At 32.4% G+C, this 144,179-nt stretch overlaps 8 protein-coding genes and 2 long non-coding RNA genes across 12 annotated transcripts; 2 read left to right on the plus strand and 8 right to left on the minus strand.

The window, feature by feature from the left end:
- Nucleotides 1–3,118: 3,118 nt before the first annotated feature.
- On the minus strand, nt 3,119–28,786 carry LOC134702441 (adenine DNA glycosylase-like). Its single transcript, XM_063563346.1, has 14 exons — nt 28,702–28,786; nt 20,232–20,338; nt 19,123–19,159; nt 18,765–18,838; nt 18,078–18,119; nt 16,032–16,103; nt 14,236–14,349; nt 13,890–13,987; nt 12,024–12,168; nt 10,894–10,972; nt 10,449–10,500; nt 6,654–6,784; nt 3,866–4,005; nt 3,119–3,289 (listed from the first exon to the last, which is right to left on the minus strand). The coding sequence occupies exons 1-14, from the start codon at nt 28,781–28,783 to the stop codon at nt 3,119–3,121; spliced, it is 1,344 nt and encodes a 447-aa protein (XP_063419416.1). The 5' UTR covers nt 28,784–28,786.
- A 92-nt stretch (nt 28,787–28,878) lies between these two features.
- LOC134702443 (sushi, nidogen and EGF-like domain-containing protein 1) lies at nt 28,879–48,300 on the minus strand. The gene is given in 8 exon segments (XM_063563347.1): nt 28,879–28,946; nt 30,541–30,660; nt 33,430–33,580; nt 42,474–42,602; nt 43,004–43,297; nt 44,385–44,521; nt 46,391–46,447; nt 48,228–48,300. Coding segments are annotated over 8 exon segments (1,029 nt in total).
- Nucleotides 48,301–51,375: 3,075 nt separating this feature from the next.
- LOC134702444 (uncharacterized transporter slc-17.2-like) lies at nt 51,376–68,004 on the minus strand. Its single transcript, XM_063563348.1, has 11 exons — nt 67,876–68,004; nt 66,138–66,358; nt 64,438–64,671; nt 63,635–63,722; nt 62,771–62,866; nt 59,875–60,005; nt 58,782–58,931; nt 57,866–57,998; nt 56,019–56,169; nt 54,573–54,663; nt 51,376–51,561 (listed from the first exon to the last, which is right to left on the minus strand). The coding sequence occupies exons 1-11, from the start codon at nt 67,934–67,936 to the stop codon at nt 51,376–51,378; spliced, it is 1,542 nt and encodes a 513-aa protein (XP_063419418.1). The 5' UTR covers nt 67,937–68,004.
- Nucleotides 68,005–69,888: 1,884 nt separating this feature from the next.
- On the minus strand, nt 69,889–86,700 carry LOC134702439 (uncharacterized). 3 transcript variants are annotated; one of them, XM_063563342.1, is made up of 6 exons: nt 86,503–86,685; nt 79,820–80,135; nt 77,130–77,195; nt 76,712–76,798; nt 73,398–73,529; nt 69,889–71,009 (listed from the first exon to the last, which is right to left on the minus strand). In XM_063563342.1, the coding sequence occupies exons 2-6, from the start codon at nt 80,132–80,134 to the stop codon at nt 70,749–70,751; spliced, it is 861 nt and encodes a 286-aa protein (XP_063419412.1). In that variant the 5' UTR covers nt 80,135; nt 86,503–86,685; the 3' UTR covers nt 69,889–70,748. The 3 variants fall into 3 exon arrangements, with proteins under 3 accessions (XP_063419412.1, XP_063419413.1, XP_063419414.1); XM_063563343.1 differs by lacking the exon at nt 86,503–86,685 and adding an exon at nt 86,430–86,463; XM_063563344.1 differs by lacking the exon at nt 73,398–73,529 and having other exon boundaries at nt 86,503–86,700.
- Nucleotides 86,701–95,130: 8,430 nt separating this feature from the next.
- LOC134702445 (uncharacterized) lies at nt 95,131–95,475 on the minus strand. Its single transcript, XM_063563349.1, has one exon. It carries the CDS (start codon nt 95,473–95,475, stop codon nt 95,131–95,133), a length of 345 nt encoding a protein of 114 aa, XP_063419419.1.
- A 107-nt stretch (nt 95,476–95,582) lies between these two features.
- LOC134702446 (uncharacterized) lies at nt 95,583–96,794 on the minus strand. The gene has a single exon (XM_063563350.1). The coding sequence runs from the start codon at nt 96,792–96,794 to the stop codon at nt 95,583–95,585; it is 1,212 nt and encodes a 403-aa protein (XP_063419420.1).
- A 7,827-nt stretch (nt 96,795–104,621) lies between these two features.
- Nucleotides 104,622–106,177, plus strand: LOC134702449 (uncharacterized). Its single transcript, XR_010104412.1, has 3 exons — nt 104,622–104,753; nt 105,674–105,745; nt 106,106–106,177. It is a non-coding gene; the product is annotated as an uncharacterized LOC134702449 (long non-coding RNA).
- Nucleotides 106,178–111,128: 4,951 nt separating this feature from the next.
- On the minus strand, nt 111,129–113,452 carry LOC134702453 (uncharacterized). Its single transcript, XR_010104414.1, has 3 exons — nt 113,013–113,452; nt 112,199–112,267; nt 111,129–111,434 (listed from the first exon to the last, which is right to left on the minus strand). It is a non-coding gene; the product is annotated as an uncharacterized LOC134702453 (long non-coding RNA).
- Nucleotides 113,453–114,010: 558 nt separating this feature from the next.
- On the plus strand, nt 114,011–118,104 carry LOC134702458 (ryncolin-4-like). Its single transcript, XM_063563360.1, has 4 exons — nt 114,011–114,157; nt 114,876–114,969; nt 115,402–115,566; nt 117,796–118,104. The coding sequence occupies exons 1-4, from the start codon at nt 114,113–114,115 to the stop codon at nt 118,038–118,040; spliced, it is 549 nt and encodes a 182-aa protein (XP_063419430.1). The 5' UTR covers nt 114,011–114,112; the 3' UTR covers nt 118,041–118,104.
- An 11,271-nt stretch (nt 118,105–129,375) lies between these two features.
- Nucleotides 129,376–136,887, minus strand: LOC134702459 (fibrinogen-like protein A). The gene is made up of 9 exons (XM_063563361.1): nt 136,789–136,887; nt 135,420–135,554; nt 134,057–134,128; nt 133,684–133,755; nt 133,484–133,543; nt 131,603–131,748; nt 130,673–130,766; nt 130,244–130,408; nt 129,376–129,671 (listed from the first exon to the last, which is right to left on the minus strand). Exons 1-9 carry the CDS (start codon nt 136,862–136,864, stop codon nt 129,427–129,429), a joined length of 1,065 nt encoding a protein of 354 aa, XP_063419431.1. The 5' UTR covers nt 136,865–136,887; the 3' UTR covers nt 129,376–129,426.
- Nucleotides 136,888–144,179: the final 7,292 nt, after the last annotated feature.

The raw sequence follows: 144,179 nt of genomic DNA on the forward strand, positions 1-144,179 counted from the left end.
CCTGGTTAGAGATCAAACCCATCATCATCCTGCAACTAGACAAGATAAGAGTATGCTGTCAGAAGAACACCCAAGGTTATATACTGTAAATCAAGATGCTTGCAAAGGTTTTACTACCTTAAATTTCTATAGGACTGGCTCCTCAACTAGAGACTCTCAAGAGCCTGAATCATTGTTCACCTGGGTTTTTTTTGCTTACATCTTTCATCAATGATGATTCTTGCTTTTCAAAAAATATTAATGAGTTGCTTAAAAATGCCACTAAAATGTTCATTGTATCTGTCGTATTTTCTTCAAACGCAAATAAATGCATTTTACCCATATTTTCCATATTTGCAATAGTGTCTGTTTCTTGACGTAAAAGGAAATAAAATAAAAGTTTAACTTCATACTAGATTCATTTGAGAAGATATTCAAAGTTAAAAAAACATAAACAACTGCTGTAAAATTTCCTTAAAACAGCCAATTTAGTGCCAGCATCCCAACAATGGGTTGTTTAAATCGTCTGATTAATTCAGGGCTGATAAATCTTGACCAATTGAACAATTTAACATCATGTCAGATTGCTATCAAAGCTTTAGTTTTAGAGATTTAACCCAAAAACTGCATTTGCCCTCTATGTTTTATGTTTAGCAATGGGGGCCATGCTTGTCGATGGATTAAAACAATTTATAAACAAGATACCTTTAAGAACTTTAAGTTTAAGTGTGAAGGTATTTGGCCCAGTAGTTTCAGAGGAGAAGATTTTTGAAAAAGTTTATGCAAAATTTCCTTAGAACTACTAATTTAGTGGCAGCAACCCATTAATGGGTTGTTCGATTTGTCTGAAAATTTCAGGGCTGATAGATCTAAACCAATTAAACAATTTTACAATTTGTCAGATTTTTTCTAAAAGCTTATTTAAAGTTTGAAGGTCTTTGTCCCAGTAGTTTCAGGAGAATTTTTTTCAACAGATGACAACAGACAACAAGTGATAGCATAAGCTCACATGTGGCCAATTTGGCCCAGGTGAGCTACAAAATGAAAAGAAACTCACATTTTGAATTTATACTGCATTACTGTCTCCAACATTTTCTAAAATTGCAAAAATGAATCTCAATCTTTTGTCCATTGTTCTGCACAGAAAATTATTCATAAAAAATAATTCAAATATTAAAAATTCATTGTTTTTATATATAAATTTACAAAAATATTCATAAAAATTCACAATATGTCTAACATTATGATTTTGATTTGAAGAAACTGTTAATAGATGGTTGCTTTTTATCCACTTTCTGTTTCTTTGCCTTGGCTGGAGTTTTTGAATTCTAGAAAAAATAAACACATATTCATTGAAGAAAGAAAGGCAATAATGTTTTGGAGTTACTAATGTTGCTAATTTTCATTTAAATCTAAAGGAATATGGAGTCTTATACCATAAATGCATTGCCATTTCATTATAAACTACAGACCATACTATTAGTTACATGGTGTGTTAGTGACCTAATACGATATATATAGGGTTAGTAAATTCCATATGGGGTGAGAGCTAACCTGTTCATCGAACTTATCTTACCAACTATCTTCACATGTGGTATTTTGACTAGTTGCCTATCACAGTGATCAAGTATTCAATATTTACTATTAAGATCCTACTTCCATGTGTTTATACATGAGAAACAAATGCCAATAATAACGAGAAAACAAATGCCAATAATAACGAGAAAACAAATGCCAACAATTATGAGCAAACAATTACCAACAATAACAATGTTTTATCTTTAAATATTTGTTTTCTGAATTTATTTCAATCATTCATTACATGTATCAATTTCTTCGTCTGTTGAATCCTTTCAGATTTCTTTTTTTTGTTTGAAAGGGAAGTAACTCTGTTACGCCAACAATAAAAACTTGTTAGCTTTAATTCTGTTTTATGAACTTATTTCAACCTTTCATCATCAATTTCTTTGACTGTTGAATCCTTTCAGATTTTCCCTCAACATCGTGCTGTTATTATAAAGGATTGTGGCATCTTTTTTTTTTTTGAAAGGGAAGTAACTCCTCACTAACCCCATATGGTAACTAACCATATATAGTATGGTAACTAACCCTATATTTTAGGACACCCTTTATCAAATAAACATAGTCACCATGTGTTGTCCTTTAACCAATCATATCTCTATAAATCTATAGGAGGTAAGATAAAATGCCTTATAAGCAAAAATGGAAGACAGTGAAATGATATCTACATTCTTTATCACATAGTACCACAGAGTATGACCCAAATAAGCAAAATAAGGCACATATGTTTTGTTAGGAGAGTTAAGTGATAAGTGGAAAGTTAAAGTCTGCTCAGAGAATCACAAATCTAATCTTATGTACTGCTTGTTGAAAACAAACTTATGACCTTTAAAAAATATCAGTGTATGTGATACTTACCATTTTTTCTTTATATGCCTTGAAAACCTGAAAATAAATTGGGAAAAAGTCATTGTATTAAATGTTTATAGAATAAATTATCCAAGAACTCAAATATACACGAAGAAAATATTTTGAACAAATAAAGATACTTTAATAATTCAAATTCACCATTGACTTTTGAATGGTATAACATAGAAAATGAAAAATGAAAGAAACTATATCTTTTTTTACTCATTTTCAACTGTTATGATGAAACATCATTGACAACATGTGAATTTACAAGGTTATTTTTTCACTGGCAAATCATAGTAATTCATTGCATTCAAGTTATAATTGAGAGATACATTCTCAGAAAATGATATTTCTTTTGAGTGGGAAGTTAAAATTTTTAAAGTTTAAAACAAAAACCATATGTTGTTTCAGTGTGACAAAAAACAGCAGTATTAGTTTTAAACATATACATACTTTTGGAGCATTTTCTCTATACTTTAAAGAAAAATAGAGATTTTTCTGTTGGTGATAAAGAAAAAATATCAACTAACTTATTAAAAATTTAATAGCCATTCTAATTATCACTTGGCTTTCGGGCTTGTTTTCAAGAAATTGAGAGAGGAGTCATTGTCTTATACACGATAACTTTTATGTTCTATATGTAGACAAGATTTCCATTTTGTTATCAATGTGTAGGAATATAAAAATAATACAATGTTTTATGATTTCATTTGAGACTAACCTTTCTCATAGCAGTAGACACAGCCGATTCCTGCAGTTCTTCCTCTGTCACCCATCGTAGAGGTTTGGTACTAGGGTGGTCTGTAACATCATCCATCTCCACTGCTATACTGTCTATAATGTAGGTCTGGTGGATATGTGAGAACAAGTGGACTACCTACAATTATATATTATAACCTTTTACAATATCACACTAAGTGAGCATAGTCATCATTCTATAACACTGTCTATTCTTAAGGATTGGTGGGTGGGTGTTGGAAATCAAATAGACAACAAAGAATTTTATAATTTTATCTTTAATAATGATACTCAACAATGTTAACTGTTTATTAGTCTAGTTGCAAAAGGTTTAAATTTCTACTTTATTAAAATTCACAGACAAAGTCCAAGACTGTTTTAACAACTGGTACTCAGGCCCTAGAATCCATTGTGGACAGGTAAAATTACTTTTTAAAACAATCATTAAAAACATTGTCAGATTATCCATTCAGAAATCAGTATCAACCAGTACAAGTTCTATTCTAGCAAATATTTATACAATGTTTTTTATTCATTACAGCAGTTAAGTAGTAATCTTGAAACATTGCTATACATAAGTTTAAGGTTTTTGGAAGGCAACATAATTATTGCTCTGAAAATCTCAAATCAAGGTTTAGGATGTAATTTTATATTCAATTTTCATAGTTATAACCTCAAACTGTTACAAACTTTGAACTTAAAACAAGTGGATTACCTCTCCAACATGACATGTGGATGTTAAAGTATCCACATGTAATCCACAGCTATCAATCAGTAACTGTTGAGGTGACAACTCTTCAGAACAATCTCCATCTATTTTTAGAGATGGGAATTCCCACAGACCTGCTAGCAATCCTACAAAACATATTTATTATACTGTAGCTTCATTATTATTTGTTGGACACCAATTTTCATGGATTGCATGGGTACAGATGAACCACACAACTAAATATTCAACAAATTACAAATTTTCTATAGACTTGTATACACACTGCGGCAAAACCACAAAATTTAATATCCACAAACATTTAAGTTTTCCCTAATCCACAAAAATTGGTACCCACGAAAATAAATGAATCCACAGTATTCAACACTGCAATTGAATCCATCAGTTATCATGTTATGGATGTACTGTTGTTGCAGAGAAAAATTTCCTTGAGCACTGCAACTTGAAAACAGGTATGTAAGGCCCAAAAAAAATAAATGTCTGTTTCCTGTTTCCCGACTGACCCTCACTCAAACCCCCCAACCCTAGATCTTTTTATTCAAATCGGGAAAAAAATTGTTTCCAGTACGAAAAAATTTGTTACCTGTCCAATCCAGATCCGTATCTTACTATGCCCAAACAATCAAAATGGCTGCTCCCAGCACAAATGTGCTACACTTAATGTTTATAAAATATCGGCACTGGGAGGATTATTCAAATAAAGCTTGTTTAAAGGGATTAAATCATTTTGAGGTACAGGACCTTAACCAAACATGACATTTAACCGACTGCAAATCTGACAGGGAATGCAAAAATTAAAAAAAAAATTTAAAAAAAATCCAAAAACAATCCTGACCTACCGACACTGATTTATTTGCCTTGGCAGCAGGAAACAGACTATATATATATTTTTTACCTTATGATGGCAAGTATTGCCTGTACACCTTATTTTTCTTTTTTTCATGCATACACATTGCATACATGTGATTCTTCTGGCGGGAGTTAAAATCTCCCTCTTTTCAGACCTTTTTCCGTGGTACGTCGATTAAAAGGTCGATAAAAAATCTCCAGTTATGAGGCCCAAACTCCAGCTGAAAATTTCCAAACCTCCAGTTGTAGCTTGACAACTCTGTCACATGTATAACATTGAAAAGTAGGCCAAGCACATAATTTGTTTAAGGATATTTCAAACTCTTAAATTGAAAGTTACACAATAGCAAATGTATTTTATAAATGACTCGTTTTTAATCCCATTCGTTGGTTTAAGAGATAGGATATATACACAAATAGGTAGAATATAATATATTAAAATCATGAATACTGCCACTTATAACTAGATATCATTGAGATAGGAGCAATCTCTGTGGGCCCCCTGTCAATAACGTGGGGTAAATAAGTTGTATGAATAATCTGATATGAAGCATTATTTGAAGTTATTACATAGTCTCATGTGTGATTTTATTCTTAGATTTTAAGTTAAAAATGATAAATATTCTTAGCTTACTCACCCTCTGGTGGTGGTTAAAATGGATGTCAAGTATAATATTTGAAATCATAACGGTTCTCAAGATATAGAGCGGACACGATCTTCACCACAGGACACCGGGTTGTCCTCTGAAACCAAAGTTTTTTTTACCTTGACCTTTGACCTAGGAAGTTGTACATACATCATGACACGCCCTCTGGTGGTGGTTAAAATGGATGTCAAGTATAAACTTTGAAATCATAACAGTTATCTAGATATGGAGCGGACACGATCTTCACCACAGGACACCGGGTTGTTAACTGAAACCAAAGTTTTTGACCTTGACCTTTGACCTAGGAAGTTGAACATACATCATGACACACTCTCTGGTGTTGGTTAAAATGGATGTCAAGTACAAACTTTGAAATCATAATGGTTCTCAAGATATAGAGCGGACACGGTCTTCACCAAAGGACACAGTGTTGTCAACTGAAACCAAAGTTTTTGACCTTGACCTTTAACCTAGGAAGTTGTACTTACATCATGACACACCCTCTGGTGTTGGTTAAAATGGATGTCAAGTATAAACTTTGAAATCATAACAGTTCTCAAGATATAGAGCGGACACGGTCTTCACCAAAGGACACAGGGTTGTCAACTGAAACCAAAGTTTTGACCTTGACCTTTGACCTAGGAAGTTGTACATACATCATGACACACCCTCTGGTGGTGGTTAAAATGGATGTCAAGTATAAACTTTGAAATCATAACAGTTATCTAGATATGGAGCGGACACGATCTTCACCACAGGACACCGGGTTGTTAACTGAAACCAAAGTTTTTGACCTTGACCTTTGACCTAGGAAGTTGAACATACATCATGACACACTCTCTGGTGTTGGTTAAAATGGATGTCAAGTACAAACTTTGAAATCATAATGGTTCTCAAGATATAGAGCGGACACGGTCTTCACCAAAGGACACAGTGTTGTCAACTGAAACCAAAGTTTTTGACCTTGACCTTTAACCTAGGAAGTTGTACTTACATCATGACACACCCTCTGGTGTTGGTTAAAATGGATGTCAAGTATAAACTTTGAATTCATAACGGTTCTCAAGATATAGAGCGGACACAAAGTTAAAGTGTTACGGACGGACTGACAGACTGAAAACTATAGGGCGACCCCCTAAGGCGGGGCCCTAATGAATCTTTAACATGTTTAAGTTTTACTTAAACACATTCAATGGAAAAACACTTAACTCTGCTTTGCACATTCCTTTTTTCATGTCCTTTTTTACTGTATATAAATACTTTATCCAATTATATCTCACCTTTTTCTGGTCTCTGTACAATACAATATAATGTCTCTGACTTGTTCTTCTTACAAACTATACACACTTTAGTCTGTTCCTCTCTAGCTGCTTTCTTCTTCCCTTTCCTGGGATAGTTCTGAACACCTAAACTATCAACAGACACATATTTAATCAATGCAGATATTTTTTTACTATCAATTCAGAAATTATTATGAGGATTTTTTCAATGCATATTACTGGGTGAGTTGTTGCAATAATAAGAACTCACATTCTGATATCTGATAAATATATCTGTATGCTGATTTTTCTGAAATCGCAATAATTAATCTCACATTTTTGTTTGAAATTTATAATCTGCAATAATAAATGCACACAATAATTTCTGAACTTACAGTATTTTGTTTGAACTCATATCTTAATTATTTATTCTAGGTTTTAAAAAAAAATATTTCTGAAATGCTCTTTCATGGGTATTTTCTCATCTTTGGACAAACTAATTGATAAGTTCGAAAATAACATCAAATATATAGGTTGAAGTCATGTGATCCATGAGTGTATATTGTTGTTTTTCCTGTTGCTCAATCTTAATTCCCTGTGTAGTATTTCAATATTTGGGTTTGTTTTAAACAGTTATTTTTTCAGTCATGCGGTTCTTATAACATTTCGCATATGAATATTTAATTCGAAAAAGTAGTTGTTTTTCATTTTGTTTATATCACAAGTCAATTAAAATAAGAAAAAAAATGGCACTTAATAAACTAGAGGCTCTTAAGAGCATGTGTCGCTCACCTTGGTGTATGTGCACATTAAACAAAGGAAACAGATGGATTCATGACAAAATTGTGTTTTGGTGGTGGTGATGTGTTTGTAGATCATACTTTACTGATCATTCTTGCTACTAACAATATTCTCTATCTGTAATGAACTTTAATGGAAATTGTTAAAAATTAACTATAAAGGGCAATTACTCCTTAAGGTAGCACAATACAAAGATTTTTTTACTTCCAATCACTAACCTTTGAAATGCTGTAACTTTCTTATGAATGCATAGAAAATAATATTAAAGAGGTATATATAGATAGATAAAATATTAATCTTTTAAATGAATGCAATATTTTTATTATGCAATCATTATGTAATCAATTATTATGTAATTAGCGGCAAAATCTGGGTAAGTTCACTCGAATGAATTTAGCTCTATCATCTCTTTAACTATACAGAAAATTTTAACGAAATCTTAACCACCACATCATGGGCTTCAAAAGGTGTGTCTCAGATTGTCTCTATGGTGTTCCATTCTCTTATAAATCTCTTATTAGTGTAAACATCCTAACCACATAAAAGATGATAATGTTAATTAGGTGTAAAACTTGTTCTATACATTCTATCTGAAATCTGAGACACCCTTTTGTAGATAATGGCCATAGGAACAACATATAATAAAATCAACCCTCTAGGGATACCTATGGCAGATTTTACAGTATTGTGTTCTGTCTCCTACTTTCATGTTGCTAACGTGACGGAGACAAAAATAAGTAACGTTAGCGACATTTGGACATGTAACATGAGCAACAACATCTTTAAAAGTTCAAATGTATGCACACAGTGATGTTTAATATATGCCTGAAGTAATAAAATTGTACAGTCTGGTTTAGAATTTCTAAATATACAGAATGTTATTTGCAGGTGTACTTTATATCAAATGAATACACATGAAACCAATTTGTAATAGTAACATTAGCAACATCTACTATCATGACATTACGTTTTGTTGCGAACGTCTTTTTGATGGACGGAATACATTTAAGGTCCTCTTGTAACGATATTACATACAACTAACCTTCTTTGCTACCCCATCATGTGAAGGAACTGACTCCGAATCTAATTTTGCAAAGGGCGATATCATAACTCCTATACAGGAGAGTTACAGATCTAAATATATGTTGCTCACGTGACACTGATTTGGACGGAAACCTCAAGTAGTAACGTTCGCAAAAAATAAAACAGCCAATGATATTGATTCCTCAAGTCCTTTGACCCCCTTACGTCATTCAAATTTAATATGATTGCTATTTTCAATTATTTATAAAACCCGGGATAAAAATAACTACAATTGCCTGTCTGAGAACCAACAAGAAAATTGCGATCGTGACATACCACAATGGACGGAAAAGACGTGACGTTAGCAACAATATTATTAAATTACCTTTTTTAGCCTTTACCAATAAAAATCTGCCTTAAAGTTATGATTAAAACACAAAAGAAGACTTTTTATTAAAATATAAGTCCATGTGATAAGGCTCAACTTATAAATAATACTTCAAAATTCCACTCCAAATAAGCTGGATGTCAGTAAAGTAGGTCATGATGTCTATTCCAAGTCCAATATTTTGAAATTGAAAACCCTCTAATTCTAACAAAAAACACAAGCACAGAGTAATTTTTATTTTTATTTACTCAGAAAGACACATTTTATTCAATAACATAATGCATTACTCCATTACACAGTCTGTTTCACAGTTTCAGCAATTGCTTTTTTGATGGATACAAAAAAACAATAATTCCTTCTTATTGTAAAATCTGCCCTATGCAGAAGCTAATTTCATTTGAAAGTGGAAATTTGGTGAAAAATATTTTAGACACAGTTAACCTTATAATTGGTTACATAATTGTTGCATAATACTAACATTGCATTAATTTGAAAGAATAATCTTTTAGCTATCCAAAACTACCACTTTTATAAATTTTCAAGCATTATTAAGAAAGTTACAGCATTTTAAAACTTGGGAGTTGGAGTTATGAAATCTTTGTATGACCTTAAGTGGTCAACTGTTAATTTTGGTCATCATGACTTATTTGTAGATCTTAATTTGCTGAACATTATTGCTGTTTACAGTTTATCTCTATCTATAATAGTAATCAAGATAATAACCAAAAACGGCTAAACTTCTTTAAAAATTACCAATTCAGGGACACCAACCCAACAACCAGTTTTCCAATTCATCTGAAAATTTCAGGGCAGATAGATATTTACTAGATAAACAAGTTAACACCTTGTAAGATTCGCTTTAAATGCTTTGGTTTCAGACTTATTAGCCAAAATATACATTTTACCCCTATTTTCTATTTTTACCCATGGCGGCCATCTTGATTAGTTGGTCAAATTTGGTACAGTAGTTTCAGAGGAGAAGATTTTTGTAAAAGATTGCAAAAATTTAGAAAAATTGTTAAAAAATGACTATTAAGGGCAATAAACTCCTTAAGGGGTCAATTGACCATTTTGATCATGTTGACTTATTTGTAGATCTTACTTTGCTGAACATTATTGCTGTTTACAGTTTATCTCTATCTATAATCATTTTTAAGATAACAACTGAAAACGGACAAAATTTCCTTAAAATTACCAATTCAGGGGCAGCAACCCAACAACACATTGTCCGATTCATTTGAAAATTTCAGGGCAGATAGGTCTTGACTTAATAAACAAATTTACCCATGTCAGATTTGCTCTAAATGCTTTGGTTTCAGAGTTATAAGCCAAAATATACATTTTACCCCATATGTTCTATTTTTAGCCATGGCGGCCATCTTGGATGGTTCGGTGGGTTACCGGACACAATTTTTAAAACAAAATACCCACATGATGATTGTGGCTTAGTTTGGTTAAATTTTGCCCAGTAGTTACAGAGGAGAAGATTTTAGTAAAAGTTAACGACGGACGACGACTGACGATGAGAAAAGCTCACTTGGCCCTTCGGGCCAGGTGAGCTACAAATGCTTAAACTCAATTCTGACTATGATTGTGTTTTTTACCTGCTATCCCACACCTCACTACTCTGAATACATAATGGACAACTGTCAATACCTGAAATATAATACAAATAGGTATATAAAGACATATATCATATTCAAATTAATTCCCTTAAAAAAAGAGCTGAAATGTAATCAAATGGTTCTTTGAAATCTCTTATTATTGGTGAATATATATTCTGCTTATAACTACAACTATTGTAAATAATGATTATCAGTATTGGTGTGAGCAAAGGCTCCATGTTGAAGGCCGTACTTAGACCTTTAATGGTTAATTTAAAAATTGTGATTTGGATGGAGAGTTGTCTCAATGGCATTCATATCACATATTTTTATATCTATTGTCAGAAAACTTGCATTGAAAAACAAAATTATTCCTAATTGAACTTTGAATTATAACAAGAGAAAATACTTATCAATGTTAAAAAATAAAATATAACAAACTAACAACATTCTATATCAGTGATGGTAGATTTCTTCTTATCCTTTGTCAACTCTTTTGTTTTCTCCTGTTTATTAAATTCTACCTGAAATCAAGTAATAGAACAATAAACATAAATATTTAAAAATGATCTAATTTGAAATATTCAACTATGTTTCATAATTTAGGGTTACACAAAAAGCTTCTAGAAAAATCTTTGAAGCATACATATAAATATATGGGTCAATTATTTTGTTCATCTTTTTCCATGACAATATATATAAATACTCATTTCAAAAAATAAGCATTGTACAAAGATCTAAAGTATTTGTCCATATTTATATATATATGGCTCTAGTTATTATATTTTTTTTTATTATTTATATGTTTTGGAGTTTAGTCCATTTGCTGTTGTCTGCTCTTTGGTCAAGTTGATGTCTCTTTAATATATTCCCCATTTCCTTCCTCAATTTTAACTCCAATGTTGCTTTTAAAAAAATATAAACTTCCCATTTATTGACAATACAGGCAATCCAAGAGTCAAGCAAAGTCATAGGCAGTTCTATGGGCAAAAGAAAAACAACTCAACAAAACTCCACACAGAACACTGAAGATTGAGCAACATGATTGATTGGTGTTTAATGCCACTGTCAGCACAATTGGCTATGCCATGGATAGTAATTTTTCATTGATGCAGGAAGCTGGAGTGCTAAAAAAGAACCAAAACCTTTGGTAGGAAAGCTGATAATTCTAGATAATTTTAAGACTGGAGTCAAGGCCAACTTGCTGCATGCCTGGTTTCAAAATCATAATCTCAGTGTTGACAGGCTATTGATACAGTAGTACCACTCTGAAACCAAAAACCCATGAGCAACCAACAATCCCTACAAAATCTGTGTTAAAATCATGTAACAAGTCAGTAATATGACAGTTGTTATCCATTCGTTTGATGTGTTTGAGCTTTTGATTTTGCAATTTTACTTTTTACCAAAAAGACAGTATGTGCTAGATAAACAAATGCTTGACAAAAAATAAAGACATATTTAAAGGAACAAAAAATTTAATATTCAATTTTAGAATATGAATATGTGACAATATAATTACCTCTTTGTTTGCCAACCATAAGCTTCTGACAGGACATATGACAATATTATTACCTCTTTGTTTGCCAAGCATAAGCTTCTGACAGGACATGTGTTGCAAGTTGGTGTCTTTGGTGTACAAACAGTAGCTCCTAACTCCATCATACCTTGATTAAAATCTCCTGCTTTATCTGGGTCTACAAGTGAATTAGCATGCTGCCTAAAGAATAAAAAAAGATATCCTTTTTGATTTTCAGGAGATATCATGCAACAGGTTTTGTGGATCTTTAAAGTAAACTAAGATTATTGGTGAGTATTTTTCATTTACATTAAGGGTATACGATACAGTTTTGATCCTGTATTTACAAGTTCATGAACATTTGCATATAGGCTATTTTTTAGCTGTTTAAATCAAATATGTAATAAAAAATATACCTTCATGTGCTACTTTTTGTGTAAAATGAGGTCGAAATTTTGTATATTTGCAAATTCAGATTTGTGGAGGTAATTTCTTTTTCGAAAGAAAGACATAACTTTCTTGTTATACAAAAATGTAAAAGATAAAAAACAAATTGTTTTTTTGTTAAATAATCGGTAATTTCTGTATTTTATAAATATCTTTAGAAAATATGCATTTTTTTATTCAGAAATGACTCATATTTATCAAATGTTAATGAATTGTGGAAAACACGTAATTTTTTACTGCATGTTTATCACAATTAAAAAAAATCCTCTATTTACAGTTTTATAAACTTTGGGTCACATAATCACCCTGCAAAATGAAACCCAATGACTTTTTGAAAAATAGGGGTCCATGAACTCGTTTTCAAATTAAATCAGTTTGAATGATAAAAATCAGTCGAAAAATGCATCTTTTCCCGATATGTCACAGTTTGACGTCGCGAAAATAACAAATTACGTTAGCAACTTCATAACCTTCCCTGTAACTGTATCGTATGCCCTTAACATCTAAACTGTGCATAAGTTTTGATATCAATGTTATAGATATGGATGGGAAAGGGTTAGGTACAATCTTTTACCCCGCTATATTCTTGTATGTGCCTGTCCCAGGTCAGGAGCCTAATTTAGTGATTGTGGTTTTGTGCTGTACATCATTTTTGTTTTTTGTTTATGATTTTGCACATATAAATTAGGTGAGAATTTTTATATTTAGAATTTTTAATTTAAAGCCTATCATAGCTTGCTATGTGCTTTGGGGTTAGCATATTGTTGGAAGCTGTATTGTGACCTATTGGTGCTAAATTTTACATTATTTGGTCTCTGGTGGAGAGATGTCTCATTAGCAATCATACGACATCTTCTTACTTTTATGTTTATACACCTGCATTCAAAATATAACTGACTTACTACAAGTGGTTTCCCTTAAAATGACCTTATCACAATTGTTACCAAATAAACAACTCAAAAGTTTTGCAGACGATGAACCATGACTGAGGGAAAGGGTCAAATCATCTCCATGTAAATGATGCTAATGCAACTACTAACTAACTATTGTTAACTTACCATATATTATAAGAGGTTTCACTTAAACTGATTGACACTCATTTGAGTTGTTTAATTATTGTTTATGTTCATGCCTTTTCAGTTTGTTGTGAGGTATGGGTTTAGCTGATTGTAGAAGACTGTACAGCGACCTAGTGTTGCTAGCATCTACTCTGGCAAAAAGTTGTCTCATTGGCATTCATATGACATTACCTTGTTCTATTACTATCTTAAATGTAAACATATCCTTGATGCCATTGTTAGCCTTGGTGCTGTCAGAAACAACTATCCTAAGTCTTGAGTCTGCATCTTTGACAAGAGGATATCATAAAATTATTTATTTTCCCCCTATACAAGTCTTTTAATTACAATAGTAAGAATATTTTAAGTTTTTTATAGTTTACAACCAGTTTATTTAGTTAACAGACAAATTTATACCATAGTTTATCTTGGACAGGTTGACTTGTACTATCGCCACCCATCTTTCTCATTCTACATAACACTCTGATAACATTACCATCTACTATTCCTGTGGCCTGAAGATAAAAACATATACATTGTACAATAGTGTAATAAAAAACCGGTAATTTTTAACTTTCTTTTGAAAAATTTCACATAAGATTTAAAATAATTTAATATAAACATCTTACACTAAAATGTTCTTTACTATATTTTTCAAGATTGACTTTTGATTTTACTTGCTGATATTTTCATTGTTTGCTGTTAGCTTTGATGTTGACACCATTGACAAGCTCTTATACAGTTGACAGTAATGATAGCTGACCTGTCCATAAGCTATAGAAGCAATAGCACCTGCTGTATACTTCCCCACACCTGGAAGGAGTTTTAATAATTCATCAGCTGTTTTGGGCATTTCTCCTTTCATTTCACTAACAACCTACAAATGAATGTTTTAATTTGTTAACAACTTTTATAAATATATCTTCGTAGTGCACACTCAGACTTTAGAATTATTCTTAAAATTACTTAAATTACTGTTTTCAATCTTCTTTTTTTTTCAAATGTCCTGCCCCACTTACACTATTTGTTTTGAATTAGTCATTGAATCATGGCCAGAACTGCATTTGGGCATATAATTATAAACAATCAGATTATAATCAACATATATGCTAAGTTTCAAGTTGATGTGACCATAATCTCATTGATCTAATTTAGAAAAAGTTTAAAAAGAACTATCTAAAATGCATGGGCTTCATAATATATATCATTACTTTATGTTTATTCTAGTTTGACCCCATCTAATTAACTGTAGGGGTGACCACCGAAGACAGCAGACAATCATTTAACCCTATGTTGACAATATAAAATACACAACGATCTTTTATATCTGGGCGTCACTGGTGAGTCTTGTGTTGACGAGGTGCGTTTTTGACGTATTGAATTTTAAACCCGATTCTTTTTGTTATCTATTAATCATGTGTTTCTTTGTCTAATATGTTCTCCTATTTATTTGTATTGTAGTCCTGTAATATTATGTTGTCATTTCAATGTTATATTAAACTTTGCCATTAAAGTGCGAGGTTTGGCATGCCACAAAACCAGGTTCAACCCACCATTTTTATTCCCCTTTAAAAATGTCCAGTACCAAGTCAGGAAGATGGCCATTGTTATATTATTGTTAGTTTCTGTGTGTGTTGCATATTAATGTTGTGTCGTTTGTTTTCTCTTATTTTTGAGATATTAAGATAAGATGTGGCACGGTACTTGTTTATCCCAAATTCATGTATTTGGTTTAGATGTTATGTTTGTTGTTCTCGTGGGATTTTGTCTGATGCTTGGTCCGTTTCTGTGTGTGTTGCGTTTCTGTGTTGTGTCGTTGTTCTCCTCTTATATTTAATGCGTTTCGCTCGGTTTTAGTTTGTTACCCCGATTTTGTTTTTGTCCATGGATTTACGAGTTTTGAACAGCGGTATACTACTGTTGCCTTTATTTTGTATGCATAACAATGAGATTTTATAGATCAAATCAGTCATTCAAATGATTTACCCTTGTTTCACTTTCAATGTTGACCTTTTTTCTTCTTTAAATAACTGACCATGTTAATTCATGCTTAACCTATCTCCAGCTAAGGTGTTCAACTGAAGATCACACGAATATGAACTCAGTGGAGTTGAATTATTCTCTTAAAGGGAATAATTGGTTAACAATGTTATTTTGATTATATTGACAAAATTGATCAAAACAATCTGCTAAAAGTGAATTATTATTTCACTTTCAATAATGATAATGTTATTTATACCTTGTAGCTTATACACCCTTTAACATGAGAATGCTTGAGTTTCCAAACAATTACATTTCAAGATTCTCTGAACTGATACCTTCTAGGGTCAAACTGTAATATAACACACATTTCATAAATTCACATCATAATGAACATATTTAGGTCCCTTTATAGCTTGCTGTTTGGTATAAGCCTAGGCCCCATGTTAAAGACCGTATTTGACCTATAATGGTTTACTTTTACAAATTGTGACTTGGAACTAGCTTTGTCTTATTGGCAATCAAATCACATCTTCTGATATCTATATATGTAGTAAGTTTTTAAGATTGATGTTTTACCTTTTGAGCACCTTCATACAATCTCCTTCCTCGTGAGTAGTATCCCAAACCTGACCAGGCTTCATTTACTTCCTAAAAAAGAGAAAAAAGAAACAATGCAAAAAGAGTATAATCTTAAATAACAAATGGTATGAAGGAAATCCCCAACTATTCTTGAAAAGATTTCATTTACGTTAAAGTTACTACAGTAGACTCCGGCCAATTGGATACCCAAAATGTCAGCTAAAAATATCCGATTATCCGATATATTCAATTAAACGATGAATGTAAATTCATTGAATATTCTGCAATAATAAGTAGATCTAATCCTGAGATGTTACTAACCCTATCAATTGCTTAATATGTGAAAGGGCTGGAGGATTGATGGAGTGATTTGTATCAGTTACATCCCCACAATGTTTGCGTAAAAATACATCAGCTGATTATGTAATGATTAAAGTTTGCACTTGAAGATTTTAAATCCTATATTTATTAAAATAAATCAAATGTCCTGAAATATTTATGAGAATTATTATCTTTCATCCATAGTGTGTCTTTATTTGTTTAGTAAACAAATTAATATCCATTATTTACATTTTCACACAGGTAAACTAATTTAGCTATAAATAGATCAAAACAGGTCTGTGTAGAATCTCTAATCTAAAATTGTATTTGTTATAATTTTATTTCTTTTAATAATCAAGTTTAAATTTATGAAAATAATCATTATTGATAAAATATAATTGCATAAAGTTTACGTTTTCTGAAGACTATTTAGTTTTAGGTCAATATGGCGTACATGACATGTGTTTACTTTTGCACTTATGAAAAAAATATTTGACTTGTCAAAGGGGATTTATATTTACATTGCAATAAATTATTCAGAAGGAGGTACATTCTGTTAAGATTATATTTCTGATTCTGTGAGCATTTAGAGTTTTATTAAATTCTCCCAACAGCAACGTACTGATCTTGTCAACTGAATCTTGTAAATTCTAACCATTTGAAGTATAAGGGCATCTAATTCACATGGCAAAGAAAGATGATAGATAAAGACAACAATTTATTAAGAAATAGTTCCTTTTTATTCAGTAAAAAACAAAATCTTCTTGTCTGCAAGATTGTAAATTCGCAACTTCCGGGACCATTTCCTGTCAGAAAAACGTTGAAAATATCCGATTGCGCAGGGATTTGAACAAATTTACCTGAATATTCTTATCCGATTTGCCGATATATTCTTTTATCATATATTCGATTACACGATGAAATTAACATTAAACATATAGGGAAGGGTTTGTTGTTTTGAAATAATATTACAATAGCCGATACATTCGTTTAGCTGATATCCAATAAGGTGGAGTCTACTGTAATATCACACTGCTGTTTAAAGATAAAAATTCTAATAATACTAATTATTCCATATTGATAAAATATTAGTAGGTTTTTCTAACTGAATGGGATTTTGAATAAATAAGCATATTCACCTGCGGAAAAAGGATATTCACCGCGCAAAACGTCGCGTGCTATTACGTGTATAATTTTGGTAAAAAAACGTTTTATGTACAATTGGTTTTGGTAAATATTTTCAATAACAGTAATTTCTCTCGGAATATGGAATAAAACATTTACTGTCTTTTGTTTCGGTAAATATGTGGTTTAATTGACTTTTGAAAAACTGATATTCACTTCGGCCGTTGGCCTCAGTGAATATCAGTTTTTCAAAAGTCAATAAAACCACACATTTACCTCACCAAAAGACAGTAATTGTATAATATTTTTTAACTTTAATAAAACTGCTAACCTCTTTTATGATAAATGAAACACTTCTAATGCATTGATGATCACCCCCAGGATTTTGGTGGGGATTGCGTTCCTTATTTATCTACATAGTATTTTGTAAACTGTTGTTTGTAATTTTTTTTTATTATAGCTATGCCATTATCAGTTTGTTATTGACTTATGAGTTCTATATCTTCTGTCTTTACCTAACTTATCATACTAGTATTTATAAGTTAAATACCTCACATAACAAATGTATGACTAATGTACACTCATAATAAAACATACCTCCAATGTTGCTTTTGATAAATCTTGAAGTGTTGGCCATTTCTAAAAAAAACACCAAATTATAAAATATAGATCGAACATGGTGACATATAGTATCACTTTTGAAACATGAATAACCTTTATCAAAGAAGGTACACAATGAAAGCTGAACATATGTAGGTTATTTTCAATGATTAAGCTATAATAAACTAGACCTAATCACAAACTAATACATTGTTGACGCTTTTAACACCGAAAACAGCATACCTATGTCTCGCTTTTTGACTCTGTTAAGGCAAGACAATAAAAATGAGGCGCATATTATGAAGATTTTGTAAAATTATTGATAATCCGGGGCCGTCAAGATTGAACCAAGTAAACATTTATAGTGGCAATATTAGTTCCTGTACTATAAAGTATAGCTTTTCCTCATTGTTGATGGCCATACTATGACCTGTGATTGCCCAAATTTAAATTATATAATTTTATAGTTTTCTCATCTGCAATCATACCACTACTACTTTTTTAAAATCCATATGCATTGAATGTATGTCTCTAGATTCATGTCAACAATTATTCAATTTTTATACAATATATCTATTTAAAGATATAAGTTAAACTTCACATAGAATCAAGGAGCAAAGAATAAGTGATTATATCCAAGATATAAATTGTTTACCTTAATTTATGAGAATAACCTTAACAAACCTGCATCCATTTGTTGTAATAACTTATCACCGTGGCAACTTGTGTCTGCTGTAACATCACTTCAGATACCCATACTGAATAAATAATGAATAGCCTTACAAAATAACATTAATTGTAAAATATACAAATATCTAAGACTTAAGTGCAAAAAGGGATATGCAATTTAAACAACCTAGACAGATAGACTATATCTATAGACAGATTATTTGTATATTCATGGGTAGACAAAGATCTAGAGCAATAGTGAATACCAAATAACATAATCACATTAAAAACTTTATGAAGCTAGCTTTATTCCCCCAAACATCTTTGGCCACTTTTAATGAACCAGTGTGATTCATGATCACCTAAAAATTACCTGCATATGCTCTCTGGTTGATATCAGGATTAGCAATCTGAAAAAAATAATAACATAAAGATGTTAAAATAATTGAAATCATTGACGCTTCATAAAATTTTAATTCAGCATTATCTATCAACAATGCCAGTTTCCCTTTAGATACTGAAACCTTAACTAATGTTAAAGTTAACTCAGAAGGTCAGAAAAGATGCTGTTCAATATTTCTGCAATTTTGTCAAAGAAATAGTTTCTTTTAAATGGTATTAACATGGTTAACTTTGTGTGTGACGCAATAATTCTTATTTCCATTATACACATTCAAAGTGAACAACTATCCTTAAAATAGTGAAATTCCTCATAACTCCATACATTATCTTGAATCTTTAAGTACTGTGAGTACTCTAAATCAGTACTTTATGTCTATAGTGTTGTTGTAAGCTGTTTATTTTGCTTTGTATCTATCTGATGATTCAAGTCCATTTCAACTATTCTTTTATAGTTGGGTTTTATAGTGTGCTGTTAAACTACTGTACCAGTTAGGGGAGGGTTAGGCATCTACAAATATGTTGAATCATGCCACATACTATATGTGTGTGGCTTTAGTCAGGGGCATCTGTTTGGGTGTTTCAGTTTGTATTTGAAACTGTTTTTTTTTTTTTATATAGATCTGTTTTTTGTTCAACGTTTTGCATAGTTTGTTTTGGGGTTGTTACTGAGAAACCACTGTCCCAGGTTAGGGTCTGGCTAGGTACCCTCTATCAGGTTTAACCGTGTCTCATTCTATATTTGCATATGTCAGGAGCCTGTAATTCAGTGGATGTTTTTGAATTGTTTTACATGTTATGTCAAGGCCTTTTGTAGCTTGCTATGTGTTTTGAGTTTGCTCCATGTTGTGAGCTGTACAGTGACATATAGTCATTTAGTCTTTAGTTATCAATTGTCTAATTGTTAATCATACCACATCTTCTTATTTTACACAGAATATATACTTATCACAATTTTGTACATGTAGCTTAAAGACCCATTGGTGGCCTACGGCTGTTGTGTGCTCTATGACTATGGTCTGTTTGCTGTCTCTTTGACACATTCCCAAGTTCCATTCTCAATTTTAAAATTACTCTAGTTACCTGTCTTCTCCATGGTAAATCTCTTTTATTTTCACTGTACCATTTCAACAATAATTCTCTGAATTCTTTAACTTCTTGAGAAGAGAAATCATGTATAGATTCTGTTCCTGAATAATAAAGAAAGAAATACATGAAATATATCATCAAATTAAATTCTGATGTTTTCATGCTTTTGGTTTTTACATTTCTTTTTATAAATCTGAGCGATACATTTGCTTTTAATATTCAATGTTATTTGTGATGTTATTTATATGTGAATTCCATGTCAGATCGTTTGTAATGGTTACGCCAAGATATGTTGCTTTGTTGGTTTTAATATATGATCATGTACATCTGGGCTCACACTACTTCAGAATTATCATGATTATAGGGAGAAGTGACTTCTCTTTTTGAAACTGATAGGGAGAAGTGGTGAGATTTGAAAGAGAAGTGCTCATTCGCATGGTGCGCTACAATGTTTGGATTTTACTATAGTATAAAGGGTCATATGTAAATAATGTTCTTTTTATATTGTTCAATTCATATCTGAGTGTACAATTAAAGTAACATTTCAAATTAAAAGTTGTTAAGTTTTACTAAGGTTCTTGTGAGAAACTTCCAACTAAATATTTAATATCTAGCACTAAAAAAAATATTTTTTTATTTTAAAAAATGTAAAGAATTATAATATATCAATTACCATGATTACAATTTAATTCAAAACTATCTTATGTATGAAATTCAGTGTTTCTCATAAAAAAATATAAAAGTTATTAAGCTTGGCCATAACATATTGATAATATTGTAAGAGTCTCAGAGTTAAGCAAATTTAATCAATAGTTTGAAACAATCCATAAAAAATATAGGGAATTATATACACCAATCAATTAGATGTAACCAAAAAGTCTCTTAATTCGTGTGGAATACGCAATTTTTCCCTTTGGGGTCAATTTTCTTCTGTCAGCTGTTCCATCCGTGTGTCCGTAGTAATTACTGTAAAAGTACGGATTTCGTTCATAGCTGGTCCGGTCCAGATCCATAGTTTAGATAATGGTCAATGGCAGATTAATGCAAGAAAATTTACAAAAATAAACGATGTTTGACAAGTTATTTGGAAAGAAACATGACGTTTTTAAAGCAATAAATGGATTAAAAATTTACTAGAGGCAACTTTTATCACGTTAAAATGAAGTAACAAACTTATTTTGCCGCCGGAATTTAGGTTGATGCATGTTTTTGAGTAACAAGCAGCGGAACTTGCAAAAATGCACGAAGTGATAAAAAGTTGTATTTTTATCAAATAACCTGCTACACACTGTATATTCAATGCTTCAACCTCTTTTCTTAAGATAATAAATCTATTATGTATTAAATTCTTTACATCAACTTGGTAAAAATTGAAAATGTCCGTTGAAGGAAGCGAATGAAAGCGAGTATCGTCAAGAACAGGGCGACTTGTTTTCGCTTTTGGGGGTGACGGTTGGGAAAGTGACTTCTTGGCCCAAGACTACTGGTAGCTTGAGCCCTGGTACATGTAGTGTGTATTCAAAGATAATGAATTAAAGCTTACTTATTGTGTGGATGATTTCACATCTGTCAAAGTTAAAAGACATTGGCCATTATCATGATTATTGCTCCCATTGTTCCAATTCATGTACATTTGTAAGTCTGATCCAAGGTAGTCCCAGATTACTCTGACGTCCAATGAGATTACTAGAATGTCCAACGGCTGTTTTGCCAGACAAGCTGGTGCTGAGGCACGTTAGAGTCCATCCAATATCATAGTATTTCTTACAATGGTTTTGAAAAGGGTATGTGTAATTTTTTTCTTAGATGTGAGACAAAACTTACATAAATGAAGAGATAAATGTCAAATGAACAATTCAAGGCGATTAATATTCTTCCAAAGCTGTCAGTCAGCCCCAGAAGCAACAAAGCAGTTCATCCATTTTGAACAGGCAATGGACCATTATATTGTTGGTTTTCCCGCTCAAATGGTTAATTTTACACTAATAATTTTGGGGCCCTTTATACCTTATTGTAAGGTGTGAGCCAAGGCTTTGTTTTGCAGACCGTACATTGACCTATAATGATTTACTTTTATAAATTGTTCTTTGGACAATGTTGGATGGAGAGTTGTCTCATTGGCACCCACACCATATCTTCCTGTATCAAACTATCCACTTTTTATATGGGACGTCTAAGAGTTATCTCAGACTAGATTAAAGGGTGTGACAATCACAATTATCAGTAAGTGATGTTATTCTTAAATACACAGAGGTGTCATCTGCAGAATCTGGTCTATGGGCGAAAAAACTCAGGGCAAACGTACCTAGGGTGAATGGACCCGATACATCTTCTACAAAGGGGCGCACATTACCTCTGAGGTGGTCTGGCATGTCACTTATGTAAATTAGGAAAAGACATGGGCCAAGATTTGATGAAAGCCTAACAGTACAGGTCAGCTGTCTGATGTGCGACTGTCAACTACCACTTTTTTTTCAAAATTGTTCTTACGCCAGAAACAAATTTGGCTTATCTAGATCTGAGTAAACAGAATGTCAGAACTTTGATTTGTAACCATGTGCTAAATCCAAATAGGACTGTGAATAATTGGTTGGCACTTGTCTACACAGAGATAAAACAATGTGAAATTATGTGATAGTCAGATTTCATTTCATATGAATTTGTTCTATGCATGCTTTTTCAGTGGAATTGTTTAAAGATAATCTTCTTCTTCCAAATCTTCACATCCTTTGTAGGACAACCACACCATTAAGGCATGTAGAACAAAACCCACCATCATACAAGTAGGGATATATGTCAGGGGACTTACTGAAATAAGTGATTTTTTAATCACTTATTTGAGTAGCAAATTTGAGGTTTTGTCACAAATTGGGATTTTGTAGTTTTTTCAAAATTTTAAACACATAGGTTTAAATAACATCTTTTAATTAGTAAAATTGAAAAAAATGAACTTTTTGCTTCTTCTAAGTAGCAAGGTTTATGCCTTTGGTGCTATCATTTACCTGAAAATTCTATTTTAGTTGAAAAATGCTATAATAATGGCTTTACATAATGAACTGATACTTTCTTAAAAGATTTTTCACAGCAGTGGGAGTATTTTTCCTGTGAAGTTCAAGGTCTCATCTTTCAGATTATGTAATAAAATTCTACTGTTCGCAATAAAAATTTCACTGTTTGGGGGTGACGAAATTAGTGGGGGTCATATATTAAAAGAATGATACTTAAAGAAGTGATTTTTGGGAAGGAAACTGTAGTCGGATACGTAAACAAGTGATTTTGATGTCATTATCCTAGATAATTCAGTACAAGGTCATCACCTGACATGACCTGGTCATCCTAGACAACACAGAGGTTGGTTCTGATAAGTTAAGAAACATAATTAGTCCCTGGATCATTAGTATTCTATAATTAAAGCTACATTAATATCAAATCACTTCTTCTAGTGATTAATTTGTACTACATGTACTTGAATAGGTGATTATTAAAGAAAGACAACTCCAACTTCCAACCTTTATGGAAATAATGTTACTTGAATCACTATCAGTGATTAAGAAAATCACTTATTTAAGTAAGTCCCCTGACTGATGTACACTATTTTTTGAATAATTTTATCCTCAACCAATATATACAGGATCACTTTTGTAGTTGCACATATATCTTTTTGTTTGTATTCTTAGTTGCGTTTAAAATTGTAAGGCTAGTTACCGGACATATATACAAGGGGATTATATATGTTTAAGTAGTAAAATAGTTCATTCTTAAAAGATAAATGTTGTAAAATGAGTTACTTCAATCACGTTCGCACTGGGAAAAAGAATAATAGACTTGCAGCAGTAAAATGTAAAATAGTTTGCCTTTCATAATATGGACTAAGGATCTAAAAGCTAAAAACACTTTATTTCCTTTTCATTAACATAAAATTGAATAAGACATTCATATTGACTAAAAACTTAATCCTCGCATAGAAATTGTCGTTTCACATCATAAAATCTAAAAAAGATTTTTAAGATTTTGTTGAATCTATATATTTGCACTTTGTGCAACGTTTATGATCTACAGTACAGTTCAAGAGTACCAACTCTCCCACACCCTACACCGAGGAAAATGTCGGAGCCACTCCGACAAACTCCGATATTCCTCCCAAAATGTTGGGAGGAATTTGGGAGTAATCTCTCCCAAAATCAGGTAAATGTTTATTGTGATAACGAGCTCACTCTCTACACCGAGGAATTAATTGCCCTTATCCTACTTTGATCTATACCGGCACAAGACTGAATGGGTAATTGGATTACCTGACAGGTAAAGGTTGAAGTAATAAAGAGTTATATTTCCGGTCTACTGTACCAGTTTAAGCAGTGATCAGGAAGGACGTGCGCCCTGCGCCTACAGTGCATATTCACCAGAAATGGCGCATAGAGTGACAAATGTAAGCGCCCACGTGGCGCACGATATTTTTCACATCGTTTCGAAACGTTTAGATATCGTCAAATAGTTTTCCGATCGTGTTCCGTGCCGCCATGTGTGTGTACACAACTGTATAATGTTCCTCCAATCATAGGAGCACCTATATATTTTAGGACGTCTCGGGTGTTTTCTTATGGTAATAGAACCATGCGGTTTAACGTCTGGGGTGTTTTCCTATGGTAATAATAGACCATGCGGTTTAACTGATAACCCCAAAAAACGCAATTAACCATCATTCATGATATAATTTTTTATAAACAACTTTACATTTGTGAAATTTGGCTATTACAGTTGAGATTTAACTCTAATAATAATCTTTTAATTTAGTTTAGCTTGCTATTATTTCGAGTGAAAACCCCTGAAGCCTTTTTATGAATATAGTTTTTGTCTCCATAAAAGGCGCTTAACTGTCCTTGTCATTTTTTGGTCTTTGGCTCGTTTTGACATTTTGTAAACATGACTTCAGCGAATTATTGTTTTGTTCTATCAATTAATGGTACTCTCTACTGTTATTCTTGTCATCTTGATGAAGTAATAATAATAATACAAGAAATGCAGAGAACGTTCCTGAAATGACCTCTAATACGGAACGTCTGGAATGAGTATGGTATCGACGAAGACCCAAATTTAATGTTAAAAAAAACATGAACATGAACAAGCCAAGGCAACAGTAACAGTTTAAACATTGTAAATAAAGGTTTATCTTTAATATTGTCCGTTTTGGAAGAAGTAAATTGTATATTCATTGGAATTACAGAATCACAGGAACAATATTATTTAAAATCATAAAGGTAAACTTGTACCAACACCTCTTTTCCAAAACATGAGAAAATAATGATACTTTTTATTTTTTATAAGTCAATTCGAATGGCCCACTCATTTGACAACATGGCCCATTATCTTTTAAAATGGCCCATTGAATTTATTTTTGAGGGGCCCTGGGCCCATAGTGAAAAAAACCTTCCAGATCACTGGTTTAAGTGTCAAACAGGTGTATAATTTTAAATGTCTTTTATACTAATTAAATTTCATTTGTGGTAATAAAAACTAAAGTCAAAATATTTTCGTATTTTTTGTCAGCCCATCTAAAAATATCTTAACCTTAATGTACTTGCTTTAAAAAAAAAAACGATTATAAAATATAGCGGAATATGTGAAAAACAAAATATTCTACTTCAAAGTTAAAGTCTTTATTTAAAAATTATAAGTCTAAAAGTTTTATATATGCAAGTAAAAAGGAAAATTTATTCACCATTCATTAGACAAAATGATTGCCCCGTATTAATTGTGTAAATCTACGGCATTTTCTTTTTACGATTATCTAATTGCTGGAATGAATAAAAGATTTAAAAGCAAAATGTTGTTGTTAATTCTTTCAATTGTATTTAAGTTTTATAAAAAATGAAAACTACTTAATTTTGACCTCGATGTCTTCACCAGTAAATTAATATTTTATTTACAAAATGAGCATACTTGTGTAAAAATAACCTGTAACTTTCGCTAAATTAATCTGAGCAGTTAAATAAAATTACGTGTTTGAAAGTTTTGTATATTCAAGTTAAAAGGAAAATATTATTCACCGTTCGTTATGCTTAACAATTACGGCATTTTCGTTTTACGATTTGTTGGCAGTACAGCAGAATAATAATACATTTCCGTTACAACAGGAATACTTCCAGCTGCATTAATTCGTCTTTGTTTAATATTAACTTTCGCACAATGAATGTAAATTTGTGTATTTTCAACAAAAGATTTTAAAAACAATTATTTGCCGTGCGAAGACAATTCCACGATACACATCTCAGTTATCAACAGTTTGGGTTGAACTTGAACTTGACTTACTTAACAATGTTAAATGCTAAAAATAGTTAACATCAATGTTATCCACAGCACGAGTTTTTTAAAGGGCGGGAAAAAATATCGCGTACTAGTAAACTCAGGTGACCTTTCTGGCCGACCGTGGGAAAGTCCATTCAAGGTTTCTAAAGTTGCAGAACGACATTTTTGTGCAATCGTATTGAGGCTCCAGAAGGTCCTTTTACAATTGATTTATCGGGAAAATATAATTCTTATCCGAATAAACGTGAACACATTTTTAACTATTTGAATTTTAATGTTTCATCTTTCAAAAAAGAAAGTACATTAGTTATATGTCCATGGTCAATAAATAGATTTACAGTTGGTGATGTATTAATTGAAATTATGATGGAAATTGTACGGGGTGACTGATTGTATTCAAATGACAATAATCATGATAATACGATAAAGAAATGCCAATTGTGGGCGGTTGGGAAATTTTGAAAATAAAATGATGACTGATTTAACTGGAATAGAATATTATGATGGGCAATTATGAGGTTTGATAAATTTTATTAATTATTAAAGGATTAGTGACCTATCGGATAGCGATAAGCGGATTACTTATCATCACAACTTTTAACATCTTTTGTAAACGTAAAATGATTGAGCGTCATAAACTTGTCAAACACCGGTAGAATTATAGTACATTTATAATATAATTAATGTGAAAATATTTTTCACTTTCCAAATTCAAATGACGAAATTGATATAAATACTTTCGTCAATTTGAAAACCGTTCCGTAAAATGCGAAAATGACGAGCACTATCAATATCACTTGAAATTATTTCCTTTGTCAACAGAGTTGTCATTTAACAGTTTCTCTTCGTAATTTGAATTATTCAAGTCTGTATAAATGTACCGAGGTGGTGAAACATCATATTTTACATTGCTCAATAAATTAAGTTTACTTGATAATCCGATGAATCGGGTTACCGAAAAAAAACATGATTTTATTAGCCAGTTGATTTTTTAATAATGAACAATTAATGCGCTGATATTGCTTATTGAATAAGTTATAAAAGAAACTAATTGTGGCAAAATCGTCCTTGCTGAAAGAACACAATGTATGACCTGACTGGACTGTAATAGAAACACAAAATAACAATTTTCTTCATACTTTTTCGTATGTACGTTCTATTTTAAAGATAACGGCATAAGACACAAATATAAAAGATAATAATTATCTTATTCTAAATGATATTGTCACATCTTTATCTGTCAAAGAAAGGAAAACATTTGTTCAATTTATAATACCGTGATTTTAAAGCACACCTGTGCAACCAAGATCGATTAAATGTTCAAAGGTAAATTATCTGGGTAATCCAATTATGTTGTCACGCGTCGTTAATTTGAAGTACATCCGATGGGCAATAAACCAATTAACAGCCACGTGGTGTTGGGAGAGAATCTTTGGAGGATTTTAGGAGTGAAATCCGCGGTACTCGGTGTGATTCCGAGAAAATCGGAAATCGGAGAAAAAAGTTATCGAATCGATATTTTTGAACAGTACTGTAGGCTGGCACTGTCAATGTAATGGCAATTGTCGTATGTTTATTTACATAGTTCTAAAACTTGTCTCAAGACAGTCAACCACCAGATTCACCAACATGACCAATTCACTACAATATCAAACTTTCACACTAGAACAGATTATTTAAGTACAGCCTTTTTTCTATACACAGTTGTACTCTGGTGTCTGGAATTCGCTCCCACAAAAACATCAAAGTCAGTATATTTAGTCATGATTGGGACAGGACCTTTAACGGGACTCAGTGATAAGGTGTTTTTAAACTCAGGATTTCTGGATTGACCCTTTCGGGCTTTGGGAATTCTTTTTTTTGGAATTTCAAAACCTTGGGATTTCGTTTTTTTAAGCCTGGGATTTCAGGATAAGGACCACTCCTAACACACCCTCCCTACAGAGGGATAATTTTAAATAGGATTATCCCTCTATACAGATATAATCGGTATGCTACTGTTGTCTCAAGATACATTAATCACCACACAGGGGGTTTGTTCCCAACCTGAGTGATGAAGTTATGAAAGCAAGCTAAAAAAAATTACATAAACATTATACAAATGTAAACCAATTTACTACAATATTTGTCTAATTAAGTTTCTTGAGTCAAATCTTTTAACCTAGAGTACCATTTTGATGTATTTTCCTTTTAACCATGATCACAAACAAATTTTGAAGTCGGCGGGAAAGGAGGGGAATCATTGACATAGGGGAAGGACACGTTATTATTCGTTGCAGAAACGGTGAACATAATTTGTAATTTACTTTCTCCTTTGTTGGAGCACTATAAAATAATATTACGATGGGAAGGTCTCCAGATTAAGTTTTGTATAAGGTTTATTTTCATTTTTAATTTGTCTTTTCTCTAGACGAATTATTCACAATGACATTTAAGATAATATGAACGGATTAAGCACTTGGTTACAAATCAAAGTTATATATGACGTTCTGTTTACTTGACAGATAAGCCATTTTAGGGCTATGAACAATTTAGAAACAAAATGAGAATGATTGTTTGATTACCAAAACATTGTATCAATTACATTTTAAAGAAAGATGTACAATTCACTGCAAATTTAATAAAGATTCAAGAGATAATTCCTATTTTACATATCAGTATAAATGTCTAATAAAAAACAGTATCTTTCATTGTGTATAATATTATTTTTGTACAATAATAATTGACAAAAATACTGTACTCTTAAAGGGGCACTTGCTACGAGATATATAAAAAATCTAATATATTAAATATTTTTGCTCAATCATTAATGAAATGGAAATAGTGAAATAATAATTCGCTTTTGGCAGCCAGCTATAGCTAGTATATGGTTCAATTTTGTCAAAATAAGCTAAAAAATATTGATTACGAATTATTTATATATGACTTGCAAGTGAATAATTCGAACATTGTATTATATGTCTTTGATACTAGTAATTGATCTTAATTTGAATTAATAAGGTCACACAAGTATACTGTTTTACATTTGCGTCAACCAAATGTGTTCGTACAATAGGGTTGTGAAATCATATATCAGCGGTTTCAGATCAACAATCCAGAACGATGGCTAAAAATAGAACATAGGGGTAAATCGGGGTAAAATTCAGTTTTTTGGCGGTGACCTATAGTTGTTAATGTCTGTGTCATTTTGTGGATAGTAACGTTGTCTCATTGACAATCATACCACATCTTCTTTTTTATATCATAAATCAAAAACCAAAGCATTTAGAGCAAATCTGACATGGGGTAAAAAAATTAGCAGGTCAAGATCTATCTGGCCTGAAATTTTCAGATGAATTAGACAATCCGTTGTTAGATTGCTGGCCCTAAATTGGTAATTTTAAGGAAATTTTGCTGTTTTTGGTTATTGTCTTGTAAACAGCAATATTGTTTAGCAAAGTAAGATTTACAAATAAGTCAACATGATCAAAATAGTCAGTTGACCCCTTTAGGATTTATTGCTCTTTATATTCAATTATTAACCAATTTTCGTAAATCTAAGTAATCTTTAAAAAAAAAATGTTCTCCTCTTAAACCACTAGACTAAATTAAAACAAATTTGGCCACCTTCATCATTGGGGTATCTCGTTTGAAAAATGTGTCCAGGGACCCGGCAAACCAACCAAGATTGCCGCAATGGCCAAACAAAGAATATAAGGGTAAAATGCATTTTTTGGCTAATAACTCAAAAACCAAAGCATTCATAATTTGGTGACTATGTGGAACGCACCTATCCCATCGAATTGGAGATAAAGGGCTACAGATACAGTTAAGTCGGCTTATGCTCTTAATGTTTGATGAACTTGACTTTACATCTGGAATCAATGCCAACATTTTGTCATAAAATGTATCAAAATACTCTTCTCGGATTTAATGTTAATATATGTAGAGATATTGGTATTTTCGTTTTACCTTTAGTCCTTAAAGGCAAGTGAAAGAAGACTGTTTAAATGCAATTTACCTGTTTCACAGAGTATACCAGTAAATCCAGAAACACAATTACATCGCCATGTTGACAAGCCATCTAAATCTTGGCATGTACCGTTATGAAGACAATCTTTCCCATCACACTCGTTCACCACTTAGTGAAAAAAGTCATTCAACAGTCATGAAATTTAGTCTGTTGCAATATTGGAACTGTTTTTGTGTACATCTAAACATTCTTAAATCTAATAAGGTAATGCATTTGTGTTTCTATAGACCGACGTTTGCTTTTTCATCGATTTCGTTATACCATTTAACTGTTGGTTTGTTTGGACTCTCGTATCTTTTTTTATTATGATTTTGTAGGTAGGAGGTAAGATAACAAAATGTTTTATTGTCATTCAATTACTTGCACTATAAGATGAATTTAAAAAATGTTCAACACCAGCAATTTCTATGATACTTGTAATTAGAAAGGGAACATATTATTTTATAATACTTCACGATAAAATGCCATATTTTGATTGGCTAATACGAGGGTGTTAATTTACTCTAGCACATAGCTGAACGGGTGACATTTTTATTATGTCATCCTCTCGTACAGAGATTGATTGTTCTGTACGTGACGGCATGGAAAATTCTTTTAAATACAATTCATCTGTACAATAAAATAATGATAGGACATTCAGTATAATAAATTGAATAACACATAGCTGAGAGGGTGTAGAGCAGATTGGTACCCCTTGAAAAAAGCATATATGTTTTCTTGGGGTAACAATCTGCTCTATCACCCTCTCAGCTATGTGTTAATTTTTATAGTGACTAGAACACACCCGCGAAATCGCGGGCGTTCAGAGCGTTGTTTAAAGTATGTAAAGTGTTGGAAGAATTTTGTAAAATATTGAATGACTGGAGAATTTCAGCAAAAGTATCATTGGTCATAGGTTATTGGGGACAGGAAAATACTTTTTTTTATCCCTCCTCCTTTATTTCCAATATTCCAATTTTTTGGTTTTCTATCAATTTTAATATGAACATACATTAAGTATGTTATGAACATTCAAGTAAGGAGCTTGTAATTCGGTGGTTATTGTTTGTTTATGTGTTACATATTTGTTTTCGTTCATTTTTTTGTACATAAATAAGGCCACTAGTTTTCTGGTTTGAATTTTTTAACATGTCGGGGCCTTTTAAAGCTGAGTATGCGGTATGGGCTCGTTGTTGAAGGTCGTATGGTAACCTACAGTTGTCAATATTTGTGTAATATTGGTCTCTTGAGGAGAGTTGTCTCAACATGGCAATCATACCACATCTTCTTTTTTTGTAATGAATGAATTTTGTAAAAGATTCAATGACTGGAGGATTTCAGAAAAGGTATCAAAAGTTCACATGAAATTTTTTAGCGCTTATCTGTATATTAGGAACATTCATTACTATATAAATATAGTGCATTTACTTTCAATTCTAATTTTAATAATCGGTCCATAGTGGTCATTAATATAGTATACAGACCCTCTCTATTTAATAAACTCTGTGCCTGCCGTGGATAGTAAACTTGAAATTTATAGCAGATAGAATTATGAAAATAGACTTTATTCTTTGTATATGTATGTTCAAAGTATACAGAAAAACACAAACCGGAAGTCTAATTTGACTTAAAATTTCGTCCAATGACGGGACAATATCCGGATGCCTTTTTTCTCGTTTTTCTCTAAAAATAACTCAATCTGATCAATCATATGAATGGATGAAAAATAGCACTATGCACTGTACCTATAGGAAACAGAGGCGTGTTGTTTAATTTATTGTGGTAAGAAGAGAAGCGACACCCAAAATGAGGTCTTCTAATTTAATAGTATAGATATGCATACGAATCATGTTTTGTACCAAACCAAAAGAAAAAGAAGTTCAAACCAAACTAAATGCTTTCAAACTTAATTCATGGCTGAAGCAATAATTTGAAATACTATACCATGTGACCTTCGAAGGGGTTCAGATTTGACATTGGATAGAAGAGAAAAGACGTGGGACGAGAGATACCAGCTGAGGGATAGTCAAACTCATAGATCGAAAACAATTGCCATAGCTAAATATAAAAAGTCAAAAAGACATATAATAGTACTGAAGACACAACGTAGACAACTAAAGACTAAGCAATACAGACCCAAACCAAAAACGTGGGGTGATCTCAGGTGCTAATGAAGGGTAAGCAGATCCTGCGTCACATTTGGCATCCGTCGTGTTACTTATGTTATCAAAAATCCGGTAAATAGTCATATTTGGTAGGTCACATTCGTGCAAACAGAAGCTTATTGTAGTTATTAAGATATAAAGAACATATCCATTATCCTTTGTGAAACGGTTATTCCACAACGGTCAACCAATTCGTGATGGCGTCCGTAAAATTTACGAAGAGATGATTTTATTTACACCATGTGGAAATCTCGGTTTAATAGCTTTATTGTGAGCAGCAATATAATAGTACATATTAAATTTGCATGTTCTGTGACTTCAAATAGATATGCTTCTTTTATCTGAATTGTCGTGTAAATATTTTCAAATTTCAAAGTTTGAACAAAACGTATCTAATTTAAGGTACAACCAATACAGAACAAAATTTATCTGAGACTGTTGTTGTAAAACAATTAAATATTTACATTGCTTAACTAACTAATGTCTTAAGTGTCCTTGCTTTCTTTACATTTGTTTCTTTATTAATTGGTGTTAAGTATCCATAGTCAACATATCCAATGCAATTCCTACATCACGTGTGTTGCATAAATAAAATAAGTATCATACAGTACACCAATTAAATCCAAACTGCATTCATGGTATATGTTGAAAGGCATGTATAATTTCATTTTGAACTTTTAATTTTTAAATGCTTTCATAACATTAACAGAGTAAGAACATTTTAAAAACTTACAAGTAGCCTGTTCTATTGAAGCAAGATCAACACGGAATATATATTTCCCCGGAATTCTAATATTAGACATCTGTGGAATATTAATGATATCTGGTGTTCGAGAGCCATTTACAACATAGTAGTTGACTCCATCGCCAGCATCGAATCCGACCTACAAGTAAATAAACTCATCATAGATAACGGAACTAAATTTTGTTTATACGCCAGACGTGCGTTTCGTCTACTAAAGACTCATCAGTGAGCTCGAATCAAAAAAGTTAAATAGGCCAAGTAAAGTAGGAAGTTGAAGAGCATTGAGAACCAAATTCCTAAAAGTTTTGCCAAATACAACTCAGATATTCTATGCCTGAGGTAGAAAAGCCTTGGTATTTCAAAAATTAAGAGTCAATAGTGTATTTATTGATGTACGAAGATAAAATGATTAGTTTCCTACATAATTGATAGATTCAACAACACTTGTCGTTACATTGAATATGTATTCATAGTTGGATAATCAAACACTATGATCTTAATATAATGTCTAATAAAAGCAACCATAGCATGACGCTGTTCAAAAGTTATCAATCAATCAAAAGAAAACAAATCCGGGTAACGAAGCTTAAACCGAGGACAACACATCAATTATAAAAGGAAACCAAAGGAACATCAGAAACACTGAATTTGTGCAACAAAAACACATACAAGCATACGGACTATTTGATAACAAATGCCATATTCCTGACTTTGTACATTAAAACCTGCTTCTATTCATGGAGGTGGTTGAAGATTTGTTTTCCTTTTGTTTTTTTTTCTTTTGTCGTTTTCTTATTCGTTTTTTTTTGTGTATAATTTTGTTTTTATTTAACCAAATAGGGCTACGAGTTTGCTGTCATTCTATACAAGTCAGTGGATGAAAAGCTGTTGATGTCCTTAATCTCCAGTCCCCGACATCTCAATTTGACGTAATAAATGCAATGCAGACCACAGCTATTTGAATCATCGGGTTGAATTTTATTGTCAAAAACACAGTATTCCAGTCCGTTCACGATGAATACATTTCTAAAATCGCATTGGTAAGTTTCCCGGTATCATTCTAAGGAGTCGAAAAATGATGCAGGAAAAGCAATGCAATGACTCCCTGTTTGATCACAGTTGTCTGTATTGACCACAAACGTTCTAGGCCTGGCACTCACATAGCTAGGCAAGTCTTCTGCACAGCACACGGTCACGGGAGCGTAGTTTAAAGTATGTAAAGTGTTGGAAGAATTTTGTAAAATATTGAATGACTGGAGAACTTCAGCAAAAGTACAATTATTTTATAAACAATAGCCGTTTCAGCTAAACAAAACTGTTTGAAATGTAGTTATACGTTAATAAGATGTAGCAATCAAATGGCAAAGACAAACTAAGGACATCCAAAAGGCTACATAGTATAGTATAGTATAGATTTCAACAATATAGCTGTCTATGTTCTAGACCATATGAGTATTGTTACCGACCGTACCGTACGCGTACGGTCCACACGGTATGCATGCTTTTTCAAAATACGCATACGTCGGACTGTTCGCGTACGGCGCGGTCTGCCAGATTTTAAGAAGTTGGTCAAGTTTGAATACAAATAAATATATTACAGATCAACATGACATAAATCTGGAATTAAAATAAAAAAGTCCAATTGTAATTGGAATAAAAACTTATTGTTTTGACCATTTAAATAGGTCGCGTTTATTTAAACTGATAAGCTCCTGTATTTACCATGAAATTCAATATTACTCACTGAATTGAAGACATAATGTGGGTGAATTTTTTTAGAATATTTCGGAACTTTTCTAGAAAAAAAACCGTCAAAATAGCTGTTTCCTTGTGAGACAACAGGTCAATTTCTAGTTTTAATATAAAAATAAAATTTGATAGAAAGAATACAAAAAAAAATAACATTAAAACGCAATTCTCCAAATGATGTAACAATTTAGGAAAAAAAGGAAGGAGCCTAAATGTAAAAAAGTTAATAATTTAAAATTACCAATTGTAAACTACATAAACGCGCATTTCCCGCTTTTCGTTACACCACAATAAACTTTCCTAGGAGCCGTGGATTGCGGAATATCGTCTGTATATTTCCAAAATATTCACGTAAATTGATTGCGTCGTGTGTGAAAACAGTAATTGGCCAATCAAATCTGTATATATCATTTAATATTCACGGTTGTGAACCCCTTTAACCCGAACTACTGAGTCGTAAAAATTACATGCTTTGCATATTCTTTAGCTTTTATATACTTAGTAGGCAACTCTTTTGTTGGTTGGTTGTAGCATAATATTATCATGCACCGACTTTCAAAAGAGACCACAAAAACTCTCTTTGTAAATACAGAATTAAGCATCCTATCCCGCTAGTAGGCGCTTGAATATCTATTTATTTGAAATAACCCAAGATATATGATCATATATGAGGTTGTGAATGAGGTTTACAAAATAGAGAATAATGTGGATAATTGTAAGGGAGTTGCAGAATCCAACCGTCACTTTCGCCGGTATGATTCCTACGCCTTCAGTTTCATATTGGAGAGATCCATAATTCATTCCAATTTAAAAAAACAACAACAACAAAAACAACTTTATTGATAAGCCTTTTTTTCAAATTGGGCTATTAATAATAAAATCTAACCTGTTCTGGTGATATTAAAGAATTTTACTCTGTCAGATTCCAGATTACTCGGACTTTTAATGTCGGATAACTAATGCTGCTGTTTATGTTATAAAACTTTATGCTCAGCGCTAGTTTCTCGGTACTATTTCCTCATATATCACAAACTAGATAAGATCAAATATAACTTATTGTATCTTATCTACTGCTTAAATTGTTATCCCACATATCCAAATTATTAAGTAAGCTAAGTTAAAATATTTAAATTTTTCTGTGATTCGTTTCAATCAGACATTTAACAAAATTGATAAATGGTTTCATTTGTGTAGTGCAAATTCTAAAGGGGCACATAATTAAAATATAAGCATATTTTTTAATGCTGAAAAGATAAGAATGGCTAAAAGATTTACAGAACAAACAATGCAACCCCCACCCTCGTTTCCAATAATCTGGCCGACCCTCACTGTGTCGGATAGTTTCGTTTAATATTTTTGACTGTTTTTGTTTCCAAAAAGAATAGTGGTACAAAGGGTTGTTAATATATGTATTTTAGATCACTGACGAAGTGAACACAAAGAAAAATATTGCATGACTCACGGCAAAGTTTGCTATGTATTCTAACCAAATTAAAATCGTAAAAAATGCATTTGTGTTTAACCCATTAAATAATGAAAAAGAACCTCACTAAAAATATGGCAAAATAAACAATTAAACTTCAGACATTTCTGCATCTTATGATATTTATTTTATAAAAATCACTCAAAGACTTATTTCGTAATATTTAAAAAAAAATATCGATTTTAGTTAAAATGATAGGACATTTTTTGAGGGGGAACTCACTTAAGAATTGTCTTATGACTGTTAGCGTCATATAGCTTGAATTAATATTGAAAACGGACTAAAATTCTTTAGTTGCTTTAATGTTGATATAAACATATCGCCATAATTCGCCATCCATAATAATTATTTTAAAAAATGTTTATTTGGCATGCCATACTCGACGTGGAAGACCGAGAGACGTGGTGTAGTGGTTAGTGCATCGGACTACTTACACAAAGGTTCCTGGTTCGATTCCCGTTTGGGATGAAAAATTCAGGAACTCAATTTTCGGCTCTCCCTTGACACCATCTGCGAGTATGGTCTTGAGGAAACGATGATAGTCCGTCGGAAAGGGACGATAAATGGCTGACCCGTGTTAAGAGAGAGCCACATCTCTTGCACGTTAAAGACACCCTTGTAGATTTCGAAAAAGAGTAGGATAATGCCGCTACAAGGCAGCACTCGCACCCGCAAAGTGGAAAGGAATTAATATAATTTGCAAAACTTGTTTCCCAATCCTTTATAAATAAATATGTTTAAACTAAAGCACTCTTCTTGGTTTACGATACACTTACGATGATACACACGACGTATACTCAGATAGCAAACATGTGTTGGGCCCACGTTGGCATTTTGCTCATCGGCCCTTCGTTGGCCCAACATGTTGGGTCTTTGTTGGGCCAACATCAGTATGCCACCAAAGTTAACTATTTGCCAATAATCTGCATCAACAATGTTAACTGTTTGCCAACAGTCTACCAACGTAGTCTAGTTTTGAAATTATGTTGGGCCATTGTTGGTCGTACTACAGTTTGCCAACGTCCTTAACAACGTTTTGTTATGCTTTCCATATAATATTTTTTACTACAAATCAGTATATTATGGACTATACTGTATTGTATATAGATAATATAAAAATCAACTGCCAATTGGAGAGTGAGAAAATCCACTCGTGTCAAATGATCAGAAGAAATTACTGAATATTTTTTCTAATGAAACTATATTCAAATTTTATTTATTTTTGGGGCTGGTTTTAAATATTTTTTGTTTGCGCAAAAAAAATATTCAATCAATAAGATAAATACATTTAGATGACTACACAGATTTGAAAATATTAGATAAAGAGAATGAAGAGCACATCTTTTTGTTTGCACTTTGGAATAATATTTAAAAAACTAAATAAAATTCTGTGGTATAAAACGGGGAGATAAGTACTTGATACGTTGGCATATTGTTGGCACAATGTTGGCTTATATTTCAATATTGTCATGAAATATATCATTAGAATGAGCATTCAAATAAAGTTTGTTTAAAATTGGTTCAGTGGGTTCAGTCAGAAGATCTTACACTGAACCAATGGACGACATAAGTCGAATATCATTGGACCAACTACTTAAGGTAGCACAATACAAAGATTTTATAACTCCAACTCCCATGTTTTAAAATGCTGTAACTTTCTTAATAATGCTTAAAAATTTATAAAAGTGCTAGTTTGTATAGCTAACAGATTACTCTTTTAAATTAATGCAATGTTAGAATTATGCAACAATTATGTAACCAATTATAATGTTAACTGTGTCAAAAATATTTTTCACCAAATTTCCACTTTCAAATGAAATTAGCTTCTGCATAGGTATCCCTAGAGGGTGATTTTATTATATGTTGTTCATATGGCCATTATCTACAAAAGGGTGTCTCAGAATTCAGATAGAATGTACAGAACAAATTGTACTCCTAATTATCTTCTTGTATGTGGTTAAGATGTTTACACTAATTAGAGATTTATGAGAGAATGGAACCCCATATAGAGACAATCTGAGACACCCTTTTGAAGCCCATGATGTGTTGATTAAGATTTCGTTAAAATGTTCTGTATAGTTAAAGAGATGATAGAGCTAAATTCATTCGAGTGAACTTACCCAGATTTTGCCGCTAATTACATAATAATTGATTACATAATGATTGCATAATAAAAATATTGCATTTATTTATAAGATTAATCTTTTATCTTTCTATATATACCTCTTTTATTATTTTCTATGCATTCGTAGGAAAGTTAGAGCATTTCAAAGGTTAGTGATTGGAAGTAAAAAAATCTTTGTATTGTGCTACCTTAAATAACAGTTGGTAAGAAAATGTTGGGCCAACATTTGGTCAACCATACAAAAATGACAGTTGGTGCCAAGTTGTTTGGCCAATAGTGTCAAAATAACTGTTGGCTGAGTGTTGTGGGGCCAACGTTGGTCTCGTGTTGTACTGCCAACGCCAACTGTTTACCAACTGTGCCAACTAATCACCAATGTTGGCCCAACAAAGTATTGCTATCTGGGTAACTTACGATCAACTTAGTAGTTCTTTACGATGCCTTTGTGAAACACACGTAACGGGAACGTAGAACCACACGTAAACCGATCGCAAACTGATACGATGATCGTAAGTTAAGAAGGCTTTGTGAAACGGTGGCCAGATGTGGATTTTAATTAATCTTTTGGGGTGAAATTTTAATGATATGATATTAAATATAATTGGTTCAAAATGATTTGGAATGCAATACTACTGAATATTTACGACTTATAAGATAAGAAATCTAAACACTAAAGATAATTATTTTATGTTACAGACGATATTTCTATAGTTGTCTGTTAATTAAAACCAGACAAAACAGTGTACACCTGTAAACATTTTATTAAAAAAAAGTGTAAATAAACTCATCATAGAAACCAGGACCAAATTTATCATAGTAAACAGATACTTATTCTTAATCAACAGGTGTGCATTATCTCTTAATCTTATTATTTGAGGTGTCATTTTAATCAGCACCATATGATATTAATTAGTGGTTGACAGAAATCGAAAAGCAATGCTACTGAATTTTCTACGGTTGTCATGTTTATAATATAAGCAATCCAAAAACTAAAAGTATAAAGATAAATATTTTATGTATTGATATCAAACATTTTAATCCAATTAACTTAACACGTGCATATATTTATAGTACCGCCTACTTGATTGATTGACAGTTTATATCTGATTTATGTAAATAGTATATCTTGAGGAATTCTTACAGTTGTTATATACATGTCTTAGTAGTAACTATTTTAAGAGGTAGGCAATTTTTTTCAAAATTATCACTGACTTATTATTGTAACGTGTAACCGGGCGGGGACGTTTAGATGTTTTTATCCTCGGGTTCGTACCAGTTTCCTGGATTTGAAAAGCAATTCAAAAGTTCTAAAGTCAATGAAAAGTTACACTATCACTATCAAATATGAAACAAATACTTAACTACATACAACGATTTTCAACACCTATAGTCTGGAACCTAAATGTATAGAACTGGTCTGAAACCTAAATGTATAAAACTGGTCTGGAACCTAAATGTATGAAACCGGTCAGACGGTTTGGAACTATTGTCTGAAACCTAAATGTTTAGAACCTGTCTGAAACCTAAATGTTTAGAACCTGTCTGAAACCTAAATGTTTGAAACTGGTCAGACGGTTTGGAACTATTGTCTGAAACCTAAATGCTTGGAACCTGTCTGAAACCTAAATGTTTGGAACCTGTCTGAAACCTAAATGTTTGAAACGGGTCAAACGGTTTGGAACTATTGTCTGAAACCTGAATAAAACGAATGTATGGAAACTATTCAAACTGTTGTAAACTTTCGACGTATGAAACTTTATTAAAATATATTTATAAAACGGTTGGAACAAGGTAGCACTAAGGTATGGTTTAACAGCAAACACTCACTGCAATAGTGAGAGATGTGGAACGCAAAACTTTAGCACTAACCCTGTTTATACAACTTCTACGTAACCGAAACTATTTATATCTTCTCAACAGGTTTCAAACACTCCACTTTGTTTGAATACTCCTGCTACTCGTCTTTAAATATTAATGGTCCAACCTTTTTAATCTTCTTCTTACGACGTCTCTGATAAGAATGACAATTTACACTGGATAGCTACCACTATTTATACTTCTAACGCGGACCTCGAAGAGAGCACCCTAGTAACAACTGTACAGGTAAAGCGTCTGATAGCAACCAAGGATAAAGGGATGATTTTAGATACAGTTTTCAACGGTAAACGGATGATATGGGAAAGTAAAAAAGATATCGGAAAATATAAAACTGTAGATAGTTATCAAAAGTACCAGGATTATAATTTTATACGCCAGACGCGCGTTTCGTCTACATAAGACTCATCAGTGACGCTCAGATCAAAATAGTTAAAAAGCCAAACAAATACAAAGTTGGAGAGCATTTATGACCCAAAATTCCAAAAAAGTTTTGCCAAATACGGCTAAGGTAATCTACTCCTGGGGTAAGAAAATCCGTAGTTTTTCGAAAAATTCAAAGTTTTATAAACAGAAAATTTATAATATGACCATATAATTGATATTCATGTCAACACCGAAGTGCTGACTACTGGGCTGCCGCTGGTGATACCCTCGGGGACGAAACGTCCACCAGCAGTGGCATCGACCCAGTGGTGTAAATAGTTATCAAAAGTACCAGGATTATAATTTTATACGCCAGACGCGCGTTTCGTCTACATAAGACTCATCAGTGACGCTCAGATCAAAATAGTTAAAAAGCCAAACAAATACAAAGTTGAAGAGCATTGAGGACCCAAAATTCCAAAAAAGTTTTGCCAAATACAGCTAAGGTAATCTACTCCTGGGGTAAGAAAATCCTTAGTTTTTCGAAAAATTCAAAGTTTTATAAACAGAAAATTTATAATATGACCATATAATTGATATTCATGTGAACACCGAAGTGCTGACTACTGGGCTGGTGATACCCTCGGGGACGAAACGTCCACCAGCAGTGGCATCGACCCAGTGGTGTAAATATTTATCAAAAGTACCAGGATTATAATAGAACTATTATAACCTTCTTAAACTGCAAATTCGTAACATTATTTAGGGGTTAGATTGAAAGGGATAGTGTTTAACTAATTAGAATTCACGTCTGTTCTTGAGGGTTTATCGTCCACTTTTGAGGGTGTGACGTCACTAAACGTGTCAACTTCGTACGGAAGCCTGGTCCTGTGTTTAAGCGTCAGCGTCCGCACCCAAATCCGGCGTTCGTGCGAGTCATATCCTAAGGTATGCATTCCAATGTCAAGTCAATCTATGACGTCCGCGCTGAGGCCCAAATATTGCGTCGGCGTCCGCGTCTAAGCCCAAAATGGCGTTGGTGTGTGAGGAATACCCTTACGTACGCATCCCGATTGCAGAATCAACAAGGGCGTCCGCGTTAAGGCTCAGATATAGCGTCGGTGTACTTGCACAGGTTTAAATATAGCGTTCGCGTCCGACATCCGAGGTTAAAAGCTCATACAATATCACATACACTACTATTGCCAATGCGACAACTCTCCAAAAGATACCAAAATGACGCAGAATTAACAACTATAGCAATGATCAAAGCTCATACCTCATACTTCGCTTTACAAGGCCCCGAAATGACAATGTTAAACAATTCAAACGAGAAAAGTAACGGTCTTAAGATTATTTATGTACAAAAAATGAATGAAAATCAAATATGTAACACATAAAAAAAAACGACATCCACTGAAAACATGTATTTACCTGAGACCCAGAACCAGCTGCATTGGTACCATCATTTGAAGTTCCAGATGTCCACTGTACTTTATAATAATTGTATATTACAAAAGAATGCGTTCCATCAGTTACAAGAACACATTGGAAAGTGTTCCGCTAAAATGATATTATTAATAGTTAATGCCTGTTATTAGGACAGATTTTAAATAAAGATGTGCAGAATCTATAATGGCAGTGTTATATTAGTTATCGAAGGTACCAGGATTATAATTTAGTACTCCAGACGTGCGTTTCGTCTACTTAAGACTCATAAGTGACGCTCATATAAAAAAAATTATAAAGCAAAACAAGTACAAATTTGAAGAGCGTTGAGGATTCAAAATTCCAAAAAGTTGTGCCAACGGTTTAGATGAAATATTTTTATCACAATGATTTAAATGTATTGGTTTAACTCACATTTATATTGATGGTATTTCAATAATAACATTGTGTGTATGAAGATCGAAAAACGCAGATGCAAATCACACTGAATTGATCAACAAAAAGTGTATTCATACCATTCTCTGCCCAATGGAATCAGATCCGTAAAATGCAACTTTACTCCAAGTTGTCACAAATATCCAACTTGCATTGAAACCGGATTGCTGAGGGAAAACTGTGTGAATTTCCGTCGAAGCTTTCTGAAGTAATACAGGGTTCGTTGTTTCCCTATACCAGATGTCTCCTCCTTTTCTGGTATCAATATCACCCCAGTATACAGCAACTATCTGAGTATTTTGTTGGAATGGGAATGGAGAAGGCGTAAAGGTACTTAAAGCAGACAGAAATGTCAAATCTCCGTTGGTATTTACCTAAAATAAAACGTATATAACATTAAAAAACATACTTGCCAATATTTTTTAAATTGATATAAATGAAATATTTCAACAGCATAGATACAAAGGTATGTAACTTTGAAATTGAATGACAAGCTTGATTATTTATTTTAACAAGTTATATGGCTGATATAACTTAATCTAAAATACATTTACATTAACACGATTAATACGATTTCTTTATTTTGTAGACATATTGGTAAATACATTTTGAAGGAATAAAATAAAGTACCAATTCGACATTTTAACTTGTCCACGGATAATTGATTAAGTTCATTTCTATTCTGTATTAGGCAATCATTATAGAACAAAACCATTGTTAGGGCAGATTTTTTCAATTTCTCAAACTCGGCACTCCAGGTAGCCAAAGATTACACTAAATTAATATAATAACAAAGTGTTCTTAATATAGACAGCAGTAGTATACCGATGTTCGAAATGCATAAATCGATTGAGAAAAACAAATCATCGGGGCTACAAACCAAAACCGAGGGAAACACGTCAAATATAAGAGAAGCACTACTGCACAACAAAGTCGAAATAAACTTACAACGTCATGGCTAAAAAAGACATAAAACACAACATACACATAATAGTACTGATCCTTGGTCTAACATGTATACTATTTGTAAACTCTGATGTTCCGTATACTCTGTACGATCTACAAAACGTTAGTGCGGAACACATTGGAGGTATTCAACACGTCGATTATTGAAGTCAATTTTTTTCTATAAGAAAATATTGATTCGAAGAGGAGATGATATTTACAGCATAACTTTGGAAGTATTTTAAAGTTCAACGGAACAAAATACACATACACAGAGACTAAAGATACAACATGAAGATTCAAACTCTTAAGTCGAAAATAAACCTACAACGCCATGGATAAAAAAAAGAATAAGTACAACAGACACACAACAGTACGCGAAACACAACACAGAAAAGCAAAGGAAGAGCAACACGAATCCCAAGTATGTTCTTTCTCGTTTGAAGATATTTCCCCAAACTCGGACGATTGTAAGCATCAATTGAATATACTATTAATGGTATATTTAATACTTACAAACAGTGACCTATGACTAGTGTTGAAAAATGGAAACGATGAACTGATGTGAATTTCACTTGAACTGCCGTCGTCGTTCGGAGGTAAATGATTGTCATGAGATGGGTTGCCATATGGATAAAACATGCTAAGCGGAATAGCGGAGCATGCATTAAAAAAGGCAAAATATATCAACCATACACTAATGATTTCCATTGTGTAAGGTGACTGCTTTACCTCAATATATACTCAATGTTTTCGGAAGAGAAAGCATTAAAAATCTAGACGGAATAAAATAGACCAATCAAAAATAAAATATTTTATTTTTATGATTATTCTTTGCTTGAATTACGTGACAGTGGATATTTGACCAATGTAACAACTCTTCCTGTATACAATCAGTAGAGAAACAGAACTATTTATCAGTATATATCAAGGAATAGTGCAAAAAATTAGTAACAACTGATCGAATGACATGGTGTCGTTTTCACGTAATGTTTTGGTCCTAAAATAACCGATTTTGGTAAATTAATCTATGCCACTAAGTTAGATTTAATGATCGTCTTACATAACACACATTTACTGTTTGATTAGCATTCTTATAAATTGGATTTATTTCACACAGTAGGTCTGTTTCGGAGTAAGTAAACCGGTCTTCCTTGTTAACACTTCGACAACCGATTCTTTATAATTGCAATGTTTATAAGTTTGTTTAGTTTAAAATAATAATATCAACTGTCAAAGTGTGCAATATAAATCATTATTATAAAAAATTTAGATATAAAATCTGGCAAGAAAATCATTGTAATGAGTATATTTTGAATTGACTTTTTAACTACATGGCAGTTGTTCTTGGGCTAATATTTGGAATAAAATAATTGTATAGAAATGTATTAATGTTCATTATAAATTATGTCTGCAAATTTAAGTTATATTTTGATTTGTTTGTACTCTTACAAAGATGTAAAATGTTTCAATAACAGAATTAATAAAAACATTCATATACATTTTAGAAATATAATATGACAAAATATCTGTGATATTATTTACAGCATTGTAGAATGAACTTTCTGATACCTTTCTATTTAATTTTTTATCCTGTTTCACTGAGATGGTGCAACAATGGTTACTCACAATTCAAAAAAAGGTTTATCGTAAAAACATATTTTTTATTCTGAAGACCTATTAGTGACCTTCTGTTGTTGTCTGTTCTATGGTCAGGTTGTTGAGGTTTATATTAAAAACATATTTTTTTTATTCTGAAAACCTATTAGTGACCTTCTGCTGTTGTCTGTTCTATGGTCAGGTTGTTGTCCTTTGACACATTTCCCATTTCCAATCTCAATGTTAGTTTTCATCTAAAAAGTAATAACATCGTTGTTGACATGGATATCAATTATATATATATATAAAAAAAAAAGAAGATGTGGTATGATTGCCAATGAGACAACTATCCACAAAAGACCAAAATGACACAAACATGGTCATTTTTATAAATTTACTGTTTGCAAAGTATGAACCATTCGAAATACTAAGGATTTTCTTATCCCACGCATATACTACCATAGCTGTATTGGACACAACGTTTTTGGAATTTTGGTTCCTCAATGCTCTCCAACTATGCACTTGTTTGGCTTTTAAACTATTTTGATCTGAGCGTCACTGATGAGTTTCATGTAGACAAATCTCGCGTGTGGTGTACAAAATTATAAGCCTAGTACCTTGATAAATATTTGCACACTTTTCCCCATATGATTTGCAATAAGTTGTACGCGTTTTGTGTACTGTTATATAAGCCTGTTATATTAAATGGGCGTTTATAACCACTGATTCAGTTTTGCCTATAGGGCTACATTTTCCCAGTAGTCAATAATTTTGTTTTGACATTAGGTGGTTAAGAACTTCTTACTTGTCATGCTATTCAAATTAGTTTTTCATTTACACTGCAATTCCTGTGATTCTATAGCAATATTAAGTATTGTTTACTATATATCAAGGGTGTTTTTCCCTTATCTCATCTCAAAGAGACCCCGAAATTATACTAGCCATCATCAACTAAAACAGGCTCGTTATACAAAGTTTAACTGAAATACCAAAATCCAAGTGTAAAAGATTATCGGGAACCCAATTTGATATAATTTGCTGTGTAATATGGTGTGAGTAAATAACTTTTTCTGTCTCTTTATAGTAGGCCCTTAATTGTTGGTCTAAAAAAACACCGAGACAGATTTGACTGACTGTAGTATTACAGGGTGAAAAAAAGGGAACATTCAGATTTTAACAAAATTTGCTTTATTTCTTCACAGATTTTAAAAAAGAAATTAACTCAAATATGAAGTTTTATAAATATCTAATGAAGATAGATAGAATCCTGAGTCTTACATATGATGACTCAGCATAAATTCACAGTTTACAGTATGCATAGTTTACTTAAAGTCCTGATAACAAAATTTAATTCATAATATTTGCATATTTGTAGTTTTTAAAAAAAATGTTTTAAAGAAGTGCTTATGTTTACCAACATGTTTATATATATCCCGGTTGGTAAGGTTGTCCTGCGAGGGAACATTCTGTGCTCGTGATTCAGTCCTGGCGGGTGCTGGTTGGTCCTTATTCTGTGCTGGTGGGTTTGCTTACATTGTATCAGAACGGCAATAAAAAAAACTGTTGTTGCTTATCATACATAAATATGAGCTGTTGTTGACAATTCAATACACAACTACCGCGTTCTAGCAACATCAAATCATTCTGAAATCTTCAAAATTTTAGCATTTTGGTTAATTTTTAGACGGTTTCCGTTTAAATGAAAGGGGCGCATTCGTGTTCATGCATAATATTGAAATGTAAGTTCTATTTGATCATAATACAAAAGATATATATAAAGGTTGAGGATGAACACGGATGCGGCCACTTTCATTTTTGACAAAAACCATCTGAAAAATGACGTTTTGTGGCATATTTGATAGATTTAAGCTTGAACCAAAGCGTTTGTAATGACGAAATCAGTTAAAATCTTTCACATAAACTTATCAAATCAATTGAAATAGACACTTAAGTGTTTAAAACTGTTCAAAAACTTTTGTTAGATGAACCTAAAATTTGAGGCAAAAATCGGCACTTATCGGACGTACTCCTTTGTACGATACTGTTATATATATAAAAAAAAAAGCAATATTCATGTAGAAAATGTACGGGGATTGGTATTTTTAACCCCCCCCCAACAATCCATTTGAAATTGATGACAAAATCGTTATTTGTGCCAATGTAAACATGATTCAAAGATACAGCCCAATTTACTAATTAAATATTTGTATTTATAGAAGAATTTAGTAAAGGTATAAGGTATATTATGGCAAACAAAATCCATGTCTCAGTAATTTACCAGTGATACATTGAATACGTTCGTCAACATCAATGACATCACTACACAGAGGCAACGAACGAGTATGGTAATCGAAACAGAGTATGATAGATCCCGTATATCTGATTTCAAAAACCAGACTTTTTTAAATTGAGTGGAATCGTATGCAGATAGTTATCATAACATCTGTAAAATTGATGGTAACATACGGAGAATAAGGACGGGATCCAAAATAGACTGGACTAATGTGACTGTCCAAGACAATTGGTATGAAGTTTTATATTCTTCTGGTTTGTAAATAAGTACAACCAACAATGTTAGTAATGAAATATGTGTCGCGGCGTGAATCAGGACAAGACAACATATGATCCTGCATGCTTTCAGTTTTCTATCAATTTTCTTTTGAAATGAACGTGTAGGAATGATTATTGATATCATATGGTTATCCGATACCGGTGGCACCCTAACGACTGCTTGTTTTATCCTGTAGATTATTGCCATACAGAGAGGTATTTCTACAAAACACACACAACACAATGTCCATAGACCTTCAGCTATTGTCACAGAAAAGGACATGTCACCAAATATTTTAACATCCTGGTGACAATCGGTCGCTTCCCTTGTCCCATATACTATACCAACTGTTACATAGAATACGATAATACAAATATCAATGCAACATGTGATATATCCTAATAAGACGCGTCTTCTTTGTAAAATAGTTGTAGGCAATGGAAACGAGGCTTGAAATCTATCAACAGCAACAACGGCTATCTGTACAGACGTCGCTCCAAAACAAATACAGGAGATCACCGATATTATAAGACAAATGTATTTTAGTTCTCTGGTTTGTGTGAATACTAAAGTATAATGTAAAGCAAAGTTGAATGAATATAATCCATGCAGTCCTGATATACAAAACATAAAACGGTAAAACAAATTTGAACGAAGGTATTTCGACTTTATGAATTTCGACAAAACAACTGCATTGGCTAAAATAGATATAAAGGAGCATAAATAATTTATCCAGTCGAGTTTAGACATGCTCATTTATCCAAAACAGATGGTAATTACAGGTCGATTTTCCGTGGAAATTCCGTTTGATTGTTTATTAACTAAATTATTCTGAATAGTGACTATTTATTATACTTTCCTTTTTTTTTATAAATATTAGAGTCCTCCGTTTTATAGTTTCTGATTAAATCATAAACAAACAGTTACTTCCATACTATCTTGTGATTAATAATAATGAATGTTTTGTTCTTTTATCACATATCCTAAAATGTCACTTCAACAGTTTTTAAATTCACAATTAATGGACAGTCACAGGAATGAACTGTTTCTGGTTGCTACCTCATAAAGAGTTTACAGTCAGGATATATATATCAATATAAGAGATGTTTTCAATTATGTCTGAACTTAGTTGATTCCTTTGACTAAAACAATTATTTGGTTTAGTATGTGATTAATATATAACTGTACAGCTGTATAGAATACCACTCCTCTTTATGAAAATCTCATTTATTAACCCCAATAATGCAAAAGTATTAACAAAGACATACAATACCATATACATTAGTATATCTGTGGTAGATACAATAGTAAACAATGAGCATAATCTATTGAATATATATATGCTTCCTTCCCACATTGGTAATAAGGAATTTATTACAAACTGTTGTCATTTGTTACTGTACAAAAAACTCATGAGGTTAATGTCTTCTAAAAGTAGAGAATACGCACACTAAGCTAGATTCTAATTGAAAGACGTTTCATGGGCGTCAATATACTGTCAATTTGCTAACTAGGTACAGGCATTTTCGTATGTAGAAAATTTATAATCAAACGCGATTTAATAGCTTACTGAACGTCTAACTTGAATGAAAGTCGCATTAAATTTAAAACAAAATCAAGTTTCGTATTTGCCCACATCTACCCAGTCGCATATCCTTGAAATCTAAACAGGATGAGTTAATTTTAATTTTTGTAATATAATGTGCTATTCAGAGGCTGTTTTTTTTATATTCAGCCTATTTTTTTCCGTGTCATTATCTTTCGCCCATGACTTTACTTTACCTCTTGAAAAATCCTACAAATTCAATTATACCAGTTGCATAGAATGCTGCGAAGTTATAAAATACGTTTCTCAATTCTTCTTGAGTTTCCTCAATAAGAGTAATAATCAGAAATGTAAATGCTGTTGTAAGAAAGTGCATGATTCAAATTATGACAATTGGACAAATGTCAGCTTTTGTCGAAGTGATACGATACATCATATACATCAGCTGCTTAAGTGTGCTTGCTCGAGACGTAACACACTTTTGTCAATTATCTCTTGTTCTCCGTCTGTTGATTTATTCTTGATTTTCACAGGAGAGAAAACGGAACACACTGCAAAGAATTCACTCAATGATTCCACGCTTACTAAATCTACTTTGGGGTGAGTCACCTAAACTTTACCATCAGATCTAGAGAACAATGATTCCACGCTTACTAAATCTACATTGGGGTGAGTCACCTAAACTTTACCATCAGATCTAGAGAAAAATGATTCCACGCTTACTAAATCTACATTGGGGTGAGTCACCTAAACTTTACCATCAGATCTAGAGAACAGTGATACCAATGAACTTGGCACTAACAAAACAAAAAGGCATGAGATATAAATGTTTAACTACTCAAAATTGATATCGTATGATTTACAAAACAATTCACCGACATGGTTTAAGCATAATAAAACGTGAAATCTTTTATCTGCTGTTGACAAAATCATTATATCAGCTGTGAGTCACCTGGTCATTGTATGTTTTATGTCACATGAGCACCGCAAACGAGTTTGAAAAAGGGTTGTGTCTAGCAGCTAATATTTTACAATATCAGTATGCAGTTAACCTTTTATTTGATCGTAATAGTGCAATGCATGATATGTTCAAGTGTTGTATTTGCTTCCCTAGCATCTGTTAGAATAAGTGATATATTCGGGTCAAGCTTATCAACGTCAGTTCATTCATTAAGACTTGTACGTAAGTGATATATTTGGTTGAACATTATTATGCCAGGTCAACGTAACTGTAGTCAGAAAGCAATGATATGTATTTAATTTAGAACTGAGTAAACTGATACAGATAGTAGGAACAGACATAGATTAATTGTAAGAATCCCAATAAAATATTTGAGACACCTAGGATATAAACAGAATATCACATAAACAAATGTTCTTCTAAATTGTTTGAAGATATTTTCGACTTAGTTGTATGTCAGAAACATTAGTTTAAGAAAATGAAAACAGTTTATGGAAATATGTGCAAAAAACGTATGCAGTTGGTACATTCAGGAAGCCTTATGTAAATCTGCAAGTTCAAATTAAAATAAGGATTTGATAGCAACATGTGCAAATTATACAACTCTTCATCAGAGACAAACTGAAATGAAGTTTAGAGTTAAGGCGTATGTATTACTTGTTTATTTTAATTTTCCCCGTATTAATTATGCTTTATGATTAATAAAATGATTGATGAGTCTGTAAAAGTTTAATATGCTGTCAAGATTTGTAAGTATGTGCACCTTCTGAATGTGCATGTAGGGATAATGACAAAGGCAATGTCAAATGTAAATTTAAAAGTGAGCAGACTCATATGATATATAATCTCGTTATTGAATCTTATGCGTTGATTCAGATGTCAAAGGTTCTTTTATATCAATGCTATCTAGTTCAATAACTTTATCTTTTGCCCATGACTGTACTTCTCCTCTTGCAAAACCTCCAAATACAATAATACCAATAAGGTAAAAGACTGCACACACATAAAATACATTTCGCCATTCTTCTTGAGTGTCCTGCAATGTAAATATACATTTCAAAACAGATATCAATATCTGTAGTGTGAAGATAACTAAACTAGAGGTTCATAAGAGCATGTGTCGCTCACCTTCGTCTATGTGCATATTAAACAAAGGACACAGATAAATTCATGACAAAATTGTGTTTTGGTGATGGTGATGTGTTTGTTGATCTTAATTTACTGAACATTCTTGTTACTTACAGTTTTATCTATCTATAACAAACTTGGCCCTTTAGTTACAGTGGAAATATTTTGTAAAGATTAACAAAAGTTTACCAAATTAAAGAAATATGTTAAAAATTTACTGTAAAGGGCAATAACTCCTCAAGGGGTCAATTGATCATTTAGGTCATGCTGACCTATTTGTAGATCTTACTTTGCTGAACATTATTACTGTTTACAGCTTATCTCTGTCTATTATAATATTCATGATAATAATCAAAAACGGCAAAATTTCTTTAAAAATTACCAATTGGGGAGCAGCAACCTAACAATCAGTTATCCAATGCATCTGAAAATTTTAGGGTAGTTAGTTCTTGACATGATAAACAATTCCATTTCGTCAAATTTGCTCTAAATGCTTTGATCTCAGAGTTATAAGCCAACATCTACATTTTACTCCTATGTTCTTTTTTTAGCCATGGCGGATATCCTGTTGGTTGGCTGGGTCACCGCACACATTTTCAAACTAAATACCCTTATAATGATTGTGGCTAAGTTTGGTTAAATTTGGCCCAGTAGTTTCCGAGGACAAGATTTTTGTAAAAGATTACAAAAAATTACGAAAAATTGGTTAAAATGACTATAAAGGGCAACTCCTTCAGAGGTCAACTGACCATTTTGGTCATTTGACTTATTTGTAGATCTTACTTTGTTGAACATTATTGTTGTTCGATTCATCTTAAACTTTTAGGGAAGATAAATCTTGACTTGATTATCAATTTACCCCCCATGTCAAATCTGCTTTAAATGCATTTGTTTCAGAGTTATAAGCCAAAATCTACATTTGACCCCTAAGTTCTATTTTTAGGCATGGCAATCATCTTGGTTGGTTTGCCGGATCACCGAACACATTTGTTTAAACAAGATAAACCAATTATAAGTGTGGCCAAGTTTGGTTAAATTGGCCCAGTAGTTTCAAAGGAGAAGATTTTTGTAAAAGTTAATGACGACGGACGACGGACGACGGGCGCCAGATTGATGAGAAAATCTCACTTGGCCTGTTGGACCAGGTTAGCTAAAAACAGATTGTAGAGAAAGACACAAGCGGTACTTCCAAACACCCATTTACTCAAGTGTCGTACACAATATTAAGAATTGTTAACATCAATAGTAGAAAGCAATGACAAATAATTGTGCTTCAAATCTATACTGGCTACGAGGCAGAATGAATATATTATTTAAATATTATCTGTGAATTCATACATGGTGCAATTCATTGCAGGAAATTTGTTTTGAAATTAATGAATATACGCAAAGCTCGAATTTGGTAAAACCGTAAGTCCTTTTCGGTTTGATCAGCTCTTTAAAGTTTGAATAGGTTTAGATTTTTAAGATCTTTGACCTCGGGAATAGCTCACGAAATATATTGTTATAATGATTATTGATGCAGTACAATAATAAGTGCTTTTAAAATTCTCAACATTAAATAAAATGATTATGTTATAAGTAATTTTTTTAATATAACGTCGAGTGCATGTTTGATTCAAAAATGTGTTTCTCGGTAAAACTCATTAATGACAGTCAAACTTTCTTATTTAATCAAAGTCGACCTACTTTCTAGCAATTACGTTTCAAATGTGTTAGTTGTGTTTTTCGTTCTGTACATTAATGGACATTCAGTAAAGATAACAAAATTTCTTCTTTTGTTGTGTTTTTTTTATATACACAAGGCGATGGCGATAAACTAATAACACTATCAATATGTCACAAAAAGGTCCATATCAGTCGGGTATATTAAGTGGCTTCATACCGGATCTTCTTAGGAAGAAAGATGAGAAATTGGCAATATCCTTTAACTCTACTATCTGCTACATAAACGATGTTCTTTCACTAAATAGTTCAAAATTTGTTGACTATGTTGGACGCATCTATCCCATCGAACTAAAGATAACGGATACTACAGATACAGTTAAGTATGCATTATATCTTGACTTACATCTAAAAATTGACAATAAGGGTCGGTTGAAAACAAAACTTCACGACAAAAGAGATGATTTCAGCTTTCCAATTGTGAACTTTCCTTTTCACAGTAGCAACATTCCAGCAGCACTTCCATACGGGTTATAGATCTCCAAATTCATACGATATTCCCGTGCTTGCATTTCCTATCATGATTTTCTTGAAAGAGGGTTGCTGCTCACAAAATAGCTATTAAATGGTGAAGTTGAAATCATTCCTTCGTAAATTTTACAGACGCCATCACGAGTTGGTTGACAGCTATGGAATAACCGTTTCACAAATAATATCGGATATGTTATTTACTTCGTAACTACAAGCCCCTTTCCTTTCACGAATTATACTATTTACCGGATTTGTTATCGCATAAGCAACACAAAAGGTGCCATATGTGGAGCAAGATCTGTTCACCCTTCCGTTCCGGAGCACCTGAGATCACCCCTAGTTTGTTGGTGGGTTCGTGTTGCCTATTCGTTAGTTTGTCTATGTTGTGGCATTTGTACTACTAGTATTGTTTGTCTGTTTATCTTGTTCGTTTTTAGCCATTACGTTGTCAGTTTATTTTCTATTTATGAGTTTAACTGTCCCTCTGGCATCTTTTGTCCCTCTCTTAACTCATACCAATCTGTATCGATTAAAGAAGGAACATAAAGAAAAAAATATGTTACCCCTCTATGAAGAAGAAAATAGAGGCAAAAGACATTAAAGTAAATTCAATCTCACAACTCGAAAATCAAACTCACAACGTTATATCAAAATAAAACAGCTAAAGATCAAAATATTTAAAATATAAATGAAGAGGATGACCCATTATAAATTTTTACATACATTTGGAGTCAAAGCACCAGCTACTAATGGAGCTACCATTCCAGGAATTGTTGCCATGGTATTACATATACCCAACATTATTCCACTGTATCTAAAATGAAAATAAAACTGATTAAATTTTGAATGTTGATTTCATTTTTGATTATTTATATTGAGGGCATTATGAAAAATGAAACGAACAACATATATTGTAATGCTATACAACAAAACGTTTATTGTAAGAATATTATGGATATTGTCCCTCGTAGAACATATATTGCACTCGCAAGCTCGTGCAATATAGATTTCTACTCGGGACAATATTTCCCAATATGCATGCAATAACCCTATAATATTATTACAGTGTTAACCTTTTAGGATAAGTGTATTTAAAGTATAATGATTTACCACTTGTACATAGATAAGTTCGTGAAAAAATATAAACGTCACAACAGACACGGTCATAGCGAATGAGCTGTGCCATATAAATATCGTCAGATGGTGCCAAAGGAACATCACCATCTAATAATGGAAAATTAACAAAAGGGAATGAAAACTCCCTTTTGTCGTAAATTTTAGTGAAGAGTTTCCAGTTTAAATCCGAAATATGTAAATCAATGAAAGGACAGTTCCATGCAGATGGAGTTTTCTCAACCTGATGTGACTTTGAATAATATAAAATGTCTTATTTTATGTTTTCCCTGTGCAAGGGTTTTTAAAATTGTAAGCTAGGAACACAAAGTCGTTTCAAAACATATCACAGGTGCGGCTTGATGTATAAAATGTGTTCTGCTTCTCATAAAATGGTCGAAATCTATTGAATCTATTCTACATTTGAATGTGCCTGTACCAAGTCAGGAATATGACAGTTCTTGTCCATTCGTTTTGGATGCGTTTTGTTATTTGATTTTGCCATGTATTACGGACTTTCCTAATTGGTTTTCCTCTGAGTTCAGTATTTTTTGTGAATTTACTTTTGAATACACGTTTTCATGTGGCATGATATTGAGGACCTTGCTCTTTCTGAATCTGACCTTCTCGTATATGTAAAAGAGTCAAATTCAGACACAAAATGTAGATTCCTGCGACTGTTAGTTTCTAATGACCACCTGAGATATTTCTTGAAAACTCTATGGTATTTTTGCTTTAAAGAGAGATTGTAGCTTACAGTCAAAACATTAAACAATTTTTGCTCGATGTTTATCAATTGCTCATTTACTTTTCTGTAATTAAATAAAGTGTGGAGTAGCAACTTTCCCCCCAATGTTCGACGATGTGATTGTCAGAGTCACAACGATCGTTAAATTTGATCATTATCTGAGTTGATTACTAGTAATTAATTGTTGTAGGGAGCTACAAATGTACGCTTTTGTATCCTGGTTTAAAGATTGTTGATTTTCCCATTTCAAAAAGTTTGCCACTACATTATGACACTTCTCATTTAAATATATAAGATAAAAGTCTTACTTTGGGGCAACATCAATATGACTAACAGAATATCCGGCTCTGGTAAACCCACTAAGCGTAACTGCCAGGCAAAGAAACAGAACTCCTAAGTACTTTTTCTCGCAAGGCACGAAACCAGTGGTAACAAGAAAAATTCCAGCTCCGGAAAAAGCTGAAATATTGAAATAAAGTATTCAGAAAAAAATAGCTAAATGGTATTTTATGTATGCATTGCATCATAAAAATAGCCATATTGATAACATTACTAAATCATTGTCACTTCTACATTTATGAAAAAAAGCTCGAGTACACTTTAACACACAATTGTAAAGATAAGCAAGGCTATCAGCTACACATTCTTCATGCTTCTCAATCATGAGGACAATCGACTTAATCAATCACCGATTTTGATTTTGAACGATGATTTTTATTCAACAGCTTTTAGAACACTGAACAATATGTATTCAGTTATAATAAGTCTTTCAGACAGTTTGCACCCTAGAGTGGTAAAAAAAAAAACAGTTGTCGGCATGACACGGGTTATGTTCTTCTCATATATGTTATGATGGTATGATACTAAACCCCTTAACGAGAAGGATTGTGCCTAATATTCATATGATGAAATCATAATCTTTCAATCAATTTAAATGAAGTCTGGAGCTGGCATGTCAGTTAACTGCTAGAAACCTGTTGTTATTTATGTATTTTTGTCATTTTGTTTATTTTCTTTGGTTTCATCTTCTGACATCAAACTCGGACTTCTCTTGAACTAAATTTGAACGAGGGTATTGTCATGCATTTACTTTTCTACATTGGCTAGATGTATAGGGAGAGGGTTGAGATCTCATAAACATATTTAACCCAGCCGCATTTTTGCGCCAATCACAAGTCCGGATCATCTCGCCTTTGTTAGTCTTGTATTATTTGAACTTTAGTTTTTTGTTCACAATTTGGAAATACGAATGGCGTTCATTATTAATGAACTAGTATATATTTGTTTAAGGGTCAGCTGAAGGACGCCTCCGGTGCGGGAATTTCTCTCTACATTGAAGACCTGTTGGTGACCTTCGACTGTTGATTTTTCTATGGTCTGATTGTTGTCTCTTTGACACATTCCCCATTTCCATTCTCAATTTTATTTTATCCCTTCTTTGTGCAGTGTATTAGTTGCAAGTTTTGAATATCCTCTCCAAATTTATTTATTCACTTTTCATGCCTCGAAAGGCAAGTAGGGGGATGACGTTATACCGTATTTGTTTCAAGGGAAGTAGTGATTTTGCACCGTTGAAAAAGGTTAAAAGATAGTTTGTGTGAAGCTATCGAAAGAATTTGTGACCCCCTGAACACAAAATTGTTCATATCTTGAGTTCGATCTGATGGTTTTTCCCATAGTTTAGTATAGTTTGTCCCAATAGTAGTACACCACACTGTACAAATATTATTTGTTATCAGTAAAAATAGATTCTTCACTTTGACACATTTCCTGAATGATATTATAGTGTAAATTTGTCAAATTGCAAACAGTAAATATTTTTAAAATGTATTCTACAAATATGTCACATTTTGGCTGATACGGTCATTCAAACTTTCTATCTGGCAGGTTTTCCTGTGTCAATATTTGTGATTTTAGACTAGTCCCGCCAGATATATATAGTATTTTCACCGTTTTCGTGTAGTTTAAGAGATTTTTATTTGATGAAAAAAATGAGAATGTTTTTTGTCAACTATAACTGTTACGTCAGCATGGTCAATCAGTGTTGTAATTTGCTCAACAAAAACCGAACTAAATTGAATTACTTAAAAAAAAACCATCCGTATTTAGTAAGCAAATTCATCATAGATACCAGGACTAAATAAAATAGACTCACAAATAGTCTGAAACAATCTTCTGGTTTGTCTTGTTGTCAATATTTTCTTTCTTCTCAGAAAGTCGGCCAAATGTCCAGCTCCTATTGACATGATAGCCTGACAAATGTATGGTAAAGATGACAGACCTCCATTCTAGGGATTGAATTAAACAATAAATCACTATATGACAGTACATGTATAAGCAATTACATCTTCTTCATGTTTATAGATATATATTTCCTGTTTATATTACTCAAAAACAACTCTTTTGCCATAAAAAAAAAACGAGCTTATAAAACTTATTCCTAGTCTGGTTGTTAAATTGACTATCGTACCCTTCATGATCTTTCATGAATACTGCCAATTTCAGATGAACGTTTTAATAAAAATTCATGGAATATGTTTGATAAGCGAGTCTTTTGGCGATTTCATTTTTTAAACTATTAAAATTGGATAACTAGAGTTGACATCTTGCGATCTGCAGTTTTCCCGAGATGATAAAATAATTTCTTCCATAACAAGATTTTTTTTTGTGAAAATGAAAATTCAACGACTAACCCTAATCAGGCCATAAGTCCTCTATAAGTATGAAAAAAGAAAACACAGAAATTAACACCTATATGTCACCTTACGGCCTTCAACAATGAGCAAAACCCATACCGCATAGTCAGCTATAAAAGGCCCCAATATGACAATGTAAATCAATTCAAACAAGAAAACAAACGGCCTTATTTAAATAAAAAAAATGAAGGTCATACATTAACATCATGCAATGTGAGACGTAAGTTTAGAATTCAGTCAGACAATTTAATAGTAACAGTTGTAACATTCTCATAGAATGAAAAATACCAATTCGTTCCGTGTTCATCTCTGGAACTTGTCATCGTTGTAACGAGATAGATAACAGTTTACAATCTTAAGGTTGTAGAAACTTACACTTTTTATATCAAATTTCAGAACTGACTTCATGAAAGCAGGTAGATTTGTAAGAAGTGTATACCAGCCCCAGTTGTTACACATATGGGTACATATTCCTACCCATAAAACAACTGAGGTTCCCATCTTTTTCCATGGTATGTCTGATACCTGTTAATTAGAGGAAAATGAAACAAATCAGCAAACTTGGACAAAAATGTGAGATCTGAATATTAGTTTTGAATATATAATCACAAATCTACTTATATTTCGTTAAAAAGACCAAAAATATCACTTCTGCATGTTCTCAATATCAAATATGTGTTCGTCTATAAAGGTTTAATGTCATGAAAAAGGATTTAAGGTTATGACAAACGGTTTAAGGTCATGACAAAGGGTTTAAGGTCATGACAAGGGGTTTTAAGTCATTACAATACCACCGGAACTTTAACAACCGAATGAACCATTTTGCCAGGCATCCTTTACAAAAAATTGATATATCTTTCATTTTTTTTTGTAATGCCGTATATCGATGGCATGTTGAATTGTAAATACTAATTTATGTATTGTAGCCTACCATGCCGATTAACGCCACTGATGAAAATAATTAAAAGTATACAGTTATATCATTTAATCAAACACGTTTAAATATGTAACCATAATAACCAAGTGTTATCCAATGCTTAAACCACAAGTAAGGTATGTATATCTAATTAAAGTTTGAAGAAAATGTTAAGATTTGAACCAATATGCATTGATCTGTGGTATAGGGAGCTAATAAAAATCCATTTATGGCAATACAAGAATTTTGCAAATTATCACTACAAATGTGCAGGTTTTTTTATTTATATTTTAGGGTAACTATTTAGCAAGACATCATGTTGCTACAGTGTGGCAACCAATTTTATTTTTATTTTTGTAGATATTGTTGTTATTATAGTATGAAAGAACATTAAAAAAAAGAATTGACAATATGTTAAAATACGTAGCATCCTAAAATATCTCGGATAGTGTATCTATTGTTTGGGAGGGGTGTATTTAATTCTGTAATTAACATCGGGTGTACATGTTGCAATTACCAATAGTACACTATTAAACTTAATTGTGCATGTACCTTTCTGGATGTGTCAAACTCTATAGCATTCGTTAGATATCGTAACTCTGCTTTAGATATCCTCGGATGTTCTGAAGGGGAATCTCTGGCTTGGTAAAACCAAACAACAGTCCAAATACAACTCATCCCACCTGACGAAAACAAAACATATACAAATCAGTCTTCACACACACTTAAAAACCATTAAAGAATATTTAATGTTTATCCTTATTTAGATTTGCTTGATTCCATGTAAGCAAAAGTAATATTTTTTTGGTATATTTGTAATTATATGAATTTTCAGATGACACTGGACGCGCGTATCAAAGCTTTTAGACTCGTGTTATCGTGGTTACCTTTGTTGCACACAATTTGTTACTTCTTTGTTACTATTTTAATTGTTTTAACTGTCCTATTTATACCAAATTTGCTTGTTGTGAAATTTGCAACACGAAAACAAACCAAATAGCATAATACAAGTACACTGATTTTGACTTTGACAATTCCCGGTCGTTCCTGATTTCACCCTTTTTCTATTTTGGTTATTAACCTTGATTAGATCTGTTTCTTCTCAATCATTTTACTGGATTTTAACAACAGTCAATCTTGTCGCATTAATGATATGTCAAATAAAGAAAGATGCTGGATTGAATGTAAGTCAGTCAAATTTAAACTTAATCGACATCAACAAGTGGTTTGTTGGTACAGTCTGAGTATAAAATTGCATCAATTAAACCCCATATATATTTACTGACTGACTTTAGAAACGCAACACTCATTTTGTAGATTTTTTTTACCAAATAGAGTTTAATCCTCATACAACTACCATTCATGCTTATCGTGCTTCTTTCTCCTTCGAAAAAAAAATAACATCTGATTTCCCTATGGTTATTAAACATTCCGAATAATTGAGATCGCACGCATTTCAGAAAGCGAAATTTCGAGCCAATAAAAGATTTTTTTAAATTTTTTTTCTTTGTGAAACAGTTCTTTCAATCCTTGGACACACTGAAATGAGCGAAAAATGTTGCTTCATCATATTGCAAAGATTGAGGAATAAAAAACTGAATCAACCCATCAGAATACTGCAAACAGGAAAACGTGCTGCAAGCAAACAATTTGACGTCAGAAACTCGTCCTTTCGACAATAATACCGTTAGAAGTGATTTGTTGAAGACCATCATTGACCATTTCAACATTTAGTGACAATGCAACGTCAATATAATTTGATTACGCAGCGTCATTTGCGAGACAGACCTACGACCGCAACGTCAAATGCTAATCAAATTGCTGAAAGTCATTTTGCACAGCTTTGTGCCATAAATGTTTCCCATTAACTGAACTCCCAAAGAGTTGACTGCAGAAAAACATTTAAAGCCTTAAAGTTTCAATCGCATAATTGCCAAAACCCATTGTTATGGGTGGAACAACGGTAAAATCAGAAAGTGAAAAACAGAACCCAAAACGTGCCGAACAGAATTAGTTGACCTTTCTGGTAATCATTTTTGGCGTTTGTTACAGGCAGCCATTGCTTCTGACGTTTACACGTTCATTGGTAAGGGTAAAACCAGGGTTTCAGTGTATAGCACAATATTTGAATGTTGAAAATGACGTAACCAATTCAACTTTCGACCTGGATTTTTTTTAAACATTGAAGTAATGAAAGAACTTTCTGTTCATAAGTTTGTTTACAAGAAATTGAATATTTGAAAATGGGATCTACAAAAAATAATCTAGTGATGCGTTTTTAATTTCAGTCAGTATGGATGTTTACTCTGCCTTACAATGCTCATCACAATAGTTTTTTTTTAAATTATAACTGACCTTATGATGATTTTGTATAGGTTAATTGAGATATTTACTACTGTAAACTATTTCAGGATGATCAGTTATCTGTAAGTCTGTCTACCAAAAGTCATGGAAAGCATTTTGGCTATACTAAACCCATATGTATCTGTTTTTGTCGCAACTATTGCGAATTGATATAAAGAGGTTAAAATACTAAGAGAACATTCAAAAGTAATGACAATACCCTGTTGTTCCTGATTTCGCCCTTTTCATATTTTGGTTATTGACCTTGATTTGATCTGTTCCTTCTCAATCATTTTACGGGATTTAAACATCGGTTCACATTGTCGCCTTAAAGCTACTACTATGTCAAAAAAGAAAAATGATGAAATAAATATAACTCCATGAAGACTACACAGAATACACAAGATTAGAAACCAAGAACACCATCAAAAAAGGGTTTGAACTTATATTTATCTGCCCATGTTGAAATCATATTAACTATAAGAACCCTTTGTTAGTACAAATTCGCTAATGAGTCTCTTTCGGTGATCGAGGAAAGTGAATAGGATTGTGGTAATGACAATGAAAAACGATTAAGAAGAAAGAATCAAATCAAGGTAATAAAAACAAAAGCTTTTACAACAAATGAAGTTCCATAATATCTCAATATCATGGCTTAAATTTATCAAACTAAAACTATAGGGGCTTATTTAAAAAGATATAAACCAGTCACCAAACATTCATAAAACATTTTATGTCAGAAAACTGGAATGCCCCTCTTTTTGTATGAATAAAATTCGATTTTTCTGAAACATTAATTCGAACATTTATCAATAGGTAGAGTACGTAAACAGACATGTTGACAACCGATAGCAATCAAACGACAACGGAATACCACAATACGATCCGTTAACGGGTGTATACGCAGTGAGGGGATACAAGATGATTTTTTTTGGTTACTTCTATACTTTTGAGAATTTTTTCACCTATCTCGTTTACAATATATTGTTTTATATTTCATGTTCGTGATTGTTTGCGACACAGATATTGCATTTCGGTCAAACAAATTGTGATTAACTTGCGACATATTGCAATATATATCAACCTTAGCTTTTTAAACATTTACCAGTGATATAAAATATTGAACCCCATCCATTGTCGAAACCATATTCACAAAGAAGTCCTGATGCTGCAAATGTACCAATTATTCCAGCCGTTGCTCCTTTAAAAATATAGTTTATGTGTTTAATTTAATCTGTACTTTCTAAATACGCATATGGTTGTATCTAACATAACAGAAAGAAAGGAATCTGTCTAAAAGGTTACTTCAATCTGATTGTATGGTACTTTGTTTCATATCATTCAAACGAAACTGCAGGGAGAAAAGTCAATCCCTATTTTACTTTGCCAACTAACTTCTGCATCAATTATCTAACAAATATACATACACTCTAGTATGTACTCAAATGTATGACAGTTTAGTTAATTTAATTATGTAATTTTCCTATGTCTTTGGGTTTTTTTTTTATAGAGTTATGATAAGTGTATTTTTAAAATGGAAAACTCCTCTTTGGTCGCGTAGTTGACTTTTGACACATTCCCCATTTCCATTTTCATTCTCAGTTGTATTTGTCAATAGTATACTGAATTATCATTTGAAATACCATTTTTAAAGTATAAAGTAAAATCGACATTATATTGAACTCCGACGAAAATTATATCGGAAAGTCCCTAATCAAATGGCAACATCAAATGACAAACCATATCAAACGAATGGACAACAGTCATATTTCTGACTTGGTACCGGCATATTCAAATGCATTAAATGGTGGATTGAACCTGGTTTTATAATCTCATACTTAAATGATCATCGTCAAATGGTGGCCTCTTATTACTTAGTATCAAAATAATTAGCCTAAAGATACAACAAATATTCAAATGGATGCACACACACTCAATTTAGCATAGTTCGGGTAAATATGAAACTTACCTACGTAGGACGTTGCAATAAGTTTGCTACGTTCTAAAGGAGGAGCCCATCTTCCCCACATTGAATGGCCAACAGGAAACACAACACCCTAAAAGAAAGAAACAGAAAACACGTGTTACATTATTAGCTGATCGACGCGCTTTCATGGATTTATCTTCATCCAGAAAGTTTAAATCTAGATATCAAAATAATATTATAATGGATACGTTTATATTATAAGGATATTCCTGCAATATAACGTTAATGGTCAAATATCATATATAAATTTATTGAAAATAAACGTACATGTAAATATCAAAGCCATGAAAATACATAAAAAAAAATACAGAACTCTTAAATGAATTCATAAAGGTGACGTCTATATATATAAAAAAAGGAGATTACATGCAGCTAATTAAAGGCTGGTGACGTTCGAGATGACAGGGAACCGTATTGATAACTGTTTCTATGTATGTTTTCTTTTGGCATTTCAATGTTTCCGTTGTTCGGTTTTGTTTCCTCTTAAAGTGTGTTTCAGTTAAGTTGGGAGTGTTGATTTGATGAGTTGACTCTATTCCAATGCATACCTTTTTTATACTTTTCAAAATAATGACCTTCAAAAGGATTTAGAGACTTTTTAACATAGAGGGTGAGAAAGAGGTAATATATAGACCAAATCAATCAGGTTTTTTTTCAACATATAATGAAGGGTTATATACAATGATATAGCAACACAACTTTTATTTACTAAGATTCAATAGATTTATCATCAATTTGGAAAATCATTGAATATAATCCTATAAATGTTTGAATGAAACACATACCGTAGCTACTCCCAAAACAACACGAAGTACGTACACCAAATAGACAGACGTTCTTGCAAACACTGGCGTTAAAAGTGTTGCTACCCCAGATATAGCCATGGCGGTGCCATAAATACGCTTTCCACCAAATCTATCAGCTAACCATCCTCCTGGTATTTGTGTAAAAATGTATCCGTAAAAGAATGAAGATAGTATTGCTGATCTTGTGTTCTTATCCCAATCAAATTCTCCTCGCTTCAACAAATTATATGTGAATGTTGATACGGTTTTATCTTAAGGCATACAAACTGTATCAACAAGCTAACTTTATTTCTTAGTAAACAACAACAGTTGATTTAGGTATACAATATATGTCTTTTTGTTGTTTTATCTTATGTAGTGTTTTTTTTTATTGTTTTGTATAGTGCGTTTTTCTGTTGTGCCGTTGCAACACTGTCTTTAGTTAGATGGAGGGTTTGGTGTAATCTTACTAGTTTAAACCTGCCACAATATATATGTGTCTGTCGTCATTTAATTCAGGAGTCTATCATATTTGTTTTGTCAATTTTTTTGGTATAATTTATGACGTTAGTTTTTAAAATGACTTCTTTCATATATTTCATATCGGTGCCTGTCAAAGCCTTCTATACGATATGAGTTTCTCATTGTGAAAGTCTTAATAACTGAGTATGATTGCTAAAAAAAAGGCAACAATAGTATAATGCTGTTTAAAAGTCATAAATCGATTGAGAGAAATCAAGTCCAGGTAACAACTAAATCCGACGGAAACACGTCAACTATGAGAGGAAAACAACAAAAAAACAGAACACAAAAGTGCAACAATAACAAACAACAATACAACATATTTATACACGAACTATAAGATAACAACTGCCATTTTCCTGACTTGGTACAGGACATTTTAAGAAAAATTACCTGGTTTTGTGGCTAGTCAAACCACGCGCTTTATGGCAATGTTGAATATACTTCTAAAATGATCGTACGTGACGGGAATACAGTATAAATACATGCAAGAACACTAAAGACATATGAATACATAATAAATATATAATAGTACAAAGTGTGTGTCTGGAATGGATCAACACCACAAAACGTTACAAAAAGTAACGCTGCAATCACTTCATTCGAACTTTAGTAAATAATTTTTCATTGACAATTATACCTATTTTCCCTGCTGGACAGAAATAGAGCATTGAAAAAAGCTGATCAATTCAAAGTCACAAGAAGATGACATAGGGGTCAGGGCCTCTAAATTGTTATCAAATTAATATATAGTAATAGTAATGCAGCTTCAAAAAAAGTGTCAATCAATTTCACAACAGCCCTATCAAAGTAACCCGGTTTTTTTTCTCAATCGATTTGTGACTTTTAACAGCGGTATATACTACTGTTGTCTTTTTTATTAAGCAGGAAACTCCCTTCAACATTTTGCTGGACCTCGTTCAATAACAACACCATCGTATGACCGACGTTCAAGGGGAAAGGGTCAATGTAAGCAAATTATGTACATTTGATTTATTTCAATGCTGTGTATGGTATTGTCTGGTGTTATCAATAAATTAGAGTTTTGCTTTTTTTAACCTAAAAGTAATCCAATGTTTGGCTTTGATGTACTTATTTCATACAAACTGGTTGTCCTTTTAAACAACTTCCTCAGATGATTCTAATAATAAGATTTGATGCAATCATTACTAAAGTACCTCTTGAGCTTTAGGGCTCGTGACATCTAGAACACCACATGTATCGTCAGTCGTGATATTGCTCTGTGATGAGTTCATTAAAGTGGAATTATCGAAAGGGGTCCTCACCATACAAACAAGTGCAACACTGATGTTTACTCTCAACGCATATACATTGAAATACCCCGTCAAAAAGAGGTATGCCAAAATCCATCTTTGTGACAGGAAGGTTGGAATTTTTTCTGAATACCATGTGTAAATAGAGATAAATAAACTGTGTTATTGTGAACAGTAAAATGTTCAAAGGTAAAAAAAAAAAACTAAACGTGACATATTTATTTAACAGACAGTTCAATGAAACATACCAGTAATGCTCTGAATAATTGACTTCTATTAGCGCAGCAGTAGTCCACATCATAAATCATGGGTAAAATTGATAAAGGTGAAAAACAAAACGTGGGGAATCACATAAAATAAAATAGAATAAAATAAAATAAAATAAAAAGACGCGAGGTCGGGTGCGTTGATAGGTTAATCAATTTGTATTGCATTATTCACACTAAAAAGAAATATCACACTCGGAATAAACACTAAAGAAAAATTTATTTGTCGTATAGATTGTTTAGTTATTTAAGATTTAGGACCTCACAAAAAGATCGCTAGTGAGTCCAAACACTGGCTCATTGTATCGATTTACCAATGTGTAACCTTCAAGCTTTTGTTTTAAGTTATGTTGATTTTAAACATTTTCCGTCAAATCAGTAATGGATCATTTTTTTTGTGTCAGCAGAAAAAATGAAATTTAGGAAATTAACAGGTATCGATCCAGACGATCGTTGTTAACTTATCGGTCTTTTGAAAAAAATCAAAAAAGTCATTAGATCATTAAGTATTATTTTTAATGGTATTAATAATGATTTTTTATATCAGTAAATGTTATTTTTATATACATATGCAAGTGCATAGATCTGCTGTCTATCGATTCATGTATCTTGGCATTGGACAAGGTCATGTTTGTCCTGACTGTTTATGTTTTTTTCACCTAATACATAGGATGATGGATGCGTACTGACTGATATTTTAGTCTCAGATACATGATTTTGTATATTACAAGTTGTAATTGGCTTTACCTAGCTGTCAGGAACTGCAAAAACTCTCAGCATCGTTCTTAGTGTTGGTTTTTTTTTAGGGGGGGGGGATTTAAAAGTCCCCAGTCAAGTCCACAAACTTTGGCTATATGAATTTGTGTCCATTAAGTGATTTTTATAGTTCGTTCTTATGTTGTAATGTTACAACACTTTCCAAAGTTATGAGAGGGTTGGGAACCAGCTAATATGTTTTACCCCGACACATCTGTATATATGAGTCTGTCCGATGTCCGATGCCAGGAGCCTGTAATTCAGTGGTAAATTGTCGTTTGATGCTATGTTACATATTTGTTTTTCGTTCATTGTTTTGGACATTAGATTGTCCGTTTATTTTTTTCGTTTTAATTATTTTACATCTGTGATTTCGGGGCCTTTTGTGGCTGATTATGCGGTATGGGTTTTGTTCCCTATTTAGAGCCGTACAGTGACATATAGCTGTTAATTTCTGTGTCATTTTGTCTCTCGTGGAGAATTGTCTCATGGGCAATCATACCACATCTTCTTTGTTATATGTGCAGTTTAGATGTTGAATTTGCAGAAGCATCTACACATGAAGAATACATATTAAGGCTTTTGATTCACTATCATCGTTTTAATAGAGACATGCTTACCTTTAAAACTTTCAGAGTTTTCACACACATTGTTTGATTCATTGTCCTTGCTTGCTTCCATATTACCTACTTTTGTCACTACAAATTTCTTTAGATTGCATAAGTGGCTAGTTGACAGTCAGATCACGTATGATGGTCATATTGTCAATTCATATAGCTTTGTTGTTAAAAGATAAAAATGTATAGGCCTTACGCAATTTTTTTCTCATTTTTATCATATAACGTTCTTCAGGTAAAGTATTTAACAAATTAAACCGAGTGGATATACTTCAGGGACACTCCTATAGGAAGGTGAAGACAGCTATTACATCAAAAGAAGAAAAAAAACTTGTATTCGTGTTCTCCAACATTTGTACATTTAGTACTGTATATTTTTTTGATAACCGATTGTGCTTTTAATAATTTTTACATTAAAAAAACATACTTGACAAGTGTTCAATTCTGTAATTATCAAATATTTTAGTTGTAGCTATAATAAAATGCCAAAAATAGTAATTTCTATGTTTTTTTGTATTTTTCTTTTATTAATTAATTTATTTAATAATTATTTTCTTTTTTTTTCAGTATATATATATGAAAACCTATGTAGTAACATTGAGAATGGAAATGGGGTATGTGCCAAAAGGACAACAACCCGACCATAGAGCAGACAACAGCAGAAGGGTTCCAACAGGTCTTCAATGCAACGAGTAATTACCGCACCCAGTGTCGGTTTAAGTCGTTCTTCATCAAACTTCTTTTGGAGCAGTATGTGTACAAGAAGCAAACCCATGTGACTTATATCAGAGTAGTATGAACATACACAGTCGTCACTCAAAAAACGAAATCGTCAAACGATGGCGCAGAGGGTATATGTGTATTCTGAGAATTGGAAAGTTGACAAAATAGAAAGATTGAAAAAATGACATATGAAAATTTATAAATATGTTTAAGTGCATTAATACACATGAAGATCATATGCTAACCTTTTGTAATTTCGCAGGGTAAAAGATGGACGTAATATGTAGGATATTTTTCTTTCAGAAAATACTGAAAACAAATGGGAAATGTGTCCATTAGCACAGAGATGAAGCCCCCACTAGCATTTAATTTTATTAAAGGACATAATCAAAGAATAGTAAAGGTTACGCTTCGAAATTTGAACTTAAAATGAGTTTTATGGTAATAAGCATTATAGATGTACATTTCATATACATTTAGTTGAGACAAACTAAAGTAAGGGATCGGAAAAAAACAAATAGTACTTTTTTCCATTTTGAAAAGGGACATAACGCTAGGCTAGAACTGTCAAAATGACGCCACTAAAATTCATACTCGCTCTGTTTTGTTTGTTGTAATTAGCATTGTATATAAGTTTCATACCGTTGAAGCAAGTTGCAGTTACAGAACTGAAACGAAAAATTCATCAATTTTTCTATGTATCAAGGGGAATAACACTTTAACAGTAAAAGTGAATCTAGCAACATTCAAACAAGAAAATGCCTGTACCAAGTCAGGAATATGACAGTTCTTATCCATCGTTTGTCATTCAGTACGGAAATTTTTGTTTTGAATTTTTCCTCGGAGTTCGGTATTATGTGATTTTTCTTTTAACGTTTCTTTCTGATCACAAAACTAAATACATTTTCCTTGCATCAACTTGCATAATTTGTCAATGTAATGTTACCTATTCATTAGCTAGATATAAAAGAGGGACGAAAGATACCAAAGGGACAGTCAAACTCGTAAATCTAAAACAAACTGACAACGCCATAGCTAAAAATGAACAGACAAACAGAAAAACAATAGTACACATGACACAACATAGAAAACTAAAGAATAAACAACACGAACCCCACCAAAAACTAGGGGTGATCTCAGGTGCTCCGGAAGGGTAAGCAGATTATAAAGTATAATAACCTGACATTTCCATCATGTGTGTAGACAGCAATTTATAACAGGTTTTACTAAGAATGGTGAAATTTTGTTGGTTTAACTGTATTGTTATTTTTAGTTTGATGTTGCTTAAACCACTATAACATAACATTTTATTGAATGCATAAACAATATACTTATCAAATACAGCATATACAGTTATATAGTATGAAAAGAATAAATTGAAATAAAATGTCTAGAAGTTCTCTCTTGGACATTTTGTTATAAACTCAAGCTATAATTTGATTTCTTTCGCGAAAGAAATAATGTAAAGGTAAACCATATGTCCCCCGAGTTTATTTCACCCTATAACTATCCTACTAAACATAATTTAAATATTTTCTAAAATGTCATTTTCGCAGCTTCAAGGTCTATGCCATCATGTTGTATTTCTAAAAATTATAGATAAATGAAATTTTGAATATTTTTTTTTTTATTTCGACAAACGAAAAACGACGAGCAAATTTAAAAAGAAATAGTAGCGTCTTTTTTTAAACAATTCAATAAAAAGTTCTAATGAAATTTCTTTAAAATAATATAAATCTATATTTAAAAAATGATTTGTATGAGGCTCCTAATATGCCCTAACATTAAAAAAATACCATGATAATAGTTTGTACAAAGGTGCATTTCCTATTTAATAGCAGTTAAGATTACTTGAGCATATTTAAAAAAAAAAAGATTTTCTTTAAACTTGGTCATAGATAATTGAAAGGCGAAACAATAATCAAAATCAAAAATAAAATTTGATAGATATTATTTTTCCGTTTCTTTAAATACACTATCAACATGCTGATTAAAATCTAGTATACATGATTATACTTTATTGAATCCGATTCACTAACTCCATAATCACATTACAACCTATTGATGTATACATAAACATAATTATAGAAAAAAGTAGAAAATAATATGTTTAATTTGCAAAATGAGTCACATCATGCATGTCAGACTGTAATCTACTCTTTGTAAGGTGGTGGGGAGGTGTCAAAAACGTGTTGTTCTTGTAAACCTACAGTGCTAGGCTGATGGCTGCCACCCATGGAGATCTGTTCCCCAGATAGTTCATTTTTGTTTACTATCTGGTACTGTTGTGCATTGGGATATTGGATCATTATTTGTCCAGTGGTTGTCTGTATCGAGTTATCCATATGACCCTGGGTCTGTGGCACATTCATGATCATTCCAGGTTGTGTGCTATTCACAAACAGAACTGTTTGCTGTCAAATATAAACATGAATAGGTGTCATTAGTTTATTACATGATTAAAACTTTACTATTAGAAATAAGCATAAAACATGAATTTTGAAACATTTTGATTAAATTTTTGTTTATCTAAATATGTTATATCTAACTCCCAAGTAGGAAATATATTGAACCCAGAAAATTCGTTCTACATATATCTGCCTTTCTTGTTTTTTGATACATATCTTATATAGGTATGATTCAATGGAAATGAATGAAAATATAATGTAAAAAATGTGCCGTAGTAGTTGTACGAAACTTCACATTTTAATCTTCCGACCTTTTTGGCGCTCTTAAAAAAAACAAGAGTTCACGATTTAAGGATGTTCGAGCGTCACTGATGAGTTTTTTGTAGACGAAAAGCGCTTTTGGCGTACATACTAAATTTAGTCCTGGTATCTATGATGAGTTTATTCGCTACTCTGTTTCAAAATAACAAGCTTTTTAAAAAAAATGTTATAAATTGATAGTATATTAGTAAAGGCATATGTGCTTGTTTTCGAGATATAAGCCATTGCAAAGGAGTAGGTCCAGTAAGACCCCTTTTTGGCCCCAAAATATTGCCGTTTTACAAAACTGTTAAAATGGAAACTTTTAATTGTCTATTGGACAGTAGAATGCTTCTGCTACATAAATATGGGCTGTTTTTTACTATACAATGCACATATATCGGATACTAGCACCATTAAGTCATGCTAAATTACTGAAATCTTCACAATTCTAGCATTTTAGTTATATTTTAGACGGTTTTTGTGGAAAACGAAAGTGGCCGCATTCGTGTTCATCCATGATATTGATATGTAAGTTGTATTTTATGATAATACATAATATATATAAAGGTTGAGGATGAACACGGATGCGGCCACATTCAGTTTTGACTCCTTTGGCGGGAAATAATTCTCTCTAGACTTTTCATACATTTAACATTGGAACCTTTTGCCTTAAAAAATCATAGAAAAAATAAGATTTTCAAAAATGGCTTTTAAAACTATGCGTAATAAGATTCTGTAAAGAAAAGTAGGGGTCTGTAGGCAATTTTTTTTATTAAATATATATGGATACAACTAGAGGATTCCGAATATCTGACAAAAAGTCAAAAACAAGAGTAACGAACAATCTTCCGTGTCAGGCTCTTTGTTCATTTTAAAATGATTTTGCATTATGTTTGTCAATATCTGTATATCGAGCGTTAGCGAGGTGTAATATCAAGGGGTACAATCAAAATCACGTGATGGATATACACACACCGGAAGTTACAGTAGAACTCGCCGCTTGAAAGGTTAGTAGTTGCATTTTCTTGTTTATATCAATTAAATTTTGACTGTAATTTGGCACACCGAATGTCGGATAGTATGTTGTTTTAAAATACACAATTGTTTTTGCTAGAAAGCGTGCAGTTATTGCAAACACTTCGACACAGTTATCTGGTGAAATTTTGGAACTGTGTCGAAGTGTTAGCATTAACTGCACGCTTTCCAGCAAGGATAATTGTGTATTTCAAAACTAGATAGTATCCGACATTCGGTGCACTGCCTTATTTGTTAAATTTTATTGACATAAACAAGAAAATACGACTACTTACCTTTCAAGCGGTCTGCTCGACTGTTACTTCCGGTGTGTGTTTATCCATCACGTGATTTAGATGTACCCCTTGAATATGTTGACAAATATAATGCATTCCAATTTTTAAATGAGCATAAAGCTTGGCACGATAGATTTATTTCTCTTAGGAACCTTTCGCACTTTTGTTCTATGAAGCGAACAAATATTACACGATAGAAAGACAGCCATTGTGATTTGCCGAAGGTTGAACGATATATAAAATCAACAGTTTCCTGATCACCAAAAATGTACACATGAAGACTCACTTTTAGAATAATTTTATTTAAAATCCCAGGAACACCAACACAAATTGCAACTGTGACGTCAATCACGTGCAGCCAATGTTCTTTTGTAGTTAGGACGTGGCTTTGTTTTCAAGGATAAAGACAACGCCTCATATGTTCTTATTATTATTAGACGTTTAATCGAGATTGTTATACCATGAGCAACATGTTGGGTGACACATTTGGAGCAGGACCTGCTTACCTTCAGCAGCACATATTTTAACATCACCCCTAGTTTTTGGTGTGGTCCGTGTTGCTCAGTCTTTAGTTTTCTATGTTATGTCATATGTACTATTGTTTGTCTGTTTGTGTTTTTCTTTTTTAGCCATGGCGTTGTCAGTTTATTTTAGATATATGAGTTCGAATGTCGCTCTGGTTTTCTTTTGCCCCTCTTTTATAAAAATTTTAAAATGTCTACAAATATACATATATATTTACAAAGCTGATTATATCAAAACAACTTATATAGAACCTTACCCCTTCACTGGATATTTCCCAGGGTGAACAGCAGCAACAAAATGAAGCCGTAATGATTGCCACTATAGCTTCAACTAATGTTATTACCGTTATGATGGCTGATAAAATAGGGTCAGCACCAAAGAACATTCTCTAAAACAAAGCAATGGCATGAATGAAGAAACAGTAAACACAAAGATTTGGAATTGGCAACGCTAACCTTGAACACATACATCGTTAATACGGTAAAAGGTAGATTTAATATGCATTCCTTTTTATTGATCATAAAAAAATTACGGTTATTGCTTCAATTGTTATGTAATATATATTTTTTTTTGCTACACCATTGATATCAGTTGGTTTCAGCTGAATAACAACCGTAAGAAATTTTCAAAATATGTTTTTTTATCTTGAATTTGGTCATTGATGCATTACTGAGCTGCAGTAAACGTGACTTAAATTATTTAGTAATTAATCGGTTTCCTTATTCAACATACAGGCATATGTCATTTCTTGTCAATGCCACGTGTGGTACATGTAAAATTTCGTTCTTACTAGACGATATCACGCTTTTTCATATGCCTCCTCCAAACCACGGTTTTAGGCCTTCGCATATAATCTCTGTAAACCTTCGACCAAGACCTTTTCCAGGTCAGAAATAGTTAACCTAGCAACTTTGATATATCCATGTATTAAATGAACTTAATAACCTAACAATCTAATGTTCCAATAAATTAACGATTGAATTCCACCGTTATATTGTGATTACCATCATAATATCATTATAGTATATCTCATCTTAATTTCATCAATTCGAAAGTTCAAAAGCTTTAAGGATGCCATATTGGTTATGTTGGCCGTTAAGGGATATCTGTGTTAGTGATTTTCACATTTCATTCACAATCCTGTATCTCAGGTGGCGTTTTGCATTTGCGCCGATCTGCATTTCATTTGCGCCGATTTTTTCTACAGGTAAATTACAGGTGAATGTTATATTTCATTTATCATCATTGACCTCTTCCGTTAGCCGGTTGTACAAATGATATGAATTGTCAATCATAACATGTATATGACTGTTGTCCTCTGCTCACCGCGGGGAGATGGGAGTAGGGTGTCGAGCAGGATTAGTCAATTCATACGCACTATGTTTACATACTTTAAAATTAAGAAGTAAAAACCTAAGATAAAAGCACTCTGTGTATAGTGTATATTCTGTTTTGACTAAAATGGCGAATTAAAAATATATTTACAACATTAAAATTATTTAATTTAACTTAAACATATGTGAGAAACGTTTATAACCAAGTTTAACAATATTCCATTCACAGTTTTAAGGAGTAGTGACGTTACGCGCGATGTTCGTACATGTAAGCGTAACACAACGTCGCGAATATTTCGTAACGTTCAAACCAAAACTTCGACTGAATCGTTGTTTTAATCAAGTGCGACATTCTTGTAAGACTCCGCAGAATCGACGATGCGTTTTAACTACTTATTGAAAATTGATGTACTTTAGATTTTTGAAAAATTAAGAAAAATAACATTTTAAAAAATCATAACATTCTACCATCATAAGAGCTCTGATAAGCAAACAATTGACGTAAATTTGAGTTGAGTTCGTTATAACGTCAAAAAATGGCGGTGCGACAACCTTGTAAGCCTTTTGAAAAATGGCTGTTAAATTATCATATATCATTTTTCAGGATATTTGTCTTTAAATTCATAAAATTAAGTAAATTAACATTGATGAAGTAAACATAAATATTTCAATTTTCAATTTTAGATAAATGCTTTTGATTCTCAAATCTGGAATACCATATTTTTTCCCGTGGGAGAGATTTGCCCTTATAGTATGGAACACTTTATTTTTATATGACGTCATCATGATGTCATAAAAAAATGCATAAAAAACTAAAGGAACCCTTCGGTTAAATAATAGAAAAAAAGTTTTTCAAAATACTAAATAGTTTCTAAAGACGAAAATCATAGTTTAGTGGTTACAATAATTGAAATATGTTACGCGGGACAGCCTAAAAATAGCCTTTTTAAAACTGGAGCTTGTCGCATGCAGCATAAAACATAGTTTCAACAATAATTTTTTTTATTTTTTATTTTAAAAAACATTTTTTTTAAATGCGTACAATAGCAATGTATGTGATATCACAAAATTAAATATTGTGGACTTGTATCTTGCCAACTTCACCGATTTTCCAATGAGGTACGAACATCGCGCGTACAAGTATTACGCACCTGTGTTAAACAGTAAATGCAAATAGAAGCAAATATAAAATTAAAATCGGCGCAAATGAAAGAATGACAATTTTAAAAATCGAGTAATGTCATACGCCCATCTCAAGTGTAGCCCAATGTTCATAGAATTTGTACTTGAATGAGCAACACAGCTGGCTGACACTTACACTTCTAGAGCACACCAATTTACCCACCTTTATGTACACTTCTAGAGCACACCAATTTACCCACCTTTATGTACACTTCTAGAGCACACCAATTTACCGACCTTTATGTACACTTCTAGAGCACACCAATTTACCCACCTTTATGTACACTTCTAGAGCACACCAATTTACCGACCTTTATGTACACTTCTAGAGCACACCAATTTACCGACCTTTATGTACACTTCTAGAGCACACCAATTTACCCACCTTTATGTACACTTCTAGAGCACACCAATTTACCCACCTTTATGTACACTTCTAGAGCACACCAATTTACCGACCTTTATGTACACTTCTAGAGCACACCAATTTACCCACCTTTATGTACACTTCTAGAGCACACCAATTTACCCACCTTTATGTGTGGTTTTATTTGTCAGTCTTTAGTTTTCTGTGTAATAACCTGTGATTGTTGTTAGCCTTTTCAGTGGCGGATCAAGATATTTTCATAGTAATTTTTCAGTTATTCACTGTATAATCAAACAATGATTTCCACCAAGCGCGCACTGCCCCCACTCTACTTTATCCGCCTCTGCGTTTTGTCGATTCTTTCCTGGTCATTGTATTGTGAGTTGTAATTGATAATAGATAATAGGATTTTATATTTCCCTTTGGTTTTTTGTCTCATGTTTTATTTTAATAATACCCCATTTTAATATATCATTGAAGTTGTTTAGTTTTTTGAATATGAATAGATTCTATTTTCGTAAATAAAGGCAACAGTAGTATACAGCTGTTCAAACTAAAAAAATCCTTGGACAAAAAACAAAATCGGGGTAACAAACTAAAACCGAGGGAAACGCATTAAATATAAGTCGTAAAATGAATGCACATAATTGAACACTCGAATTCTATAGAAAAATAATAATAACTTACAAATAATAATCCGTTTATTCCTAGAATGATAACCGGTGTACAAAAGATTGATGCGCCAACAATGCTGCACACCATAAACCCAATTTTCTAAAGAAGAAGAAACATAATAGATATAAAGAGTACCAATTTAATGTCTAGTTCTTTTTATTCTTAACCTTTTTTACACAATAAATCAAAAATACATGGAAATGTCGAATTTGTCCAGGAGACAACATCACAACCAAAGAACAAAAACAGCTCAAGTTCAGAAATTGGTTGTTTAACGCAGCGACATAACACCTCATTTGCCGGATGTGGGCCTCAGATGTCTACTACACAATAATGTATGCTAGATGAGAGAATTGAACGCCACACGAAACTCGGAAACATACAAATGAACAAAAAATAAGTGGAAATCCCATCTCATGTTAAAACTTACCAGACTTCTCCAGCTTGATTGTCTTTTTCTTGACATACACATAGGCAGGAAACCAGTAAGTACAAACTGAAAGATAAACATACACATAGGCAGGAAACCAGTAAGGACAAACTGAAAAATAAACATACACATAGGCAGGAAACCAGTAAGGACAAACTGAAAGATAGACATACACATAGGCAGGAAACCAGTAAGGACAAACTGAAAGATAAGACATACACATAGGCAGGAAACCAGTAAGGACAAACTCAAAGATAAGAAGACATACACATAGGCAGGAAACCAGTAAGGACAAACTGTAAGATAAGAATAGTATTTCTTGACATACACATAGGCAGGAAACCAGTAAGGACAAACTGTAAGATAAACATACACATAGGCAGGAAACCAGTAAGGACAAACTGTAAGATAAACATACACATAGGCAGGAAACCAGTAAGGACAAACTGAAAGATAAACATACACATAGGCAGGGGACCAGTAAGGACAAACTGAAAGATAAGAATAGTATTTCCTAATTGTAGGTTTTAACAAAACTTCATTTAAGAATTGAATACTTCTTTTTTTTTAGTCATTTCATTCGAGTGTAAAAGCGTAGACCGAAGTACATTTTTTATGAATAGCGAAAGTCTATATCTAGGCATTGCACAAGGTCATTTTTTCTCCGACTATACATGATTAACACTAAATTAATTGTATATAGTACATTTAGAGATGGGAAGAAAACTCTCCATCCAAGTAACAATTTATATCAAAAGTAAATCATTATACGTTGGATGTGAACTGATTTATATTTTTAAATAAAAGTCTAAGATACATGATAGATTTTGTTAATTGTTATTGGTTTTTAACTAGCTGTAATTATCTGCGAGCATTCTGAGATCTGTATTAAGTGTCTTTTGGTTGCTTATGATGAGGGGTGTATAGTGTTTCCCATAACACACAAAACATGTTGACTTAATTGAAAAAGGACATCTAGAGCGCGCAAACATTTATAAAAAGGGCACCTAGAATGTATGGAATTCTTATGTCATAATCTTTAAAAGTTCTTGCATACGGCGCGACATGTGACAACATCCCCTTTTTATACAAAAAAACCTCTATAACTGTTTAAAAAATATTTGTGAATCAAAACCAAAAAGTATACTGATCTTTAAATTAATATAACTAAGAAATGTTTTAAGTTTTAAGCAATAATCATAAATCGTTTTTGAGATGCAGCGCGACATGTGAAAACTTCTTCCCCTTTTTTACAAAATAATTAATAACTCAAAAATAAAATTCATATAACTTAGAAGTGTGTAAAATTTTAAGTAATAATCATAAATCGTTTTTGAGATACGGCGCGACATGTGAAAAAAAACCACAACCCTGTTTTAGTTACAAAGTCTCGTAACTCACAAAGTTTTAATCTTATTTTCACCAAAAAGTATACAGAAATAGTTTGACCATCATAAGAACAAACAAGTAAAGTTTAATGGGATAAGTCGTTCTCAAGTTACGGTGCAACATGTTTAGGCCGTACGGACAGACAGACGGTCGCCGGATATTTGTATACCATAATACGTCCCGTTAAAATTTTGATGGGCGTATAAAAATGGCATAGCTTGGGGGGAAACACTAGATGTATATACACGGACACGTCCGGGCTGTGTTTTTTCTGCTTTCCATCGATCTGATTAGGTAGTAATTTTTAATTGATATCTTTAATTTGTCCAATCACAGAATGTTTATATTATGATCTCTGGTTCGTTGTGCCAATGTCTTTTTATGATTTTCTTACATGATAAATGATTTTGCCAAAACAAAAACAAATTTTTTAGGGAAACTTTTCGACAGCAAAGCCATTAACTGTTTACTCAAACAAGCTCCGATTTCCTGTACAGTGCGCCGAGCTGTATAGAAAGAACTTCAATTTGAAGAAAAAAATATATTTCAGTCTATTTTTTTTCGAACTACTGATATCTAAAATATACGGCAATACTTTGAAAGAATAACAGTAAAATAATCACCTTTGTCAATATGAATTTTCATTAAAAAAAAAAGATAAGAAACTTTCTGAACTTGTTGACTGTGTAAGTAACATAGCCGTTAAAAGGTAGGAGTGAAAAGAATTTTTATTAAGTTCCTGCTGATGTAATAGTACAACACCGACGTGTCTGAATTATTGTAGGTTTGGACCATCTTCTTTTACCTATATCAATTTTAAATCTACAATCGGTTTGACTTTAGCATTAAATATGGTCATTTATGGATTTCTCCTGTCAAGCAGTAATACAACCACTGCCACAGAGGGGTGGATATTTAATTCTGCGTGATGAATAAATCCGCACATATGTCCGTTCCAATATGGGAACTTCAAATTGTGTGCCCTTTGTAAGGAGTGTACCACACTTTCTGCAAGTTAAAGAATCCTAACAACAGGCAAAATGTCTGCTCCTCACGGCCATACCATCACTTCCTAGTTCCTTCATCAGGGTCAGTCCATTTGCTAACCATACCATTTTTTTGTATCTGTTTATGTTTTCTTGTCCCTAATATGCATCCAATATTTGCTGTTGTACAATAAGTATGCAACAATATATATAGCTATCAATAAAACATTATATTTAAACTGTTTTTAAGCTTATATATGAGTTACTATTTTATCGTTTATTGAAATATATACTTATATATAACTATACACTTACCCATCCACAACATATTATACACACTATATCAAATGAGAATAGCTCCTGACTTTTATAGTACCTCCGACAGCTCCAGTAGTAGGTACTGTCATTATGTAGCTGTTCGTTATGCAGGAGACAGTCATGATAATTCTGAATGCCCATGGCATCAGTGACGACCGCTATCAGGCTGATGATCCCTAGTACAACGCCTAATCCAATATGAATACCTCCAAACACCTTGAATGTCCTCACTGGGTATGTTCTTTGGGGTGGTTGGTCTGGGGCCTCTTGTGTAATCAAGGGATCTCCTGTATTTGGCTTGTTTACAGACATGCTGCAATATGTATAGCAACGAATTATCTTAAAAAACACACAAGCGATATTATTCGTACGACATGAATTGCGATAACTTACGTATACGTAAGGGAATGAAATGCAAGGTGGATATGATGGTAGATGGAAAAGGCAAAAATCGTTCAATGTTGATCCGGGGAGCACGCGGTTGGGGAACTCTTTCAATATAATGGTCTAGCTCCCGTTTTATGACGTTATGTTGTGCCACCGTAGGAATGCAATGACGGCGTGCACAAAGTTGATGGCCCCTGTAAAATGCGCTTTTAAAAGTAGCTATATACAACCGTGTCAAACATATATTTTAATGATAAAACGATTAGAGCCAGCTATTAAAATCCACTTGATTAAAAAGATTATCAAAATTAAATCTATAAAGAATGAAACGAACATGGAAAAAACGGCAAAAACATATGTAACTTGTAACATTAAATAAGCATAAAATATAGTTTTTGACCTGAAATTTGTACAAATTCAACTTATTCCTGCATTTTCGTACAATATTTTTTTTTCGGATTCGGAATATGATTTCATACGAACTTCACCTGAAAAAATTCAAAATCTGACATTGTGGATGAGTTTGGAATGTAGTTCGTTATGTGTAACAAGTAGTAATTTGGAAGGATTAATATCAGAAAAGGGAAGAATCGGTGAAAAAAAATATGTACTTGCTATTTTCTTATTTCGAAATGACTCGATATTCCAAATGTGCAAAACAAGAGGTTTAAAACAATCCGCAAAATATGAATGATTCGATAGTCCAGGCTTAACACCGGAATTTTTTAAATGTCCAGCTATTATGTTACAGTTTAAAGAAACGACGTTTTAACGCTATTTTCTGAATAGGGTTTACGATATAGGGGGGGGGGGGGGGGGCAAGGGGTTTAACTGTTATGCTGTTATGAGGCATTTTAATTCTTTGTTATCTGTTATTCTGAAAATATATTTACTGTTAGCTGTTATTATCTTATTCTTTGTTAGCTGTTATAGGACTTTTATCTATTTTGTTATCTGTTATTGTGAGAACCTATTTGCTGTTACCTGTTATTGAAAAGTGGAATGTTAGCATCATTTGAAAGCCAATCTTCCGTAGAAATTGAAGATAATTGAAAATTGTGATTTGAATGGATAATAGTCTCATTGGCAAGCTTACCACATCTTCTTACAATGATGTCTTTCTACTGGTAGTATTGGGTGACCCTGTATGTGCAGAAGAATATCAGTAACATACATCACATAAACATATTAAAATCAATTGGACCAAGGACCATTCCAGTATATATTGTTATTATCCTTTGTAATAAATTCCGTTGTCTGTGAACATGTAGCATTTTGTACAAATTATAATTCACTCATTACTTGTACAATAACTTATAGTATGGATTTTGTTATAAAAAAGCATTGGTACACCCTATGGATATTTTTTATTCAATGACCACATAATAATCTTTATGTTGTACTATTACACCACTGTCCCTGATTAGGGGAGGATGAGACACCAACTAGCATGATTAAGTTGACGCAGGCACACTCTGTATGTGACTATTTCCAAGTCAGGAGGGAGCCTGGATTCAGTGGTTGTAGTTTGTTACTGTGTTACTAAATTTCCCATTCACTATTTTGTGGATAAATTAGGCAGTTAGTTTACTCCTTTGAATTGTTTTACATTCCTAAGTGGTATGGGCTGAATTATGGCTTTGGAAACTATACAACATCTTTTTCTTTTAGCATTTATATTATCAGTGCTATTCCCTAGCTCTCTTTTCACTCACCATATTTTAAAAAGCTTTTTAACTGCTTCACATGGCGAAAATTGAAGCTCAGAAACCATTGATACAAATAAAGATGTGCCTTCAGTTTAATTTTTCGACAAATACCCTATTTAAAATCCTACAGCTTCTCTAATGCTGTACCCAAATTTTCCATATTCTACAATTTCACGTAAGATGCATGATTGGTGTTTCAATAGGTCCAATCTCTATTATACTATCAGAATATTGAAAACAACACGTTATTAATTTCTTGCGTCCGAAGCGCTTTTTTTGGATTTACCTTCATCAGGAACGCTCAATGCCAAACATTTGAAATCCGAAGATGTATAAGTACCGAAACCGTTGAAGAGCTGTATGTCAAAAATACCTAAAATAAATAGCCAAATTCATCTAAAGCCAACTTTGCCTGAGGGAGTTGAAACCTTAATTTCTTAATAATTTATAAATTTATAAACGGACAAATTTTAGTAAAGTTTGTTAAAACATGTCAGTACCGAAATACTGACTACTGAGCTGATGATACCCTCGGGGACTGATAGTCCACCAGCATTGTCACTTGAGTCAATTTCTATTATCAAAATAACCATAACTGGCATGCGTGTGTCAGTTACTTAATTGTCCTGTCTTATCTGATCTGGGTATTTTTGTATTTTATAAGTTAGTTTCATCATGAGGTCATTAAATAAAAAAAAATATATTGTGCATCAATGTTTTTGTATTACTTGTAAAGTATAAATATTGCTTTTCAGAAATAAAAAATATAAAAATATAATCGTGATAATAAAGTGTCACTGGCTGCACTACTTTCAAACATTAATTAAAAAAACCTAAATCATTAAAAATTGATCCCTCAAATGCCCTAGATTAAAAATATCCCTATTTCAAAAACAGAAACTAGTGATTTCGTTCAGAAAAAATCAACATCCATACTAAAACTTATTGTACAAGTTACAGAAAAAAAAATCAACCAAGGCAGAACTGCCTCAATGACCGAAACGTCTTGTTTACACAAATTACAATTTTCTAGATCCATACCACAAGTTACATGCTAAGATCTACGAGTCATGTACTGTAGTCCGAGATTACTCTGACGTCCGACTGCTGTTTTGTCAGAGTAATCTCGGACTAATCTACTGGATTGGTCGTGGACAGATTTATTTTCATATTTCATTTACTGTTATCTGTTATTGTCCCTTTTCAATTCTTTGTTATCTGTTTTTCACCAAATCAATTCATTGTTTTGCTGTTACTGGGACCCCCCTTGCCCCCCCCCCCCCCCCCCCTCACATAGTCGCTTATTAATTCCTTTACACTGCTCTTAGCATGTATTTTCTTAGATTTTCAGAATGTGCATTTGCTGTACTTTGCTGTTCGAAAAAATGACACATGTTGAACTTTTATTTTCAAAATTATGTGATAAACTACGTGTCCAGTGTTTTTGTTACGCTTACGTTTTCTCGGGGGAAATGCCGACGTCGTAAATGATTTTAGCTATTTGAAGACGTTACGTTTGTGGACTCAGCTTTGTGCACGCCGTCAATACTAACGACTTCGAGTTCTATAATAATAATTGTAACTTGTTATACTTAAATATCTGAGATATTTAGATTTCTTTATCATCTATATTTCTAACTTGTATAAAGTTTCAAACATAGGTGCATGATGACAGGATCCTGTTATGAACCCCCATAGCCCCTTACCCGTATTATCATAAATTCGAGATTATTCAATATTATAAGTTATATGGTTCGCTACTGACCCCATACGGATCCATAGAGGGTTAGTAAAATCCATAGGGGGTGAGGCCGGAGGCCGAGTCCCCTATGAATTTTATTCACCCTCTATGGATCCGTAGGGGGTCAGTAGTTAACCGTATAACGAATTTATCGGACGCTGGACTTTTTCTGCGTCGTTTTGTTGAAAAATAGACAACGAAACGCAACAACATTAATAGATGACGTCGCCATTAACGCGTCATGAACCCCCTATGAAACCTACTAACCCCCTACGGTCTCATAGGGGGTCACCACGTGACGGCGTTTAACCAATCACAACGTGATATTTTATCAATGGTCCGATAAGTACATATATCACTTATATGTACCATATACATACCAATATACCTTCTAGATTCTAGATATGCATGTTTAAAAACAACGTTAAACTCTACAAAAGGGACCCTTTATAGCTTGTTGTTCGGTGTGAGCCAAGGCTCCGTGTTGAAGGCCGTACATTGACCTATAATGGTTTACTTTTATAAATTGTTATTTGGATGGAGAGTTGTCTCCTTGGCACTCATACCATATCTTCCTATAATATCTACATAGAGCGCTAGATATAGTCTAGTTTCACGTTGTTAGTAAACATGCATATTTAGAGCCAAAATATGGTATATTGGTATGTATATGGTACTTATAAGTGATACATATTGAATAATCTAAGATTTATGATAATAAGGGGAATGGACTAGAGAGGGGCTCATAACAGGATGCTTTCCTCAAGCAACTTTGTTTGAAACTATATAAAAACTAGAAATATAGATGATACAGAAATCTATCGTACCGGTGTCCTATAGCCATTCTTCCCCCATGCCAAAATTTCCGGGGGGAAATACTGGATCGATCCAATATTTCCCCCCGGAAAAATTGGCATGATCCCACTTTTCCCCCTCAGCGTTATAAGGGGGAAACTAGGATCAGGCCAATGTTTCCCCCGTGAGTAGTATGATAAGCTAGATTTTCCGCCTTGTAATATAACGTCGGCGACGTCACGATAAGATTTTTTAAATTATAGTAACTTTTTTCTGAGTTTATAGTTACTAAAGCTTCATCGTGTGAATATACATTTGATATGTATTTATATGTGTTTTTCTATGTTGTGATGTTATACTATTGTTTCAGAAAAAGGGAGAAGGTTTGGTACCATTAAAACGTTTAACCCCGCTGCAAATGTTTGCACCTGAACTAAGTCAGAAATCTTATATACAGTAGTTGTCGTTTGTTTATGTAATTTATACGTGTTTCTCGTTTCTCGTTTTTTTTTTATATAACTTAGACAGTTGGTTTTCCCGTTTAAATGGTTTTACACTAGTAATTTTGGGGCCCGTTATAGCTTGTTGTTCGATATGCATGAGCCAAGGGTCCGTGTTGAAGGCTTATTATGGTTTACTTTTATAAGTTGTTATTTGGATGGAGAGTTGTCTCATTGTCACTCATATCACATCTTCCTATATCTTTATACATGTTATATATTTATTAACACGAAGCACAGTCTGATCACATTCATTTTCTTTCGTGGACCCTTGGTATCATTGACCAAATAAATACAATTACTTTAACAACTTCTGGTCAGTCATTAGTTTTTTCCTTGCATGCGGACATATAGACAGTCATTTAAAAATGTTAAAAGACTAGGGGACAAATAGAAAGACTGTTGAACAGAAAGACAGACTTGTTGACTCATAGACAGACTGATAAACCTGTAGACAGATTTGTGTAAATGTAAATGGACAACAAAATATAATAAATCTAATTCAACACTGTTCGGTTTAATTTCCAGACTCTATATAAACATAGTGAAATCTATGATTGGGGAAAGATTGGCATGGGGGAAAAGTTACTATATGTATACGTATTGTCAACTTTCCGCAGGGGAAGAATCACAATGATCCAAAATTTCCCCGGGGGAAAGATTGGCTCATGGCAGTCTTTCCCCCGGGGGAAAAACTGACATGGGGGAAGAATGACTATATAACACCGGCCGTCGCATTTATTCACCTGTTATTTCCGTTAACGGATAAAAGACAAAGACAAATGAGTTAAATTTAATTAATATGTTATTATAAACAATTTTGTTTATAACAATGGCCATTTATTCTAAATCATATCAGTCTGAAAACAAAACAAAGTTAAAAACTGCAGAGATTTGCTAAGCATATGTTATCTCCGCGCAATTACCAATTTTGAAAATAAATTCCACATCCAAGAGATCGCCAGACATCGATATCGGTGTCAACAATTAATTTTAACACAACTTCTATCTTCAGATAATAATTTATGCTTTTAAATGACGAACATCGAATTGTTACCTCCGTTGAATGTAATCTCCGTTGACGTTTTGGTAAAGAATGCTTTCTAGGAGGAGAGTTGTCTCATTGGCACTCACACCACATCTTCCTATATCTATTTCTATCACGTCCGCACTTTTAAGTGTCACTTTATTGGAATACTTTAATAATGCATACCGGAATATTTACGAGGGTCTGGATGCGACTGAATAGAAAATAACAGGTCAAACAATAAAGATTAATTGAATGAATAATGGGCTGCTGAAATCACAGACATATTCAGAATTAAGAACAGAATCAATATAAAAGAACTAAATGGCCTCTATAATGTTACAAAATTTAATACCCTCTCTTCACCCCTGCAGAGCATCAGTTATATACTAAAACCTTGAAGTATGGTAATTTTTAGATGTAGAAGTATATCATATCTATCACTTACTTTGTAAGAATAACGTTTAACTATTGATATCTTTAAATACAGAAATCCAAAAAATGTAAATAAATTTACTAACCTTGAAGCGTACGTGACGTATATAAATAGATGCAGCAGTGAACAGGTCAAGGATGAATCATTTGATGTTTACAATTATTGATTGCTTCGCAATACACAATCTGAATCTTATCAATCTTGTACACGTACTTCTAGTAAATTTGCTGTTACTGTTTCTGTTTCTGTTCGTGTTATTTATTGTATTTATTTAAGTCTTTTAAATGGTTTGAAAAGCAGCGCACCACATACCACACTTAAACAGTAAAGTCAGTAAAGATCAGTAAATATTGTTTTTATATAATTATATCTTTGTATATATATTGCATGGCTTCGATATTATACCTTTCCAATTTGTAATCGATTTACTTCTATTTTTAAAACACCTCAATATAAACTTGCATCAACAAATTATAAGAAAGAAATTAAAAAAATGGTAAAAGAGAAACATAGTTTATGTCGATGGAGAAAATGTTTTTCATTCAAAAGTCGGCGAAAAACAAGCACAGATCTACTTATATTTTACAAGAAGTTTTGTTATGTATCGGACATGTCCAATTAACTTCAAATGAATTCATTATATCGTAATGTGTAAATTCAATTCCTTAAAAATCGAATAACATAAAAAAAAAAAAAAACTTCTTTTAACTACCTAAGTTCATGCTTTAACTATTTGTTTAAAAAAAAAATTAATGCTTGTAGCAAATTATATTTTGCTCAATTTTGAAAGATGACTTTGTGTGAATGTAACGGACGGACAAACGGACGGACGAACGAACGTTCCCAAGTCCTCAAAGACAGAAACACATAAAATACCACTAAGGGTCATAAAAAAGTAAGATTTCCATAGTTGTTGTTGTTGAATAGGTGCAATTAGGGTACTGTGATTGTGTTTAAATATATTTTTGAAAAATGATTTTTTTGTGTAAGAGGGTTAAGAATAGGAAATCTTTGTCAAACGTGCCTAAATTGTAATAATCCACAGCTAGTGCCTCGTGTCATAAAATGTTCAAAATATTTTGCTGTTTGAATTTGCGACAGTCTTATAGTCTCCTCCATTATTGTCGACATGTATGCTTTTTAAATTTATCGACATCATATGAAAAAACTGAGAAAAAAGTATTTTCCAAATTTGTTCAAATAGAATTAAATAATTTTATCTTCCGAAAATACATTGGCATATAAACCAGATGGTTGGCATAATTGAAATATATTCTAAAACAAGAATGTGTCCCCAGTACACTGATGCCCCATCCACACTATCATTTTCTATGATCAGTGGACCATGAAATGGGGTAATAACTCTAATTTAGCCTTGATATTGGAAAGATCATATCGTAGGGAACATGTGTAATAAATTTCCAGTTGATTGAACAACTTCATCAAAACTACATCAACCAAAAACTTTAACCTGAAGCGGGACAGACTGACGGACGAACGGACGGACGCACAGACCAGAAAACATAATGCCCATGGGGCATAATAAGAAAAACATAGAAAATAATTATCGATTTCCGATTAAAAGCCCCTCTCCCTTAAAAATAATAAAGAAATAAAAGAACAAAGTTAAAAGGTCACTGTCAGTATAAAAAAAATGAAATCACTTTTTTCTTAAAAATTTCGATGCAGTGTTCATGTCTTAGCTGGCTAGGCAGATTGTTCCAGAGGCTTGCATTAGCTTTGTCGAAGCGTCTTTCTCCGTATATTTTGATGCATACACGATGTTGTATTAGTCGCATTGCATTTTCGTATCTAAGAGATTTTGATATTTGGTAGGCGCTAATGAGTTCCTCAAGATAGGTGTTAGGTCGTATAGGATTTTAAAAGTACATGTATAAAAAAGCATTTTATATTGTATTCTGTACTACACCGGGATCTAATGTAGTGACACAAGAACTGGTGCAATATGATAGTGTTTCTTGGTACGTGTAACGAGCCATGCTGCCGTATTCTGTACTCGCTGTAACTTATTGACTAAAATAGCACTTACTTCATATAGTTATTGCGTCAATACCGTGTAACCAGTCCACAATATAAATAAACAGCTTTTCTATAAAACCATAACAATTAAGTTATACCATAGACTAGACAGGTAAATACTATTCCGATTTATAATATTTTACAATTAGTATATTAGTCCAAAATTATTTAAGGACAACATATTGACAAAACATCAAAAGTATGCGTGTCAGATGTAATAGACTATACATAGCTTTATATATAGCAGTGGTGTTTGTGTTCTTCAAAACAGTGTTATATCTGGGAATTCGAATGAATGATATGCTTTATATATAAAGTATTACAATATTAGCGTTTCCAGTAACCAACGGATTAACATATGTTAGCCAAAAAAAATAATGTTCATTATGGTCAGATTTTTGAAAATGTTAAGTTATCAAAATTTATAGGTTTTAAAAAATATGGTTCTATGAAATTTCGTTTTTTGGAATTATGTTTATCAAAGTACATACATAAACCATATCAAAATTAAGTTTTGCAGCTCACACAACATATACAAATGCAACGGCTTCTGACAATTGTCTTGCAAGATGTCCAAGCAATGTCAGATTTCGCTGCTTTTAACAAATAAACTGTTATTTGCGACGTTATTTATTGAAAATTTAGATTTGTTGCATGCTAAATAGTGCTTTTCCGTAATTGAACTATAACTCAACAAAACAGCTACATACTTTTTTTTGATAATTTACATGTCAAAACGACTTCGTTTTCAAAGAAATGAAATGTCTTAATTTTTGCAAGTTTGTCCACTAGACGATTTTCGTACGTTTTCTACGTTGTCGATTCGGAACCCTATTTATGGTGGATCATGTGTATATATTTCCTCAGATAGAATTTTCTGGATAGTCAGATACTATCCACAAGACCACAAAGTATATAAAAAATCCGATGACTGGAGTTGTTTGTTTAGATAAGGTTCTTTAGTTGTGAAAAAGTTGTGTATTACGAGAGGATGAAAAAAAACATCTTTTTTCAAATTTTCAAATTAGGGAAGCGTAAAACTGCATTTTTTTTATTTCTCTGCAATAAGATTCATATGTTTAAAGTTAGAAAGTGAAAAAGAATTGGTCCAGAAGCGTGGCTATATACCTCTCCATATCATGCAAAGCTTGTAAATATATGAGATGAATATAATTAAACATTTATATTGATAAATCGTTTCATGTCTTATATAATTGTTCCGTTATTAAAGAAAGTAAAGTGAATTATATAAGCATGATACGTTTCACTTGTAATTCCCGAAAAATCTTTTTGAATTAAAGCAAAATAGATATCTTCTTCCTTTCCGGATTTAAATTGGGAAACAAGTAATTTGATTACGTTTTATGTCAATTGGTTTCTGGTAGAGTTATGTATAACCTATACGCTCATATCTATTATAAGGCATAAATGAATACAATATATATAGTATTGCCGATAACCCAGCAAGCATAGTGGACAACGGAATTTATTAATTTATTTACATACATGTATCTTAATAAATATATATATATACATATGAATCCTCTATGGAGAAAATTAACTTCCTCGATACTACGAGTTACATCAAGAACGGAATCATTATAACGGACCTTCATACCAAACAAACGGACAAACATCAATTCCTTTTTCCAAAAAGTTGCCATCCTAAACACTGCTCCCGTGGTATCCCATTCAGTCAGGCATTACGAATCAAGAGAATATGCTCTAATGAAAATACGAAAGATGCTAGACTAGGACAACTTCGTAAACATCTAGTTGTTCGAGGATACAATAACAACATCATTGATAGCGCTTTCGAAAGAGCAAACAAAACTAGTCGCCAAGAACTTCTTGAGTACAAAGATAAGAATAAAGCAGCTAATAGAACACCCCTTGTACTCACTTACCATCCTGATTTTAAAAATGTGTCATCCATTGTTCAGAAGCATTGGAAAATTATAGAAAATGATTTAAATCTAAAAAAAAGTATTTTCATCACCACCAGTCATGGCCTTCAGAAGACCTAAAAACATCCGTGACAAATTAGTGACTTCTGTATTAGCAAAGCAGCCTACTCCATCGCCCGGTTGCTACAAACAATGTGGTCGAAGGAATTGTTTGTGTTGTAAAGCTGCCAATACAAGCAGTTCTTTCATCAGCTCCGTTACTAAACAAAATTATACCATCTACTCAAATTCCAACTGTAAAACGGAGAACTCAATTTATATATTAACATGTGACACTTGTGGCATTCAGTATGTGGGAGAAACAATGGACAAATTTAATATTCGGCTAAATAACCATCGTTCATCGTACAAAACCAACAAAAACTGTCCTCTCACAAGACATCTTCGTTCAACGAAACATCCTTTTGAAAATGTCACTTTCCAAATTATAGAAGTCAACACAGAGTGGGACACCACGGCGAGAAGGAGAAGAGAAAACTTTTGGATCCACCAACTCCACACTTTAGAACCTGATGGTCTTAACGAAAAAGACGAGAAAAGATACAGGACAGATAAAGAATAATTTAAAAAACAAAGCATCGTCCTTTTTATCCCGTAATATCGGCCAATGGACGTTGCTAATTTCAACTACCAATTATGTATTTTTAAGGCAGCTAAATCCAAGAGCAACATATACATGGAGCTGCAAAAATTTTTAATTTCAAGGCAGCTCAATCCAAATTCAACATAGACATTGAGCTGCAAAATTTTCTTATTTTCAAGGCAGCTAAGTTCAACATATACATTGAGCTGCAAAAGTTTCTTATCATCTACATCCGATTTCACCTGGATAGATGCACGCTTGATAAAGCTAGTTGGTCTAGCGAAATATTGCGTTTATTTCATCATTTTATAAATATTTTAAACATTCTTATATTTACATACTAAATAGTGTGTTAAAATTACATTGTTAGGCAATCTATATATATTTGCGAAAGCAAATTTACAGATCTAACATTGTTGGGTTGATGTTTAGACGAGTTGTATATAGTTGTTCGACCTGTTAGTCAAATGCGTTTTGTTAAAATATACTTTTTCACTTTTTTGGTCTTTTGGAAAATGTTGTTTGTGCTGTTTTTAGACCCTTCTACAACGAAATTTGTTTGACATGCACACGTATAAAAATTGCGGTTTTTATCCAACGCAATCATAGGTTTGAACGTAGTTTTCAATTTAGACTCGTTTATATTTTTTGTTTGGGCATGTATCATATTTTCCCTCCGGTTTATATGATCCGTTCATCCTATATTGTCTCTTAAAATTCAAGAGTCAATCTTAAATTGAGAGTAAATTATATGGCCTTCCAAATACCGTTTCGATCCCTAACATCACTGAAGAGACATATATTGTCGAAATCTAGATCTGGTGTACTAAAGAAATATTGACACCGAATGTTTGTGGCACAACATCATAGCCACAAGTTAACAATTTTTTTTTTCTGTGACTTATTAAATTTATATTCAGATCCATTTTCTTACATCTTGTGATCAATTTTATTTGGCAATCGACAATGGCAGTCAACAGGGTTTAAGAACATCAGTTGTTCGACCTGTTAGTCAAATGCGTTTTGTTAAAATATTCTTTTTCACTTTTTTGGTCTCTTGGAAAATGTTGTTTGTGCTGTTTTTAGACCCTTCTACAACGAAATTTGTTTGACATGCACACGTATAAAAATTGCGGTTTTTATCCAACGCAATCATAGGTTTGAACGTAGTTTTCAATTTAGACTCGTTTATATTTTTTGTTTTGGCATGTATCATATTTTCCCTCCGGTTTATATGATCCGTTCATCCTATATTGTCTCTTAAAATTCAAGAGTCAATCTTAAATTGAGAGTAAATTATATGGCCTTCCAAATACCGTTTCGATCCCTAACATCACTGAAGAGACATATATTGTCGAAATCTAGATCTGGTGTACTAAAGAAATATTGACACCGAATGTTTGTGGCACAACATCATAGCCACAAGTTAACAATTTTTTTTTCTGTGACTTATTAAATTTATATTCAGATCCATTTTGTTACATCTTGTGATCAATTTTATTTGGCAATCGTCAATGGCAGTCAACAGGGTTTAAGAACATCAGTTGTTCGACCTGTTAGTCAAATGCGTTTTGTTAAAATATACTTTTTCACTTTTTTGGTCTTTTGGAAAATGTTGTTTGTGCTGTTTTTAGACCCTTCTACAACGAAATTTGTTTGACATGCACACGTATAAAAATTGCGGTTTTTATCCAACGCAATCATAGGTTTGAACGTAGTTTTCAATTTAGAGTCGTTTATATTTTTTGTTTGGGCATGTATCATATTTTCCCTCCGGTTTATATGATCCGTTCATCCTATATTGTCTCTTAAAATTCAAGAGTCAATCTTAAATTGAGAGTAAATTATATGGCCTTCCAAATACCGTTTCGATCTCTAACATCACTGAAGAGACATATATTGTCGAAATCTAGATCTGGTGTACTAAAGAAATATTGACACCGAATGTTTGTGGCACAACATCATAGCCACAAGTTAACAAATTTTTTTTTCTGTGACTTATTAAATTTATATTCAGATCCATTTTATTTGGCAATCGTCAATGGCAGTCAACAGGGTTTAAGAACATCAGTTGTTCGACCTTTTAGTCAAATGCGTTTTGTTAAAATATACTTTTTCACCTTTTTGGTCTTTTGGAAAATGTTGTTTGTGCTGTTTTTAGACCCTTCTACAACGAAATTTGTTTGACATGCACACGTATAAAAATTGCGGTTTTTATCCAACGCAATCATAGGTTTGAACGTAGTTTTCAATTTAGACTCGTATATATATATATATATATAAACATCTGAAAACAACAATAACCACAATGACTCCTAATAACAAAAACCTTGAAATATCCTGTTAGGTACAACTTAGCTAGAAAAAGTAAACCTTGTACCAACGAGAGCTAAAATGTAGCCGAAATGAATGTTAACATGTAACTAAATACATACATAAATAACTCGATCATCAACGACCTCGCCAGCCAGGAACAACCAAACGAAACCCATTGATGAGATAAACTGGAAACCTGGGTCCGACCTCATGCGACAAGTCATCTCACGAGACATACTCAGACGAATATATTGTTTTGAAAATATATGTAAATGCATGTATTAAATTATATACACAATTTTATTGGAACTTGAATGTTGCCCTGTCTGCGGCGGGGTAGAAAGTGATAATATCAGGGAAAAAATTTCCCGCTATAAAATTAGTCACGTGTCTTATACCTAGTGACTAAAACTTATAAAATTACTACGCTAGTACCGTATATACAATAATTTCTCCCTATACTACGAAACGTGAGAAATTATACGTATAACCTATACGCTCATATCTATTATAAGGCATAAATGAATAAAATATATATGGTATTGCCGATAGCCCAGCAAGCATAGAAATACCAAAGAAAGGGTTGGAGTGTAGTAAAAATAATAAATATATATATATATATCGTGTGGTCTAGCGGGACGGCTGCAGTGCAGGCGATTTGGTGTCACGATATCACAGTAGCATGGGTTCGAATCCCGGCGAGGGAAGAACCAAAAATTTGCGAAAGCAAATTTACAGATCTAACATTGTTGGGTTGATGTTGAGACGAGTTGTATATACATTATGTACACAGCCATGTATCACCATCATTGATGGCGATCCGATGGATACATCTGTTGTAGGGTTGTCACTGACTCAGACGTACTTATGAATATAATTATTTTCTGTGACTGTATCTTACATTAATTTGTAGGATCCTTTACTATAGATAATTTAGCTGATCTGTAACAATAACATCTTCATGCCTTATATATCATGTACTGTAGTACGCCGCTAGATTAAAACTGACGAGGAAAGGTAACATATGGCCACCGAAAGCTCTTTTTTGAGAGCCCAGGTGGTCGTGTGGTCTAGCGGGACGGCTGCAGTGCAGGCGATTTGGTGTCACGATATCACAGTAGCATGGGTTCGAATCCCGGCGTGGGAAGAACCAAAAATTTGCGAAAGCAAATTTACAGATCTAACATTGTTGGGTTGATGTTGAGACGAGTTGTATATATATATATCACTGACCCAATTTTTGTGAGACTGAAATTCTCTTTTCTAACGTATCTTCGATATAACCATCTTTGGAAAAATCTGTCTTCCACCTCCCATGTCGCTTTATGCATCTTTCATTTACATTAGACTTAGCAGCTGCAGTTGCACCACCCGATCGTAAAGAATGAAGACCAAGATTTAGACTTGGGGCTACCAGCTTAAGTCTCTTTACAATGTTTTCTTTAGCTGCAGTGTAGCTAATATGTTTTTTCTTATATATAAGTTTGGCTACGCCTTTGGATCTAAATATAGGTTTAAATATGAATTGTTCAGATTGTGCGTCTAAACCAGCTAAAGACAAATATCTTAAATACATGTTAACTGGACAAGCGATAGAAATAGCTTTAGAAATAAGAATTTCGTTCCCTTGTCTGTATTGATCAGTTTTGCTATGAGAAATAAAAAGTTTTGAATGATCTTCGAAAATACTAACATCTTTGCATCTTAATTTACTAATCTCATCGAACCTAAGAAAACCCGAATAAGACAACAAAATCATAGAGAGATCCCTAACTATAAGTAAATCTGAACTATCTGTGTACATAGATCATAAATCAATCAACATGTCATTGTTAACTGGATCCTTTTTGTTTACAGGCCTTTCATTACGTCTTTTGGCGGATTCTAAAAGATATTTTACAAATGAATTTTCTGTCGGATCATTAAAACCGTTAATATCATAGGCCCATTTGATTGAATATACAGCTGAATTTACAACACTTGGAGAACATTGTTCATCTATCAATTTTGTAATGTAAAGTGCTATATGAACAGGCTCGGCTGGCAATTCATTTAAACTGTTTTCGATTGCGAATTTCTTCCATCTATTAAAACTTGAATAGTACTTTTTACAGGTATTCTCACTTCTCGAATCAACAAGGAATGTAGTCATCTTTCCAGCTAAGTTGTAAATGTTACAGTTCTCTGAAACGCCACTCTCTACTTAAGAAGCTTCAACATTTCGTTTGAGGTTCACACCTGTAAATAACAATTGTATTATTAAAAAACTATTCTCAAAGCTAGCATTCTAAATTTCATTGGCAACTTTGCGAAAACTCCGTTATTGTCTGCTCCTTTTACTATCACCCTTTTTCCCGACAAATATTCTATGTCTTGTATATAATGTGCTATACCTTTTGATGTGTAAATCAACGGCCAAAAAGGGGCCGATTTCCATTCAGGAATAACTAAGGTACATGCAGCCTTGTCATGCTGAATGTTTTGTAAAACCATGGGAACAAGAGATGGTGGTGGAACTAACCAGTTTGTGTCTTTACCCCAATTTTGAGAGAATGCGTCTATGCCTTCTGAACCTGGACACCAATGCTTTGAGTTGAAACGTGTGCATTGTGTATTATAATGAGTAGCGAACCTGTCAATGTTATATGGTCCCCATGTACCATTGAAATAATTAAACAATTCGCCATGAATACCCCAATCATCGTTATCAGTGTTTCTGCTCAATTTGTCTGCATATTGATTGTCTGCCCTTGGTAGCCATTTAGAATTTAAAATAATGTTCTTTTCTGAACTAATATAGTGAATATCTACTGCTATGTTTTGCAATATGCTTTCCTTACTGCCGACCTTTAGTATATGTGGGACGTTTTTATTATCCGATTTAATGCTAACCGACTTGTTATCTAAGCTAAATTTACTCTCATAAGTACATAATACTCGTCTTGCGCATTCTAATTCGCGCCACGTTGAACTTTCCAACTTTTCATCACTTGTCCAATTACCTGACATTTCACTGTTGTCAACACAAGTAACAACGCTAAACTGAGTGGATAAATAACCACCGAAGCCTACATCTGAGGCGTCACAAAAAATGTCAAAATCTGACACAAAATCATGATCAACTCTGCAAATGTCAACACCCTGCTTATTTAATTTTCTGAGCAAACTTTCCCAGAATAAAATTTCTGTAAGAGCATATGGGTTCATCTTTACAGGAGCATCCCAACTTGCTCGTCCCATGATACAATCATACAAGTATCTGGTGTGCAATCTCACCTTGTCACCAATAACAATCATCATGGAAATGGTTTGACCCAAAATACTGGCTAAAAATCTAGCACTGAATAACAATCTACCGTTTGTAGCTTCTATGCATAATTTGCGAATACCATTTTCGGCTTTCTCAATTCTCTCTTCCTTGATAAAAACTCTACCTATTATGGTATCCCATGTGTAACCTAACCAATCCATACTCTGACTAGGTAACCAATGACATTTTTCATGAGCTATTAAAAAATCCTAATCTTTCGAGTGTATTTTTAACTTCATAACTACTATTCATACAATTTTCAAAATCATTGCCCCCTCCGAGACCGTCATCTAAAAACATGATGACACGTTTACCTTCTGCCCTCATGTGTTTGACAACTTCTCTTAGCACTTTAGTAAATATATACCCGGCTGTTGCAATACCAAATGGCAATACATTAAACACAAAATAACGCATAATACCATCAAAAACAAATGCAAAACCAAGAAAAGACCTGTGTATTTCTGTGATCTCAATATGGTGATATGCCGATTTCAAATCATAGCTAAATAGAAAATCACCCTTTTTAAAAAGGTCTCGTGCGTTTTTTGTATCTTCGTACTTAAATCTAAATTTAAATAGATGTGGGTTCAAATGCCGACAATCTAAAACCAGCCTAGGTTTGTTCTTATTGTAAGCAACTGTAAGAGGGTTTACAACAAAAGGTCTTTCTTTTACTTCTGAAATACATTTTTTCTCGATTAATTTTCTTATTTCATCTTTAACAAATTTTGGATTATCAAGTGAAGATCTGTTATTCTTCAACAATTCTGATTTTGGTTCTGTCTTGAAAGGTATCTTGTATCCGTTTTCCATAACATCCAAAATATGTGTATTGCTTGTAATTGATTTCCATTCAGGTAATTTAGATTTTAACTGACCAACAGGTGAGAAAATACCTGAAGGCTGATCAACCGTGACATTTAACGGCGATTTAAAACCGACCTTATTATTGCAATAAACTGTCATGTGACCATCAGTTTCTATTGAACTATGTTCAGTATCATTTAAATTTGAACAAATACTATTAGTCAAGATTGGCAAATTAAATAAAGTTTTAAAAGTACTTATTTTCTTCTTATCCGGACAATTGTCCGTCCAATGGCCTCTCAATCTACAGTTGAAGCACCTGCCAGGTTTTCAAGAAGAGTTGGTATTCTCTGCCTTCTCTCTTGTGTATGGTGCTTTTCTTGGGACAATTTTCTTAGATTTCTCTGCTTTCTGTTTTCTTTCTGCTCTGTTTTGTGCCCTGATTATTTTCTTCTCATCTTCCGAATCGTCGGCGATAGGATTTGTCACATATTCACTCACAACCTTCCAACCCAGTTCCGAGGAATCTGCCATTTTAATCAGTGTTTGTCTTTCTTTCACTAATTCCATACCTTCTACTATCTTTGCTTTAGCTGTTTGTACGGAATATACGCTCAAATCTGGCCCTTCTAAGTTAACGTCTGCTTCTTTCAGCTTGGAAAGTACCCTGGATTCATGTTTGAACTGATTCTCATTGCCTTTTCTCTTGAAAGAGTAATTGTCAGTAACGGTCTGCTCGATTTTGTACATTTGAGACTGTGAAATGTCCTGTTGAGATTATCCGAAAGACGATAATCTGGAATCCATGATAGAAGAAATGCTATTCAATATGTCTTGTTGAAGGTTAGAAACGACATTCTTCACTTCAAGCGAAATGGCGTCTTTAATTGAACTAGATATTCCGGTGTCCATACTTCAATGTTGCCCTGTCTGCGGCGGGCTAGAAAGTGATAATATCAGGGAAAAAATTTCCCGCTATAAAATTAGTCACTTGTCTTATACCTAGTGACTAAAACTTATAAAATTACTACGCAAGTACCGTATAAACAATAATTTCTCCCTATACTACGAAACGTGAGAAATTATACTTAATATCAAAATTACCAGGATTATAATTGAGTTTGTCTCATTGGTACTCATTATACCATATTTACCTTCTCATATTAATTACAATTATTTATTTGCTTTAAAAATATCCGGATTGTTGTTTTTTTTGTTATGATTTTTCTATATACACATGGAAAAAAGTATTGCAACACCTTGATTTTTTAAAACTTGAAAAATCAGCATCTTTTTTTGGATGAAATATAATAAAATATGTGTATAATATTATTGAAACATGGTTTATGATAACATTGGCATTGAAACGAACAAACAATGTTAGTAAACAAAATGATTTATATAACCACAATTTTAATAACAAAATGAAGTGTTTTTTTTGTACAAAAAATTGCATTTGACCACTTTTACTGTAGTCGAACTTGACAATGTCAGACATTTCAAAATTAATATTCAGATGACTGTTCACATCATGGTTGATCGTTAAACGCCAAAGAATTAGTACTTTATACGCAGCCTCTATTCAAACGGATAACCGCATCTTAACGTCTTCTGATCCCTGCCATAAATCGACTAATTTGTTTCTAAGGTAGCAGCAACCATTTCTGATGAAGGGCATCGTTTATTTCATGATGTGTTTGAACTGGGATGTCCTTTCGCGCACTTTCCGTCCAATAGTGTCCCATATTTGCTTGATATGGTTCAAAGCCGGGCTACGATCGGGCCAAGGAAGATGAACCAAATTCCATTTGAACATTGGATCTTCCTCCACGATGTCAATTTCCAACTTTGGCGAGCTCTGCACTACATTGGATACGGAAAACTGTGTGTCTGTTCGTTAGCAAAGGTCTCCGAAATGGTCTTATCGCACGATAACCAGCAGCGATGAGTTGATCTCGAACAGTTCTTGTTAAAAGGCTCCTGTATGGCCACCACTCTCTTTTTTAGGATTGTCTTGTATGCAATGGGTTTCCATCTGATCAACCTTCATTATGCTTGATTTTCTCTAGCAAATGGAAAAGGGGTCTTCATTATCTCGGAAGGTCTTTAACAGCGTGTAGTGCCTGCTTGTTATTCTCAAAACGACTTATAGTGGAATGGTGATGACCAACAATACATTTGTTACAGCGACATCCCTGCTTCTCTTATGCTGATAATCTGCCATCTTGATGCAGTTTAGAGTTGTCAAGGACCTATTACAAGGTGTCAATTACATAACTTTAAAAACTTGATTATTTAAAGTGTTGAAAACAATTAGGATAAATACATCTGTTTTGCTATTTACGAGTAGTAGCTGCATGTGCAGATAAAACTTATCGAGTAGATATTTATTGATTTAACTCAGGTGATACTTAAATAATGTTTAACTAGTTCTATTTTACTAAATTATATCACAAAAAAATAAAGAGTTGTTTTTTTAATTCAATTTCAATTTGGTGTTGCAATACTTTTTTCCATGTATATATATATATATATATAGATCTGAGAAAAAAAATCTTTGTTTCACTTTAATAAACAATAAACTCAAAATTGCCAAATGGTGTCTTCTTATGAAGAATTCTGAGAATATTTTTTTACTCGGAGAAAAAAGTTTTATGTCGCCGGGGCCAGTTCCGTTTTTTCGGTTTAGATTCAGCATGTTTAAGCACATTCATTTACTTATGTCAGCTAAACAAGTCTCTAGACGTGACGATATGTTGTCCATATTCATGTCTATTGGAAATGACTCAATTTTTAACAATGAAGAAAAAAAATTAAACCATGGGTGTCAAAATACACAATCTACAAGTAGATCAATTTCTAAAATTACAACATTTCCAATACTAAATCAACAACCCCATGTAGAAAGCTCAGACTTGTATATTATATAAGGTTTATGGTGTTGCTATGTGAATAAATACCGTAAGTACCATCGATATATTTTCCTGCTAGCTGTATGCCTATCTGGAACACGCAAATTTGCTGTATATATATGCAACTAGATAAGAGTAGTTCATGGACAATATTTCAATGGAGTCGTTGATATGCAGCAGATAGTTATCAAAGGTACCAGGCTTATAATCGTATCTTTACTTGGTGGCATTATAGATTTTATGCATTCTGTAAACTCTGACAACTGGAGAAACATGATTTGTTGCTTGGCAGATCATATATTTAAGGCCGAATTATCTGAGCATAGGTTTAATTTGGGTCACTAAAATATTTGCATCAAACAAATGTAGCATGTAGATATGTTCCGGACCATATGAGTATTTGGACCATACACGTATGGTCATGAACATATGCGTATACTCATATGGTCGGACCATATGAGTATAATACTCGTTTGGTTATTAACGGGCCGGACCATATGAGTATTTGTACCATGTAGGTATATTTTTTTTAAAATTACATTATAAAAGTTTCAATAATACAAAAACTTTAACTAAAAAACAATGATGGTTACATGACAATCTATTATTTTATAATTCAAATACTACGTACAATTTAAATATTGATGCCATAGTTAATTTTCATCGCTAATTACATTCTTGCATGAAGGCTTGGGGTGACATTTACTTCCACACGGTACCATAGCTTTTTGCATTTGCAAGTTTTGGTTGTGCACGATCCTTTTCATTTACACCTTTAGTTTGCGAGAGAAAAGCTAGCCTTTATGTAGCTGTGTACAGTGATACCGAGGTCTTTGGTCATTCCGATATGTCTATGGTGTTTTAAGAAGCTCTAGGTATCAAATATCGTAACATGACTGCAATACACCATATTCACAAGACAACTTAAATAAACTATTTTACTTTCAAATGACTTCTTCACTTGTGTTACAGTTCATTATAAATTTTTGGATTTTTTTTTTAATCGACATATTGCTATTCACGCGTAATAACAAATCGGTAAAAACCATCGGTAATGACCATCGGAATAAAATGTGTTTATTATAGTTTTGACAAGTAAGTAAAATTAACTATGTTACAATTCTAATTTTTAATTAGCTTATCTTTTTATTATAATATAATAATAAAATCACCTATATGATACCGTCCTTTTTAAGCAACGGTCATACCATATGAAGAGTTTAGAAGTATTAAAAGTAAACTGTAACAGCGTGTTAATTACCCCGACCAGACACGTACGGTCGCACCATACGCGTATGGTCGGACCATATGAGTATATACCCATATGGTCATGACCATACGCGTATGGTCCAAATATTCATATGGTCCGGAACAGATATATTAGACATAAAATTGAGAAAGGAAATGGTGAATATGTCAAAGCGACAACCACCCGACCATAGAGCAGACAACAGCCGAAGGCAACCATTGGGTCTTCAATGAAGCGAGAATTCCCGCACCCGTTGGTGTCCTTCATCTGGCCCCTAAAAATATGCATAATAGTACAGTGATAATTGACGTCATACTAAACTCCGAATTATACACAAGAAACTCAAATTTAAAACATCTATATTATATAAATAGTATACTTGTGTTTACAAATGTAAATCTTCAGTATAATGGAAATAAAGAGAATCAATCCATCAATCAATCAATTAATCATGAACAATGTAATTTTTGAGTTTTAAATTTGTTCTACATTTACTTGATGATTGGAAATTCAAACCCCTCTCACGAGTCGATTTTTTTTTCTTCAAAAATAAGCATTTGATTTTTATTGTTTTGTTGATCAACAATCTAAATTTAAATATTTACATACTTTGGATTCATTTATTTTTCATAGTTACCAATTTTCGTGGACAAGGGAAAACTTGAATGTTCGTTGATATTTAATTTCGTGGTTTTGATGAAGTCTACACATAAGCTTATAAAAAATGGTAATTCGTTGAACATTTAATTTTGTGGTTCACTTGTAACCACGAAATCCACGAAATTGGTATCTAACGAGAATGAATGAATCCATAGTAAAATTGAAACTAGAGGCTCTAAAGAGCCTGTGTCGCTCACCTTGGTCAATGTGAATATTAAACAAAGGACGCAGATGGATTCATGACAACTTTGTGTTTTGGTGATGGTAATGTGTTTGTACATCTTACCTTACTGTACATTCTTGCTGCTAACAATAATCTCTATCTACAATGAACTTGGCCCAGTAGTTTTAGTGGAAAATGATAGTAAAAATTTACAAATTTTATGAAAATTGTTAAAAGTTGACTGTAAAGGACCATTACTCCTTAGGGGGTCAATTGACCATTTTAGTCATGTTGACTTATTTGTAAATCTTACTTTGCTGAACATTATTGCTGTTTACAGTTTATCTCTATCTATTATATTCAAGATAATAACCAAAAACAGCAAAATTTCCTTAAAATTACCAAACCAGGGGCAGCAACCCAACAAAGGGTTGTCTGATTCATCTGAAAAGTTCAGGGCAGATAGATCTTAACCTGATAAACAATCTTAACCCACATCAGATTTGCTGTAAATGCTTTGGTTTTTGAGTTATAAGCCAAAAACTGCATTTCACCACTATGTTCTTTTTTTAGCCATGGCAGCCATCTTGGATAGTTGGCCGGGTCACCGGACACATTTTTTAAACTAAATATCCCAAAGATGATTGTGGCCAAGTTTGGTTTAAATTGGCCCAGTAGTTTCAGAGGAGAAGATTTTTGTAATAGATTACAAAGATTTACGAAAAATGGTTAAAAATTGACTATAAAGGGCAATAACTCCGAAAGGGGTCAACTGACCATTTAGGTCATGTTGACTTATTTGTAAATCTTACTTTGCTGAACATTATTGCTGTTTACAGTTTATCTCTATCTATTATAATATTCAAGATAATAACCAAAAACAGCAAAATTTCCTTAAAATTAACAAATCAGGGGCAGCAACCTAACAATGGGTTGTCCGACACATCTGAAAATTTCAGGGCAGATAGATCTAGACCTGATAAACAATTTTACCCCATGTCAGATTTGCTCTAAATGCTTTGGTTTTTGAGTTATAAGCCAAAAACTGCATTTCACCACTATGTTCTTTTTTTAGCCATGGCGGCCATCTTAGATAGTTGGCTGCGTCACCGGACACATTTTTTAAACTAAGTACCCCAATGATGAATGTGGCCAAGTTTGGTTTAATTTGGCCCAGTAGTTTCAGAGGAGAAGATTTTTGTAAAAGCTAACGACGGACGACGACGACGACGACGACGGACGACGACGACGACGACGACGGACGACGACGACGACGACGACGGACGACGACGACTACGACGGACGACGACGGACGCCGGACGCCAAGTGATGAGAAAAGCTCACTTGGCCCTTTGGGCCAGGTGAGCTTAAAAAGGATCAAAGACTAAAGACACATTTAAAGGGTGACTTAAAATAAATTATCTTCAATGAATGTGTAAGAAGTACTGTAAACACATTATAATTGTAAATTTAATTAATTCGGCTTTTCTTTTCTGATGAAAAATCCTTAGTTACCATAATTCGCTTGAAGCAAAAGCAAATTTATTTTAATGAATATTGCGAAATGTGTTCGTTCGAAGAAAACATCTAATATTGTATTCTTGGAATTTAGTGTGGTCTTTGGAAACTTTTTTATGTACATTGATATAGTTTTGTTATTGAAAGGAGAATCATAACATGCAAATGAATAATTTAAGTCACGCTACGAAGCAATTAATAAATGTCATACCTATATATGTATATACGATGATTCAAACTAGAATGTCAATATCACCAATCATGATGACGATGTTGGCCAGTTTCTTTTACATGATTATTTTGTTGTGTGTAGAAGGCGGTAAAATTGAAAACAATGAAGGTAGGACGTTAATGATATTAAAGTACTTTTAAAAATAACATACAGGAGGTATAACATTAAAATCAAAGAAACAACAAAATTTCTCTGCTTTGAACGTTTAAATAAATTTTAATCATACAAAGGGATAATGCTGTATATAATTACAGATTTTCATTTTTCACTGCAATTCTCTTTTTTGCAAAGGCTTGCAAGTTGGTTTAAATATAAAAAAATGTAGTCATACAAACCAGTACGCTTCATGTGTTAGTAATTAGAATTTTTGACTCCTGCACCAAAGTAATCTATATGTTAACTTTTTTACCACAAGAAACTATTTCTAATTATTAGCTTCGATGACAAAACAGAAACCTTCACCAGCAAACCGGAGAGAAATATCCGACGACATTACTGATAAATGGAAAACAAATTACAAGCGAGAATCATTAGACGTTGACTCAAAAGTTGATGATATGATGTTCTCATTACAAGGTATTTTTATTTTATTTTCCTCCTGAATCTTCAAAAAGAGGATTTTTTTTATTGCTTTTGTTAATATTGTCTTCTGAGATCAAATAGCGCAAATACAAAATTTAAACCTGGTATCTATGATGAGTTTATTTACAACCACTGCGACGATGCCACTGCTGGTGGAGTTTTATTCCCCGAGGGTATCACCAGCCCAGTGGTCAGCATGTGCTGACATGAAGTATCATTGGTATGGTTATTTTTAAAATTGACTGTTTACAAAACTTTTGAATTCTAGAAATACTAAGGCTTTTCTACTTCAGGAGTAGATTTCCTTACCTATATTCGACAAAAAATTTGGAATTTTGGTCCTCAAAGCTTCAACTTCGTACTCTATTTGGCCTTTTTAGCTTTTTCGGATTAAAGCGTCACTGTAGAGTCTCTGGTAGACAAAATGCGTGTCCGTCGTAAATACCAGATTTAACCCTGGTATCTATGATGAGCTCATATATATTATGAAAGCAAAACTCACTCATATGTTTCACCTTTAGAAAGCTTGCGGTTATAAGAATGCTCACCCGGTCATAGTTTGAGATGCTCTTAGTCTGTGTCCCATTAGTATATTCACATTTTTAGAACCTTTAAAACAAATAACCAGGTTTTAGTAAATGTTTAAATAACCATTTTACCTCGTATCATTGTCATTATAAGTTTTTATTCATAAGTCGGTATTTCCCTTAGCACTTATCATATGTCCAATTTTTACGAACGACCAAACATCTTGTACTCCTCTTTTTTAGGATTTTATTTTAATCAGGAATGCTCAAACTCATTTTGAAAACCAGGGGTTTTATTTTTTTTTCATCTGTTTATACTAATTTATTGTTTCACTTTAGTTCTTTATAGAAGATTGTTTACAATGTACCATGTCTCAAATATTACAGAGGTATGTTTCCACGATAAACCAAAAAAGACAGCGACTCAAATGTTAAAAGACACCCAATCCATACTGAACAGTGAGTTATTTAGAATTCTTAAAAGATTAAAACAAAAAAGGTATAACGTCACTTACATATACTTCAATTGGTTCTGTGAAATGTTAAGTAATAAATAGAGTAGTTTTTCCCATTTAATTATTGGTTTAATTATTACGTAAAAGAACGTCATAACCCATTTTGTTTAGTAAATATTGTATTTTTTATTGTACAGCATTTGCAATATAACATGCTAGTGTAACTAGTTTGATTCGTAAAGAAGCAGCGACATCTTCATTTGTCTTTTCATAGGAAGACTTAAAATGGCGAAACAAAAAGTGGTAATCCCAAGATATTAAATCTACCATCATTCGAGTTATTGTAATAATGATCTTATTGTAGATATTGATGTATACAGTGATGTAGTGAAACTTAACACACAGCTGAGAAATAAGTTAAAATGGATAGTGGAAGGCAAGTATTATTTGAAATGTAACATTGAATCATTGTATTTTTTAATGGTAAAATCAATAATCTAGAAATAATCAATGAATAAAAGAGAATTCAATAGAATTACAACAAATAGAAATTTTTGCTTATTGTTGAAGGCCGTACGGTTACCTTTTTTTTTTATAAATCTGTCATTTTGTCTCTTGAGGGGAGTTGTCTCATTGGCAAACATGTCACATCTTTTTTTTATATTGATCAGTTTATAAAATATTTCAGCAAGTAAAGGACCGAAAGAAGAATCGAGTATTATAAGGATGTTGAAAAATGATTTTCAGGGTAAGCAAATCCTTTTTGTATAAAATTATCATATTCTCTAATTTTTTTTGTGAACTTTGACCTTATCACACTTTTTACTGTAATTTGTGTATATTTGTCTAAACCAGAACCCACAATCTGACACTTGGTTGCCATGGTAACCAAGGTGTCCTAGCAACAAAAATTAATATTTTTTCATCAATCTTGATTGAAGGCAAGAAAACATACCAAATTGGGTGATAATCTGTTGACCCCCACTCATTGCATGATTTTCACACGGAGCCCTACTTAAGTGTTACATCAAGGTGATACATGTGTTCAATAATATTTATGGATGCTGCAAACGTTAAATGAGGAAAAAAAAGAAAAACAAATGGAGAAGTATAAATGTGCATATTGTTTATGATATGATAAAAGGAGCTATCAACGTGCACCGTGCACAGACTACTTATTCCTCTACCTTAGATATATATTTCGTACGACCTTAACTGTCAACTCGTTAGCTGACAGAAAAAACATAGAAATGTATACCCTTACCAAAAAGTGCTAACATGTTGCACATAAGATGTTCACGTTAGAAACTCACATGATTGCACACGAGTTTTTAACATGCAAATTAATTGAGCATTTTGTGAGCTAACAAATTGCACATATCAAACCAACCTAATTTGCATGTTAAAAACCTCACATGCAACTGCTCATATGAGCTTTTGTTTCTCATGTGCATTTTATTAGATTGCTCATATGAGCATTTGTTCACATGTTGCACACATGAATATTATAGTTGACCAAAACAAAATGGCTGATTCAAAATAGGAATATTTCTCAAAGAAAAAAGAAAATCTTTAATAATTCAGTTGAAAATAAAATAACTGATACATCATGTTAAAATAGTTATTCTTTAATTATTGTCAGTTAATTATAATGATTTTCATATCATTTGGTCTTTTTTTTATTTAAACAATAATCATGATCAGAGGAACACAACTCTTTCTGGGTCCATACTGGTTGCCTACGTTTCTTTTAAGGTGGGCTCTTATAATTAGTACCCTTCAATGGTGAAAAGACAACTACTCGCCTATTTCTCTTCTGAGACAAAATGTGAGATGTTCCCTATAATTGTAAAAAATTATAAAGTAATAAAATATCATACTGGTATATAATATAACACTATTATAAAGTTTAAGGTAAAAAAAAAATGGCTTGTTTGTCCTCACCGTATATACATGTATCTACCAATAACATGAATAAAAAGGCCATAATAAAAAAAATCATTCTTGCTTCTAAACAAAAAAATATTTCCATGATTCTGCATCATACTCCATATAATATACATGTTTACATTACATTTTGGTGACTTCCATAACTGACTATGCAGTATGCTAAGGTATGAAATTAGAAGGGACCCACAGATCAATGGTCACTGAAATTTGGTGTGGGCTAATGAAATTTCTGCTTTTCTTGTACATGTTGTATATGACTTTATATATGTGTACTACAATATTTAATCTGTTGGCTACCAAAGTCTTAAGTTCTATGCCTGGTATACTCTTTGCTAGTTGTTGAAGGCAGTATGTAACAGAGATCTATATTTGTTAATAATATCTATATTTGTTAATAATATTCCTTTGTTATTTGGTATCTAGTGAAAAAATGTCCTTTATATACATGTATCCCATAAATTCATCTGAAATCAGTGGTAATGATTAGGAAGTTTTTTTCCTATATGAATGTGTTTAGTGACTTGAAAATAGAAGTTTTGAATAAGTTCTTACCAATGGAGTAACAAATCCAGGTAATTCTTTTCTTGTTGTGGTGTCTGTTGGACTTTGGAAAAGACATTTTCTGCTATCTCTTGGTTGTGGTTGCACAGATGTAGGAGTAAGTACTGGTGATGTGGTTGTCATTGGAAATAAATCTGGCCTCTGAAAAAAAAATTCACACATATATACATGTACATACAATATGACAATATGACAATATTTTATTTGCACAAACACATTTACATTAAATGGTTATGGCATACAGAATTAAGACAATAAACTTACAATAGTTAAATTGATTACAATTATATTAGAGTGACAGTTGTATTCACAACAAAGAAGAAAAAAGGCTATAAATATCAACAGTTAACACATTATTAATGTTCATGAACAATTGAAAAAAGAACACAAACAAAAATTAGGTTGGCATTGCATATTAAAAGAAATACAAGTTATACAGATGTTCTTAATAAAAGACAATCATTAATATACTTTATGGTGATTTTTATAATGACTGATAGACTGCTATTTAAAAGTACAGTCAAATGCTTAAGTGTTATAGTGGACTGCAATTTGATAAAATTGAAATTGAAAATGAATACATACACTGTATATCTTTATTTCAATAGTTGAAGGTTATTGTAAGAATTGCATGTAAAATACTGTATGTTGTATCAATTATATATGTTATATGTATATGCCCCACTGGAGACCTAATTTGGAAAATAAAACTTTTTATCTTATCTTATATATATCAGAGCAATTCTGTTTACTAAATATTCAAAAATTTTAATGCATGTTATGACAAGAATCTATTAATTAATGGTAATGATATTACCTTTTGAAGTGTTCATGATAGGCTTAATATATATACTTTTAGAACTTTATCAATGTTCCTTTAGAAAAAGTTAAATGCAATTAGCCATTATTTTGATATGCACTTTTGTCATAATACAGTCATAAATAATGTTATAAAAGTCATCGTGTCTATTCGAATAATCTTAAAAGGATCCACCTGGGTGTCCTGTTTGCATCTGTCACTGTAGAAATTGTAAATGTGGCACATTGACTAAAATTAGGACATTAATTTGACACTAATTTAAACAAGTCAGAAACCAGCTATTCCAACACTGAATACTGATGATATCATATCACAGTTTATCTATACATGTACATGTAGGGTGTGTAGGGTAACCGTTCAGTCTGTGAAAAATACTGTTTTAGGGTTTGTCTGACTGAAAAAGAAATATATTTATGTCTATCCGAATGAATTTTTGTCTGACATTTTGTTGGTCAGACCAGAGACATATAATACATGTATATGCATATATTATATGTCTCTGGTCAGACATGTATCAATGTAAGTATCAATGTCAAAAATGGGCTAGGGTAAGGTTTGGGATTAAGAATAGTTTAGTATGGCTCTTTATGGGTTGGGGCCCCTAAAATAAAAGAAGGCCATGCAGTATCTTGATTGTCAGGATTATAATTATCTTCGTTTTCATATTTGTTGAGTTGTTAATCGTGTTTATAATTAGTTCAAGTAACTTTTACAATGTTACAGTCCATCAGGTTTAGAAACAATCGATTTTTTTACTCATGACATGGCCGTTTAATGTTTATATATGACGGTTTTCAGAAAGGCAAAATCTAAAAGGGGGTGAAATTTAGACCTTTTCATTCAAATATTTTGGAAAATTTAGAGACGACTTAAGACGACTTTTTATAATTTTAGATTTCTTGTTTACCATAGAAAGGCATGATAAAATCTCGCATGAAAGTCGCTTCTTGTTTACGTGTATTATTCAGGAAAGTAAGTGCCTTTTTTTCAAAAAATGTCGGAACAATGGACGCCATAAATTCACTCTTTTTCTTGTATTCTGTATAACCATTTCCCTCAGTTTTAATGCGCTTCAATCAATGTAAACACGATTTGTTGATCCATGTGTTTATGTTTACACAAAAATCACTCACCTGTTACAAGTTGTAGCGTTGTCATTGGCTTATCAAAATATCGATCTTCTGTCAAATCTGATTCGTTCAATGGCGGACGTAGGCGGTTATTATTATCACGTGACTTGTTGTTTTTTTGCACACGGCACCATCATGAAACACCTCCTCTGATTGCCATTCATTATAAATAAATTTCTATCAAAATAAGGCTCAAAGAACTTTTTATATTGTTTATATTAACAAAAACAACGTACACACATGTTGGCGTATGAATACACGTCGGAATGGGCGTGTCGCCATCAAAATTGACAACATTGAAAATAAAACTAATAATTTTAACCAATCAGAAGACAGTGAAAACACCAAATTTATTTATTACATTATAAAACTAATAGAGGGACTTGCAAGTTTAGTACATAATGAATGTCTTCAAATAGCACAATATAGGACTTAACATTTTTCATATCCATCTCCCTCCAATTATTGCATGCTTTTCATGAATTTGACAGAAAGTACATGACTGGGCATGTCATTTTGAAAAAGCTCATATGAGCAATGATGTAGGTTAGTTTTGAATGGTTAGAAGAATGGAAAATCTTTTCAAAGTACAAAACTAACATAAAACTAACATGGATGATAAAACCTCATCTGAGGTTTGAATTGCACACGTGAGCATTATGTTAGATTTTTGTGGGCACATATGGCTCAATATCTTTAATTGTTTTTCCATAGGCGATAATGGTAACGTTTTTTCCTGTAGCTCAGTCCATATCGTAAACTTGGATATGTATGATAGCTCGTTTCGAAGCTGTGACATTTTCACATATGTGGTTAAATTTTCGGGGTACGAAGTGAGATTACTTTTTCCGTAAATTAGCAAACCCCGAACATCCGTTTGTGATGTGGCTCCTTGTGGTAAAATATCCCCTTTTTAACACAATAAGTTCTTTGAAAATTTAATACTTTGAACACATTCAATAGCTCCATAGTTTTTACACATTTATTCTATGTTCCTCTACTTTCCTAATCACCACAAATAATTAAGTTCAGTCATTTGTTAAAAATAGAAACATGTCCAATATCACTACACAGAGATTTTTTCTTTACACGTGACTTTTGAGTTCCTCATTTCAAGGCGCATTAGGGATGTTGTCCCATATTGCAATCCATAGTTCTGATTTTTCCAAATATTTTTATGTGATCTTCATCGGTATGACATTCTGAATAAATATGTGAATTTTTGTCCATTTCTGAAAAAAAAATAAAGTTGTTTCAGCACTATAAGGCAATGACACTTTTATCGCTATATTTATTTGTTTTGAATACAAAGTGTATGCATAATTAATTTCTTACAGTATACCTTCACTAGTCAAAAGAAGGACAAAACATCTGAATGTAACCTTAAATTACAACACACAGACCCTGTTAAAGCATGCAATAAAATTTTCTGGTGCCTAAAAGTGCATTTTGACAGAGAAATTATGCAAAAATGAAGATTTCATAAAAAAAACACCAAAATACTTAATTATTCTAGCCAGTGGAAACCTGATATTTTATACTGTAGAAACCACTATAAACTACTGTAAAAGTCATTTGAATCATATAATTAGAGTGCAATGAAGTGCAAATTTTCAAAACTTGTTCTTTCACATAATTGTATTTGAGAAAAAATGTTTTTTACATGTATTTCAGTGAAAATCTTTTATCAGTGAGATATTGGCATGAGGTTTTAAAGGAAACATTGTGACATCACACGTATTATGGCGTCATTAAATAACGGCATATCAAAATAATGCTAATTATAGTTTGCAGAGTTACATGAGGAACAGTTGCCGCAAGGTTTAACTTGAAATATAGAGTCGAAAAGATCAGTAACCAAGCATTTTCATTTAATGCCAAGACCATAGCAACAGTTTTCATATCAGTATATATTTAACATACCGACTGTAATTAGAATTGCATAAATACCATAAATAAACAATTTAGAGCTTGCCAAATAAAACAAAATGCTTACCAGTTATTCAGGACCTTTTAAAACCTCTAGTTTGTCATCTCAGGTTAAAAAGTAATGATATGTCTGGAACTGAAATAAGACAAAAAAATTACTCAGGCTGTGTTATTATTTGGTACATAAGTATTATTGAGAGAGCAAAAATCAAATTCTTGAACATTTTATCGCAAAGAAAGAAAAATGCTTCTCCCTTGTGGCTTATCAACCTTCATTTAAATCTTTTATATTAGAAGCAACGAGTGGTAGCTAACTAGCTTAAAAGTTGAAAAGGTGCAGCAATATTGTTTTCGAAAGGTTTGTTGACCCTCCCCCTTTTTCACTGAGAAAAGACAATATCTTGTGATTTGCTAGTGTGCATTACAAATAATAATTCATGATTTCTTTAATACAGGTACATGTTTGTCTGTTTATTAACTGCATATGATATCTACTGACTGACCATGGGTCAAATTATTGGATAAAAGCACATGATGATGATGTATTTCACTTTACTCGTATGGAGTGTGTTATCTCCCTTGATTATCAGTTATTCCTGTAATCCGGAGTGATAATTACATAACAAAGACTGTATTGTGTCATGTTTACTTACAGATAAAACTATTATGTTAGTTCATGCCTTTTTCAATTCATAAACAAATTCCTTTCGGATCTCTCGGGGGTGTAAACAAAGTTAGAATTGTGCCTAAAAAAAGTGTTCAGCCCCGTGCCTGTAATGCTTTCTAAAAGCGAAAATTTCATTGAGTATCTGCTGGTATTTATCTATAATGGTTATCTGAAATCCTCTGGGATATATAGGTATAAATAAAAAAATACTTACCATCATTTTCACAATTTTCCCGGGTGTATAAGGTGAAATCATCCATAGATCACTCTGGAAACTTCTGATTTATCTTTTTGTAAATTGGCTCAATATCTTTAATTGTTTTTCCATAGGCGATAATGGTAACGTTTTTTCCTGTAGCTCAGTCCATATCGTAAACTTGGATATGTATGATAGCTCGTTTCGAAGCTGTGACATTTTCACATATGTGGTTAAATTTTCGGGGTACGAAGTGAGATTACTTTTTCCGTAAATTAGCAAACCCCGAACATCCGTTTGTGATGTGGCTCCTTGTGGTAAAATATCCCCTTTTTAACACAATAAGTTCTTTGAAAATTTAATACTTTGAACACATTCAATAGCTCCATAGTTTTTACACATTTATTCTATGTTCCTCTACTTTCCTAATCACCACAAATTATTAAGTTCAGTCATTTGTTAAAAATAGAAACATGTCCAATATCACTACACATAGATTTTTTCTTTACACGTGACTTTTGAGTTCCTCATTTCAAGGCGCATTAGGGATGTTGTCCCATATGAACTACCAAACTGCTCATATGAGAAACCTGATTTGCATACAATTCTTACTTGCATCTCATGTGCTTCACATGTGAAACTTGTGTGCTTTTGTTAGCAATTTCTGTACGGGTAAAGTTTAAAGTATATAGAACATGTAGACTTTCAAAAATCAATTATGTATCTAGTAAACAAACATGCATATTTTTAGTGACAAATTCTTGTTGATGACTTATCTTACCACTGTGGTGGTAATTTTTTGTTTTTAATCCATGTTTAATGCCTCATTAAAACAAGTACGAACTGTTTCATTGACTTCCACAAAGTATTCGTGCATTTACATGATGTGTCCAGTAGACATTTGCATATTTTATATTTGTTGTCTTTGTGAAGAATGACAGTTTTTGTAGGTGAGTTGCCAATTTATTGGAATGCTTATGAAAATAATTGATCTCCGACTTCTAATTTTAGGTCTTTGTAAACCTTTGGATTTAAATAAACCCCGCGACTGTGTTGAACTGAAAACAGAACACAAGAATAGCGGTGTGTACACTATATACCCAGACAATTCTACAGCTATGACAGTCTATTGTAACATGGATAAATTCGACGGGGGTTGGACGGTACGTGTAACTGTATGAATAAAAACCTTTTAGTATTGAAATCATTTCATTAGACTAGATTATGCTAAAAAAAATGGACAAACAGACAAATAATAGTACGGTAGACACAACACAGAAAACTAAAGACTAAGCAAAACGAATCCCACTTAAACTTGGGGTGATCTTAGGTGTTCCAGAATGGTAAGCAAATACTGCTTGCTTTTTTATTAATTCTTGCTCTTTAGTTTGTTTGGATTTTTTATTTCATTTTACTTTTTACTTTTCTTACTTTTTATTCTAGAAACGATTTACTTTGCCATGATCGAGTAGTTATTGAGACTTCAATTTTAGATTTTGTTTATCAAGTATCAATTGAATTGATCTATAAGGTAGAAAATATTTTACATCTTTTGCAATACCTGTACCCTTGAATTTTTATTTTACAAGCTTGACAATGTATGGATGGATGTCAAAATGCCTATATTTCTAATAGTAAAAAAGTTGTTCTTGCAATATTTGATAAAACCATGTTGCAACAAAAAAAACTTTACTAAATTACCTTTACCTACGTAGTAAAATGAGTGAAACCGATTTTGTTCAACACATCGGTCCTTTTGATATACCAATCGATTAAATCATGTAAGTGTATTTCCATTTACACCTATGACGAAAAATTGTCTTCTGTTTTATTAGGCAAAATAGATACTTTATGCTTATTTGTTTTTTTCATGTTGTAAAGGTATTACAAAGACGACAGGATAACACAAATTTTTACAGAACATGGGCAGAGTATAAAAAAGGATTTGGAAATGTCGAAAAAAGCTTTTGGCTAGGTAATTGTTGTATCAATGCAATTATTATTCATCTTGAATTCTTTGCTGATGAAATAGAAATTATTAGAGTAAACACAATTTTCGGTAAATGTAAAACACTCTCATCAATTTGCAATGTGTTGAAAGAAAAATGTAATAACAAAATTACAAAATTCCGTGGCAAATCCTAAAGGGGAAATCAATATATCAAACTGTTTAAGGCAAATGCTGTTAGTTATAGATGCGAATAAAGTAAAATAACACCGTACTCCGAGGAAGATCTAACCAAAAAACCTAAGCAAATGGCGAAATCAAAACCCAAACACAATCAACGAATAAATTTTCTTTCCAAGTTATGAATCTAAAGGGATTAAGAAAAAACAAATATTTAGTTTTTAAAATGGTTTTTGATACAAAAATGTCAATCGTTTATTGTTTACTCTTTGAAAACAGGAAATGATAATATACATATTTTGACTTCAAATGGAAAGTATGAGTTAAGGATAGATTTAGGTGACTGGACGGGAAACAAGTGGTATGCCATCTACAAAACATTTGCAGTTGGAAATGAAATAAACAAGTATATTTTGACGGTTGGAGGATATAGTGGAAATGCCAGTAAGTTTATTTACGTAGAAATAAAATTACACAATATTTGATTTATCTGATAGTTTTAATTATCGCTATTTTGTGCATTTTTCCTTTGATCTTTTTTTGTGATAATTTTCCTATCATGCTTCTCGCTTGAGATGGAAAAAATATCAATAGAAACTAAGCATGCACGTGGCGTTGCTAACGAAATTGACATGAAATTGACAACGTCGTCATAGGTAAAATAGCGATAAATAGATTATCATTGGTCATCTCAACTCGATTGCTTTTCTCACTTTCGCTGTACCAGCTCAAGCGAGAAAATCAATCTCGTTGAGATGATCAACGATAATCTATAATTATCTTAGATTAATTTCGTAGCAGCACAAGATATAAATTAGTGTCAAAGGATATGAATGGATTTGAGAATAAATATGAATGGAACTTATTATAGGAAAATTATGCCAAAGTTGTCATGTAAAGTGAAAACTTAGTCGAATTAATAATGATTAGGTCAAACTAAAATATTTTAATGCAAATATTCAATAGGAAATACATGTCGTAATAAAGTTTATATCAATGAAAGACTACATCTAGGTGTAAATTAACATAAGTAGCAAATTTTCTCTTGGAGTTCGGCATTTTTGCCTTTTTACTTTTTTATCGTTGTATGTGTCATGCATTTATGTGTTTAGTACACAAGTTTGAAGAATGATTGAATAGCTTTTCTTTTGTGTATTGCTGCTTTCGCTTTGCAAATTGCACCTTTATAAAAGTCTCTTTTTATTTAGATTAAACACAGAATAAAAAATGAGCATAATAATGGCTGTTTCAGTATACCTCCCACGTAACTCCTTATGTATTGTAATCTATTAGTAAAAGCTATGACGTTGTTACAGATTGCAATGGCAAAAAATCTTACTTTGATGTATGAAAATAAAATTAATGCATAAGAGCTCGGGGAATGTATATAATCAGAATAGTATAACATTTCGTGAAATTCCATTAATGTTTTCGGCGCATTCAAATCATTTAATTTATAACGCGCGCGATTGAAACTTATTAAGCTGCAAATTACATTAAAATGTTAACTGTGGAAATTAAGGTAGGACGCGCGTTCGTCTACAAAAGACTCTCAAGTGACGCTCGAATCAAAAAAGTTAAAAAGGCCAAATAAAGTAAAGCTTTAAAGGTAAAATATTACAGACAACACATCTCGCTTTAGTTTTTTAAATAACCGTTTTTACCGTCAAAAAAATTGGTTTAATTGAACATCCTTCATGCGTTTAGGGGCCTCGTCACTTCCGTATTAATGTTGAACTAGTGGTTGGAAAACTTCATGCTATATTGCACAATTTATTCGGCTAAATTGAAATCTCATAATTGACAAAAAGCACTGCTGTCATAAGGGAATTAAATACCTACTGAACAAACATTTTATTTCTAGTTCATCCTGCACAGCGACAATCACTAAGACGCTTGATGAACGTAAATAGTACAGGGATACAGGCGATACCCTCTATCTAGTAAATGACGTGATACAGGCGCACATAATTGACGAGTTTTTAACCGGTGACGGACAAACTCGAACGTTGTCTATTCGTAGAAGCAATAAATGTGTTGTTAATTTAAAAGTGCTCGAGTAGGCAGTGATAATCCTTAATTCTATCCCTCGCAAACAGTCAGGATGAAATTCGAATATAACGGCTCAATAGTTATCAAAGGTGCCAGGCTTATAATTTTATACGCCAGACCCGCGTTTCGTCTAAAAGACGCTCAATTTAAAATAGTAAGAAAGCCAACCTAGTTTAAAGTTGAAAAGCATTGGGGACCAAAAGTTCCAAAAAGGTTTGCCAAATATGGCTAAGGTAATCTATGCCGAGCCATGAGTAAACTAACAATAAAGGCTGACATGAATTATTCATTAAATGTATAAAGAGTATTTTTAAGCGTACATTATCACTGAACTAGTATATATTTGTTTATGGGTCAGCTGAAGGACGCCTCTGGGTGCGGGAATTTCTCGCTACATTGAAGACCTGTTGGTGACCTTCTTCTGTTGTTTTGTTTTTTTAATTTGGTCGGGTTGTTGTCTCTTTGACACATTCCCCATTTCCATTCTCAATTTTATTAATCGAATTTAGATTTAAAACAACCCTTTATGTAACTACAAATAAAATTAAAAGAAAGAATAAATAAACGAAGTACAATAATTTAATATTATTAATAATTATTATTGAATCTATTTATTCACAGAAGATTGTTTGACGTATCATAACGGAATGAAGTTTACAACGAAAGACGTTGACAAGGATAAGTCGTCCATCAACTGTGCAAATCAAGCTAAAGGAGGATGGTGGTACCGCGCATGTCATCAATCAAATCTGAATGGCATATACAAGAAAGGAAAATCTCCTTACAAGAATGTTGTCAGTTGGAATTTGATAAAAACTAACGTCTATTCCATGAAGTTTGCTCGCATGATGATTAGACGTCTTTAAAACATTTAAGTTGCCAAATATCTGAAATGTCGAATTCAGAATCAATCAAACTACTTTTAGCATTTGCGGTATATTTAAGCTCAGAAATACTTGTAAGACAGTTTGAATCTGACTCCTATACACTAACAGTTATTTTTTGTTTAAATAAACTATATCACAATATTTCTTTATATGTTTCGTGTCTACAGTGATTTTATATTTGATCTAGCAAAGATAGAGGTAGCAGGCATTATGCAATACTCTCTCTTCAACTTGAATCAAAGAAATACTGAAGGGGTTCTTAAGGTTATTGTACCATCCTCAACAAAAAATTTGAGCATATGAAAATAGTACATTTATAAATGGGACAACAAAGGAAACGATCATTATCAACCACATAAAAATGTACACGTATTATTTATGTATGCGTTTCTAGGTGCTGAGTGTTCTTGCGCTTGTTTGTAATGTATTTCTGTCTCTTTTTGTCAATTTCGTTTAACACTGCCATATAGCCTAGCCCTAAAACAAGGTTTTTTAATTTTACGTACGGAGTCAGGAATATGGCAGGTGTTAGCAAATAGTTCGTTTTCTTGTATGCTGGCGTTTGTCTTTGTTGCAAATCAGTCGTGCTGTTGTTCATTTGTTTTACCCTTATAGGTGATGTGTTTCCCTTTGTCTTACTTTGTAACGAATATTCGTTTTCTCTCTATCGATTTATAAATTTTGAACAGCGGTATAATACTTCTGATTTTATAGAGGCATATCCAAAAAGTCCTAATATTCGAAATGCAATCTTAAGGTGGTACCCAACACTTTAACTAAAATTAATTTGGCTCGTATAATTTTCTTTAAATTTTGACAAAGTATTTACTTTGAAACTTTGACAAAAATATAAAAATTTCAAAAAAATTTGAACCAATCGTTTTATCAGAAAAATTACACTGGTTATATAGCAGTTTGACAAACACCAATTTTGATCATTGAGACGCTTAATATTCCCTTAACAACACAACGTAATTAAAACGTTTAGCTGACTTTACGGAGTTATCTCCCTGTAGTGTTAGGTACCACCTTAATATAGAATTGAAATATAAAAATTCTATTTGTTTCTGGTAAGCTACAGTCAGTTACTATTTCTTCAATCTGGGAAAGTTTTCTAATTTCTTATTCCCAAAACTGTAAAAATTAAAAACAATTGAAGGTCTTTCCATCAGTAAAGATCTATTTTGATATTAAAATATTAAAAATCAGTCTAAAATGGCAGTTCCTATGAATATATGATGTGTAAATATGAATTTAAAGCAAAGGTCAAAATCTACAACGTCCTATTTACCAATGACCTTGACCTCAGTTTCAGGGACACAAACCAAGGACCTTAAATCAAAAGACGCGAGGTCTTTAATATGTATGGTAAATGAGTTAAATTACTTTAAGCATAACTCTAAATATAAGATGGGCAAAAACTTCCATTTATTGTTCACTAGAATCCAAATTTATAATATGACCTTGACCTTTAACCTTGACCTTATTTTCATTTTTTTTAACCAAGGACCTTATTTAAAAAGACCCTAGGTCTCTATCACTTATAGTTTACCAGTTAGAAATTCATATTACTAATATCAAATGCATGAGGGGAAATAACTCTCATATGGAGTGTTTATATCGCATCAGTTAAAATAGGACAAATCATGCGAAGGATATAACTAGCAATTATATAAAATAAATTTGTATTAATCTTTTACGGTTGCAAAGGAGTAGTGGATACAAGAAAAACAGTGTTTGGGGAGATAACTCTTACAAAGAAAATTGTTCATCTTAGTAGGGTGAAATTTGAAAGCGTATAAACTATACGATACAATTTTAAAAATATCTAAGCGACAAATTGCGAAACCAAAATTTCAGAATGTGGCGGGAAAAAAAATATTAATCAGAAGAAATACAATAGGTCTTTCCACAGAAAAGTGGAAAGACCTAATTACCTTATTTTTTTATTGAGCATGTTTTTTGACGTCATGTCTTCTTCAAATGTCAACCTGAACTTCTAATAGTTGTGTTCATTAAAATTATACCAATTTTACATTGAGATTTAGAAAACTAAAAAGTCTCTAATTTAAATGAAAAAAAAAATACAATAACATGCCTTAGTTATTAGACAGTAAACGATATGGTGGATAAGGAACAAATATAATAAAGAAGATAAAAGAAGTTGTGATATGGATGCAAAATGAGATAACTCTGCATCAAAGCCATAACTTGTAAAAAGTTAAGAAATAGAGGTCAAGGTATGGCCTTCAACACGGAGCCTTGGCAAACACCGAACAGCAATCTATCAATGGCCCCAAAATGAGTAGTGTTGATCAATTTAAAACATGTCAATTGAAATTGATTTACTCGATCAAAAAAAAATGTTTAACAACAAATAAACATGGAATGCACGAATAAATAAACTCGTTTAGACAATATAAATACAGTACGTAAAACAATGTCAAGAGTATAACTTTAACCTGGGACAAATTATGAAAATTACCATGCACAGCAAATACAGTAGTATACCGCTGTACGAAATTCATAACTCGATTGAGAAACAAATCCGAGTTACAAATCAAAACTGAGGGAAATTCATCAAATATAAGAGGAGAAAGAGAAAACATTTGTTCAGAGAATAAATGATATCTTTCCATCCGTATCAGATGCATTAAATATAAAAATTGAAATGAAAAGTAGAAGCTTTGGTGTCAAATGACAGATTTAAAAAACACTTATTCAAAATACAATTTTTTTTAAATCATTTTCATGAAATAAAGGAGATAATAAGCAATCTCCTGTTAAATAAAAGTCACTTCCGGTGTCATTTACTTTTCCTCTTTACAAAAGTTCTCTTCTGGTTTCATATAGTACGTGAAGCAGGATATAATACTCTTCCGAAACACCTGCGATCAACCCCAATTTCGATTAGGTTCATGCGTTGTTCAGTCTTTATTAGTTTTTTGTGTTTTGTGTTTTGTGTTTTGTGTACTGTTGTTTATATACAAAAAAGAAGATGTGGTATGATTGCCAATGAAACAACTCTCCACAAGAGACAAAAAATACACGGAAATTAACAACTATAGGTCACCGTACGGCCTTCAACAATGAGCAAAGCCCATACCTCATAGTCAGCTATAAAAAGCCCCGAAATGACAATGTAAAAAAATTCAACGAGGAAATTAACGGCCTTACTTATATAAAAAAGAAAGAAAAACAAATATTTAACACATAAACAAACAAACGACAACCACTGAATTACAGTTTGTTTGTTTGTTTGTTTGTTTTTTTAGCCATGTCAGTTTAATTTCGCCTTTTAATCTTGAAGGTTGCTTTGATATCTTTCGACTTTCTTTAAAACTAAATCCGAACATATATAGTTCTATTCACACGATTACAATCATGGCAAATTCAAATCTTGTTCAAACAACTGACCAAACCAAAATGACCATAAAGCGAAGCTAAACCAAGGCCAGGAATAAGAGCTTTGAATGAGGGAGATATATTCCTTAATTTTAAAAAGTTTCCAAACATTTCATACCTGCAAATCTTATTGAACCAATATCTGTATTCCAGTGCCAAATAACTGGTAAATGGGTTAATATAACCTTGGAGACTAACAGTGCTTAAGCAGAGGTATCGATCCGAATGTAGAAACAACATAAACGGTTACATTTTTACTATGTAAACTATTCAATCCCCATTCCCTATGCATTCCCTATTTTCATTCTCAATTTTAAAATTTGTTTTGTTCTTGCATTAATCAGGATTTCGAAAATTTGTTTCTTATATGTGTTACCTTAGAATTCTAAAGAATGATTTTCTGATTTTGTTATTTTCTACTGAAACTTTATTATGATGTGTTTTGTTCGTGTGTTTACCTTCCGGTTGAAAACTTTGATTTGTATCATTTTCATGATTTCCAGCTCTTGATTCTGAACAAGGATGTTATTCATTTCATAAATTTACTGTTTGCAAAAGTATGAATTATTCCAATACTAAGGATTTTCTTATCCCAGGCATAGATTACCTAAGCCGTATTTGGCACAATTTTTGGAATGTTGGCTTCTAAATGCTATTTACCTTTGTGCTTGTTTTTACATACAAACTATTTTGATCTAAGCGTCACTGAGGACTCTTATGTAGACGATGCGCGCATCTGGCGTATGCAATTATATGCCTGGTACCTTTGGTAACTATTAGGTTATTTCCTGTGTTCCATATCTCAAGATGCTGAAATTCGATTACGTTCGTTTTTGTACTTCCTCAGTAATGTATTCTTAGATTTATTGTGTTCGTGTGTTTCCTTCACAATGTTTAGCTTTGAGTCATTATTATTATGAAAAATCATTTTTTTTGTTCTTGCATTCAGTAAAGATTCCAAAATAAATTATTTGTTTAGTTCTTGCCTTCTCTATTGCATACATAGTAATGTTACAATCATTTGTTTCGTTCTTGCATTTAGTAAAGATTCCAAAAAAATCATTTGATTAGTTCTTGCATTCAGAAAAGATTCAAAAAAATTATTTGTTTAGTTCTAACATTCAGAAAAGATTCAAAAACAATCGTTTGCTTAGTTCTTGCTTTCCCTATTGCATAGAAATGTTACAATCTGAGATAGGAATTACATATCAGACGACGATTCCGGTATCTGAAGATTTAAGTCCGTGATAACATATTGCTAATATGTTAAGACACCAATAAATCGTGCCAATCAACTGTGACTACGGTGAAACACTGCAATTAAATTTGAGAATCCCTAATAATAGTTTTCTCTGTAGCCATATTACTCCAAATATACTAGTCAACAAAAGAAACGATACACGACTTTGAAATTAAATTTATCAAAAAGTATTAAATATAAAAAAAAATGAGATACACTATTTTAAAAAGCTTTCATTTGCAATGTATTCACATCTGATAATGAAAATCAAAACTTGTCGGAAAGCATCTAAATTCAGTGTAAACGATCGTAGGGTGCAAATTAGTTTTGCGGAAAGTTGAATAAAAAATCGACACACTAATTTTCTAAGTTCTAAATAAAATTTCAAATTTGTTTAAAAATATTCAATATGCTAATCAAGTAATGTTGATGCTGAAATCTCAAAAAATGCAAATTTTTTTTTTTTATTTTCGTCTCAAATCAATGCTTTAGATATGAAAACAACACACAGTTAATTTGGAACCTTTCGGATAAGTTTTAAGATTGTTACCGCTTTTTGAATATCACTTTACACATACTGTCTATGGTAAATCAGTGGATAATGTATACATTTTAACGATTTCTCGTGGGGACAAACTTTGCTTAACAAATAAACGAAGAAACTGTATGATTTTTAAAAACAACTTGATAGCAAACACTGTCTTTACCTTTGAATAAGAGGTTGGCATCATTATTTGGAACTTCTTTTTTTTAAATTGTCGTTTTATGTAAATTTTGTAAAAAAAACAAAAAATCTCGAAAAAAACGTCACGAAAGGAAAAAAAATAAAAAAAATTAAACGGATTTATATTTCCATAATGATTAAGTATTACTACCTTCAATATTTGTCCATTGAATGGAAAACTTTATCTTTAATTTGAAAAAAAGTCTTGTATCGTTTCTTTTGTTGACCAGTATACTATTTAAGGTTCCATATTTATGTCTTATTAAAAACTAACCTGACATGAAGACAGATTTTACCGGCTGGTGTCCACCTAGCATAGTTCGTCCGATTGGTAATGAAAGAGCATCGCAACATTGCAGCTACCATTTACAAATGTAAAAGCCACTACCCAGTCTGTTCAGCCCTAATGTTCTGTAACAATATCTCAACTGTACGAAGAAATATATCCCAAAATGCAAAGGTTGGTGATAGTTTACAAGAGCGTATTCTGAATTCTTCAAACAATGGCAACATATGTTCTTTAAAACTAGAAAAAAAAACCTGTGCAATACCTTCTGCGCTTTTGGGTGTTTCAGAAGTGAAAAACTGCAATTAATTTTAAGTGCTTACAACCTTAGGCTACTAAAGATGTAAGACAGAAAAAGAAAAAAATCACTGTTTCCATTTTCAGGTATGGAAAGTTACTTATAGAACCGATAATCAGCTGAATATTTTTTTGATAGGATACAAAGAATGATTTTATAATCTGAGCGTATCTGATGAGTCTCATGTAGACAAAACACACGTCTGGTGTGTCAAATTATATGCCTGGTACCTTTCCCAAGCCAGAAGAATTGTTTTTGGTTGGTTTAGAATTTTTATTTTATTCATTTTTGCTTTTTTTGGCATTTTGGTAAAACTCTGGCCATAAGTCTTCATGTTTAATCATATGCTGATTGTCGAATGCCGTATGTGTAAAATATTTGCTTTTTCAAATTGTTAATTTATGTTTTCTTTTTTATTGCTGTCTTATTGGTAACGATTTCATTCAAAATGCATTGCCTTTGTCATAATTATATTGAAAAAAAAGAAATCTAAGATTTTAAACATTAGAACTATATATTGTACAGTGAAAAGAAAAACAACAAAAGTACCGATCTCTGAGGAAATTTCAAAACGGAAAATCTCTAATCAAATGGCAAAATAAAAAGCTCAAACACATTAAACGAATGGTTAACAACGTGTAAAGTCTTCATATAAGATTTAAAGAAAATCTATGATAATTTGTTGAAACAGGAAGAAACAGTACTCTACAGATGTTAAGATATCGTACATACGTTTTGAATATACACATGAAGCACGGTGGGTATGGTTGTCCTGCGAGATAACGTTCTGTGCTGGTGATTCGGTCCTGACGGGTGCTGGTGATCAATGAAAAATTGTAAACAAAGACGGAAATGATGATTTTTGACGTTTTCACTCATAAAAAATAGAAGAAAACAGTTGAGATTTTTAACTTTGTTTCTTATGGGTTCATATGTAAACCATAAAAAAAGTTGACCATCTGAACTGTTTCAGTAAGCGCAACACAAAAATGCTCATTTTCTGTAAATCTCGAACTGAAAAAATAAAACAAAAATGCTCATATACCGCAATCCACACGACAAAACTATTTTGTGAAAAAACATTGCAATTTATTGAAATTTAGCATTTTCTCAATTTATTCATGTCCTGATACTGTGCTGGTGGGTCCTGTCATTGTGCTGGTAGGTCCAGATACGGTGCTGATGATTTTGGATAAGAAGTTGGTCATATTTGAAACAAATATTACAAAATCAATAAAATTGGGCTGATAATTGTTGTCAATAGGATCTATGACTCATAGTTTAGCTCTTGTGCATCCATTTGGCTGTTTAATATGTGTTTTCAAATGATCGTAACTTGTACTCCGCATACACCTTCCCACTTCCACCCAACCAACCCTCCTCATTTCCGCCTTCATTGTTACAGTGGTGTACCAACACAACAATTTATCACATAAAATAATAACACAAAGGCACACATTATTGAACAAAGAATGCTCGCAGGTACTGAAAGCTAGTTCAAAGCCGCATTTTCAATAGGTAAACCATGTTCTTATACAAAAATCCCAATCGTGTCGATTAAAAAAGTCTCAAAACTTTAGTTCACATTTTAATGTTTGATGAAGCAGAACTTTAAAAGTGTGCAGTGAATCTTGTGCTCACAACAGTTATTGTCATAATTATGTTTACATACGACTTATAAAGGAATTAAGAAGGTACCAATAAATATTTTACAGTTCAATTTAATGATCATGAATGGAAGGAAATGGTACGAAAGTTTACATAGGACAAAAAGAAATTGATAGTATTTTTTGGCGAAAGACTTAAACTCTTCTTTGCATTATATAGTACAGCTCTTCTATAAAAGCATGCAAAACAAACTTGATTGACTTGCTTGCTATGTTTGCTTGGATTTTTTCAAACAATAGATAGGCCCAAAATTCCAAAAAGTTGTGCCAAATACGGCTAAGGTAATCTACTCCTGGGGTAAGAAAATCCTTAGTTTTTCGAAAATTCAAAGTTTTATAAACAGAAAATTTATAAAAAGGACCATATAATTGATATTCATGTCAACACCGAAGTGCTGACTACAGGGCTGGTGATACCCTCGGGGACGAAACGTCCACCAGCAGTGGCATCGACCCAGTGGTGTTAATAGCCGATTTCAAATAGTGTGTAGACAAAGGGAATATCTTTGGTTATTTTGCTTTCTGAAAAGAAAAGTCATTGTTAGGTTATGTACACTTCCCTACTTTAGGAGTAGACTAGTCCGACCAATGACACATCTTTCTGTCTGTAGGAACAGGCTACGTCGAAAGGAGGGTAGTATACCTTACCCAACAATGATTTCACGGTTAAGCTAACAAGCAATCTAACCAAAGATATTACCTTTGCCTACATACTCAATGGAATCGGCCGTAACTAAAAACTCGAATACAAAACAGACAGTGGTCATGTTTGTTGATGAATATTGTTTTTCTTAGATTCACTCTTGAAAAATCATTTGGTAATATTTTAATATAATAATACTAAGAATTCACAATATAAAAAAATGCAGAAAAAAAATGGATGAAGTGAAATATCTTAGTAAGGAGTCATTACTTCAGAAATTGTGTGTTTGACAACTTAAAAGCTTAGTGATATTACCAATATTTAAATAAAAGTGTATTTTAGTTGGGTATTTTTTCCCATTTACTCATTTTCAATTATAATTAAGGCACATTTGATTTTTATTCATAAAAATATTTAAATATAGAAAAGTAGGACACTTTTTCTCTTCCTCCCCCGTAATTCTTTATCAAAAATATTTATTTACTTTTGAATTTTGAAATGAAAAATCTAAGCAATCTTAGTTTTGTTAGTGTTCTCTATGTTATCTCGTCTTCATTCTCTGACATATTCTAGTCTGCCCTTTCATAAAATAGTGATTTTTTTTAGTGTTCTATCGAACTTTCGAAAAAAATATCTGATAACCGTTCAGACAAAAAAAATTGTTGAAAACATCTAAAAGCTGACTTGAGTAAAGGAATGTGAAAATTTCCACTGCTTTTACATAGCCGTAAAATCCAGGTTTAAGATCCATTTCCTTCGGGATTTTCGTAATATTCTTAATGACCTTTATCGTCTATCGAAATGTATATACGTTACATTCCAATCAAGCAATGGAACGTCAAGTTACAACCAAGAAACCATTTTTTCATTATCTTTTGTGTGTGCTATTTAAACCAACAGTGGCATTCGACCCCATAATCAAACGGATTCATCTCTCTTTATATATGATCTATCTGTATAAGTTCCATTCCATTAAAGCAAAAAAATTCAAGATGCCATCTTTAAACCATTTTACCAAATTTGTCTTAGTTATGAAGCATTGACCTTGACCTTTGACATGTTGACCCATAAATCATGGGTGTTCTTTTTTAAGGACTGTCCCCGAAGTTCGGTATTTTTGTTATTTTACTTTTTCATTTCCTTCGTTCAAATCAAAATAGAGAATACTCAAGCTATCATCAGGGAACCTTTTTTTATGATACTTTGAAGAAAGAATTGATGGACAAGGCTATTAATATATGCTTCCAAAACGTTTTCGCGAAGCACTAATAATGTGAAGCAGAGTATACATCAAAGAGATTGCCACTGAAGTGGTTAGAAGTACAATATCTGCTAGTACGCTCGATGCCATACGTTAAGAAAGCTAACTTATTACGGGATAAAGAAGTTTTAAGAAGAATATTTTGCGAATACGAAAAACACCAAAAGCTTTAGATGTATACCAAATGCAATATCTAATATTTGGAATATACAGTAAAGTGTTATTTTATTCGTTTTTTATGTGTGTTGGTGATCAATGTTTAAGAAAAAGCCTTCAACAACTCTTCCGTAGTGCCAACCTTCATATGTATCAAATAGTTTGAACTATAGTATTTACTTTCTTCTTATTTTTATGTTTTTTTCGGATTATTCAAACCGTTGATATTTATTTCAGTTTTTCTGTACCTCGCATTAGAGGTATTAAGCATGGATTTTTCACTATTTTGTCATTTTTATATGGTTTGCAAACTTCATTGGATTGAACGTTAACGGAAAACAGAAACAGTCAAAATATAATACGGCTCCCATAACCACTCTCCATTTTATCATTTTATTAAAGGATTTTTTGTTGAATAAAAGATTGACAAATATGTTATTTATATCGAAATTTAAAAGCATGCATTATAAATTTGATAAAAGTTTCGAGTTTAATTAAAAAGGTAACGATTTTCATAATAACTTTTATAGCGAACTATATAGTAGAGGTGTTTCTCATTGTCGAAGGCCGCATTGTTCCCTATATTCCTGCTTATATCTCCTTTATTTGAACTTTGCTGGATAGTTGTTTTATTGGCAATCAAACTTATCTAATTATTCTGATATCTTTATAATTCCGACGTGTTTTTTGTTCAGTTTGTTACATATCACTCTGACTAAAATTAAGTTAAAGCCGAATATTTGAAATCAAGAATGTAAAAGAACCGAAACAGTTAAAAAGCTTTATAACAAAAAAGGATATAAAAACAATGATGCAATACGTGCGGACTACCAGACGAGAGAGGGGTTTATGATAATATATACTTCATATATGTTTTTTTTAATTTGCAGTTTAAAGTGAAACATTGGCACATAATTCAAATACGTCTTGGAAAGTCATCAAAAGAACCAAGATCGATTTTTCTCAATTTCAATGTCATGTCCTTTAACATTGCTCTAATTTTAATCGAATTTTCAAAAATATTTTCAGGTATTTTAGAAAAATAATCCGTTTATTTTTTTATGACCAACTACGATAGTTTTTGGTCAGGGTAGTTTTCGATGAAGTTGAAGTACAATCAACTTAAAACTTAGTGCACATGTTTCCGAGTGGTTTTATCTGAATAATTTAAATGTCAAATTAGAGTTTTTACCCCATTTCACGGTCCACTGAACATAGAAAATGATAGTGTGAGTGGGGCATCTGTGTACTTGGGACACATTCTTGTTTGTACATAAATCAAGCTGTTAGATTTCTTTTCGTTTTAAATATTTCCCTCAAAGCTTTAACAGCTTGATATGTAGTATGGATTATTTTCGTTGTTGAAGGCCGTACAGTGACCTATAGTTTCTAGTTTTTATGCATTTGGTTTCTGGTGGAACGCTGTCTTAGTTGCAAATCTACATTTGTTCTTAGATGTGTTTTTAAAATATATTTACATTATAAATCCATGTAAGATGTTTCATTAAATTCTCTGAGCATAGTTATATCACAACTCTAAGATTGTTCATATATTTTAATTTTGGAAAGTAATTTTTTACATAACTAGGTCAGTTTTGAAATTTCTGAAACAATTTTACAACAAAATCACGATATCTAAATGTCTGAACTAGTTCCCATACACTTTGCAACACTCAAAGGGGATTTCAAAACCTTCTGATCATCATACGGGCAAACTTCATAGAATAGGTCTCTTTCTTTAACTTAGTCCAACTGACAACATCCCATTTACTTGTTAGTCCTGCCTTATATATCCCATTCAAGTTAACTTCATGACAGTCTGCATACCACCATCCTCCTTTAGCTAACTTTGCACAGTCTCTTGATTTCTTCTCATTATCTTGATCCTTGGTTGAAAACTTCATTCCGTTATGAAACGCCATACCATCATCTGTGATTATTATAAATACAATGACAATAATCATAAAATACAGTATCTACTTGAAATGCTATTTTATGTTTCAAATAAGTCTAATTAAACAATCCTGTGTATTTCTTTGTTCTTTGAAACTGCATTTAATCCTGCTTTAAATTATAAGACCTTGAACATCCTTTCAAACCCTAGACATCGGTCACTTTATTGCTTCGATTAATAGTAGCAATCTTTAATGTACTCGTAATAATCCGCATAAGCTCATAAAATGCATGTAGAAAAACCATCTTAATAATTCGTATGGAATTGACAGCAGTTCGTTATAACTCTTAATAACGCTTAAATCGCCGGTATAACTGTGTTTTTATATGTAAAGGGTGAATGAGTCATGAAAAGAAAATCATAATTTCAATTCTTAATCAAAGTTGATTATGTTTTCTCTAAGCTTAAGAATGCTATAGTTTTGATATCGTGTGCTCTAACAAAAAATGAGACTAATTGCTCAAGGCTTAATCAACAAAGCAATTACATTTATGAAATTAGTGGGATATTAAGATCTTTCATTTTTTGTTAAATATAAATAAACTTACTTGCATTTCCACTGTACCCTCCGACATTAAGTTTATACTTTGTATTTTCATTTCCTACCGAGAACGTCTTGTAGATGGCGTACCATTTGTTCCCTGTCCAGTCACTTAAATCTATCCGTAACTCATATCTCCCACTTTTGGTCAAAACATGTATGTTGTCATTTCCTGTAAAAGTGAATAAATTGTTCATTTAAAAACAGTTTGAATGACTTAATATTCCTATTGTTTGTTTAGAATCAATTAAAGAGTCACGTGAAACAGATATCATAAAGTTAAAAATTAGTGAATCTTCAAATATGATGTTAAATATTTTGAGAGGTTTTAGCATTCAACAGAAAATTGTATAATGTATGGTATTTCATCTACAGCAAATCAAAATTCAAACATGACAAAACAATCAAAAGTTGATTGCATTAAAAACAGAATTACCTAGCCAGAAACTGTTTTCGACATTGCCAAATCCTTTTTTGTACTCGGCCCATGTTCTGTAGAAATCAGTTTTATCCTGTCTTCTTTGTAATACCTTTAAAAAAAACGAAAGAAAGATGACTCAATGCATGTTAATACTAAGACAATGAATTGAAATGAATGAAATAAATGAAATTCCCTGTAGAGTCGTAGGTATGATATGGAATATATAATAATAATGATATGTGCTTTTCAAAGTAGGGACTGTTTCAATTCACTTACAACGTCAGATCGTCTACTACAAATTAATCGTCCTGTTTCTGACTTGGTTTTTATCATATTTCATAAAAAAACACTTTTCATTATAGAAAATATTATAAGGACAATTTCTAAATCCATGAAGAGTCTTTCTGGTCTGTATTCATTTCGATTACATATGGAAAAGGTTCTTTAAAGCTTTAGTGTGCATAATGACCCTAATAATTAAACATTTGATCAAACTCGATTAAGGTAGAACTGTCTTATTTCCATGGCCATAGAAAATATAGGGATAATGGTAACCATTTATTAAATTTCACCACTTTCTAACACTGACCCAGAACCGACATCCACAGAAGTTTTCATCATAACTTTGAGAAATAAATATGAATGTGCATTATTACCGTCTTCTATTTCGGCTGTCTTTATAAATCTGCATTGTAAGGCCACTAGCGCTTTATTGTCTGTCATCACGAAATTCTCAAGAATTAGCAAAAGTTCTTTTTTTGTCCGGTATATACAATAATTTATATCATTCATCCGTGTACTTGGAATATATTTTCAGAAGATGATGTGTTTTGTCCAATCACATTATTCTGGTATATTGACCTATGTAGGGTTACAAAAAATGAACACAAAAGTACAATCTAGTTTCCGGAAAATAAATACTCCCTATCCACATTATACACCTACCGTCCAACCCTCATCGAATTCATCCATGTTACAATAGACTGTCATAGCTGTAGAACCGTCTGGGTATATAATGTACACACCGCTCTTCTTGTGTTTCTTTTTCAACTCAGCACAGTCGCGAAGTTTCTCTAAAGGCTTACAAATACCTACAATTATTTGTAATATATTTATTTAAATCAAAAGCTATTTCTTTAATTCCCGCTTCCACAACTTAATCAATAAAAAACTAAAACCAAACAAACAAGAAACATAGTCTTACTACAAAATACACGTTTGAGTTTTTTCACAACAATTAATATAAAAACTATCTTGTATAGCACAACCGGAAGATGACACAAATAAAAATACAAACAGGGGAACTTTTACTGGAAGGAATATAGCAAATGTATGAAGACTTGTTATTAATTGATAACAGTGCGTAGTGTTTAAAGAAAGAATGCCAGTTTATAACACAAGAAAGAACTAAAGGCCAGGTAACCAACTAAGTGGTAGGAGATAGGGAGAATGTTACTTATGAAGCCTTTTAAAACGTTTAGCATTTACAAAATGAAGCGTTCACACCGAATGCGATTTGAATTGTTAATAAACTTTAGAAACAAAATAACGCTTTCAAAATGTCAAATTCTTTATAGTAGTTATGAATTTCATAACTTACTTTGAAAGATATTACAATGAAAAGTTAGATGACTTTATAAGAAAAGGAAGTGTGGTTATACTGAAAATGATGACAGTTCACCGAACATTCTTGAACATAAGCGAAATCCAAACCGTTCAGTCTGTTATAAAAGGATTAAACATGACACAATGTGAAATAATTCAAATGAATAACCAATATACCGGATTTGTTATCACATAAGCAACACGACGGGTGCCACATGTCCAGCAGGATCTGCTAACCCTTCCGGAGCACCTGAGATCACCCCTATGTTTTGGTGAGGTTCGTGATGCTTATTCGTAAGTTTTCTATCTTGTGTCATGTGTATTTTTGTTTGTCTGTTCGTCTTTTTCAGTTTTAGCCATGGCATTGTCAGTTTATTTTCGATTTATGAGTTTGACTGTCCCTCTGGTATCTTTCATCCCTCTTTTATGACAAACAATACTGGTAAACGAAAAACGTGTGACGGGATTTAACATGTGCGTGAGCGCTCAACCCTTCCCCTTATCCCTGACAATTAATGATTTAACAAAACAACATTTGAACAAACTGTACAATTCTTTAGGGAATGGCTTTGAATCATCAGATTATGTTTTGTTACAAAAATGTCATGGGAAGAAAAACCATAATTCGAAAGTTGAACTCTGCTTTTTTATACCGAAATAAAATGCGCTTTTATTTGTATTTCAAGACACAAGCCTTTTTCGAATTTTCTTCAAATACCTATCTGTCTACATGATTTATAATCCAATATGCATTTGCTTAAATTAAATTAATTTTGCTTTCAAGATAACGAAGGGACGTTAAACGCTTTGCGAAGACAGATTTAACGGGACGAATGATAAATATGTATCGATGCAATGGTTCACGTTTTTTCCTCATATCATTACAATTATTCATATTAATTGCAAGACCACAATTAAGCATTTATAGATGCAATATTTGCTGTTCTTTACTCATAGAAGCATCGATATTAATAATAATTTATTCATTTTAATGGGGTTTTTTTTATTTAACCAAGCGGTCAAGTTAAAGAAAATATCAAAAATTATTGCAGACATTCGTTTGATTGTCACAACCTTTCAAATTCAATATTTAAGTTTGAAAACGGATACCGGAAACAGTTCATACTATTTCGAAGGGGAAACAACATATAAAATATCATGTTTAATGCCAATATTCTGTCAATGAATGGGATAATATTTATGAAAAATATATTAACTTACCCTGAACGTCATTTTTCAACATTCTTATAACTCTCGAAATTTCTATCGTACCTTTGCTACCTGAAATAAATTATCAAACTTTGATATCACGTATTCCTTTTCCTTGAATTGTTATATGCTTTCTTAATTATATCTAGATTTTTCGATTTACGTTACGTAATTATCAATAACAAAAATTCTATATTTCAAGAAATACTTGCCTTCAACTATCCATTTCAACTTATTTCTTAGTTGTATGTTAAGTTTAACTATATCTTTGTACACGTCAATATCTACAATACAACAAGTTATTAAAAATTAAACGGTATATCTAGTCTAGCATTGGATGTCGAATATTTTATATCATAACAGAACAACATAATACTTGCTTTCAAATAGGTTTCACACAGTTTTTGACGATATTTTTTTTATAGTCAATATATTTCAACTGCTATAACATTTCATTTGACGCAATTAAAAACAATATTTTTATTAATACATATTTTACATAGTTAGGTCTATTGAAATATGTAATGCAAAATCATTAATCTGGTTTTTTTACTTTGAAAAAATGTAAAGAGGCTATTTACTCACTTTTCAGTATGGATTGGGTGTCTATTAACAATTGCGTTGCTGATTGTTTAGGTTTATCGAAAAGGCATATCCCTAAAACATTTATAAATTAGTAAACTGTTCTCTTCATTTAAATATGGTGATACATTTTATATTAATAGAAGCATATACATTAGGATAGAAAACAATAAACATTTCAGTGAAACCGTTTGAGCATATGTCACCTTCATGGAATTTAAACGTCATCTTGGAGTATTGGTACAACCGCACCAGTCTCAGAATGTTGACATACAAAACATTTAGACTGTTGTGTTCCAGTCGTTGTACATTGCCTTGAATATAGTATTTGCACTGATGCGCGAAGTTCAAATATTTATAAATACTAACTAAAATCTCAGTTTTGATTTAAAAAATTTATCGATATATAAGGTTAAAAAAAGTAATGAGAGTATGAGTTTGCTTTAATATTCACTGTCATCTCGCGGTGCAAATTCTGCAAATTCTGAATAAAATGACCAAAACCTCCTGTAAATAAACAGTCCCTTTTTTAGTACCAGATTTGAATGATTGATATTAGGGGAATCCAAACTTGTCAAATATAAATACATATTTGATATATTTATAAAAAAAAGAAGATGTGGTATGATTGCATATTTGATGTTCTTTCTTCATTTACCAGGAAGTGTCACCAACATGATCAACTTTATCAAGTTATCCCAGCTCAATGATTCTTCTTGAAGTCTAGATTGCCTTTTTACAAGGTTTACTTTCTGTCCCTATTCAATAATATTCCGAACCTTCTTCCTGGACGTCTCTATTACAGGACCAAGTTATAGGTTTTTTTCTCGTCATAAATATGCATGTTTTGGGGCCCATTATTGCCTGCTGTTCGGTGTAAGCCAATGCTCAGTGTTAAAGACCGTACTTTACCCTGAAAATGTTTACTTTTTATACATTGTGACTTAGAGGGAGAGTTGTCTTATTGGCACGCATAACACATCTTCTTATTTCTATGTAACAGTTGCCCTTGGACTCAAAGCCACCAACATTCCATTAGATAATTAAATAATCATATGTATAATATATATATGGAATAATTACTGTGTAAAGCAACTTTTTAACTCAATCTGTTCAGTAGGTCCACAGGAACAGCAGACACACATGTGGACAGACTAACACAATAAATGTTAAGGTTAACTGTTTATATAATCTAGAGCGTCCAAACTAATAAACATCGATTAAATAAAAAGAAAAAAATATAGGACAAACCCTACTATTCAGTTTTCTGTACGCACAATTATAAAAATATGATGAAATGTATAAAAAAAATAATATAATCCTAATTATTAAGAATCTGAAGAAAAAAAACGAATTAATGATTTACCTTGTAATGAATGCATTAAATCGTCAACTGTCGTGTCAATGTCTAAAGATTCTCGCTTATGATCTTTCAAATCTTCTACAAATCCCCAACTATCAGTTTTGTCGTCGTATATTTCTCTACGATTGACATTTGCGTCTGGAAAAAATCGGCAAAAAATGAAAAAGGGACATTAAAAAAAATCAATAAAACAATGAAAATAAACATAAAGACACAACAATACGAATACACCAAAACACAACATGGGTACTCCGTTAGTCGACATGTGACTCCCGTCGTGTAAATAATGTAATAATTACAAATCCTTTCATGTCACTATTAGCGAAATGAGGACTGTCAGTTTCCTGTTGTTTTTCATAAAAAAAAAAAAAAAGGATATAAATCAACATAACTTACTACTGTGTGCGAACGATTTCATATTTGATATTGGCATCTGCGCCTCAGATTTATTTTACTATTATATTATGTCTATTTGTTCTATAGAACTGAAAGGAGTACACAGCTACTTTTGCATAGGTACTATTTCTGTACTAAACATTTTTAATGCTGGAAATCTACTTTTAATATTCAGTACTATTTTGTTACTCTAAAATTATTGTTATATTTAGGTACCTTATATAAAGTATTTTACAGTACTATATTTGAACTTGAAATTTAGGTACTACAAATTTTGGTTACTACCAATACATTTTCAACATTTTGAAAGTTTTTCTATTTGAAATAAATCTCTTAAAGTTATGATTTTGAAACATGGAATATTGTATCATTTCTGAACCAAAATATTTGGTACTGATCAAGTACTGTAAAATACAAGTACCTTAATATTACAATAGTTTTAAAGTAAAGAAATAGTACTAAATATTAAAAGTAAATTTCGAGTATTGCATATTTTAGTACAGAAATAGTACCTATGCAAGAGTAGCTGTGTATGCTCGGAAAGACCCCACTTCGTGCGTAATTTATAGCTGTTTTGAAATTTCAATAAAGTAAACTTTAAGCTACAACAAACGTATTTATTGGAAAAAAAAGAATACTTTTGTTACATGGAAAAAGGGTTCTTTACTTTAATATGCACACGCATAATCTACAATATTATATATATCTCCCAAATGCATCGCTCTGATTTCTTGACCGGCTTTTTTGTTTGTAGCTCTTATTGGTATGCTATGGATTTTCATATATTTTGGCCTCATACATCACTGCGGAGACATAAAAAAAATTAGAATAAATGTATTTTATGTAAAAAAAAATATCTATCAAATCAAGAAATCGGTAATCAAGAGATCCTAGCATTGTTATTATTGTATCATTGTTTTTTTACTAAATTCCTGTTATTTTCTTTTGAATAATCAAATACTACATAACTAATTACCTTTAATATCATCTTTTTCAGCGCCATCGACAAATAACAAAACCACCAGAAAATAAAAACTGAGTAAGATCGGCATCCTGGTAGTTGCAGTTGACTTCTGAAGAGAATCAGCTTACACATCACTTTAACGTTTATTAGCGGTTTTAAAATACAAATTGCTTCATGGTGTGACTTGAAATGTATATTTACATATCATGTTTCTTCTTGGAATAATGAAACAGTATAAAAAATCGAAAACAAAATTGTATTATAAAAAAGGACATATTGTACAATGTTGTATGTTTGCCGAAGAGAACAAATGACACAGAAATTAACAACTGTTTGTCACCTTATGGCCTTATGAGCAAATCCATGCATACTGCATAGTCAGCTATAAAAGGCCCCGAAATGACAAATGCATATCAATTCAAACGAGAAAACTAACGGCCTTTTTAATGCTCAAAATAATGAACGAAAAATGCTTGGGTCGTGATTTGAACACACTTAATTCATGAAAAAAAATTGATACGGTTTGTCGAATACATTTTTTAGCAAGGTTTGTTTGAATACATTTTGTAATTTATGTATATGCTTTCAAAGTAGCACGATCTTTTCAAAGTAAAATGGTAACGACATTTTATATATTCATACAAGTGTGATAACGGAAATATAATCGTTCTTTGTAATGGCCATGTTTAACATTTTTTTCGATTGGTTTTGGTCAGTTTTCAATTTAAAGTTACAGACTGAGAGTTATTTCACATTTAGTTTAAACATATGTATTTATAGTGGATTGGGATTTCACATTTGCATATATTGATTCATAAAACAATACAAAGACATATACTAATGTTATGAAGATTCTTTCAGGATTGAAATTCGAAAAATCAGATTGAGTATTTTAATTCTATAAATACATTTTAAAGCATTACACTACAATGTGTGTCAAATAAAACCATGGTAACAATGTTACACTATTGAGAATGGAAATGGGGAATGTTTCAAAGAGACAATAACCCGACCATAGAAAAAACAACAGCAGAAGGTCACCAACAGGTCTTCAATGTAGCGAGAAATTCCAGCACCCGGAGGCGTCCTTCAGCCGACTCCTAAACAAATATATACTACTTCAGTGATAGTGAACTCCATACTTATTTCAAAATTGTACACAAGAAACTAAAATTTAAAACAAAACCAAGACTAACAAAGGCAAGAGGCTCCTGACTTGGTATGGCCTCACAAATGCGGCGGGGTTAAACATGTTTATGAGATCTCAACCCTCCTCCTATACCTCTAATCAATGTAGAAAAGTAAATGCATAACAATACATACATTTAAGATTAAATTCAAGAGAAGTCCGAGTCTGATGTCAGAAGATGTAACCAAAGAAAATAAACAAAATGACAATAATAAATAAATAACAACATACTACTAGCAGTTAACTGACATACTGATTGAAAAAAATTAGTTATCATATGAGTATCAGACACAATCCTTCCCGTAAGGGATTTAGTATCATACAATCATAACATATATGAGAAGAACAAAACCCGTGTCATGCCAACAACTGGTTTTTGAATAAATGTGTTTAGTTCCATTGCAAAGACCATATAAGTGAATCAATATTAACGCCAAAATAAGCAATCTTTAATGACTTACAACAGTATCGTAACTATATCCCTTCTTGATAAGTCTATTTAAAGGTTTTGTTAGTTTCTGAGGTGAATACTGACATTTTTTTGCTTTATAAAGAATATTTCTATAACAGAGTCAGCATGTTGAGCTATATTTACGAATGATGTGCCTTTATCGATGATAAAATTTAGTAAATGTTTTGACTAGCTCGTGATATCGAAAACCCTGGTGTTATAATTTTTCAGTAATACATACATTTCTCTCGTCAAAATCTAAAACATTGTTACATACACGAGCAAATCGTACAAGTTGAGATACATAAACATTGTAAGATGGTGACAAGGGAAGGTCAACTTTAAAAATGGATAATTAACGAAAGGAAATGAAAAATCATCTCTTTTATCATAAATTTTAGTATTAAGCTTTCCGTTAGTGATATGGATATCAAGATCGTGGAAAGGGCAGTGGTCATTGTTAGTATTAGCTTTATTTATAGTAAGTTCAACAGGATATTTTTTTTTATATACATACTGAAGTCGTTATTATTGAGAGCCAAAATATCCTCCCAATATCTAAAAGTATGTATATATGTATGTTTTTGAATAAATACCATAAATTCACATATTTTTTTTCTTCATATGCTTAAGAGTTTTGCGTGTGCCCGTTGAGCTAATATCTCCCGGTTTTACCGTTTTTTCTTTTTTATTCTGTATGTTCATTTTACGTACATGAAAGTTTTTGTCCTGCCTAGTTTTCTCTGTGAATGAACAGTAATAACCAATGCGAAAACGCTACCATTACATTAACAGGAAGGAATAGTCGTAACGCATGCGCGATATGTTTATATTATATCCCCAAACATACCAAAGGGAACTGGAGATTGAAAATATGATAGTTTTTGTCTCCTTCCGAACGGCCGAATACCTTTGCTAAAGTTGGGCCTCCGTTTGGCTGCGCGATATGTTGATATCTTATGCTTCGTGTAGATATAGCGCAACGCTCTATCCACGTAAAGGTTTCATACCACCATTGAGTTTTCCCTATTAGTGTTTGCTAAGTTTACACTTTTTAAAAAATTGTGCAGAATTTATCTTTTTGTTTTCGTTTTATGTTTGGGTTTTTTAAGTGCGTTTACTAGTTTGTTTATCATGATTTCAACTCATATACAAGTGTCTTTCTAATACTATTTTCTATGTTAAAGTAAGATAATTGATTACTCTTAATTTATATGATTTTAAGGATCAGTTGATTGCAAAAACAACTAACGCCAACATACATAGAAACGGACTCAAAAATGTGTAAAACAAAATAAATCCAGTGCATAAAGTTCTTTCCCACCAGTTTCAACCCACTATTTGTTTTCTTAAGATGTCCTGTACAATTACAGGAAAATGGTAGTTGTAAACAAAATGTCCGTTTCTATGTATGTTGATGATTGTTTTTGTTGAGGTTCACTGATTCTGATGTTCCGTTGTCTCCCTCTTAAAATTGATGTGTTTATCTCGGTGTTGGTTTGTGACCCGGATTTGTGTTCGCTTAATCGATTTATTACTTTTTAAAACGGTATACTACTGTTGCCTTTGTCTATATACAAATCGTATCAATTTTCCTTTCCTTGACTTAGATATTTCACACTGGGACTCCTCACTAAATCTTTCGACAGAGACGGTCGCTGTATCTTTATGATTTTTCTCTTTCCGACAGTCATTTAACCTAGGCAATATTTCAGATATGTATATTTCAGTAAACCCAATCGCTATACTCTGCATTGACTTTTTTTATTTAAGAAAACGATATGTATGAAAAACTAGACGAATGTATAACTAATCAGTTATTTTCCTTAATACCAATTTTTGAAATACTTTATGGTAACATTTTGTCTATAGAGTACGTAGTTGAAGAAGCTTTTGGTCCTTTATATATGTCATTTTTTTTTCTTTGTTGAAATATTTGTTCGTCTTTTTGTGATTTAGATTATAACACAATGTTGACAGCTGTGCCCCTTATTTTTAACATTTTACTTATTATATGTGATGGGTTTTTTTTTAAAACATTATTGTCAACATATTGCAATTGCATGCGCTTATCATAAAAGTTAGAGGTTTAGCTAGCTAGAAAAACCAGGTTTTATCCACCCTTTAATACATATTAAGTAAATGAATGTACAAAGCTCTTTTCCAATTTTTTGATGTGTTTAAACGTTTGATTTTGGCATTTGATAAGAGACTTTTCGCTTAGATTTTACCCTGGAGATCGGATATTTTTGATATTTTACTTTTTAGTAAATTATTATTGAGAATAATCGAATTAACGATCCTTGAAAATAAAATCCATCGGAACTGAATGAAAATAGCACTCTTGAATAAACAGAGAGAAAAACATCAACTGTAAGGGGGAAAATAACGGAACAACAGGAACCCTGGGCCCGTATGCATAAAACATCCTTAACTTAAATATTCTTTGACTTAGATTTCACGAAGTATTCTCTTAGTTAGATAAAAATCTTAATCGTATGCATAAACTTACTCAAGTCTTCACTTAACTAAGGAAAACTTTAATCGGAACCTTTCTCTAATGACTGTATGATATATATGAATATATTAGCTCATCACCTGTACTGATTATACGTAATTATTATTTACATCGATTGATCAGTACATACTTGTATTAAGAGCTGGATTAAATTGATGTCGTTATGTTAAACAATTCAATAACTAAAAACGGATGTAAATGAATGCATAAGAGAAAAGGTTGATATTTTGATGTTTCCAAAACTTGGCACTACTTAATCTTTAATACATTCTGCATGGATGATATATTTTGTAGAGACAACAATACTATTTAAACTCTAAAAAAACATTTTAAATGTTCCAATAGCGTAGAAAGAGTGAAGCATTGTAAAGTGCTTCAAAAATAAATTAATAAAACTTTTTTTTCAATATTTTTTTTACTTTACTCGTCCATGGCCAGCTGCGTTAGGACTGCCCCTGCCCCTGATCACTGCTTGAGGTTTTTATGGGGGGTTTTAAAAAATCTTTTTCAATTTGAAAGAAACAATCTTAACAACAAAAAGGGGATAGGATCAATTTTCAACGAATCCATATAAAAACAAGGACATTTTTCAAAAAAGATCGTACAATCTTAACTAAGACACATGATTAGATCGATAAATTCACGGCAAAGTATTATCAACCTCTTAGTGCGAGTATCAACATTTTCGTTGACAGCAACATATTACTGCATATATAAGTGGTTATCAAAGGTACCAGGATTATAATTTTGTTCGCCAGACGCGCGTTTCGTCTACAAAAGACGAATCCGTGATGTTCAAAATATTTATAAAGCCAAACAAGTGCAAAATTGAAGAGCATTGGGGATCTAAAATTCAAAAACGTTTTTGCCAAATACGGCAACATGATTAATACGGTTGAAGTATCATAAATACGTGATATAATAAAACTTGGTTGGAACCCATTTTTAGACGACTTATTCATTTGAATCGGGACATATAGTGGGACCCGCTCTTTATCCTGGGTTGGGAACCCCACTTTTGAAAATGGCTTGATCTGACCCAATATGGGACCCAATTTCTTATCATCCCATTATAAAGTAGTGTGCAAGTGCATATCGAGTGAATCATCATTTGGTTGATTATTTAGGAAATCATTGGAGGTCTTATCGCAATCAGTGCCTCCCTTTATGAACATTTCTGGATCAACCAATGGTATCCCATATTGGGTCAGATCAAGCCATTTTCAAAAGTGTCACAAAAGTCTCCAAAATTTGATCTAAGGGAAAATTTCGATTAATTACAGTGATACCTTTCCTGAATCCATAGGTTTATATCTATCAAGTGGTCCAAAAAAATCATATGCTTTCCTGCTCGTTTTTCCATAAAATTGATTTGAAAAGATCGAGCGCAAAATTTTTGTTGATAAACACTACAATAATTTATAGACCATAAAACATGTTAAAATCAATCTAGATGTTCATATAAAACCACTAAGAAGGCTGTATAGTTCTTCAATTATCGAAAAATCAATTTTATTGTACAATAACTTTCATATTTAAAAAATATTTTGCGCTCGATCTTTTCAATTCAATTTTATGAAAAAACGAGCAGGAAAGCATATGATTTTTTTGAACCACTTGATAGATATAAACCTATGGATTCAGGAAATGTATCACTGTAATTCATCGAAATTTTCCCTTAGATCAAATTTTGGAGACTTTTGTGACATGTTCACCCTCTTTTTTGCTATATTTTGTATCTAAAAAATGCAGATTGTTGCCATGGTTACACCCAAAAGGGATTATATTTCACCCTTATGACCATTAGAAATCAAATCTATGGAAGATTTTCTTTCTACAAGTATATACATGCATAACACACATATAAAGCCTTCTTTGTAAGACAGGAGTGGAAAGAGGGTGTTTAAAAATTATGAGTGTCAATTTTAAGTTTTTTTCCTAACTGTGTATTGCTACCTTATATATTGCCGGCGTCACACATTAGCGTAAAAATCGGCATGCACCAGACATACAGAGAAAATTCACAAAGTTGGTATGCGTTAGTTGTACGCCAGAGACAATCGTTAAACGCGCGTTGCATAATTTTGAAGTACGTCGAAATGCAAATATATACGCTTGGTGAACGCTATAACTCCAGGAAATTTTTATGCAGATTTAAAATTTTCATCCAGCTGAAGCGTTTGTCTAGCGTATACTTGTTCGCTACACGCACGCAATGCACACGCGACAAAATAAGCAGTAGTATACCGCTGTTCAAAATACATAAATCGATAGAGAAAAAAACAAATCCGGGTTACAAACTAAAACTGAGGAAAACGTATCAAATATAAGTGAACTAATCCACAACAGAGACACAACACCGAAACGTAACACACACAGAAACTATAATGTAACAATGGCCATTTTCCTGACTTGGTACAGGCCATTTTATGAAAAAAATGGTGGTTTGAGTCTGGTTTTGTGGCATGACACATCTCTTGCTTTAATGGCAGTGTTCATTATAACATTAAAATGACAACGTAACACGATAGGGTTACAATAAATAAACAGATAAATCGGAGAAAATAAAGGACAGAGAAACAAAAACATAACAGCTATCAAAAGGTAACAGCTTAAAAAATATTTTTATACGTCAGACGCTCGCTACGTCCACACAAAACTATGCTCAGATGTAAAAAGTTTGAAAGCCGCAACAACTACAAAGTTGAAGATCACCGAGGACTAAAAGTTCCAAAAGGTTGTGAGCCTAGGGTTAACGTTATCCGCCTTGGACAAAAACATCATTCTTATCAAGAATAATTTATAGTTTTGCAAACAGTAATTTTTATATAACGACCATATACCAGATATACATGATTAAACTGAAGTGGTTACTAGCTATAGAATAAAACGAATACATTACAAAATCACAGCCCTGTTAGCTACTGTCAATGCAACGCCCAAAGTAACGTCACATTTTAATTTTTAAAACGTGTTCCGAAAATTAAGAAAGAATTTGGATGAAATTCAAGATTAGATTTAAATGACTTATCTAACTTATATAATAACAGTGAAAATAATAATACTTATTACTAGCTTTGTGTGTGTTTCTTCTGATCAAACTGCAAACCAAATATATAGTTATAATTTCGTTGATCCAAAACTAAATCTACCAAAGGAACTAGATGCGTAGATATCACCAAAACGACACAATAATACAACAGCAAAATATACAATTTACAACTACAAACGTTAAGACATTTGAC

Source organism: Mytilus trossulus, unplaced genomic scaffold (genome assembly GCF_036588685.1).
Source record: "Mytilus trossulus isolate FHL-02 unplaced genomic scaffold, PNRI_Mtr1.1.1.hap1 h1tg000463l__unscaffolded, whole genome shotgun sequence".
NCBI classification, from domain to species: Eukaryota; Metazoa; Mollusca; class Bivalvia; order Mytilida; family Mytilidae; genus Mytilus; species Mytilus trossulus.

Excerpts from the sequence above, each read along its gene's own strand:
- LOC134702446 (XM_063563350.1), bottom strand. The coding sequence starts at position 96,794 with ATGGATTGGTTAGGTTACACATGGGATACCATAATAGGTAGAGTTTTT.
- LOC134702458 (XM_063563360.1), top strand. The coding sequence starts at position 114,113 with ATGACAGTCTATTGTAACATGGATAAATTCGACGGGGGTTGGACG. Across the intron at positions 114,158-114,875 it reads AATTCGACGGGGGTTGGACG|GTATTACAAAGACGACAGGA; the intron begins GTACGTGTAACT and ends CATGTTGTAAAG. Across the intron at positions 114,970-115,401 it reads CGAAAAAAGCTTTTGGCTAG|GAAATGATAATATACATATT; the intron begins GTAATTGTTGTA and ends CTTTGAAAACAG.
- LOC134702444 (XM_063563348.1), bottom strand. The coding sequence starts at position 67,936 with ATGGAAGCAAGCAAGGACAATGAATCAAACAATGTGTGTGAAAACTCT. Across the intron at positions 66,359-67,875 it reads AAACTCTGAAAGTTTTAAAG|AAAAAATTCCAACCTTCCTG; the intron begins GTAAGCATGTCT and ends CATGGTATTCAG. Across the intron at positions 60,006-62,770 it reads TTCAATATTTTATATCACTG|GTGGGATGAGTTGTATTTGG; the intron begins GTAAATGTTTAA and ends TGTTTTCGTCAG.
- LOC134702459 (XM_063563361.1), bottom strand. The coding sequence starts at position 136,864 with ATGCCGATCTTACTCAGTTTTTATTTTCTGGTGGTTTTGTTATTTGTC. Across the intron at positions 133,544-133,683 it reads GTTGAAATGGATAGTTGAAG|GTAGCAAAGGTACGATAGAA; the intron begins GCAAGTATTTCT and ends AATTTATTTCAG. Across the intron at positions 129,672-130,243 it reads AGGGTACAGTGGAAATGCAA|ATGATGGTATGGCGTTTCAT; the intron begins GTAAGTTTATTT and ends TAATAATCACAG.
- LOC134702439 (XM_063563342.1), bottom strand. The coding sequence starts at position 80,134 with ATGTCTGTAAACAAGCCAAATACAGGAGATCCCTTGATTACACAAGAG. Across the intron at positions 77,196-79,819 it reads GTATAATATGTTGTGGATGG|TTTGTACTTACTGGTTTCCT; the intron begins GTAAGTGTATAG and ends TTTATCTTTCAG. Across the intron at positions 76,799-77,129 it reads AATCAAGCTGGAGAAGTCTG|AAAATTGGGTTTATGGTGTG; the intron begins GTAAGTTTTAAC and ends CTTCTTCTTTAG.
- LOC134702441 (XM_063563346.1), bottom strand. The coding sequence starts at position 28,783 with ATGATTCCCCTCCTTTCCCGCCGACTTCAAAATTTGTTTGTGATCATG. Across the intron at positions 19,160-20,231 it reads ATTTACCATGGAGAAGACAG|ATTGCTAATCCTGATATCAA; the intron begins GTAACTAGAGTA and ends TATTTTTTTCAG. Across the intron at positions 6,785-10,448 it reads AGTGAGGTGTGGGATAGCAG|TTTAGGTGTTCAGAACTATC; the intron begins GTAAAAAACACA and ends GTCTGTTGATAG.
- LOC134702445 (XM_063563349.1), bottom strand. The coding sequence starts at position 95,475 with ATGACTACATTCCTTGTTGATTCGAGAAGTGAGAATACCTGTAAAAAG.